The 142,874-nt window shown below is 50.3% G+C and overlaps 2 protein-coding genes across 7 annotated transcripts in view; both read left to right on the top strand.

The window, feature by feature from the left end:
* Positions 1–25,257: 25,257 nt before the first annotated feature.
* On the top strand, positions 25,258–79,758 carry MAMLD1 (mastermind like domain containing 1; the record flags this gene model as incomplete). 5 transcript variants are annotated; one of them, XM_082865183.1, is made up of 5 exons in its annotated part: positions 25,258–25,358; positions 43,683–45,401; positions 47,360–47,482; positions 73,317–73,560; positions 79,718–79,758. In XM_082865183.1, the coding sequence occupies 5 exons, from the start codon at positions 25,263–25,265 to the stop codon at positions 79,756–79,758; spliced, it is 2,223 nt and encodes a 740-aa protein (XP_082721309.1). The 5 variants fall into 5 exon arrangements, with proteins under 5 accessions (XP_082721309.1, XP_082721311.1, XP_082721308.1 ...); XM_082865182.1 differs by having other exon boundaries at positions 25,263–25,358; positions 43,677–45,401; XM_082865185.1 differs by lacking the exon at positions 47,360–47,482.
* Positions 79,759–132,422: 52,664 nt separating this feature from the next.
* Positions 132,423–142,874, top strand: part of MTM1 (myotubularin 1) — a 98,971-nt gene continuing 88,519 nt past the window's right edge. For both annotated transcript variants that reach the window (XM_082864106.1, XM_082864107.1), the window contains exon 1: positions 132,423–132,430. The gene's annotated coding sequence lies outside the window, so the exon portion shown is untranslated. The remainder of the gene's footprint in view (positions 132,431–142,874) is intronic.

Raw genomic sequence — 142,874 nt, forward strand, 5'->3', positions numbered from 1 at the left:
CCATGCTGGTGTGATTTTTTTTTTTTTTGGTGTGATTTTTTAAATCCATGGTTTTCTATGGGGTTGGCAGAAGTCCGTGGCTTTTCACAGGTTCTGCATCAAATTAGACATTGGGCTTGATCCAGAAATAACCTTTGGTCTATATTATGAAACAAGATGGGAAGAGGGGCAAATGGTGAAGGGAAAACCGAATGAGGGGGTCAGAGGTTTTGGGAAGGGAGGGGCCCGCGAAGTGCTCAGAGCCTGCTCTAGCTGCCTGCTGAAGAAACCGAAAGTTCCTGGAGAATGAGTGGACAGTTTTTCTGGGCGCCCACTTCTAGGCCCTGGAGCCCATCTGTGTGGCCATGTTATTGCCTGCTTTGGGGAACCCGTTGCAACGGGGCGGCATCCACTTGGCCTCTAACTTGGAATGAGTTTCTTAGAAAGAGAGGGCAGTTGTGCCGTTACCTGTTTTCCACCCTTGGAGCGCTGACTGTTTTGTAAACCCTTCTTTTTCCTGTTATCTCTTTAAAGGCTGAGTGGAGAGGGGCAAGGTGGAGAGGGGGCTTGGCTGACCCCACGCCTTCTAGAAGTCCCCTACCGGAGGGACAGAGACCTTTGTGCCCGGCACTGCTCTGTGGCTCTCAGGGGTTGTGTTTGGTACTTGACTCCAATGAGTAGAACTTGAGTCCAGTTCCAGGGCCCCATCCTAGCCCTTGACTTGCAGAAAGGAGTGTGTTGCAGACATTTCATATCAAAGCTCTCATCTCTGCATCTCTGAAATTTACACGACCAGCACCTACGGGAGTCTTTCCCACCCTGGCGCAGTACCGTCTGGTAGGCCTGCCCTTTAGCCAAGCACGTGTGCTGGGTGCCTTTCCCAGCATGCTAAGAAGAGCAAGGACAGCAGTTGATCTTCTGGAGCAGACCTGCTCCTAGGGTGGCTTTAAAAGAGCACCTGATGGGTAAATTCTATTATTATTGCCGTTTACAAAGGAGGGCGCTGGGCTTCCCTGGTGGCGCAGTGGTTGGGAGTCCGCCTGCCGATGCAGGGGACACGGGTTCGTGCCGCGGTCCGGGAAGATCCCACATGCCGCGGAGCGGCTGGGCCCGTGAGCCATGGCCGCTGAGCCTGCGCGTCCGGAGCCTGTGCTCCGCAACGGGAGAGGCCACAACAATGAGAGGCCCGCGTACCGCAAAAAAACAAAACAAAACAAAGGAGGGCGCTGAGGCACGGAAAGGGTCAAGTCTTTGATCCCTGTCACATGGCCAGGGAGTGGCAGAGCTGTTCAGAAGAAAAAGAATTCGTGCAAGGACCTCCTTTTCCAGCAAGATGAAATCCAAACATGCAAGTCAGGAAGGAAAGGCACGCTGCCCTCGGACCTCCATCACCTCGCAGAGCCTGGGGAAAAATGAGGGAAAACAAGCGCCACCCAAACTGAACTGCTCCCAAAATCCCAAACTGCAGCTTTGCTTCCTTAGTCTGTTAAAATACAGGTGCCCCGGGCTCCTCTGGGTGCCGATGGGGTCCCTTGATACTCAGCCCAGAGGAGCTGTGTCCCATTATTGCCTGGATGACCCACCCTGTTCATATTTTTCCACTAAAATAGTAACACACTCGTTCTAGAATTTCTCTGTGGCAGACATTGGCCAGGTTTGGGCCCCCACCAAGGGGATGCAGGCAGAGGAGCAGGGCTTGCCGGATAGCCTGCGAGAGCCGTCAGGGGCCTGCCTCAGCCTCTCCCTTGCCTCTCCCTCAGCGCCCTCTCCACTCCAGTTTCCATCTCAGAAAGCTGCTTCTCAGCTATTTCCCAGGAAGGACTGACTCATGATCCCGAGCTGTCTCACTCGGGAAGAATGTTGGAGTGCCCGTCGATGATCCCAGGCCATGGGCACAGCCTCTGTCCGAATGGGCCCAGCCATTCTAAATAAACAAGTAGGCCCGTTTCTGGAAACCAGACATGGAGCTCTCAGGAGAACCTCTAACTAGCCATCAAAAGGCTCATTATACCTGGGCATGGGGCACGGAGGGCTGTAGGTCATAGGATCCTTACAGCAATTGTGATGGGTGGTTTCTGAGCTCGCTGGGGCCAAGCTGGTTCTCAGACCTGGAAGGGAAGATGCTTAGTACTGGGTGCTGGTGAACTTCCTCTCAAAGGCTGGGATTCTTAACTCTTTTTGTGCTATGGTTGCCCTTGGCTTTCCGGTGCAACTTATGGACCTCTGTCAAAAAGAAAGAAAGAAATGTTTTTAAATGCACGAAAGAAAACAATGCTATCGCAAAGGATAGCAGTCAGGTCAAAATAGTATCAAAATAGTTATTAACAAAACAAATTTGTGACATTTATAGACGTCTTTCTTAACACAGTAAATAAGATCTAGCAGTAGGTCTCATAATTACTGTAACTTCAGATTGTGATATTTGGAGATCCCTGCTACGACTGTAATGTGAAATAAAAATATCTGTGATTTCTCTTGGCGACACAGTCACAGGTTCTGTAAATATTACTGTGGTTTGTTGCCAACATTCATAATTGAAGGAAATGCTAAATTTCTGTTAGAGGTTAATGAAAATAGAAATGTAATTTTTTTCCTCATTCGAGTTTACAGACTCGCTGGGTTCTGTTCATGAGCCCTAGGTTAAGAGTCCCCTGCTAAGGCAACACTGAAACCTATTTAATTAGGTGGGATCTTTTTCCCCTGATTCCTCAGCTGAGTGAAACTGTCGACCTTAACACCTTTCTCTTGTACTGCACTTTCCTCTTACTGCCAAAGCACAAGCAGGGAACTTAGATTCCAGTCCAGCTCCCCCACTTATGAGCTGTGTGACTTTGGGTGGATTGCTGAACCTCTCTGAACATCAGTCTTCTCCTCTGCGAAACAGGGATGATAACAGGACCTATCTCCTAGTGTTGACACAAGAATTAAATGAGATAATACTTGTCAAACATCCTGGCACTGCGTTGGTCCTCCATAAAGGTCAGCTAAAATAATTATTATTATGGAAAGAATTTATCAACCAAAAGGCAGCACGTGTGGACCACTATAGCAACCTGCCTTATTCTTTGGTGATTTATCTCTTTGCTGTCTCCATGATCCCAGAATAGAACACATAGGATACACAGACAGCGGAGGGGGCAGTGGTGCAGTGGAGTTGGTTCATACTGGCTCCCCAAAGCCAACTGTTTTCAGGAAATTTACCAGCTGGTTGATATCATGTTGGTAGCTGGAAATCAGCCACAGTAAGAATATGAGAATAGTTTCAACAGAAATCATCAAGTACTGTGACAGAGCTCTTGTTTTTCTTTGTTTTGTTTTTTTTTTAATTGGGGTATCGTTGTTTTACAGTGTTGTGTTAGTTTCTACGTACAGCGAAGTGGAGTTCCCTGTGCTATACAGCAGGTTCTTATTAGTTATCTATTTTATACATATTAGTGTATATATGTGTGACAGAGCTTTTAATCAGAGCTATTTTTTCCCTGGAAAGCTGCTTGTTCAACATTTACCTGCACACTACTTGGTGGGGGGTGGGGGTGATGGGAGGCCACTCTTATCACAGTGATGTGGGGCAACCTATACTGTGTCTGGGAAAAGCCTAAAACATCAGATGGGTTTGGGGGGAGAAAACTAAGTGTTTCTTGTGGTCCAAGTTAATTTCATTTTCAGTCTATTGGTTCCTCCATCTACACAGTTTTAGATCAAGGAAAGAACAGGTTTTTCTTAACGAATGTTCTCAGTTCTTGATAATTACCTCCATTTCAGCAATTCTGTAAAAGGATCTATTCTCAGATGAGGAAAAAAGAAATCTCTGTTCTCTTTATCTGCAGAGTACAATTTTTTTCTTTTTAACTTACAATCCAGTATTTCTATGTCCTGGTCAGCTCTTATCTGTAAGATTCCAGTGCGTCCTTCCCAGAGAGTTTTGTAAAGGCGCACAGCAGAAAAGTGACTTGGCTGACTGTGCAGCCCTGTGAGCGTTCCTTGAGTCCAAATGTTGGCTTAGACGGTGTTTTCAGAACTCGTAAGTGGATGTTTATGTCTGCGAATGGCAGCGCAGCATGAACTGTTTTCAGATGCTTCTCTGCTAGCTTGCCACAGTCTATAAGCCATTTGTATATGCTGCTTTCCACTTGTGAAATGTGCTAACACATGATGGAGAAAGGAAATACGATGGGGATGGCAAGCAAGAGAACTTAAAGCTATGGAGACGTAGAATCCGGCAGAGGAGGAGGGTGATGGAGTCGTCAGCTCCCTCCCGACCTGGCAAAGACCAGGCAGCCTCTCTTGTGGGGATGCTATGGGGTGCTCCAAAAGGGAAAGTGTACCCGTTTTCCAAAATGTCTTTTTTAAGTGTAAGTTTCACATTTAGGAATTGGGGGGAAGGGAAATGAGCGTTTTATAAAGTAAGCCAGAGAAATTGGCTCCTAGAGTTGACATAGAAATGGTGTGTGGATGTGGCTGTCAGAAATTGAGCCTGACCTTGAACTTGACAGGGGTGAGCCTGAGCCTCGGAACTGGGTGTGTCCCTTCCCCTCTTGTTTGGCTAGTGTCCTGTGTGTTTTGGGCCCTGATGGGAAAGGAACTTCCTGGAGGGCGCAGAGCAGGGGCCCACCTTACATTGTTTGTCATCCAGAGACGACACTGAGGCCCAGAAAGGGCCAGGGACTGCCGAAGCCCCACAGCGAGGGAGCAGCAAAACCTTTCAAAGCCCGGCCTCCTGACTCCTAGGCCGGCTCGTAGTTCTGTCCCAGTAGAATGTCTGCAGCCTGCGTTGATCTCTTTTGCTCTCTGTCACCCAAAAGTGTTTGCAGCCGAGTAATTTTTGAATGTTGAGACCCTTTTCAGGGTCATCCGCTGCAAGGGGGGATTCCCGGCCCCTGCTCATCACTGGTCACTGTGTACCTGCCCCATGTCCGGCTCTCTTCTAGGGACTGGCAGATAGCATGGGCTCGTATTCTAATCAGGAGAGACTGGACAGAAAAAGAGTCAGCGTGGCTGTCTGCGCCATGACAACATTTCACCCCACCCAACAGCTATGGCCACTGTGGCCAGGTTCCCCTCTGCCAGGACCTGGAGGGGGGTCTAGAGAAAGACAGTGCCACTAGCTAATGTTCGGTGGGGCTCACCACACGTCAGCGACTGTTTAAAGCACATTACAGATACCGTGCCTTTGATCTTCACCACAACCCTACGGGGCATATGCTATTACTATCATCTCTTTTACTGATACGGAAACAGATGCGCAGAGAGGTTGAGTAACTTCCCCAAAGCCACACAGCTAATGAGCAGCAGAGCTGAGATTCAAACCCAGGCCGGTGGGCACCAGAGTCCATGCTTTAACTGCTCGGCTACTGCACTCTCAGGATGGGACAGTATCTGAAGTCACCACGTTCAAGGAAGGCCCAGGCCAGGGTCCAGCCCTAGGTCCTCCCTACTAAGGGTGAGTACCTTCACCCTGGAAGGAGCTCCGAGACAGCCAGGTGCTAGCTGGGTGTCACCAGGCCTGGCCAGTGCCCCGTTCCCCTTTCTCAGCCCAAACACCTCTGCCGGGGAAGGAAGCCCAGCCCCGTTTGCTTCACAGAATCACGATGAGGCTCTGAGGCGCCAGCCCTGATCACACCAGCTCCCCACCCTAAAGTGTATTAGCACTGACTACCCTCCACCGTCACTCTGGGTTCCAAGCTGGGGCACCAGGTTTTGCAGAGAATGGGAGACCGTTGTCACGCCGGGCGAGCTGGTTACCAGCACCGCCTGTACCAAGGAGCAGTCTTGCCAGCTGCAAGGCCATTTCAGCCTTTGGTGCGCACGGTGCCTCTTGGGTTTGGCCTCCAAGCCAGGTGGGGAGGCTCTAGCCGAGGCCGCTGTGCTGAGCAGGGGCATCGTGAGCAACAAGTTGGACCAGAGGCTGCCCAGAGGCTGTTTGTCACTGTGTCTGGGAGGCTGTCACCACTTCCCACACTGCCCTGATCTCAAGCTTGCCCTACAGACCTGCCCAGTGGGACCCTTTGCTGCCGAGGTGGCTTTCTCTGGCCCATTTCCTTCTTCCCTGGGTCCCAGGAAGCCAGCTGTCGCAAGCTGTCAGAGCCCTGGGAGCAGAAACTGCACTTCCTGACGGGGGAAGCAGGCGGGCCACAAGTGAACTGAGTCCACTTTGTATGACTGGCCTGTTTGCTTTGCACGTCACATTATTTCGAGTCAGATTTAGGGAATCAAATTTGAGTCATTAAAATCATATGATCGGGCTTCACTGGTGGCACAGTGGTTAAGAATCCACCTCTGGGCTTCCCTGGTGGCGCAGTGGTTGAGAGTCCGCCTGCCGATGCAGGGGACACGGGTTCGTGCCCCGGTCCGGGAAGATCCCACGTGCCGCGGAGCGGCTGGGCCCGTGAGCCACGGCCGCTGAGCCTGCGCGTCCGGAGCCTGTGCTCCGCAACGGGAGAGGCCACAGCAGTGAGAGGGCCCGCGTACCGCAAAAAAAAAAAAAAAAGAATCCACCTGCCAATGCAGGGGACACGGGTTCGAGCCCTGGTCCAGGAAGATCGCACATGCCGCAGAGCAACTAAGCCCATGCAACACAACTACTGAGCCTGCGCTCTAGAGCCCACGAGCCACAACTACTGAGCCCATGTGCCACAACTACTGAAGCCTGTGTGCCTGCAGCCCGTACTGCGCAACAAGAGAAGCCACCGCAAGGAGAAGCCCACGCACTGCAAGGAAGAGTAGCCCCCGCTCGCCACAACTAGAGAAAGTCTGTGCGCAGCAACGAAGACCCAACGTGGCAAAAAATAAATAAATAAAATTAATCAATTAAAAAAACAAAAACGTAAGATCTAGAACCATATTAAAAGTCAAGGATTGAAAATGACCACACAGAATGTTCGAAAGCTAATATGGTGTTAATGTGGTCATACTGATTTTCACGGAAGGAAACATAGTCACTCATAAGGAGGAGGAATTAGCAAAGCAGATCAGCGGCCCTGGGATGCTATTTTGTGCGACCCTGAGGCCCATGACCCGACGTCGGAACACCTCAAAACAATCCTGACTGTGAAGAAAATCCTGTTATTCACTGGGGAACAGGGTGTGAAGCTCTCCCCTGTCCTAACACTGTGTCCTCAGCCGGCGCCCTGCCCCTTCCAGGCTCTGGCTGACTCAACCATCCCCCAGGACAGAGACCCGCTCCCCGCCTCGCAGGACCACCTCCAGACTCAGCCTCTCCCCTTCCTGCATCCCTTAAGGTGGCCTGTCCTTCTCGGCCAGCTCCCTGCCATTCTGCAGCCCTTTGTGTCCTGTGGCCAGTCCCTCCCCTGGTCCAGCTGTGCACCTTGTTGGCAACTAGAGCTCAGCCCAGTGGATGCAGCCTGGGTGGACGGGCTTTGCCTCAGGTCCATATGGAGCTGTGACAACCTCCGCCACTAATTTGATCTCTCCGTCTCTCATAAATAGCCTGACAAGCTTGTTTTTAATCGAACTGAATACTATTCATTGTATTCCAATTGCTATACTCCTTTAGCCACCTCAGGCATCACAAACCCAACTTTGGAATTTTTGAGGTATGCACTTGCTGGTCCCTATCTTTCTTTCTTTTTAAATTCGTTTATTGAAGTATAGTTAATTCACAATGTTGTTTTAGTTTCTGGTGTACAGCAAAGTGACTGTTATACATATATATATATATATATATATTCTTTTTCATATTCTTTTCCATTACACATTATTACAATATACTGAGTAGAGTTCCCTGTGCTATACAGTAGGTCCTTGTTGTTTATCTATTTTATATATAGTAGTGTGTATCTGTTAATCCCAGACTCCTAATTTATCCCTCCCGCCACCTTTCCCCTTTGGTAACCAGAAGTTTGTTTTCTATGTCTGTGAGTCAGTTTCTGTTTTGTAAATAAGTTAGTTTGTACATTTTTTATTAGATTCCACATATAAGTGATATCCTATGATATTTGTCTTTCTCTGTCTGACTTGCTTCACTTAGTACGGTAATCTCTAGGTCCATCCATGTTGCTGTGAATGGCATTGTTTCATTCTTTTTTATGGCTGAGTAGTATTCCAGTGTGTATATAGAGCACATCTTCTTTCTAGTTACTGCAGATGATCAGACCACCTCTCCTACTTATTCAGGGACCTTGAGAAATCATCTGAGATTTCTTTTTGCTCCCTTGCTCCCGCTTGGCTTCTCTTGAACAGTATTTCTCAGATTCCCTCCCTTCTGTGTAAGTATCACGTGCTTCCTGTTTTGGAAATGCAGCGATTGACACTCACTGGGCGGCTTTGAGCCCAGGGCAAGTCATCATAAGCCTGCTCTGACCGCTTCGGAGTTTGTTATGGAGGTGTGGCTCTCCCCTCCCCCGGTTACCCAAGAACACTGTTCTGAAGACAGAAGGTAAAGTCAGGAAAGTGGAGAGAGGCATGAGACAGGGAAGAAGAGAAGAAACCCTGTTCCATGAGCAAGAAACAGCCGGTTGTAAGCTCAAAGCTCCAGACCATCTGGAGAGGCAGCAGCATCGGACGGAAGCAGCCGGGATGCATCTGAGTCAGAGGCGGAGCACAGGGGGAATGTGACCTGAGGCAGAGTAGAAGGTAAAGAGACCCCATACCCAGGGAGTCCCGCGCTCGTGAAGAGACTCATTCCCACAGAAGGAGAACCCAGGCTCTTGGGAGAAAAACTTCAGGCTTCTTTGCAGAAGAGAATGCCCTTCAACCTGGGAGTGATAGACCATCACTTTCTTCTTTTCTGCTGGAGGAGCCCCCGGGCAGGTAGGGCAGAGAAAAGCAGGCAAGTGTTTGGACCTCAGCAAAGCCTTTGGCAGCGGCAGTTGTGGAATCCTCGTTTACAGCCCAGTTACGTGATTGTGTAACCAATGAAAGGAGTGAATCCAAAGGCCGTGGATCATGGATTCGTGTCCCCCCTTAGAGAGGGGAGTCTCGAGGCAGGTTTGGCCCTGACATAGCGCCAGAGGGTGATGAGTTCTCTGTAGCGGGAAGTTAGAATCCAAAGACATCTTGACGAGCTCAAGATTGACATGCGAGATTGAACACGGACAAATGGTAAGGTCCTATATTTGGGTCCTGAATCCATCTGTCCAAGAATAGGATGGGGGAACCGGGGTTTGAGAACAGCTTCTAGTTGACCGTGATCGTGATTCAGCAGTGAGCTGGGCCCGCCGTCAGGGTGACCATGGCCTCAGGCTGCAGCGTCTGCCATGGCCCACTGGGTGTGAAGGCGCAGTGGCTGTCGTGGCCGCCCCTGGAGCCTGGAGCTCCCCACTTCCCATCCAGCGATATACACAAGCAGAGGTCGTCAAGCTGGGGAAAGACAGGGTGATGAGCAGCTTCCAAATTACAGGCAGTGTAACCAGTGACCTCCCCGAGCTGGGACTAGAACCCAGGGCTCCTGATTCCAGCTTCGGAGCTTTGCAGTGAGCGGCTGAGTACAACCCCGCAGGCGGCATTGTAATCTGCCGCTCACGGAAAGCAGAGACCCTATCGGCCTCTGACTTCCAGTGCCCAAGGGAAACTCAGCAGAGATCCTCTCTCATAAAAAGCAATTTCTTATATGACTATGAAATGAATTTCATGAACCACCATAGGCTTCTTAACCATTAAAAAAAAGCCTTATTAAAACAGTACGTTTTGGATATGCACCAAGGTTATAGAGGTAACAGGACTTTACTGAGCCTTAACTTCGCTGCAGTACAAAATGAAAAGTTTGTCTCTTTTCTTATACCTTCTCTACGATTCTCTCATACTTGCTTAGTATAAGGAAAAAGAGGAAGGATGAATCAGTATGACACAGGCAGCTTGATTGGATGAATAAACGGATGGCTGACGGGATGAAAGAACTGCAAAGTCTTGGCACAGAAGTGTTTATTTGGAGCGTTTCTGAATTCCAAATCAACTCTGTGCACATTTGAGCATCAGGAACGGGTGATACTCCATCTGAGTCTTGAGCTCTGTGGGTCTGTAATGGTCTTAGGAATATGCCTTTTAATCTTTAGCTGTTGGAACCCTTAAACCACAGAAATATACATTTGTATTTGACCCACAATGGAGTTAGGTGGTCCTGATTTGGGTTTTGAAGAAATCAGTTTAGAAGAATACAGTAGATAAAATCAAGGAGAAACCAGAACTTCATGTTTCCTGGCTGCCTCCTCAGGTGCACAGAGCTTAAAGCAGGACTTGGTTCGTGTTCCCGAACCTTCTTCCTCCTGGTAAACTAGCACACTGCACGGGGCCCCTCCCCCCAGCCCACCCCACCCCCAGTTTTAAGCTCCAGCCAAGGGCATCGTTTGTTTTCTGACTCAGGGAAGACACTTTCGATCAAGCAAAAATGTCCTATTTGCCCTGGTATTAGCACTTGGGCTTCTGGGTTGGAACAGTCTTTGCTTGATAAATAGGCTAACTTTGCATAGGGCTGGCCATAGACATCGACTTGTGTAGTTTGAACTGTGGAGATCCGCACTTACTCTCAACCCAAGTAGCCTACCAAAAGCATTCACGTCAGTGTTCCCCTCCAGCTCTTCTAGAAGCCGGAATCGGGCCATGTGTTCAACATTGCTCTTGCCTGTTAGATTGCATTTGTCTTTAATGCCTGCTTCTATGCATTTTGTTAACTGTGTTCTCGAAGGGAAGTGTCTGGGGACCAGTACTGAAACGCACAGCCATTTTCCCACTTTCTTCAGTAACTGGAGCCATTGTTGCCAACTTGTGATAGGTAAATATCTTTGAAATTAGATTGTTTCCTCCAAAGCTGATGCTAGCAGCCTTGACTGTTTTCTTTCATTTATGAAATAATATCTAAAATATTTGCACAGAAGGATTTCCAAGAATGGAGAGAATTTATTGCGTCAGAGTAAGTACTGAAGGCACATTTCCTCCCATCAAATGGGATTTCACATGAAATCTCTAAGTGCAACGGTAAGGTTTTTCTTATTTGAAATCCATCAGGAGAGTGGAATGTATTCAGGAAGGCAATTTTTTTTTTTTTTTTTTTTGGCTGCGTTGGGTCTTCGTTGCTGCGCGCGGGCTTCTCTCTAGTTGCGGTGAGCAGGGGCTACTCTTTGTTGCGCTGCGCTGGCTTCTCATTGCAGTGGCTTCTCTTGTTGCGGAGCACGGGCTCTAGGCGCGTGGGCTTCAGTAGTTGTGGCACGTGGGCTTCAGTAGTTGTGGCTCACGGGCTCAGTAGTTGTGGCGCACGGGCTTCGTTGCTTTGTGGCATGTGGGATCCTCCCGGACCAGGGCTCGAACCCGTGTCCCCTGCATTGGCAGGCAGGTTCTTAACCACTGCGCCACCAGGGAAGTCCCCAGGAAGGCAGTTTAAACATGAACTCTTCACAAATCTTTTCTAGGCTAATGGTCTTTATTTAAAAAAAAAAAAAAAGGCTGCTCTTTTATCTCACTGCTCCTTAGGCCACTTGTTACGTACCCTCCCCTCCCCCGATATGCCTTCTTAGGTAATTTTCTCAGTTGGACCCGTCACAGTGTAGATGGAGACAGAAGGCTGGACCGTGCGTGCAGACCTCGGGGACATCTCTGTGCAATGCCCGGTGACAAGTGCCACATTTCGTAGCCGTGGCCTTCCTTGTTTCCTCCCACTTCCTTTTTAGAGCGCTCTGGACTCTGAGGTTGCTGAATTCTTGAGCCTTGTCCTAATTCATGATGCAGGGCTCTGATCCCCAGATGGCCTTGTTTAGAATCTGGGGGCGGGGGTCACACGAGTGTTTGGTTGAATGTGGAAAGAGGGGACCCCAAACTCTGCCCGGCCCCACTAGGATTCCGAAGGCGGCTGAGGGGCTTTCCAACAGCCGCTGAAGGGAAGTCTGTACGCTCCGGCTGGGGACTCATAGTGGGTGGAGACCCACTGAGGCAGCGCCAGCCGGCAGGGCTCATAGGGTCACCCAGGCCAGACTCTTTCGTCTGTTGAAAGAAAGTGAACCCCGGAGAGGTGAAGCGGCGCGCTCGTCGGCCTTGGCAGGGGGAGGCAGCAACCTCAGTGCTGCCGACACTTTGAAGAGAGGCGGGGTCGCTGGACGGCCTGGGAGGTGGCCTCGGATATGAATTAGGCTCTTTGGGTCAGTACCTTTTGGAATGTGGACCAGAGGGCGAGCGTTAGATGGGGCGTCTGTGTCCAGCCCAGCCCACCGCAATCTCGGGAGTCAGTGAACCTGACGTGTGGCGTCAACTCTCCCTGCCCATCGTTCCTCATCCAAGGATCTGCCTCATTCCAGTCTCTGCCTTGATTTCCCTCTCTGCTCACGAAGAGGGTTACCTGCCTCCCAAAACTAAGATTCTAGGACTCTAACCAAGCGTCTCTATAAAGGGGCGGGGGACAAAAGGGACTGCTTCCTTTTGTTCAGTTCATTTGCTCAGAGGTGCTGGAAGGGGCTGCCTTCCCCCAGAGCCTCTGTCACAGGGACTTTCAGGTTCAAGTTATCATCTGACCCTCATACGGTACACGTGAAAGGCGAAGAGCAAAGGGCATCAGCCCTGCTTTGCAGACGAGGAATCTGAGGGTCAGAGAGTCGATGATTGGTTTAAGATATAAGTGCAAGCCAGGTCTCCTGGCTCCGGAGTTCAGCCCACAGTTTCTCCCAGGCCACCAGCCACAGACGCTTTGCAAACCTTCACGCGCCTGCTTCGGCCTGCTGTGACAGCCGGCATCAGGGCCCAAGTGGCACACGTTGATAAGTTGTTTCTACACACTGAAGCTATTGCGTGCCGAAATTGCCACAAAACCAAGCCACTTCCTCCCTAGCCCAGCATCTCCAGTTATTGTACGATAAGTCTAGGGACAGCATTGTTTAAAAAATCATTTCGAGGGGAAAAGAATCTTGCTTTCATATCTGCCTCAGGGCCACAGCTGAGGGGAGAGCAGGGGCAGGAAGGGAGGCGAGCACGTTAGGTTCTCTCCTCTCCGCTGGCAGTGCCGGAGCCGCCCGAGGGCTGCTGAGCAGAAGCCCAGCTGGATGGCAAGGTAGAGGGGCCAGGCACCCACTGATGGAGACATGATGGACTGATGGAGACATCCCCCACTTAGAAAGGGAGCCTTTCCCCCTGGGCCTCTAGTGCTTGAGTACTTTCTAGGACAGAGGGAGAGAGAGAGAGAGAGAGAGAGAGTCTCTGTCTGTCTGTGCCTGTCTTTGTGTGTCTCTGTATGTGTGTGCCCGTGTGTATCTGTCTGCATGCTTGTGTGTGTCTGTGTGTGCCTCTGTATTTGTATGTCTTTGTGTCTGTGTGCATGTCTCTGTGTGCACGTGTGTGTCTATCTGTATGTGCGTTTGTGTGTACATGTGTGACTGTGCATCTGTGTCTGTGTGCGTACCACCGTGTGAGTGGCGTGGTTTGGCCCTGCAGAGGACACCGGGACAGTTTCCTGACGCCCACCCACCCCCAGGCCAACCGCAACCTTGGTGATCAGCTGTGGGGAAGCTTAGGGGAACTCGGCTTGTGGGCATTCAGCACACAGGAAAGCCAGCACCTAGAAGGGCCGTCTGGACTACCACTTTAAATCCCAGGGCTCTTTCAATTTTCAAAGCACATGATGTCCGGAACAGAAAAAGATGATGCTGAACAAGTTCAGGGAGAAATGAGGTCTTGACGAAACTTGGCCTCACATCACCTTGAGGCTGTTTCTGCTGCAGTCGATCACGTGACAAGATCAGCATTGTTAACCCTGCTGTAAGGCTGTCTCAGTCTGCCCTCATTTCTGTGTGTCCCCAAGTTCCAGAAAACTCTGTTCTCTGCTTGTTGTCATGGATGGACACTGTGTGCTGCTCAGTCTTAGAGTCGAATCCGTTTCCGGGCAGGGCCAGCTGGAGACACAGTGATCCCAGCTGACTTGTTGGTTTGGGCAAGTCTTGTCTCCTTAAAGCAGGATTCTGCAGTACGAGCCCACTGTGTGGGATCGTAGAACATTTGTGCTTGCCAGGAAGCCCCAGCCCCAAGCTGATTCATCACTGAGTGGCATGGGACGGTCAGGGGAGTGTGTGGTGGACAGGCATTTGTAACCTCAGTGGCATGACATCCCAAATCCAAAAGGAGGGGGACTCGGGAGGTCCCTGGCAGTGGCAGCAGCGATGTCAAAATTCAAGTCAACCAGATCTTGAGGTATTATTTCCAAACCAACTTCGTAAGTTGTTTATCGATGACGTGGGTCACTAGGGAAAGGTCGCAGCACCACTGTGTCATTAAGGGAAGAAAAGGCCTGTTGACACCCCATTTCAAAAGGAGCTAGTCCTGCTAAGAGTGCAGGATACAAACATTTTTTTTCTCCCCAAACTTAAAAGATATGGCTTCATCGTTTCTCTAAAAGGAACAACTTTCTAAAACCCCAAGTTAGATTAAGGAGTGATAATAATTTGGGCTTTATTTAAAAAGCTTAATTAGTATATAATTTACATACCATATAATTCACTCTTTGAAAGTATACAATTCAATGTGTTTCACTGTTTTGACTTGTCTGTTCTGGACATTTCATATAAATGGAAGCATACATCATGTGGTCTTTTGCGCCTGGCATCTTTCACTTGGCATGATGCTGTCAGGGCTCATCCATGTTGTAGCATGTACCAGTACTTCATGACTTTTTATGGCTGCGTAATACTCCATTGTATGGAGAGACCACATTTTGCTTATCCAGTCACCAGCTGATGGACATTTGGGTTGTTTCCACCTCTTGGCTATCATGAATAGCGCTTCTGTGAACAGTCATGTACAAGCTTTGGTGTAGACATGTTTTCACTTCTCTTGGATATATACCCGAGAGCGGAATTGCTGGCCCATATGGCTATTCTATGTTTAACTTATTCTGGAACTGCCAAGCTGCTTTCCAGAATGGCTGCACCATTTACGTTCCCACCAGCAATATGTGACAGTTCCAATTTCTCCACATCACTTTGGGCTTTTTCAAGTCAACTTTTACAAATGAAAAGTGGTGTGTTTTAGAATATTGTATTTATTAACACAAGGCTATAATTATATGCCTTGTGGCTCTTGAATACCGTCAAAGCGGTCCTTTCAAATGCACAGAAACATTGAACAATGTGTTATGCCTTCCTGAGGACACATGGGCTCCAACCCAACGAGTCACCAAGGCTCTAGGCTGAGGGTCACGAGTCACCAAGGCTCTAGGCTGAGGGACTCCTTCAAATGGTTCTAGGGCAGCTGCCACCCAAGCTTGAATCCGTTCACACGCAGTGGTAGCTGTTAGATTTCTGTACAGAACTTTGTGTTTTACACATGAAGAAACTCAGTCTTCAGGGTTAAGCAGCTTTCCCAGAGCCCCATAACTCATAACGTAGAAGCCAGCCTTCCTGCTTCACGGCCTCTCCTTGGGCTCCGAGGCCCTGACTCTCCTAACATCTAGAAGGCCGGCCTTCTTCACTCTCGACCCGCCTGTCTCCAGCCTGGGCTCTGCCTGCCTCTCCCAGGACTGGCTCCCGCTGGACCGGGGCATCTCACTTGACCCGTTACACCTTCACACCAAGATTGCTTGTGGCGGATCGAGATTAGCAGCATCCAGTTCCTTTCGAGCGGGGTCACGTGCCGCGATTACAGCCCAAAGTGCCCACGACTGACGGCAGTGAGTTTCTGGATCTGTTCCCCACGAGGCGTCCTCTGCTGGAGGTCTGGACGGTAGTAGTGGCCTTAGCCTCCTGGCCTGTATTCAGCCCGCCATCAGGCCGTGTGACTCTGCACTAGAGGTCCCTCCTTCCCATTGCTTCCTCTCGCTTTCCACGTGGCCCTGCAGCCCAGTTTTGTCTACAAAAGTTTGTGATGCGTGCTCCACTTCAGAGCTGCTTGGGATCAGAGGATTCCCGGCTGCAGGTTCATGGGGCAGGCAGAGTAATAACGGTCCAGAATAGGGCGTTCTCTAAGTGCCGAGAGCCAAAGCCAGCCCTGGGCTCAGAACGCTCTAGCTCCTAGTAATCCAAACAAGAGAGGATCCTTCACAACCAGAGAGTAAACAAGCCCCAGAGCCCCCGGAGGGAGCCCTCCCTGGCACAGGCCAGCCCTCAGTGGCATCCACGCCTTTGCTATAGAAAGATTTTTATCCCCAGTGTATGAGTTCGCTAGGGCTGCCATGGGAAAGTTCCACAGACTGGGTGGTTTAAACCGTAGACAAGAATTTTCTCACGGTCTTGGAAGGTAAAGTCTGAGATCAAGGTGTTAGGAGGACTGTTCCTTGGTGTATGACAGCATAACTCCAGTCTTCACGTGGCCTTTGCCGGTGTGCGTGCCCCTGTGTCCAAATTTCCCCTTTTTATAAGGACACCCGTCGTACCGAATTAGGGGCCCACCCTACTCCAGTATGACCTCATCTTAACCAGTCACATCTGCAATGACCCTATTTCCAAATAAGGTCTCATTCTGAAATACTGAAGGTTAGGACTTCAACACATGAATGGGGAGGGGGAGACACAATTCAACGTTAACACCAGTGTACACGTCTGAAGACAGATTTGAATTATTTTGCCATTGACATTACCTTCACCCGACTAGATGTGTTCGATTCCTCTGTAAGCCCATTTGAAGTCCAGAGATCTTTTGGCTTTTTCTTTGGTTTGGAAGCTAAATTTCACCCTTGAGAAAATGAGGACCTAATATCCAATGTCTTCTATCCTGACCAAACTATGCCCAACAAGCCAGAGACCCAGGATGGGACATCGTGGTCTCAGAGATTCCTTTGGCAGTGACTGAGCAGGACCTGTCTCGTCACCTCATCTGGGGAGCGCAGAGGAAGAAGCAACTAAGATGGGGGACGCACTCGGGGATGTGGGGTGCACCCAGCTTGGCTTCAATGCAGCTCACCTTTATACCTTCCAGTCTGAAGCCCGAGGCTCTTTCTGCTGCTTAGTTCCTGGGGGGCAGGGGACTGGGACTCTTTTGCACTTGGAAAGGTTTCAGTCCTTCAGGGTTGCTCCATCCTCATGCTCGGCTCTCCTCCTTGCCAAGTGCCTCTGATTCGGTTCTTCGTTTCCTTCCTCTGCATGACCAGACTCGGGGGGCAACAACGTAGATCTGACCCCGACTGGCACTTTGACGTGGACATCAGGCATCTGGCAGAGTCACAGGTCTGGGCAGCAAGAGGTCCAGTAGCAGAGGCCTTGGCTAAGATGGAGAGGGGTGAGCCAGTGATAACCCTGGGGGCCCTCGGGTGCCTCCAGAGCCCAGGCTGACGGGGCAAGAGAGACTGCCCTCAGGCCTCTGCTCCGAACCTGAAGTGTGAGTACAGCCCTCACCCACCGCGCTCCCCACATGAACAGGCTCCAGAGCCCCAGAGCAAAGCCTCTCCCTGGAGCATCGACTTACCTGATGGTGGGCGGGGGGGGGCATTTTCTTTCTGTATTAAACCTGACACGGATATAGAAAACTGAATTCACGTGGACGTCTGAGGGTGAAATCCAAAGTGTGTACGGCAGATGATTTGGGGGTTCATCCACAGTCCTGGATTGTGCTTGGGGGAGAAACATTGCTGAGGATTGGTTTCTTTTTATGGGGGACATAGGCTTCCTGTTCAGGTGTTCGTGGATGCTTCTGGGGGGGGCGGGAAGGTAGCACACCCCTGCTGTGGCAGGAAGGTCTGCCCAAGGGCTGTTTCCCAGGCCCAGATTCATCTCCAGGGAAAGAGGAAACGATATCATGGTCACAGAGGCTGGCGTGCCGACGGCAGGAGACGCCTTCTGACTTGGACCAAACAAAGTCAATTTCCAGGCAAGGAACTCTCACCTGCGTTTCCGCTGTTGGCCACGCTCTCCAGCCCTGGGCCCAGCCAGTATCCAAACTCGGCGATGCGGTGCTGAGTCAGTAGGCCGCTCCTGCAGACCAGAGCATCAGGCCTTTATCCTCGGAGCTCTGGCTGCTACCTCTACCTGTCCTCTCTACATTGGCTGCTGGGAACCGCAAAGAGGCGGGTCAAGAAATCAGTAGAGTGGAGTCTTTAAGAGCCAAAGCGGCGTTTTCTTTTTTTAATTTTGCCTTTTTTTCCTTGGAGCTAAACGGGTAGCTTGTTTGGTATTGGTAGGTTTTGTGTTGCCAGTGCTAAAATGAGATCTGGGCCTCCATCCCTCACAGGCTCGAGATGCTGGGCCAGGGAGTTAGTGACGCTTCAGCAGCAAATGAGGTCTCCTTTTTCCATCTTTATTTGGGTGCACTGTATATTATATGACATTTTGTCCTCGTTAGGGTGTCTCTGGACCCTAGTTTTTGAGTGTGGTCACAGCTGAGGCCTTGGACTTGGCCCCTGAAACACTCAACAAAGATTTGGGTGGGACTTGTATTTTCAAGAATAAAAAGGTCTGCACAAACTTCTGTACATTGCTTGAGAAAAGAATGCCACTTGGGGGCTCCCCTGGTGGCGCAGTGCTTACGAATCTGCCTGCCAGTACAGGGGACACGGGTTCGAGCCCTGGTCCGGGAAGATCCCACATGCCGTGGAGCAAGTAAGCCCATGCATCACAACTACTGAGCCTATGCTTTAGAGCCCGAGAGCCACAACTACTGAAGCCCATGCGCCTAGAACCCGTGCTCTGCAACAAAAGAAGACACTGAAGCAAGAAGCCCATGCACCACAACGAAGAGTAGCCCCCACCCCGCTCCCCGCAACTAGAGAAAGCCCACGCATGAACGAAGACCCAAGGCAGCCAAAAATAAATACATAAGTAACTTTTTAAAAAATGCTACCTTGTACGTGCCCCAGAAGCAATAAGAAGAATGTGTCCCCGTGGGTCTGGACACTGAAATCTTTTTTGAATAGAAGTTAGCTATTCTTTTATGAAATAATTATAGATTCACTGAAAGTTGCAAACAGGGTACAGAGAGGCCCTGGACTGTATCAAAACCAGAAAATTGATATTGCTGCAAGTTTTTCTGAGGACATAAATTTTCATTTCTCTGGAATAAAGGCCCTAGAGTGCAAGTGCTGTGTCATCCTACAGCTGCGTGGCTAGTTTTACATTTCCCACCAGCAGTGAGTGGTCCAGTTTCTCCACTTTCTGACCAGCTTTTGGTGTTCCCACTGCTGTTTATTTTAGCCATTCTGATAGGTAAGTAGTGGTATCTCATTGTGGCTTTAATTTGCAATTCTCTAATGGTTAATGATACTGAACATCTTTGTATGTGCTTATTTGCCTTCCGCAGAAACTCTTCAGTGGAATGTCTTTTCATGTCTTTCTCCCATTTTCTAATTGGGTAGTTTGTTTTCCTACTGTTGAGTTTTTGAGATTCTTTATATATTCTAGATACTACTCCTTTATCAGATAGGAGGTTTGCAGATATTTTCTCCTAGTCGTGTTTTTCATCCTATTCACAGGGTCTTTCACAGAGCAAAAGATCTTACTTTTGATAAGGTCTAATTTATCAATATTTCCTTTTATGAGTCACACTTTTGCTGTCAAGTCTAAGAAAGAACTTTTTGCCTAGCTCTACATCCCGAAGATTTTCTCCTACCTTTTTCTAAAACTTATGTAATTTTACACATTTAACTATATGGTCCATTTTGAGTTAACTTTTGTGTAAGGTATGAGGTTGAGTTTGAAGTTCATTTTTTGCCTATAGATGTTCAGTTGTTCCAGAACCATGTGTTGAAAATGCTACCATTCCTGCACTGAATTGCTTTTGCATTTTTGTCAAAAATCAGTTGGGCATATTTGTGTGGGTCTATTTCTGGAATCTCTGTTCTGTTCCAGTAATCTATGTGTCTGTCCCTCTGCCAACACCACACCATCTTCTCTAATGCAGTCATATGATAAGTCTTGAAACCGGGTAGGTTGATTCCTTCCACTTGATTCTTCTTTGTCAAAATTGTTTCAGCTCTTCTACTTCCTTTGCAATTTCCATAAAAATTTTAGAATAATTTTGTCTATATCTGCAAAAAATCGTGCTGGGATTTTGATAGGAATTGGTTACAGCTGTATATCAATTTGAGAAAAATTGACATCTGTAGAATGTTGAGCCTTTCATTCTGTGAACACAGAGTATCCCTCCATTCGTTTAGATCATCTTTGATCTTTCATGAGTGTTGCATAGCTTTTAGCATGCAAATTCTATGCGTGTTTTGCTTGGCTTTCACCTAAGAAGTTTTTGAGCAATAGTAAGCGGCATCGTATTTTTAATTCCAGCGCCCATGTGTTAATTGCTGGTATTTATAAGTGCAATTGATTTTTTTAATTTATTTATTTATTTTGGCTGCGCGCGGGTTTTCTCTAGTTGCAGCAAGTGGGGGCTACTCTTCGTTGCAGTGCATGGCTTCCCACTGCAGTGGCTTCTCTTGTTGTGGAGCACGGGCTCTAGGTGTGTGGGTTTCAGTAGTTGCAGCACGTGGGCTCAGTAGTTGTGGCTCACGGGCTCTAGGGCGGAGGCTCAGTAGTTGTGGCGCACGGGCTTAGTTGCTCTGCAGCATGTGGGATCTTCCCAGACCAGGGATCGAATCTGTGTCCCCCGCATTGGCAGGCAGATTCTTAACCACTGCGCCACCAGGGAAGTCCCAGAGCAATTGATTTTTTTTTTTTTTTTTTTTTTTGTGGTACGCGGGCTTCTCACTGTTGTGGCCTCTCCCATCGCGGAGCACAGGCTCCGGATGCGCAGGCCCAGCGGCCATGGCTCACGGGCCCAGCCGCTCCGCAGCATGTGGGATCTTCCGGACCGGGACGCAAACCCATGTCCCCTGCGTCGGCAGGCGGACTCTCAACCACTGAGCCACCAGGGAAGCCCACAATTGATTTTTATATGTTGATCTTGTATCCTGAGAACTTCCTGAACTTACATTTAAGTTCCAGGAGTTACTTTGTAAATTTGTTAAGATTTCCATGTAGACAATCATATCACCTATAAGTACAGTTTTGCTTCTAATATGTATGCCTTTTATTAGTTCTCTTGCCTTAATGAACTAGCTAGAACTTCCAGTACTGTGTTTTTGTTTTATTGAGATATATTTGACACACAACATGGTGTAAGTTTAAGATGTACAACATACCGATTTGATACAAGCAGTGAAGAGAGCAGATATCCTTGCCTTGTTACCAATCGTGGAGGGAAAGCATTCAGTCTTTAATCATTAAGTGTGAAGTTAGCTGTAGATATATTGTAGATGTTCTTTATCAAGTTGAGGAAGTTCCCCTCTAGTTCTGGTTTTCTGAGAGTTTTCATCGTGAATGGGTGTTGAATTTTGTGAAGTCCGTTTTCTGCATCACATAATACGGTCATATGATTTTAATTGAACTTGTGGTTTTGAGATAATTGTAGATTCACATGCAGGTGTAAGAAATAATGCAAATAGGGCTTCCCTGGTGGCGCAGTGGTTGAGAATCTGCTTGCTAATGCAGGGGACATGGGTTCGAGCCCCAGTCTGGGAGGATCCCACATGCCGCGGAGCAACTAGGCCCGTGAGCCACAACTACTGAGCCTGCACATCTGGAGCCTGTGCTCCACAACAAGAGAGGACACGATAATGAGAGGCCCGTGCACCGCGATGAAGAGTGGCCCCCACTTGCCACAACTAAAGAAAGCCCTTGCCCAGAAATGAAGAACCAACACAGCAAAAATAAATAAATTAATTAATAAACTCCTACCCCCAACATCTTATTTAAAAGAAAGAAAGAAAGAATGCAAATAGATCCCATGTACCCTTTAGCCAGCTTCGCCTAATGATAACATCTTGCAAAACTGTAGTATAATATCACAAGCAGGATGCTGAATGGGTACAGTCAAGGTACAGAACATTTCCATCTCCACATGAATCCCTCATTTTTCCCGTTTATGGACACATCCACTTCCTTCCCACACCAACCTCCTCCTTACCCTTTGGCAATGTCTAATCAGTCCATTTCTATAGTTTTGTCATTTTAAGAATTATATAAATGGAATCACACAGTATGTAAGTTTGGGGGGGTTGCCTTTTTTTTTCACTCAGCGTAATTCTCTGCAGATTCATCCAGGTCATTATATATATATCAACAGTCGTGTCTTTTTTTTGCTGAGGAGTGTACCATGGTATACAGGTGCCAGTTTGTTTAATCCTTCGTTCATTGAAAGATTTCTGGGTTGTTTCCAGTTTGGGGCTATCATGAATAAATCTACTGTAAACACTTGTTTACAAATTTTTGTATGACTACAAGTTTTCATTCCTGTGGGATAAATACCCAGTAGTGCAATTGCTGGGTCATGTAGGAGTTGCATGTTCAGTTTTTAAGAAAGTACCAGTTTTCATTCCCTCCAACAATGTATGAGTAATCCAGTTTCTCCCATTGTTGCCAGTATTTGGTGGTATTGATTTTTTTTAAATGAAGGTGAAATTCACGTAACAATTCAGTGGCATCAGTACATTCACAATGTACTAAGCCATCATGTATTACTTCAACTTCTTAAAAATTTGGTAGATTGTTTTATAGTCCAAAATATGTCTATCTTGGTATATATTTCTTGGATGCTTGAAAAGAATGTAAATTTTCCTGTTTCTTGGTGGAGTGTTCTATAAATGTCAATTAGATCCTATTAGATGGTGGTGGTGTTGCGCTCTATATCTTGCTGATTCTCTGTCTAATTGTTCTATCAACTGTTGAGAGAGGACATTGAAGAAATTTCTCCTTTCAGTTATGTTAATTTTTGCTCCATATACCATGTAGCTCTGTGGTTTGGTGCATACACATTTAGGATTACTTTTTCTTCTTGGTAGATTGACCCTTTTTCCGTAATGTAATGCCCCTCTCTGTGCCTGGTAATTTTCTTTGTTCTGAAGTTACTTTATCTGGCATTACTAGAGCCACCCCTGCTCCTTTCTTTTTAAATTAACAATTGCATGTTTTTTCATCCTTTTACTTTTCATTATATTTGAGGTGAGCATCTTGCAGACATCATATAGTTGGCTTATTTTTTTTATTGACTCTGTCAATTTCTGTCTTTTAATAGGTGTATTTAGATCCTTTTCACTTAATGTACTTATTGATGTTAGTGCTTAATTCTGCCAATTTATTTTTAATTTCTGTTTGCTCTCTATTTTTGTTTCTCTATTTTCTTTTTCCTGTCTTCCTGTGGGTGACCTGAATATTTTTTAGAGTTCCATTTGATGATTCACGTACAGTGTTTTGCATGTTTCTTTTCGTATACCATTTTTCTTGCTGGCTCTAGGTATTACATCGTATATAAATAACTTATAAGCATCTACTGATGTCAACATTTTACCAGTTCAAGTGAAGTATAGAAACCTTACCTCTCTTTCCACTGCTTTACCACCCTCCTCTGTTTATAATGTAATCGTTAAATATTTCTCCCACATACATTTAGAACACCAAACATAATTTAGAAAACTTGAAAGGAAAAGGAAAGTCTATTCTATTTACCCATATTTTTTCTCTTTCCATTGTTCTTTCTTCCTTGGTGATGTCCAGAATTTCTTCTTTTATCATTTCCTTTCCGTTCAGAGAACTTCCTTTAGTCATTCTCTTAGGAGAGGTCTGTTGTTAACAAAGTCTTTTAGTTTTCCTTTTTAGTTTCCCTTCATCTAAGAATGTCTTGATTCCCCTTCCATACCTGAAGCATATCTCTCAGCACTTATTTAGATCTTCTGTTTTAGCTGACTTCCTCTGACAATGCTCTGGCAGGGAAAGGGGGAGCACACTCTCTCATTTCTGCCAGGTAGCTATAGAAATCCAGGTTCCCCACTTAGCCTTCCTTGACACCGGGGAGGTCGGGGCTTCTCATTACTGCTGGGCAGTGGTGACAGTTCCAGCTCCCCACTGGGCTTCCACTAATGCCACCCTGGCTGGGATAGGTAGGAGTGCCTCATTAGTGTTCCCCATGTGATCTCCACTGACACTGGAAGGGATGGGATGTGGACCTATTACCACTGTGCCAGGGGCAAAGGTCCTGGCTCTCTGTGAGGTCTCTTCTAACACCACCCTAGCAGGGACAGGGAGAGATGACTCATTACCGCTCTGTGGGAGTGGATTCTAGGCCCCCAGCTGGCCTTTACTGATGGGGCTGGGTGGGAACACCCTTTTTTCTATGGTGTTTAGCTGAATTAGAGTGGTTCTTGTATAAAAGTTTTCGGTCTTGGGAGGCTGCCCCTCTCCCAGTCCTTCGGCTTTTGCTGGAGCCTTTTTGTCTCTGTTCACTGGCACTTTGGATTGTTGGCTTGAGGTCCTGATCTGGGATCTATGAGGCAGAATGAAAACCCAGGGAGCTCGCCACCGCGGTGTTCCTTAGGGCCCAAGGTCCCTATCCAGCCTGCTTTCTTCTCTCCACCTTTCAGGGTCTTCTTATGTTTGTTTTATATGTAATGTCCAGAGGTTTCGGTTGTACTCAGTGGGAGAATGGGGAAAGTACTTCTCCATTTTTCCAGAGCCAGGCATCTGGACATGGAAATTTTAGACCTGGTTTTGTACTGCCAAGTAGATCTATGGGAAGGAGAGCTTCCCTCGCATATGAATGTCTTAGCAGAGCTCCTATTCCACGTCTACATTGTGAGAACAAAAAGAAGTGAAACAAAACGAAACGAAAAAAGTCCGCTGTACCTGGGTTTGCACGTGTCCGCTCATCTGTCATGGAGGGCATAAATTGGGGCAGCCGTGATGGCAGCCAGCTCGGTTAGTTTTTTGTAAACCAGTGCACCAGGTTTTCATGAGCCCCTTCCAACGTGCATTGCTTCTTTCCATTGACTGTCAGGTTATGACCTGTCAGCTCACTTGGCTGGGTGCTAACGGGCAGAGTGGGGAGTTGCTCCTTCCATGGGCCAAAGGCTTCAGTAGAGCTGAAGGGGCAATAAGCCATCACGTGATCCAACCGCCATGGTTTTCATATTAAAAAAAAAAAAAAAAAGAAAACCTGTGTCAGAAAACAGAAAAGCCTTTACCCAGATCTCACTGCGTACCACACAAGCAAAGCCAGACCCAGGAGCCCCATTCCCTGCCTTTAAGCCCGCTGTTATTTAAGGTACATTGGGCTGCTTCTCCACCCATCCCTCAGCTCTCCAGTGAACTTCACTCTGCCCCATGGCCAGGGACTGCGGTCTCTTCCCAGCCAAGTGCCTCCCAGAGGTGCCCTTCATCCCTGGAGGTGGGAGGGGCTCCATGAGGGTGGTGGGGTGGGAAGAGAGACAGGAAAATGAACGTGGCTGACTCCACCTAAACCTGTCCTCAGAATGCAAGTCTGTGATTCACGGGGTCAATGGTCTCATCTTCATATCTGAAAGACAGTGTACTTTTTGTCTCCCTAAGCCCTGTGTCTAGGTCGTTTGGGAAGCGCCTTGGAGAGTCAAGAATAAAATTGCAGGTCAAACAATGGATGACTGGAAAAGTCGGCTTGTAATCAAGAGCATGCTTCCCCATTTCGCCATGGTGGGAAATCGTCAGGAGCCCAGAAAGCTCCAGGAATCGGTCAGACAATGGGCTATCGGGGGGGAGGGGGGTTTTGAATGCTTCTAATCTTAAACTTGAACGTAATATGTGTTATTGAAATTCTCTGTGCGAACTTGGTGGCAAGCAACCAGCCCAAAATGTAAGGCAGTGAAATCTGACCTAGAAGGGATCTAGGAGCTGAGCTGACCTTGCCCCTTGTGAGTTTTTGGAAGAGCAGGAAATAGAGTCCAAGGTTCCATGTGGATTCCCAGTCCAGCTCTCTCTGCACTGCACCCGTTCAACTGGAAAGAGATGAAGGGTGAAAAGGGAAAAAGACCTCTACTTTTTACCTTAATAGAAACCAGGAATGTGGGGATGACAGGCACTAGATATATTATATTAGCTTCCTAGTACCACTGAGAACAGGAAGCCGGTGAGTAGGGCACAGAAAGCTATTCCCATTCGATTCTCTGGCCCTGATGTCCTTTCAAAAACTCATTTGACAAATTTCTGCTTTCTTCCCTTGGAACTCAGATGTCATCCATGGGTCCGAAACTCAGGGTTAGGGATTCCAGAGAGCCATTGGTTGGTTGAATCTGACAATAAAAGCCTGCAACCTCGCCAGTCTACCAGGGTTAGCTCAGTTAATAGGAGGTGCCGCAAACACAATGGCTGTTATCTCAGTGTATTAGGTCCACAAAGGAGTGGCTCACTTAATCTCTGCAATTAATAGAGCAGAGAGGAAATGGCTCTTCTAGACCCGTGGGTCTGCTTCCTTCCCGTTCAGAGAACTGGGAGCTGGGGGCTCTGAGGTAATGTCATTTCACATAACTAGAGGGCCTGGCTTCTCCAATTCCAAGGGCAATCCACTTTCAGTAAGTCAGTTTTCTATTTAGTTGAGGATTCTGATCTGTGCACAAGTGTGCGGGGACATTGTTGAAATCCTGTTGCTGTCTTTTGCCCTGGTTGTCTACCACCAACAATGTACTGAAAATGTGGTATCCAGTTGAGGCATTTACAAAACTTTGTTTACTGGAGTTCCAGCTCTCACAGAGATGGCGGAAAGGTGGGATGGCAGAGAGGGAGCAATTTCTTTGGCCTGTCCTGCCAGCCCTTCCGTCAGGCATCTTTCCATGGCAATCTCTACCCTCCATCCTAATTACCCTTTTGAGTTCTTGCTTCTCTTTTATGGTCAAGAACTAAGTCAGTGAAGGAAAGCCTCTGGGTAATGCGTCCAGAGTTCATGGTCAGTTTCAACGGGACTTGCAGTTTCTCCTTTGTTTCACGCTTGTTTCCAACCCTAGGGGAAAAGACTGGGTGGGTTGCAGATGCAGGATCCTCTTCCCCTTCCCCCCATGTGCTCCACCAACACCCTTTTAAAAAGTGTGACTAGTAAGTAATCGTTTTGGTTTTGATAAGTGTAGATCTCAGCGCAGGATGGGTTTTTCCTAGAACAGGTTCTTAGAGCTGCCACCCGTGCCCTCACTGTGGAGAAGCAGCCCTTTTTCACGCCATTTCCGGGCTAGGCTTCTCTTTGTAGGTGGCCTTCAGAGTCCTTTGTAAGTCTTGCCAAAAATTCACATTCATTGCTTTAGAGTCACACCTCGGTCTTGATCAAAATCAGCCCTTCTCCGTCCTCCGGGGCACACCTTATTCTCCGCCAGTGGCTCCGAGTGAGCTGTTTCTGAAAAGCCAAGCTGTCCTAGAAGCCATGGATTTGTCCCGGTGGAGGGGATCCAAAAACCAAGGCTTGGGCTCCGAAAGGTCAAAATCACATTCATCTTCCTGGAAGATGCACATGGCCTCTGAGGAGCTGACACCTAGGGCACCCGGTCCTTTGGCTCTGCCTGATGGGTATGCTGGGAGCCAGGCACTGCTGATGCAGCCAGTTCTGGTTTGAGCAGTTCCTGGTTTGAGCACAGCTGACTTCTCGCAGCTGGTCAATCCCTGCAGCTTCAAGGAAGGTACCTGGTGCCCACACGGAGCTCTGCTCCACACGCTGAGTGGCTCAGCAGCCCCGTGTTTGTGGACAGACGGACAGATTCAAAGCAGAATGGCCAGTCAGTTCACCATGACACCTGCTGTCCGTATGAGTTAATACAGGGCCCAGATGGCAGCAGCAGAAAGCAGTCCTTTGTGGGAGCTGGACTGGCACCTCCCAGGTGTGGCCTGGACTGGATCTCGGCTGTTTCCAATGCTTGCTCTCCCTCGGGTGCTTTTATAACATCCAGGGATGACAACCCACACCCCAGCCCCAGGAAACTATGTGCCTCTGGAAGCCCTTCCCTAGCACCACCCTCCCTTGTCCTGGCAGCATCCTCAGCATAGAGGTCTGACACAGACATTCAGCTTACCTGTTTTTTTTTTTGTCCTTTCCCAAGAAACAGACTAACAACAACAACAAAAAAAACCACATTTCAAGTCAAGTTTTGTTAATAAAATTATATCAGTCCCAAAGGAGAGTTCTTTGAAACAGCCCTGGGATTTACATGTGCAGGTTTTTTTTTTAACATCTTTATTGGAGTATAATTGCTTTACAATGTTGTGTTAGTTTCTGCTGTATAACAAAGTGAATCAGCTATACATATACACATATCCCCATATCCGTCCCTCTTGGGTCTCCCTCCCACCCTCCCTATCCCACCCCTGTAGGTGGACACAGAGCACCGAGCTGATCTCCCTGTGCTATGTGGCTGCTTCCCACTAGCTATCTATTTTACATTTGGTGGTGTGTATATGTCCATGCCACTCTCTCACTTCATCCCAGCTTACCCTTCCCCCTCCCCGTGTCCTCAAGTCCATTCTCTAGTAGGTCTGTGTCTTTATTCTCGTCCTGCCCCTAGGTTCATTAGAACCTTTTTTTTTTTTTTTAGATTCCATACATATGTGTTAGCATACAGAATTTGTTTTTCTCTTTCTGACTTACTTCACTCTGTAGGACAGACTCTAGGCCCATCCACCTCAGTACAAATAACTCAATTTCGTTTCTTTTTATGGCTGAGTAATATTCCATTGTATATATGTGCCACATCTTCTTTATCCATTCTTCTGTCAGTGGACACTTAGGTTGCTTCCATGTCCTGGCTGTTGTAAATAGTGCTGCAATGAACATTGTGGTACATGTCTCTTTTTGAATTATGGTTTTCTCAGGGTATATGCCCAGTAGTGGTATTGCTGGGTCATATGGTAGTTCTATTTTTAGTTTTTTAAGGAACCTCCATACTGTTCTGCATAGTGGCTGTATCAATTTACATTCCCACCAACAGTGCAAGAGTGTTCCCTTTTCTCCACACACTCTCCAGCATTTATTGTTTGTAGATTTTTTGATGATGGCCATTCTGACCGGTGTGAGGTGATACCAATGGCATTTTTCACAGAACTAGAACAAGAAATTTTACAATTTGTATGGAAACACAAGAGACCCCAAATAGCCAAAGCAATCTTGAGAAAGAAAAACAGAACTGGAGGAATCAGGCTCCCTGAGTTCAGACTATAGTACAAAGCTACAGTAATCCAGACAGTATGGTACTAGCACAAAAACAGAAACATAGATCAGTGCAACAGGATAGAAAGCCCAGAAATAAACCCATGCACATATGGTCACCTTATCTTTGATAAAGGAGGCAAGAATACACAATGGAGAAAAGACAGCCTCTTCAATAAGTGGTGCTGGGAACACTGGACAGCTACATGTAAAAGAATGAAATTAGAACACTCCCTAACACCATACACAAAACATAAACTCAAAATGGATTAAAGACCTAAATATAAGGCCAGACACTATAAGACTGTTAGAGGGAAACATAGGCAGAACACTCTATGACATAAATCACAGCAAGATCCTTTTGGACCCACCTCCTAGAGAAATGGAAATAAAAACAAAAATGAACAAATGGGACCTATTGCATAGCAAAGGAAACCATAAATAAGACAGAAAGGCAACCCTCAGAATGGGAGAAAATATTTGTAAATGGAGCAACTGACAAAGGATTAATCTCCAAAATTTACAAGCAGCTCATGCAGCTCAATATCAAAAAAACGAACAGCCCAATCCAAAAATGGACAGAAGACCTAAATAGACGTTTCTCCATGTGAATTATTGAGAGTCGCCCTGCAGGAAAACGTGCATCTGATGTGATGATTTTTCTTGGCCTAAGACCAGGGCCCAGGACACCTGATTCCAGTCTTGCTTCTGCTCCTAACTGGCCGTGGGGCTTTGTCCATCCTTTGCCCACTCTGAGGACAAAGATCAAATGAACCAGGAGTAAGAATAGCCACCTTGAGTTGAGTGCTGACTAGGCGCTACGCACTTGCTGAGCATTTGGGCTGCCTTATTTCCTGTAACCCTTAGGATAACCCTGAGATGAAGAGGTTAGCTCCAGGAAACTGAGGCTCAGAGAGGTTAAGCAACTTGACAAAGTCACAGAGACAAGGCGCAGCAGAGCTCAGAGCCTGCTTTCTTCACCACTGTGCTCTGCTGCCTCTTGGCTCTGAAGCATGTTGAAAACCACAAAGCTCCAAGCACATATCAGGTGGGAGCAGTTGTCGTAAGGAAGTGCAGCACCCTGTCAGCATTTGTTCATTCACTCAGCAGGCTGATGGCTTAATGACTCGTGGTCTGGAGTTTTACCTTTTGAACACTTGGGCATCCACCCAAGCTTAATAAGGCATCCAGTCTCTGCAGTGAGTGTATGGAGTTTTAACAGGAGGCAGAATGTTTGCTCCCTCCTTTTGAAGTTAAGATCTCCACTCCTCCCCCAGAACGGTGAGTGGATTGATTACTAGTGCACGAATCTCTAAAATACTAGCACTCCAGATGGGAGCGCTTCAGAGCCCACGTGGAATTGGAACCCAGTCGTCTCCGTCTCAGTCTGCACCCAAAGTTGCGAAGATTCCCCAGCTCTGAGCAGCCGCCTATTCCGTTCAGAAGGCAGCTCCAGAGAAAATGGAGGCATTAAGGGCATTAGACGTACAGTCGGAGAAGGAACGGGATGCTGCGCTCACGGCGCACCTTCTGTGTGTCGTCGTGGGATGATAACGAATGGCTGACTCTCTAGTTACCATGAGTTGGCATGTCCAGTCTTCCTTCCGACCTTCCCAGCCGTTGCCCCTCTTTATGGATGAGGACGCTTAGATCCAAGAAATCCAGTGACTTGTAGTAAGATGCTCATGGCGAAGGTGGGGAGCTCTATCAAGGATCCTCATTCGGGTGGCCCCAAGTGCAGCCTGCTTTCCACCTGCAGTATGACCTAAACCAACGACTCACCCCTTCTTCTCCTTCTTGTCACGTCGAATGCAAATGGAGCTGAGGAAGGGACAGAAAGGAGTCCTGTCTGTCCCTCTGCTTTAGACTGGTGACCTTAGATATGCCCGGTAGGAGGAGGGCCGTTCACTGGCTGCCGTGGCGTGTGATCAGGTTGGGGGTTTGTGCCCCTCATCCTCGGAAGCACACACTTTTTTTTGCAAAAAGCACAGGGGACTCAGGAGACCTCAAATTTCATTCCAGAGCTCTAACTAGCACTTTGTGAGCCCTTGGGTAAGTCCCTTTGCTCCTGAGGTCAGAGGGCCTGCATATCTCAGGCCTCCTGCCACATTTCCAGGGTTCCTCCTGTGTGCCCAGCCCTGTGCTAGACCACGGGCTACAGCAGCTCCCAGTCAAGGGGTAGGTAGACTCTTCCCAGGCTTCCTGCACTGGGAACAGATGTGTCCTACTCTGTAGTTCTGCCTGTCCTCCTCGGAAGCCGGGAGGAGAGGATGGCCAAGTGGCTCTCTTGTGCACGTTCCTTTGTAGACAATAGCTCGTCTACTCCTGTGACACAGAGACTAATATTTCCACTTCACCCGGGAGGAGACCGAGGGACTTTCCCAATGTTGCACGGGCAGTAGGTTGGAAATTCCGATCTCAAACCCAGGTGCCCTGACCAGCATCGTCCACTGCCCAGCCTGTGAGCCGAGAGCCAGGCTAATTAAAACCCCACAGGGAGTAGGGACAGCCAGCCAGGACCTGGGCTGAGTTGTGTAAACAGCTCTCTTGGAAGCCTGGAGAGGCAGCCCAGTGTCCCCTGCTTCATGTCGGCTGTGGGCAGGGTGCACTGGCCCCAGGAGAGGGGAGCAGGGTGTATGGCCCCGGCTTCCAGGAGCCGGCGGGTCCAGGAATCAGCTCACTGGGGAGGCAGCTGTCCCAGACAGTGACTGGGATGCTGCATGAGGCTGTGCCCTCTGCCCACGTCAGATGACGATGAACAAGGTGTGGATATGAACGCAGTGTAAACCACACAGGGTATTACCGCTGTGAGCACTTTTTTTTTTAATGATCAGAGATTGGCATTGGCTCAGAAAGGCGATGAGAGACAAGTGTCCTTGGAGCTCAGGTAGAGACACAGGGCCCCTGAGGATATCTCAGGCTCATCAGCAGCCCCGCTGCCCGAGGAGCGCCGGATTGACGGTGTAGCTCTGAGCATTCTGGGTCAAAGCCTGCAGTGCGTATGTGACTTTCTATTTGGGGATCCTCCCCACGGAGCGCGCAGCTGTTCGCTCCTTTCCCTCCCGCCCCCTCCTCCTGCAGTGAGGGCCCGGCCCTGTTCCAGACACCCCGCCGGGCTGGGCCACCAGGCAGAGGCCTTGCCTTCGGCTCTTCTGCGAAGGCTGCACGCTGCTCGGCTGGCCGGACACCACTGGGCTCTGAGCCCGGGTCCCACCTGGGTAGCCCCGTCCAGCAAAGCGGTGACCTGAAAATCGCAGTCTGTTCGCAGGGGGAGCTGCCGGGAGGGGAGGTCTGTTTGGCAGCTGGCGCCCACTGGCATCTGGGCGCTCGACACTGCCTGTTTCTGAACTTCTAGGAGCCCTCGTTAGCTGTGTCTGCGTTCCTGCCTGGCCTCTGCCCACAGCTTCCTTGACATCAGGCCCGAGGTGACAGGTGTCTGGAGCTTGAGCTGCCCGGGGGAGGGAGAGGGTGGACACGCTTGGACCCCAGGTCAGGGTGTCAGGAGAGTCTGGCTGAGCTGACACTCGGGCACGACCTCCATCTAGGGTGTGCGCAAACCAGGGGGGGCAGCCCTGGGGCGCAGACCCAGGGGTCCTCAGACTCTGGCTTGGCCTGTGCAGGCTGAGGCCCCTGGCTTTTGTTGAAAATCCCCAGCTGGAGAGCTCAACGTGGCTCTGATTGCAGACAGATATTTGGGTCATAAGCTGCCCCTGGGGTACCCAGTTTTAGACCTCAGGTTGGGCAGGGCACGGGAAGCACGCACTTCTGAAGATTAGGCTACAGGTGCTGATTTCTGCAGTCGACATAGAAGAATTTGTCAAAACCCTGCCTGCTGCTCCTTGGCCTTTCCTTTCTCCTCATCTGCCACCTCCCCTGTCTCACCAGATCGCCAGCCCCAAAGTACCAAAGTTAGAAAGACAGGCCGGAGCCCAGGCCGAACTCGACCCCTGAGGGCCCAGACCCAAGGCCCAGGCGAGGCTGCCGCCACCCCTCCCTCCCTGCCCCCTCACCCCCCCCCCCCCGCCCTTCCTCACAAACCCCCTTTGTGTGCCTCCCTCTGGTGCTGCAGGGTGTGGTCCCTCTTCTGACTCCGTCCAGAGCTGTTTCTCCAGGCCGGTCGCCCCCCTCCAAGCCTGTCAGCTGGCACACAGGCACTCTCGTGACCCTGAGTAAATGCTCGGTGGACAGTGGTTGCCCTTCCTCTTGGCCAGAAGGTCCCTTAGAAATCGTCCAGGTCACCTCCTTTGTTGACCACAGGAGGCCCAGACACACGAAGGGGCCAGTTAGTGAATTCATCACAGTTTCTGAAAAGCGATTGCCTCTGGGCCTTGTGCTGGGAATGGAAGAGAACAGGATCATTTGTAGGAAACCTTCTGCTCCAGGGCTTAATTCACATCTGCAGATGCCAGCTGAGCCCTGTCACGACACTAGGTGCTACGGGGGTGCAGAGATGAGGAGGAAACAGCCCCAGTCTTCTGAGAGCTGCGTTGTGGAGGCCTGGGTTGGAAGGGGTGGGGCTCGAGGCCGAGTTATCCTAGAGACCCTTGAAGGCCCGAGGGAGGAGGGTGTGCTTTCATCTGCTGGACAAGGTGCGAATTGTTGACGAGGATACAAAGGCTGGAAGAGCAAGCAGACGGCCAGGCATTCTGGAGGAGGCGGTGTCCTGTTTCATGGAACCCGTTGGCGCACCCAACAGATGGGCAGTAATAATAACCATCGTTAGCGCAGGTTAAACGTGGCGTTTGAGACTGCTACATGCCTCGTGCATTCAGAAATGGTCACGTAACTTGTACGATGGTAGAAATCTTGAAGCTTTTCAGCTCCGAAAATGTTGCCTGCCACTGTCTTGTGAACAGTAGGCCTACGTGGCCCCCTGCAGTGTGAGGGGGCGATTTGGAAATAGCCTCTGTGCCTTGGGGAAGGTGCTCAGCCTGTGCTGTAGGTCAGGGCTTGGTAAAGTGTGTGTCCCCCCCCCCCCCCCCACCGCGCCCAGCCTGTTCTTGTAAATGAAGTTTTATTAGCACAAGCCACACCTAGTCATTAACATATCATCTGGAGTTGCAACAGGGACCCCTTGGTCTGCAAAGCCTAAAAGAGTTACTCTTTGGGTCTTTACAGAAAGCTGACGACCCCCTGATCTAGGTCACTGGGTTTGGGATCATATTTTCTGAGGCCGTAGTTTCCTCCCATAAGTGGGTGCTCGGCTCTGTGCCACCTGAGGGACAATCACAGATCCTGGCACCTCTCCAGGCATTCTGCTTCCTCTCCTGTGCCACAGCTGGCCTGACCCCCCTCTGGACCTATCCCTTTCTCTCTCCCATCAGCACCCAGCCAGACCTTTTACAAACAGATGGAGCCGACCACTCCTCGGTATAACCCCCCCACCCAGTGGTTTCCCACCGCAGACATCTGACAGTCCACCCGCTTCCCAGGGCTGCGGGTCCATCCGTGAGCCATGGCTGTCCCCCTGGCTCGCTGCGCACCAAGCACAGTGGCCACCTGCCCGTTCTTGGAGCGTGCCGAGAGCTTTCCCCCAGGGCCTCTCCCTTCTGCCCTCCTGCCTGGAGCGCTCTGCCCCCAGTCCTTCTCCTGGCCACTCTGTCACATCACTGCTCCTTCACTCTGTTCTTGTTCTCGCTGTCTTCATACCGTCTGTTCCAATAGAACTCCAGCTCCGTCTCATTCTGGTTCCCCGCTCCTCGCCCGGCATGTGCTCATTCTGAGGGGATCTCTGTTCTGGGCCCCTAGACAGCCCTGCTTTGCACAGTTAGAAGCCTCCATCTCTGTAGTGGACAGGTGCTCAGTGCCACTCGCTAGCTGCCTCCTTTTCTAAAATAAACTTGAGGCAATAAAGTTGTCTAGTGTTAGGGCTGTCTGTGTGACACTGTCAGAAAATCTCAACATTTTCTTGCCTCTTTTGCTCCTTTAAGTCAAGCCTTTGGGCTTTAGAACAATGAACTTGGCCTATATAAAGTACCTCCAGGAAGTCAGCCCCCAAACACCAACATCCAACATCTGCCTTCTGAATATATGGCTTCAAAGAGCTAAGTGCGCGGCAGCAAAGTGCTGTCCAGCCTATGTTTTTAAGCCACACGACAGCCAAGGAACTTAGAAATGCCTTGCCCTTTCCTGTAGTTAAATCTGACATAAAATTACTTTATTGGCAGCATTTTAACAAACAAAACTCTCCTGTGTTTTCACCGGTAATTCAGCTTCAATTTTCCGAGTGAGCAGAAAGTAATTACGAATGATGGCAAGGAGACAGTTTTGAGGCCTCTGTTCATAACACATTCAGGGCGAGTCCACTCAGGGCAGCTTCTTACGGTGAGGCGGAGCAAGAAGGAGTCACTCTGTAGGAGGAGCCCCGTGACTGTCAGCACTGCAGCCACTACCAGCACCAGCAGCACCACCACCTCCACCACCAACACCAGCAGCACCACCAACCACCTCCACCACCAGCAGCACCACCTCCACCACCAGCACCATCACCACCTCCACCTCCAACAGCAGCACCACCTCCACCACCAACAGCATCACCACCACCACCTCCCCCACCAGCAGCACCACCTCCAACAGCATCACCACCTCCACCACCAACAGCATCACCACCACCACCACCAACAGCATCACCACCACCACCTCCCCCACCAGCAGCACCTCCTCCACCAGCATCACCACCTCCACCACCAACAGCATCACCACCGCCACCACCAACAGCATCACCACCTCCACCACCAACAGCATCACCACCAACCACCTCCCCCACCAGCATCACCACCACCAACACCATCTCCACCATCAGCACCGTCACCACCACCACCATCACACACACACAGACACACACACAGGGGCAATTTTTCAGGTTCTATGACATGCTCCCTGATGTAATCGCAGACACCTTCCACACACAGTGTGTAATCTACTCTTGTTGCTGTGGGATTTGGGACTGTGGAGCATCACCATGTGTTTGTGGCCAAAATTAAACTAGGACTCATTACAAGAAAGGCCAACACCTCCGAGTACTACACCTTTAAGACAGATGAGTTTGGATGAGAGATCTTACCTTCATAAAAGGATTTCCTTTCAATGGCAGATTCTCGTTGCATTTTATTATGATTTGGTTGACAAAAGTTAGCCTTGCACACAGCTGTTCAGGAATGCAGCCAATGAGTAAAGGCAGATCTGCCTTGAATGGCAAATGCCGCTGAGTAACTATGTTACAGGCTATTTTAGGACCACCAAGAATGTGTTTGCATTTTCGAGGGTGGAAAGAGAGAGATTATTTACTTGGTACGAACACCATGCCAGGCACTACGCGCACTTTCCACCTCTAAGCTCACGTGATTCTGGTCACAAATTTGTGGGGTGGCCTCAACGCTCCCCATCTTGGTTGCACGGCACTGTGAACGTACCAGAGGCCGCTGAATTGTACACTTGCAAAAGCTTAATTTCATGCTCGGCGAATTTTGCATATGTTAAATCGTCACGTTGCACGCTTTTCAAAAAATCACGTTGTACTTCAATACATATAATTTTGAGCTGTCGATCATACCTCAGTAAAGCTGGAAAAAAGAGAGGACCTGGACCATGGGGAGGGTCTGTGCACTGACCTGAAGCTCCTTAGCCCATGTCCCCTCCCAGCCTCTGCTTCTGTGGCATCAGAGCTCAAGCAGCCTTATTCAAAGGTCTACTAACTAGGGTGCGTACATTTGCAGGCCATTAGTATATTTTAGAGCCAGAAGTTGGCACCTAGCCACTAAAATGTGCTTATTCAGTGAGCACGTGACCTCCAGAATACACCGGACTAACCGGGTGTCTCTGGATTCTTCCCCCACCTACACAGCTGTTGGGTTTCTCATGCAGGGAACTTCCTGCCACGGTCTAAAGCCTGTCGCCATTTTATTTAGCCCATTGTTGGGACACAGGCAGAAGCAAAGTTCCCTTCTGCTTAAGCTTCAGGACTGGCCTTCGAACCTTACGAAGCCTGGGACGTAATTCTGTTCTCTGAACCTCACATTCCCTTTCATAAAGCGGGTGCCTCGCATCGTCTAAGCTTCAATCCCCACGAAGCAGAGGGCGTGGAGAGCTATTTGGGGAAGATCATAATTTGACCCCAGCTGGTCTGGGGCAAGTTGTGCTTTCTTTAACATGGTCTGGAATTGGAGGTGATGTTCACCTCCTGCCCATAGCAAGGACGCTCGTGAACCACGAGGCTCTCCTTGGCCTATCTGCACCCCGGGGAGAGAGGCCCTCTTAGGTGGGGGACAAGAGCATTCATCTTCTCTCCGCAGGAGCAGTCCAGAAAGAAAGTCATAGCATCAGCTTACCAAAGCTCGGACCCATTCACTGTGTGGGTGGGGAAACTGAGGCTCAGAGTGGGGTCGGGACCTATGAGAGGTCACACCACAAGGTATCAATACTTAGAAGCAGAGCCCTGGGAGAAGTGAGAAAGTTGGGCTTAAATGAACTCCGAGGGCCCTTCTGCCCTTTTCATATATAGAAACCCAGGTCTGCCCAGTGGCCCTGGTGGTCTCCAACCTCGGCTCTGCCTTCGCTCTTCCTCTTCCCTGCATGTTTCCTGGTGTGTCAGCCTAATTCAGGTGAAACACAGATGACCCTTGTTACCCTGAGTCCTGCACAGACGGACTCATCTGGGCTGAGACAATGCCCTCACCTTTGACCTTCAGCTTCTAGCCTGGCTCCACAGGCAGTACCTGCTTGGTCTCTAGGCCAACCTCATCAAATCCAGGTGCTTGAAACCAACTCCATCTTTCCCTTCTCGCCCCAAGTGGTCATCTTTATCCCACTAATGATGCTACACGGGAAGGCCTTTGGAGGAAACGGGGGCAGGGTTTCTTCCAGTGGAAAGAGGCCAACCTGGCAGTCAGAGACGCTGGCCCACGGGCACATCTCTTCCTGGCTCTCAGCCTCATGAGCCCTCACGTGAATGGGAGGGACCAGCCTGTCACTAAGGGCCTGGCAGTTCTGACAGCCTCTAGGAGCGCCAGGCTCGCACTCAAGGAACGCCTGGTCAATGACGGAACACTTGGAGGTGTCTCGGGGTGGAACCGCTGAATTACGAGCCCGTTAAGTCCACATGCATCTGTCTGTTTGGGGCCATTCTTAGAGTTGCCAGTTCTTCCAGCTGGTATGTCTACACTACAGAAAGGGAGAACACAGTTCTCAAAAACCCCCAGGTCTGCTCATTTCTGCATTTGTTGGGGCCGCTCTGGTTGAAGCTTGTTGAAGCCACAGCCCTCATGTTGGGAAGCCTGAGGGTGCAGACAGTGTGGTGGAGCCAGAGTGGTGGGCGATGGCGAACAGCAGAAGGTGGAATTTTACAGGCAGCACCGCTGGCCTTCAGGTCGATGCCATCAGCGCCAGGCTGCTCGTCTCCCTCCACTCTCACCCCATGTCCCGATTCTAGAGCATGTGTCCTTATTTGCCAGAGAGCAAGCCGAGGCCCACACTGGAGGGCACTGGGGCAGCCTGGGGACCCAGGGCCTGGAGAGGGACATCAATGACAGTGACTGCTTCTGACGTGCACTCCTCAAAGATGCTGTGAGGCACCCAGGGCAGGCCGAGGACTCATTTTACAGAAGAAAACTTGAGGCTCAGAGAGGGGGAGTGACCTGCCCACAGTCACACAGCAGATGGAGGAGCTGGGGCTTCCATCAGGTCTTTTGGTGCCTACTCCAATGCTCCTCCCTCCAGCCCAGCCCGCCTCTGCCTGCAGCACGTGCAGCCTCTGTCACTTCGGGGCAAGCCCAGGGCGCCAATATATCCCCTCTTTCTAGGGTGAGATTCTTGCTCCAAACCACCTGTTAGCAGAGATTCATTCCTGAGACAGACCGACTCCTCTTGAAGCCAGTCAGGATTCCCTGCAGTTCCCATCCACCCTGGGATTCTCCAGAGCCTCAGGTCTTGCAATTCTGGAAATGCTGAAAGTCCTGTTTGTTCTACAGAAAGACCAGTTTGTGGGGACTTCGTTCTGAAAAACAACCGTGCAAATGATACACCAGCTCAAGTACAGGCAGTTGTCGGTGCTCATCTGATCCCATGTCTACACGCAGGCAGATTCCCTCTCTCTCCCTCCTTCCCTCCTTGTCTCTCTTCCTGCAAACCCAGTCCTGCTGCATCGTGTCTCATCTGTTCTCCTTTCTTCTGAGCAAGTCTACCGGGGAACACTCCTGTCTCAGAGGGCTTGAAATCCCAGCTAGTTGGCCAGTGTGAGCTTCTTGGAAACTCCCAGGGAGCATGTGTAACAGTACCGAGGAAAGGTGTTGATGGAGCATGGGTGGGCTCGTGTGAGAGACACTGAGAGAAGCAGAAGCAGAAGCAGATTGGCTGGGGCTGCACCGCAGGAGGCGCTACTGACAGAGGAAGGGGAGACTAAATACACCACAGGCAATTTCCAGCTTTTGGACAATCTTGCCCGGGGCTCTCTGGAGGGAAAAACGAGGCTCCCTGAGCCAATCTGTCCTGCACACCTTCGGCTTCCTGCATTCTTACCCAGGAGGGACTGTGCATAATTTTGCTGGCCTTTTGTAGATGTCTGTGAGAAACCTCCAGCTAGGGTGTTCAAAATCAAGTGTTGATAGCAACCTGCCAGACTTCTTTGGAAAGAGTTATATGTGTGTGTATATATATATATATATATATATATATATATATATATGTATATATATGTATATATATATATATATGTTCTTCTCCTTATGCCCATTTTCTGAGCCTGGACTGTACTCTTGTAATCTAGACCCTTTCCCAAGAAAGCTTTGCCCTTTTTGCCATTCTGGACTAAAAAACTGTAGAAAGGGAAGAATTGCCATATGTCATTGTTCAGACAGAACCAGAAATAATGTTGACTTCAGAGCTGAACTTGGCCTCCGTCAGAAGGGTTGCCTTTGTTTTCTCATTATTTAGGGGGTGGGGGAGGCATCACATGCTTTGAAATGCATTTTAATGAATGTTTATAAGGTCGTGGGGATCACATTGGTGGCTTTGTCTGCCCGATTATGAAATGGGACTCCGCCGGCACTGGTGCATGGAGATAAAGTCAGTCCTTTCTAAAAGACACCAGGACACCGTCCCTCACTCCCCTTCCCCGCCCTACCACTGCCCGGACCTGTGAGGGCTGGGCCTCCTGGGGTCTAGTGTTGGTGTTGGCCCCTAACTAGCCGTGGGACCACAAGCAAATCACCACCCATTCTGTTTTCTGTAAAAAGTGAAGGTTGACGTGTGTTGACTAGCAATCCTGCTAGCGGCTACTGATTCACTTATGGTAAAAAAAAACAAAAAGCAAATGTTCTCCCAGTGAGTGGGCAGGGTCACGTGTAGTACAAGGCCTGAAGGAAGTAGGGGCTGGCTGGGAGCTGGGACCCATAGCTTGCTGTACAGAGTCCACAGAGACTGGAAAACGGCTCATAGGTAAAGCTGTTTAGAAGGGTCTGGAAGTTTGGTGGGGACCTGCCACCACCAACGTGATGCTGAGAGGGGAAGTCATTCCGGGGTAGCAAGCTCTCTGCTGCACTTGATCTAGAAGGGTGGCCACGGGGTTCAGTCAAGCCCAACAGCCCAGACAGGCTGACCTCGGTGGTGGCAGCAGCCTGGGTCTAGGGGCGAAATGAACTCGTAGTAGATGTCAACACAGCCGCCTCCCCTCGGCTTGCTTAGGCTTGCCTGGGGATCCGGCCATCCGGCCAAGGTGCTTTAGGCAATCTGTTGAAAGCCCTCCCCGTGAAATCCGAAATGCAGAGCTGCAGCCTCTAGCAAAGTGGAGTCGCGTTTAGTCCACGGAGAAAGCAAAGCTGGGAAGAGGCTCCTGCCTGCCCCACCGCTGAGACTGCGGCGTCAACCAGCGCCCCCCATTGCACCCCCAGGGACAGCAAGGCCAGCCTGCCCGCCGACTAGGGAGCCTCCCACAGCATTCAGGGAAGCCAGCACCAGCGGCGTCCGGCTGCAGGCTTGGCACAGCAAGGGTAGCACCTGCTCCAGCAGATGGTGTCCACCAGCAGCACGGCAGCCCCCAGCACCTCGCAGGGGCATCCTGGGGTCCGCTGTGGGGTTGAGGGCCTGGAAAGTCGGGGGCACACACTCTCACTTCAGAGGGCTGGAGACCCCTTTCCTTCGCCAGTGGTTCCCAGTATTAACTTTAGCATCTAGGGGTCATGTCCCACCCTCCCCACCTCCTACCACCTTAGTCCCGACGGGATAATGACAGACCAACAATTAAATGAAAGCCCTAGTATCTGCCAGGGAGTCCAGGCCGGTCCAACTCACAGCTCCTGCCCTCCCTCCCATCCCCCAAGCCCATCCTTCCCCCGCCTGGTCCTATGCAGACTTCACTGGCAGTAAACTCTCCTCGAGTCCAAGACATCACGAGCAGCGCCTTGGGCATGGCCATCGCCAGCTCAGACTCCCGGCAGGGGATCCTATGTAAAGCCCACCCTGAGTCGTTCCTTACTGATCCATTTTAGACATTTCTGTTCTCAATATAATGGATTTGTTTTAAGTCTTTGGGAGAACGTAGAAGAGACCAAATTTCAGCCTGAAATGCAGTGACTTCTCTGTGGCCCATGATTGATTGAATGAACGGCCAGGAAAACACGAGGCAGAGCTCGCTGGGCGCTGAGTCATCTGTGTTCATTGGTCCATGGATTCATTCAGCTTCTGTTTACTGAGCACCTGCCGTGGGCCAAATACCTAGCGAGCGCTCCTGGGTGGGAGAGTGGAGCAGATGACTGGAGAGACCTCTTCCTGTGCCTACTCGACCTCACCCCCCAACCCCTTCCTGCCTGCCCGTCAGGCCTCAGATGAATCTGGTGGCGGACCTGCCCCTCAAAGTGCCCTTGGCCGGGTGGTGGACATCTCACAAGGAAAGGCAGAGAAGTAGGCAAGTCCCCTCGCTAAGAGAGGGGGAGCCCTTTCTGCGGGGATGGGGCGGTCAGTGGGGAAGGATGGAGGCTGCGGGTCGGGGAACAGCCGAGTGACGGTGGCAGGCCCTGGGGCCCTCTAGCTGAGCCGCTCGGGGCAAGCCTTGCCCATCCCAGGGTCTCAGGGTCCCTCCCTGTCTTTAAAGGCCAGGGTTGGACTCCCAGAGCACTTCCGGATCTGCCCTCTGTAATGCCAGATACTAGTTAATGAGGGTCCTCTAGGTGCCATGGAATCTGTCCCGTTTCGTGTAATAGTCCAAGCAGCATCATGAGATGAGAACTAAAATGACGGTCATTTTACAAATGAAGAAACAGAACTCAAGGGATTCTGTGTGGAGGCCAATACGTAGTGGTTGCGTCTGCCTCGGGACCAGGGCCCTAGGCCATCCTGCCTGCACCCATGCTCTCAAGCTGGCAGTCCGCTGAGAGCCAGCCAGGGAGCCGTAACAAACCTTGGGTTCCTGGGCCCCGGCCCGGAGGAGACTGAAGCAGTTCAGCTGTGGTAGGAGAGCCTGGGAATCTGGGGGTTTCTAAGTGCATCTGATGGCTGCCAAGGCTCCAGATGTGCAGCCCTAGGGGATCTTTTGACGTTCACTCTGCTGTAAGAGTCATGACCACTGTCGTGCTAGTAGGTGGCCCTCGCGCACGCCTTGACCCTCCAGTGAGGCAAGCGTAAGGGGACGTCAGAGGATCCGCACCGGATGTCCCAGTAAGACTTCAAAGCTGGAAAGAGGTTTCTTCGTGCAAAAGTGCTTCAGGGGAAATGGATCTGGTAGAGCGCTGGCCTTTAGGCGATTTCCAAGCCCATCTCCTCCCACACATAATCCTGCGCTCCACTCCCTTCCCCTTCACTGCAGGTCATGGTCATTTACAAGACAGCCACGGATGACTGTATGAAGCCTTGAAAGTGTAGGAAATACTGCCTCAGTAACTTCTTTGATTTGTTCCCAAAGGCTAGGCTTTTATAAATGGCGGGCAGTTCCCCCAGTGCAGATCACAGATCGGGGCCTTTTCCTGTTGTTTCCTATCTCCCCGACCTGAGGATACATCTGCACAGAGGCATTTCTTAATTAGATAGCTTTATACTTTTTTGGTGGAGGAGTGTAAGTCATTCCATTAAAAACAAGCTTCTATAGAAAAATACAGAGAACAAAAAGTGAGTTTCCAGTCACCCCCAAAAGACGACTGCTCCAAAGAGTTGCATATACTTTCTTCCAAGGTGTTTTTGTGCACTCATAAAAATGTGTGTGTATGTGCATGCACGTGTGTGTGTCTGTGTGTGTACAGATCAATGGAACCGTGCTATAGTGACTGTTACGCAGTTGTGTTACGCTCCAAACAGTGTCTCTCAGACAGCTGCCCAAAAGAACACGCCAGATCTACTTCACTCCTCCAAAGCCTCTGCTTTATCCCATTTTCTCACTCACTAGAGCCTGATGCATTTAACCGAGACAGGGAAGCAACCTAAAAGCTCAACGTCTACGTCACGCTTTTCCTTTTTAAAAATCAGGTTAGCAGTAGACAGGTGGGAATTGCAAGTTTCTTAGCGATTCTCCCTTGCCCTCCAATGTCTGCATAGTTCCGCTGAAAGCTCCTTTAAGTGGGCAGAGAATATCCTTCGCGTGACTTTCTGTAGTGTTTGGTGTAGAGACAGCATAATGCTTTATTTGAACTGTAACGCAACAGTCTAAATGAAAGACAGCAACAAAACAACAAGCATCATGGTTCTAAAAATAGGCTGTATTGTATAGTTTTGACAACTCTTTCTAAGTCTTGAAACTGAGAGATCTGTTTTATCTTGCAAGTTTCCTGTTCAATAGCTTTAATGTGCCAAGCCTTTATAAACATTCCTCTGCCTCCCCCTTCCCTCTCCCTCCCTCCCTCTCTCCCCCCTCCCTCTCTCCCTCCCTTCCTTCCCATCCCTCTTTTCTCTTCCAGCCACAGGGAACCATTAAGAGGAGGCAGGAAGGAGAAACTTTCCAGCTTTCAGGCATGGCCGAAGGAGGTTACCCTAATAAAATTAAGAGACCATGCCTTGAAGATGTCACGCTTTCGATGGGCCCCGGCGCCCATCATCCCAGCACAGCCTGTGCAGAGCTGCAGGTTCCTGCGTTACCCATGAACCCTGGCTCTGCAGCGATGGGAGCGGCTGGTCATTCATTACTTCTCGAAAATAACCCCATGAACGGCAGCGTAATGGGCTCACCGTTTGTGGTACCACCAACTGCGGAAATGGGACTGAAAGGCCCCCCTCTTTCTTACTATGACAAGACCAACACTGTGCCTGCTGTGGACCAGGAGCTTCAAGATCTGCTGGAGGAGCTAACAAAAATTCAAGAACCTTCTCCGAGTGAGCTCGACCTTGAAAAAATCCTGGGGAGCAAGCCGGAAGAACCGCTGGTCTTAGATCACCCCCCGGCAACCCTAGGCGTGACTCCCAAGCCTGCGGTTCAGATGCCACACTTGGAGAGCCTTGGTTCCAGCAAGGACTTCGCTTCAAGTTGCAGCCAGGTCCCGGGGGTGTCGCTTCAAATCCCGCCCTCCTCTGCGGGGATCAGCTACGTCATTCCCTCCACCAGTAAGCAGATGGTCTCCCCCAGTTCTTCAACAGCACAGGCCAAGAGCCAGGTCCAGGCGCCGCTCCCTGCGGCTGCCTTGCCACCGCTCCCGGTGCCTCAGTGGCATCACGCCCACCAGCTGAAGGTGCTGGCGGCCAGCAAGCAGGGCTGTAGTACGAAGCAGCAGGGCCCCGCTCCCAGTTGGTCCGGCCTGCCTCTTCCTGGCCTCTCCCCGCCTTACCGCCCGCTGCCCTCACCACAGCCGCTGCAGCCGTTCAGCCCTCAGGGCCTCATGGTGTCCTGCATGTCATCGAGCAGCCTGCCGGCGAGCGCTCTGCAGGGCTCTCCCAATGCCTTATTGTCCAGCGTGGCGCCCAGCAGCGGCGCTGCCCTGGGGCCGGCCATGACCTACGCCCCCGAGAAGCTCCCCAGCCCCGCGCTCCAGCAGCAGCCGCAGTTCAGCCCGCAGCCCTCCATCCTTGCCAACCTGGTGTCCTCCACCATCAAACAGCCTCAAGGGCACCTGATATCCACTCTGCCCACCAGCAACCCGGGGCCCTCCACTCCCTACCGCCCAGAGAAGCTGTCCAGCCCCGGGCTGCCGCAGCAGTCCTTCCCCCCACAGTGCCCCCTGATCCGGAGTCTCACTCCCACCAGCAATCCGCTCGGCCCGCAGCAGCCGCAGCTGCAGCTGCCGCCACCTCCGCCTCCGCCAGCCAGTACCGTCCTCAAGCCCATGGCCACCAGCTCGCCCAGAACCCTGAGCCTGATCATGCAGCAGGGGCTGGCCGCCCCCAGCCCGGGAGCCCCGGAGCCTTTTCCTTTCGGCCACACCAAGCCCTTGTCACATTTCGTCTCTGAGCCGGGCCCCCCGAAGATGCCCTCGGTGCCCGCCGCGTCTCGGCAGCCTGCCCTGCTCCACTACCTGCAGCAGCCGACGCTGACGCCGGCCTCTTCTGCCACGGCCTCGTCCACGGCCACAGCCAGCCTGCAGCTGCAGCAGCAGCCGGACGCCGCTTCGTTCCTTCTGCAGCACGTGACGCAGCAGCCGCAGCGTGTTCAGCGGTCGGTGGCCTCGGATTCCATGCCTTCTCTGCCCAGACAGGTAAGCTGGTCTCCTCTCTGGTTGCGTCCCTTGGTTTTGGAAATAAGAACCACGTTTCATGGTATTGAGAGCCGCCTTTGGAGGCAGATCCAGGCTGTAGCCCTCTTTGAGAGTGGACTTCACTCTGGAAAAGTCTATTGAAGCCAACTTACTCTGCGCAGTCAGAGCGCAGTATTCATGAGGTCAAGGTTATGGTTTCAGTTCCTGTGCAGGTTGCTTAGCTTCCCTGGGAGAAAAGTTCACCCACAAGGTGCCGCCAGGGGAAGGAACCAGGGCAGACGAGTCAGAATCACACAGAACTGGGCCGTGAGGCACGTCCCCTCACCCAGGACCAGTGAAGCCTTCATAGGATGCAAGGAAATTGCACTGAAGCATTTAAATTTTCTCCCAGCTGGCATGAGGCTGCACACCGAGCCTTCTAGAAGTGTCACAGCAAACGTCTGCTGGGCAGCGGCAGCGTGCCATCCACCCCTGCACCAGGTGCTGAGGCAGGTCCTAAATGAAACTGTCAGAGACGTGTCAGGTAGTTACTCTTACCATCCCCGTTTTACAGACGAAGTAACTGAGGCTCAGAGTGTTGAAATGACTCGCCCAGAGTCACACAGTTAGCGAGAGGCCCAGCAGCAGCTTGAAGGCAGACGGGCTTGCTCCAGAGCCCGTGCTCTTCTCAACATCCCCATGATGTCTCTCTCATCTCCTACAGTCTTGTCAGTCACTCAGTTCAGCTAGTTCTCCCTGGGCAGTGTCTATCATAGTTCCCACTTTTCATTTGTTCTGACCCCTGCCTGTATTAGTTACCTATGGCCGCGTAACAAGTTAGCCCGTAACTACTGCTTAAAACAAGACACATACGTAACTTCACAGTTTCTGGGGGCTGGGAATCCTGGCACAGCTTAGCAGGGCCCTCTGGCCCCAGGTCTCTCACAAGGTTGCAGTCATCTTAAGGCTCAACTGGGAAGGACTGGCTTCCAGACTCACTGCTGTGGTTGTTGGCAGGAAGCAGTTCCTTGTGGGTTGTTGGACTGAGGTCTCAGTCCCTCATGAGCTGCTGGCCAGAGGCCTCCCTTGGCTCCTTGCCACGTGGACCTCTTCATAGAGCCTCTCACAACATGACAGCCAGCTTCATCAGAGCACGCAAGAGAGAATGTGCCAGGAAGAGAGGCAGGGGGAGTGCCAGCAGGTCAGAAGTCACAGTCTGTATAACCTAGCCTGGGAAGTGACATTGCATCACGTGTGCAGTATTCTGTTCCTTAGACGCGAGCATGAAGATGTGAGTACCAGCAGGGGATTACAGGCTGGGGAGGGTACCAGAGATCCCTGGGGACCACGTCAGATGTCTCCCTGCCCCGAATACCGTCTTTCGTGCTTCCTCTTTTCCATCGCTCTCAGGCCTGCCCGAGTTCAGGCCCTCTTGATTCTTCGTCCGAACTCGCAAGATTCCGGAGGCCCGTAAGCTGTGACTCCATCTACCTCCTTAGACTCAGTGTCCCTCGGGCCCCAAAGTGCTTGCAACCCCTGGCCCACTCTGCGCCCTTGGCCTTGGCTCCCACTGTTGCCTGTGTCCGGCCTTCCCTGCCCACCTTTGCTGTCCTGTCCCACTCTTACAGGTCCTAAGGCTCAGTCACTATCACCCCCCGCCCCCGGGAAGCTTTGCCCCAGCTGTCCTCTGCACTTCCGCCTCCCACTCTGCCTCCTTCTTCTGTAGAGAAGCCAAGGAGTAGGTGGCCGTAAAGTGCTTGTCTGGGAATGTGGCCCAAGGGAAGCTCCCAGTGGGGGCTGACCTCTTTGCTGAGGGCCCTGGATGGCCATGGCCGCGGCAGTCCCCAGAGGAGAGACACCGTGTCTTTTTCATGCAGGTCTCGTGAAGTATCGCCAGGCAGAGTGCCCCGCGCCCGGGGTCGCTCCTTCGGGGGGGCGCCCGTGGGGGTGGCCACAGTTCAGGTTTGGCTTTGTTATAGGCCTGTTGCCAGCTGTTTTCGTGGACTTCTGCAGCTGGCTTGGGGGAGTGCCAGCTTCAGCACTGGAGCCCTTATCCTAGCAGGCAAGAGCCTCAGCCCGGAGCCGTGTCACCGTCTAACACTGTGAGCCTTTTTGGTTTCTTTTGTGTTCAGTGGGGAACATGTGTAGCCTGACTGTGTTGCTTCGGAGCCAGACCAGCTGGCTCACAGAGAGAAGCCTTAATGATTAGGGTCGTGAGAATCACACCCGACTGATTCCCTAGGTGGGGCTGGAGAAGGTGTCCGGGGGAAAGCGCGTGCAGCCAAGCTCCCCAGGTCAGGAGGGGCTCAGGTGATCTCCGCCGACGGAGGCAAGAGGCTGGGCTCCCCGATGGGATGCTCTTGTCGCCAAGAGCTGCCTTCCCGGCCAGCACTGGCCAGTGCCCAGGGGCTGAGTGTGCTACCTGGGACTGCACCTGCCTTTTCTTGTCTTAGTCCTCAGAGGTAGGGGCTGTTATCATTCTCTTTAAAGTTGAGAAGACTGAGACACAGAGAAGTCCCCAGAGTTGCCCACAGTCACACAGCAAGTCGGGGCCAGAGCAGGGAGTCCGGCTAGAGAGCCCACACTTGTAACCCCACACACAGGGGCCTCCAGAGCCCTCTGTTCCTGCCTTGACCTCCTAACGGTTGCCTCTTCTACAAAGTGGGTGTGGTGGTAGGTTGTTTGAGGATTAAAAGCGTCGATTCAGCGCGTCGAAAGCACCCCAAACAGAGCCTGGCGCAAAACCTGCCAACGAAAGCCTGACTCCTCGTCCTAAGTCTCCAGATCTGTTTCCTGGGGGCTAAGATGGTTCTCAAACCTGGGGCTGTGTCAGGACAGAATATGAGCAGTGCTGTCTCCAGCCCCCACGCCTGCCAGTGAGATGGACGGCAGTGGCGGGGCTCACTAGCTTCGTGGGCTCTTCTGGTCCCAGGCCCTGCCCCGCCTAGACCACGGCAGGCCCGCTGGGCGAGGGGAACGAGCCGCCTCGGCGCTTTCACGCTGGCTCCGCCCCGCTTCCCAGCACCCTGCTCTGTGCACGGCATTCTTTTAGCCAAAATGCACTGACGAGGCCTCCAAACGGGCACGTCAGCAGCTCCGCTGTTCCTTCCCATGGCCTTTCCGCATTCAGTTTAAGGCCTAAGAACCCAGCTCTGGCCACTTGGCCAGGAGAAGGTGGAAGAGAGGAAGAGGCGAGTGTTTGAGGCCCCCGTGGTGAGGAAGTACATGCTTCTTTGCTCCCAGCAGGGAGAACTTGCCGTGTTTCACTGACGGCCAAGCTGAGCCTCGGGAAACGCTCATTACCCCCTGGATGGCGTTGACTAGCTCGTCGCACCTCCATGCATGGTAGCGGTTACCACAGAAGGACTGGGCATTCATCTCAAACCAGAAATGCCACGTCCAGCTGCCGCAAGGAGCTCATTCTTATGTTCAGACTAGCCTTTCTCAGCTTGGGGGATTTCACTTTACCAGTTACGTGAGCGATCCAATTTCAGTGACCCGCTTGCTTGCCCTGAAGGTAAAAGGTAAATGCCATCTGGCATCAGGGCAGCAGTTCAGCATGGCAGGGGCGCTGGAGGCAGACAGACTGGGGTTCAAGTCCGGACACCAACTCTAAGTGGGCATTGTGCCAGGAGCAGTGTCACTTAAGCCCCCTGAGCCTCAGCTGTACCTGGGGAAAGGGATGGGCCCCATCGCGTAGGGCCTTGAAAGACAGGAGATGCTGAACCGATACCGCTCTGACCCCTGCCCGGCCCACACTCCGCACCCAGGCACGGCAGGCGTGGGCTCCCGGACTTGGATCTGGAAGCCCTGGGGTCAGACGCGTTTCCAAATTCAGAACTTTGGGGACTTTAGAAAAGTAATATGGTGCATATAGCAAATATGACACAACCCTCCGGTGGAATCTGGGGCACATTTTATTATTTTTGCAGAGAAATATGAATATTTAACGAAGCCCAGGTCAAGTTTTGTTCCCAAATAAATTTTGGCACCGAATTTACAGAACTAAAATAGGTTTGCAGAGCTTTGGGGCTTGAAGTTACAGATAAGGGAGGTGGACCTAGAATTATTAAGGAAGGGACTATGGAGTTGTGACACCCAGCCCTGGTGTGGTGACTTCCAAGGCCCCCAAATCTCCTCACTGTATTCCCCACCCTACTCCCAAGGCTGCGTGACTCCTCTCTGTTTCCATAATTGAATGCCCCTTCTCGCTGAAAACCATTGAGGATACCGTAGGGTGTTGTGAACATCACGGTTAGGACTTCAATTGGACTATCAGCCACTGGCTGAGGAGCTGACATTTACTCAAAGACAGAAACAGTTCTGTCCAGGAGATGAGACCTGTGCTCTGGAAGAGTCGGGGAAGCAAGAGGCAGCAAGGGCGCCCTGGGTGCACGTGCGATTGCGGAGCTGGGAGTGTAGCATGGCGGGGAGGAGGGACGAGGATGGTAGCCAGTTGGAATAAGAACAAAAAAGCCTGAAATCTGATCCTTGAGGCAGGCTGGGGTGGGGGGGTGGGCAGCTGCAGAGAAATAGACCAGAGGCGCGTGATATCGTTTGGAGAGATTTTGAGAGGGGCGAGGGCGGGGACCTGAGCCTGCCTCTGGGAAGGCTGGACGAGCCCTCGCCTGCGTCTGCCCCGTCTTCCGCCTTGAATGCCAGCCGCCCGTCTCCCATGCTTAGGCAGCAGTGAGCACCCAGCAACGGCGGAGGCGCGGGCTCATTAGGAGAACTTGCCATCCACCCTCCTGGAGGGCTGGGCCTAGGAGGGGGATCTGGGCACCTCGGCCTGAAGTGGGACCGTGAGGAAGCCCTCTTGTCCCCCTCACCCGTGGCTGCCTCTTGTCCCTGGGAACTGAGCCCGGCACCCAGGGCCTGGAGGGAGACAGCACAGAGCCAGGGACAGCGGGGCCTTGGCCCTTGGTTCCTGGCAGGGTGCGGGCCCCGGGACTGGGCTTGAGGCTTGGATCGCTGAGGTCCAAATCCCGCTCTGCCACTGTTTCATTTGGCGCGCTCCTTCCTCTCTCTGTGCCTCAGTCTCTCCATCTGCACAATGGAGGCACTTGTATACCTGTCAAATGGGGCTGCTGAGAGGATTCAACGAGGTGAGGTAAACGTGCCTGGCCCAGGGCCTGGCACACAATCCCGCTCCACCGATGTTAGCTCTACTGTTTCGAGAAAGCTCTTGAAACTCGGCACTCAGTGGAATGCGTTTAGACTGCCAGGCTCCTCTCCGGCTCCCAGTGTTGGTGGCTCGCAGAGGAGGGGCGGGGAAGTGCGCTCCAGCCGTGGGGTGTCAGGGAGGCCAAGTGGCGGACACAGACTGGTGACCCCCGAAAGGAGCAGAGCAGCCAGGCCCGGCTGCAGCTTCCCGAGCACCCTGGCCAGTGGGGAGGGGACGGTGCTGGCCATTCTCCCTCCAAGCACAGGCGGCAGAGGGAGCCACGCAGGGGGCTGCACCATCCCGCGTGTGTGCTGAGTAACAAACGGCAGTAACACATTCTGCCTGCATTCAGCTGGGCCCCAATCCCGCCGCTTGCAACAGGCCGAGGGCTGCCTGGGTTTCTAGATCCAGAGGGACTGCTGCTGATGGGCGGAGAGAAAGAATGAAGGGCAAGTGAGGGCCAGCCTTGCCAGCCACCCGGCGCCAACGCTGCCAGGAGCACTGGTTCATCGTGGTCACTTGGTTTGGACTTCCGAGGTTGGACTCGACTGCTCGGTAGAGCAGAACCGTGAATTACTGCTGTCTCGATTAACATGGCAAATTAAAATCTTTCCCTTCACACCGTGACCTCCCATTGAAAACCAAAATGACAAAACCAGGTTAGCTAGACCGAGAGAATTCCCTAACCTTGTCAAAGTTATGCCGGCTCCATTTTCCACTGGAGGAAGAGAGTCAGGAGAAATGGCAGCGTGAGTCTGCTCCTAGCCTCAACATCGTTCATGACCCTTTAAAAGCGAGTGACCACTATCTTGCCAGATGTACCGCACATTGTCAAGGAAGGGCCTGTGACCTCGGACTTGAAAGTCCTTTCACCAGCTTCCCTTAATTCTTCTGCTGTTTTGAGGCTAAGAGGCAGGGCAGGGCGGCACTGCTCCCCGTGTAATGAGGAAAGTTTCTTCGCATTTGTCTTTTACAAATTCTGGTGAGAAGCATCACAGATTTCATTTCAAAGGTTAGTACTGCTGAAGTGCAAGAGCAGAGGCCTCTGGGGGAAGCTCTGGGCTGAACTAAGGAAGAAGCGGGGCAGGAAAGTCAGATTTCAAAGAGCCCATGTGTCTGAGCTCCAGCCTCGCCTTGCACACGTCTTCTCTACCAGACATGAGGACATTTTCCTGAATAAGCATCTTTATTTTGTTTTTATATTATTATTATTTTTAAAATGTATTTATTTATTCATTTTTGGCTGTGTTGGGTCGTAGTTGCGGCACGCGGGCTTCTCTCTAGTTGTGGCGCTCAGGCTCAGTAGTTGCGGCGCGTGGGTTTAGTTGCCCTGCGGCACGTGGGATCCCCAACCAGGGATCGAACCGGTGTCCCCTGCATTGCAAGATGGATTCTCAACCACTGGACCACCAAGGAAGTCCCTAAGCATCTTTATTTTGTATTTAAGCATGATTGTACATACAAGCTTAGTTTTTCCTTTCTTTTTTTAAATTGGGCAGCAAAGAACTATTTAATTTGGTGAAACATTTTTTAGCTGCTTTGGGAGGAAATATAATTAGACAAAGTTTACAATAAGTCCCCTACATACTAACCTCCAAGTTGTGAGCTTTCAAAGGTGCGCACATGCCCTGTATGCCAGCTGTTGTACTGTACTACAGTACTGTTCAACGTACTGTACTGTAAGATTAAAAATGTTTTCTTGGGACTTGCCTGTGGCACAGTGGTTAAGAATCCGCTTGCCAGGACTTCCCTGGTGGTTCAGTGGTTAAGAATCCGCCTGCCAATGCGGGGGACATGGGTTTGAGCCCTGGTCCGAGAAGATCCCACATGCCACGGGGCAACTAAGCTCGTGCACCACAACTACTGAGCCTGCGCTCTAGAGCCTGCGAGCCACAACTACTGAAGCCCGTGCGCCTAGAGCCCGTGCTCTGCAACAAGAGAAGCCACCACGATGAGAAGCCCGCGCACTGCGACGAAGAGTAGCCCCCGCTCGCTGCAACTAAAGAAAGCCCGCGTGCAGCAGTGAAGAGCCAATGCAGCCAAAAATAAATAAATCAATGAATTTTTTAAAAAAATTTCTTTATTTTTTGTCTTTGTTAGTTTTTTCTGTATTATTTGTGTGAAAAATACTATAAACCTATTACAGTACAGTACGATATAGCCAATTGTGTTAGTTGGGTACCTAGGCTAACTTTGTTCGATCTCAAGCAAATTGGACTTACGAATGCACTCTCAGAACAGAACTCATTCATATGTAGGGGACTTACTGTAATATACATTTTGATAATTTAGAGACCGACATCTCTGTGTTGAATAAGTTTTGTTTTAACCACTCTGAATTGCCAGGAAATGAAAGTCTGTTTGGCAAAACGCAGGCTCAGAACTTGGTACTAATGCTACCAAGAATCAGATTTTTTTTCAGTTTCTTTTTTGGTTTCTAAGTACCATTAATGATCCTCCACCTCAAAGCTATGTCCCTTTTTCAAAAAGTGGAAATTTTAAATGAGCTGCCTATCAAATGCTAACTTTTTAAACACCAAGCTTTTTCTGTGTCGGAGGCTGAGGAATAAGTGAGACGTCGCATTGCAATGAGGCAGCGTTACTTTTTGCCCCTGGAGTAATGATCCATCACTTAGTAAGGTCAACACCAAAATTAACGTGGATGCACAAAGCCCCCCAGTTCAGATGCCTCCTTAATGGCGATCCCTAGCCTTAATTTTTAATTGTTTGACAATTGACCCATGAAAGCTGGAAAGGCAGTCATTTTCAGAAACCTCCCGTGAAGTTTTTGTTTGGGTTTTTGTTTGTTCCTTTTGTCTTTACATATCTGAAAAGGAACACTAAACTTTGCTGAAGTTGGGGTGCCCAAAAGTGAAACTTTTAAAAATGAAATATGTAGATTATTTTATACTAAGTTCATTGAAACCCGCTGCATATTTGTCACTGTAAAGCAAGGAAAGGAATTTGATTTCAGTTTTCAAAGAGTCGAAGAGGACAGAAATAAATCATTGTGTTATGTTCCTTTAAACTGTAACTGCTTATGAAAATCTACAAACCCAAAATGTAGACTGCCTCAAGGAGAGGCCGTCCACTTCCACACATAAAACAGGTTTGAAAGTGAAGTGGTCAGCTACTGTTGTGACCCCAAGTGAAAAGTTAGCAAAATAGAAAAAATGTCTAGGGCAGATGGAAGGTCACAGTGGATTTGCACCGTTCGGCTGTGACCCTAACACCTACAGCCAACATTGTCGCTGGGTGCAGGATGGCGCCAGAGGAGCAATGCAGGTCAGAGATGCGACCCTTGGGGCGAGCAAGGGATGTGTCCTAAGGGGGCTGCACTGCATCCTTGCCCCTCCTTCCTGCACCCTCCCCAGCTTCCCTCTCTCAAACCCATTCATGGCCCCGTAGCACAAATTTATGGAAACCTCTCCTAAGCCCGTTTATATTTTCAACCTCTTCTATCCCTTGGGGGTTGTCAAATCCCACAACCTGGGCCTGCTGGGCAAAGCAACAGTGTGCGTATGCTCCGAACTTGTGTCTTGTGAGCTTGAAGGGGGCGGCGAATGAAAGCAGCCCACCCCACCCCACCCCCAGAGAAAGAGTTTCTGCTTCTTCCTAAGGAGTTGAAAAAGTTTAGGTTTTGATTTGCTGTTGTTGGATGAGGGCTTATCGTGTTAGCTTCTCCCAGCCAAATCAGTGAGGTTGTTGAGAGCTAAAAGCAGCGTAAAGGTCCAAAGAGATCACACCTCCACCCCAGGCCCGCGTGCGTGCATGGTGGTCCTGAGAGCCCATGCAGTGCCCCGAGCTGAGCCTTCCCTGGCTCCTGACTCCCAGTGGAATAACAGCTTCTAAGACAGAGAGTGGAAGAAAGGGGCAGCAGTTTTCCATTTCTTTCATCCTTCGGTCCTTCGCCCCATGTGAACCGAGTTTCATGTTAGATTAGAAAGTGGGCAGCATGGACTCACACGGAGCCCGTAGACCTTGACTCAGTGATGGAGAGCTAGGTGCACGGGAAAAGGGGAAGTGGGCAGTCCAGGAAATGATCACAAAGTCCTGGCCTAAATGTGACCTTCAGAGCCTGAAAGATGCATAGCCCTACTTCATCAGAAATTACTCCAACTCTTGCTTTGCTTTTGGGAGCTTTGGATTTGAAGCTAAGCGCAGAGGTTCTATCTGGCCTTACCCCCTGCAGCATGCTACCATGTTTGGCCCTTTTTGAGCGGAGGAAGTGAGCAGAATTGTGGGGACCGAGACTTTTCTACAGGCCCATGTCTGGGTGGCACGTGAAAAGAATTTGCCAAGCCAACTGACTCAGGAGGCCAGTAGATGAAAGTGGACTCCTTATTGACAGTTTTGCATAATGATCATTTATTTCCACGTGACAAAGCTTTGAAAGATGTGGGAGGCCTCCAGCCACCCTTGAGTGGCAGTAAGTGGGAACAATTCCATGACCTTTCCCTCTATCAGGCAACACTTTCAAAGATGAGCTCTAGAAAATGTGAACAGGCAAAGCTCTCAAACATGGCTTTCTAGTTTCATGTCATCAAAACACAAAATCTTGACACCCATTAGGATGGCTATCATTTTTTTAAAAATAGGAAAAACTAGTGTTGGTGAGATGTGGAGAAACTGGAAACCATATGCACTGTTAGTAGGAATGTAAGATGGTACAGCTGCTGTGGAAAACAGTAGTGTGGTTCCTCAAAAAATTAAACATGCAATTACCATATGGCCTAACAATTCCATTCTTGGGTATATACCCAAAAGAATTGAAAGCAGGTTCTTGAACAGATATCTGTTCACCAGTGTTCATAGCAGCATTTTCACAATGTCCAAAAGGTAGACGCAACCAAAATGTCCACAGAGAGAAGAATGGATGAACAGAATGTGATCCGTCCACACAGTGGAATATTATTGAGCCTTTAAAGGAGGGAAATTCCGATACCTGTTACAACATGGATGAACTTTGAAGACATTATGCTAAGTGAAATCAGCCGTCAATCAACAAAAGGACATATACCATGTTATTCTACTTATAACAGGGACCTAGGAGTCAGATTCATAGAGACAGAAAGCAGAGTGGTCCTTGCTTGGGGCCGGGGCACTGGGGGTTAATGTCTAATGGGGACAGAGTTTCAGTTTGGGAAGATGGCTGCAGGACACTGCGAATGTACTTAATGCCACGGAACTAGGCACTTAAAATGGTCAGTTTGTGGGCTTCCCTGGTAGCGCAGTGGTTGAGAGTCCGCCTGCCAATGCAGGGGACATGGGTTCGTGCCCCGGTCTGGGAAGATCCCACATGCCGCGAAGCGGCTGGGCCCGTGAGCCATGGCCGCTGAGCCTGCGCGTCCGGAGCCTGTGCTCCGCAACGGGAGAGGCCACGACAGTGAGAGGCCCGTGTACCGCAAAATAAATAAAATTAAATTAAAAAGTCAGTTTAACAGCAAGAAAAAAAGAAAAGGAAAAACAAATTTTAAAACATGAGCTAATCCTCTCCTAGTCAAGGCAGTATTTAATTTTGATAATATTAACGTGTGATGTCGAGATGGCAGCAGCTGAGCTGCCTGTCTTCCTTCATGGAGAGGAGAGTACTGACTGCACAGGTACCTTACCCACGTTTCTGTGCAGGCCGGCTGCATTTCTTAGATGCCTTAGTGACATGTGTGCACTTAGGGAATGCATGCACTTCCCCTTTTCACTTAGTGCATGCGTGTTAACACGCCCGGCGTAGGGCTCCTGGGCATAGCCAACGCTTAGAAAGAACTTTCCTGATAAATCGATCACAACTTCTGTCCTTTTCTGGGCATTTTAGAGAAATGACAACATGTGGATGGGGGAACAAAGAAGTGATATAGACAGAATGGGGTCTCTGCTCCGGAATGGGGTAGGAAAGCCCACTGGCTTCATGGGTTCTCTGGTGCATCTGCAAGCCTAGAAATACTAGGATGGCTCACAGTTTGCTGATTAATACAAGAGCCAACAGAACAATGCGAGGGACTCACTGTCTGTGCACAGTGTCCCTCTGGAGCAAGTGCTAGGCCCTGGGGGAGAGTTCTGGAAAGAGTTAAGGGTCTCGGCTACAGTGCGAACCAGGCTTGACCCTGACACACAAAGTAGGAAACAGGAGCCTCTAGTCATTGTTCAAATGACTTTTGGGAAGTTGACACACCTGGTCACTGTGTCCCCACTCACACCCCAGCTCTCAAGACCTTCGGTTTCTGCCTTTCAGGGCCTGGCAGTGTCCACTTTTTAATCAGAGTCATTTGTGTCTTGCCTGTGCCCCCATTTGCTAGCAGATTCCTCAGGCATATGATGTCTTATCTAGGTCTGTAAACGTGAGATCAAGGAGCCTTTGAACGAATGACTGGAAGAAGGCAGGAAGGAATCAACCTATAAACCGATTGCATCTGCTGGCCTCTGAGAATTAAGCTCCTGAGATTGTTTTGAGTGTTTTAGAGTAACTATTGGTAGAAATCCCCAATCCTTGAAGCCCAGGAGGCTGATGAACTCAGATTCTTGTGTTGGACTGAAGGGAGAGCTCCACCTCTGCACGCAGGGTCCCTACCCCGTGACTGTGACTGTGAGACATTTTCTGGTCCAGTTGGGGCTCTTGTCTGCCAACAGCACGAGGACAGGCACTTGCCTACAATTCTACAAGTGCACTATCTGAATACATTTGATTTCTTCAAACTCTAACAAATGACACCGTTTTGGATCTCCAGGGGTAATTTGCACTGGTTGTTCTGTTGCAGCGGTAGCGGTTGTTTCATGCCTTTTAGAAGGACAAACAAGACCTCTGGCTGCTATTTCACATACCACAATGATAGCAGCACATGATATAAGAAAAGAAAAAAAAGCTGGCTTAGAAATTCAGGCCACTCATTCCATTGCTTTTTTCCCCAGTTCAGATTCGCTTATGCCGCTCTGGGGCAGCACTGTTATTCCTAACGTAACCCAATCAATTTCAGTTTTGAAGGCTGCTCAGTGTACGTTCTTGTCCTGTCAGACTTTAAATGTTAACTTATAAGAACAGTTGGTTGTATTTGAATAAGCTTTCCCCATTGGTTTAAAAGAATTAAAAGGTTTTTTTTTTTTTTTTTTTTACTAGTTCATGAGCACAGATTTTTATATCCTTTGTGGAAATGATCTTTGGGGGTTTCGTTTTGATTTGTTTGTTTTTGTCATTTTGACAGCTGTATTGTTAGCTTCTTCTATTTGCTTGGTTCACTTTTCATTTGGAAGTGTCTTCTTTAGCAGAATAATTACATCACAGAGATTCCTTCCTGGCACCCTCCAGAAAGATCTCCTGATGTCCCCTATTGCTATATCAGCTGTTATAGTTCGAGATTGGTACAGATCAAAGTAGCAGAATGGGGTTGAAAAGGGCAGCCTCTGGCAACGGCCTTGACCCTGCCGATTCCCTCTGAACTCCTAGAGCTCCAGCATCGTATAGATCTGCTCTGCCCGGCCCTTTCCTCAGCAGCCGGTGGGCAGTACTGCTCTTCCAAGCGCTGTAGTTACCCCATCCTCACTGCAAAAGGCAGGATCGCAACAGAGGACCCATCCTTTGATGAAACTATGTCAGCCGACTATCGGAATGACCTCATGGCCTCAGGAACTGACCAGACTCCGCTGCGAGCAACAAATATGCTTGTGACTCGTCAGAGCTAGAATAACATCCAGTTTAGAGTTTAGAATCCTTCTCCATATGCCCCATTTGTAGTCCAGATTGACATGTATACACTAATATGTATAAAATGGGTAACTAATAAGAACCTGCTGTATAGAAAAATAAATAAAATTTTAAAAATTAAAAAAAAGACATTGTAGTCCAATATGCTGTCTGAGAATTCAGAGCCCTTCAGAGGTTTAAAGACAACTGGGATGTTCCCACTGAATCTTCCCTGCCACCCCCAATTCTCTGCCCGTTTCCTGACTATTTCTCTCTGAACTGAGCACAGGGCATTGGCGTGAGGCCCTCTGGGTGGGTAAGGCTTTACTGGACTGACCCAAGTGCTCCAGGTGCATGAGCCCTGTGCAGGGGAGAGCAGGAAGGTCATCCCCACTCTTCAGTAGATCAAGGGTGTTTTTTTGGCACTCCTTTTTTTTTTATTGTAGTATAGTTGATTTACAATGTTGTGTTGGTTGCAGGTGTACAGCAAAGTGATTCATTTATATATGTTTTTTCAGATTCTTTTCCATTATAGGTTATTACGGGATATTGAGTATAGTTCCCTGTGCTATACAGTAGGTCCTTGTTGTTTATCTATGTTATATCCCTTAGTGTATATCTGCTAATCGATAAAGTTTTGATATAATATTGGACTAGGGTTTGAGAAAGAGAATGAACCCTCCTAGAGCCATCAGCACCCGAGTCACCAACACCTCTTACAGGCTTTTAATATTTTTGTTTACAGTTATTACCTCTGAAATCAAATCTCGACTTTCTGGTATGGTCTTGGACTTTTCAAGGGATTTAAAAATTTAGGAGTTCGGTGCCAGTAATTGCTTTTAGGAGCTAGCACTGCTAATTTGCTATAGATGAATTCCAGTTTGGATCATCAATTATTTTCTTCACAGAAAGCCACAAAGTACATATTCGAGTTAGCGTCGGAATTGAATTTGATCCAGGAATTCATAATGTTGTTAAGCTAGATTATTGCTGCTAAAACGTGGATCACATTCAACTAATGCAAAATAGAGTATTTAAGAGCTTGAGTACCACACTTGAGATCTGAGCGAAGAGCCCAAGGTTGCAATGTGGGATCCGCACTCGATGCGTTTGCTTGATCATGTTGTACAGACAGCTTAGGCGTGCTCGAATTCTCTTTAGATGAACTGGTCTGTGGGTAAAGGAAGATGACTCAAGGCTGAGCAGGGTCCCACAGGCCCCAGGCTTCATCGTCAGAGATGGGCTGTCCTCCAGCGTGAGGCTGGAGGTGTGACGCAGACGTCGTGAAGGTCTGAGGGGCCAGGCTAGAGTCTTTGGCAGTTAGGATGTATTGAGTCGCAAACAGCAGGAAATAATAAAGGGAACTGACTTCAACAATAAAGGGAACTGACTGAGTCCTGTAAGTGGAAGGCCGGCTCTTGGGCAAACTTCAGGTAGTGTCACCGAGGATGCCGTTTCCTCCCTGCCGTCTATCCGGCCTTCCGGAGCACTGGCTTCGTCTTCAGGCCGGCTCCCCCTTGTGGGCACATGATAGCCCTCAGCACCTCCAGGGGCTGCAGGCCTCCTCCTGCCCTCATCCAGGGGAGCAGAAGAGAGAGCTGCTTTGAGAAGCTCTGTCAGAAGAGCAAAGAAGTGTCTTTCCCAGAAAGCCTCTGGCACTTTGGGCTCAGTGGCCTGAATGGATCACACGCCTACCATTCTGCTTCGTGTAAGCGGAGCTCGGTGCCCAGCCTCTGCAAGCCCAGGTGGAGCGAGGTTTCCCCAAAGCACATAGGCACGTGGGGCAAGTGAGGCCGCCTGAACGGAAACTGTGGAAGGCAATGAGAGCAAGAGAGCTAGGCGCCAGCTTAGCCATCAGTTGTCTTTGCTGCAATCGACCTCTTTGGCCATCCACAGCCATACCCTCCCTCTTTCCCATGCGCGTGCCTCCCGAAATGCTCACTCCTCCAGAAAACCTATGTACTCCCTCCCCAGAGGGGTTCAGTTCTGATCCAGAAACTGCAGATGTCGTGCCATCCCCTCAGTTTGGTCAGAGCATAGCCCCTCCTGTCCACGGGACCCCCGGTCATCGCGCTCACCTTGGCAGAGAAAAAGCAGAAGTACAGGACAGGAGGAAAAAAAAAAAAAAAAAAGGAGCTCCCGTTTGGAAAGGAGCAATTGGAAAGCAGCGCACGGTGGTCACGAGCCCAGCATCCACGGGCTTCAGGGTTCCTTGCTTCTCCGGGTCTCAGTCTCCTCTTCTGTATAACAAGAAGGTTGGATTAAAGCAGTGGTGCTCTCTGGAGTGTGTCCTGGAGGATTTGTGAAAGTGCAGAGTCCTGGGCTCCACCTGCAGAGTTTCTGATTCGGTAGGTCTGGGTGGGACCCAGACATGTGCATTTCTAACAGCTGCTGCTGGCCCAGCGACTCCCACTTTGAGAACCTCTGGTGTAGATGAGTCCCACGGGCCCTGCTGATTCTGACGTTTGGGACTCAGCTTTTTCTCAGCTATCTCTTCCGTCCTACATTGATTTACAACAGATTGTTTTATAAATGGGACACACCCGACTCTACCATGTGAACAGCTAAGAACATCTCAGACCCCCAGCTTCGGTTTTTTATCTGATTTTCAGCAAGTGGGCTTAAGGCTTCAGGAAAGCCAACAACTTTCTTGAATTTAATAAGTTAGGAATAGAAATACGAAGACTGTTCATCCGTCTTCCCCGCCCCCATCCACTGCAGCACGATGTTCTTTGGGTTGACTCTGTGTGACTCCAGAAAGCAGCCCTTTTTCCAGGGAGAACCCAGATCCTTAGGCCTCATTTTGAAAGCCTCCTCCCTACATAATCTGCGTATCCATCAGGTCTTGGGATAGGAGTGGCACTGGGTGAAGCTGTGATGTAGCTGAAGTTGATTTGAGAACTTTGCCAATTGTCTGCCCAGGACCCCCTCACCTGGACAACATCTCTTTGTCCTTCAGGTCACAGCTTAAAGTTCAGTTCCCCCAAGAAGCCTCCTCTAACTAACCCCTCACCCCAGCCAGGCTGGGTTCTCCTGTTGTCTGTTCTCTGCAGTGTTCCCATATAGCACTTACCACCTTTGTTACAAATCCCGTTTAAGTGATCTCCATTACACGAACGTGCCTGCTCTAAAAGGGCAACGCCATCTCTGCTTTATCCACCAGTGTTATCACAGCACAGGGCCTGGATCCTGGTGGGTGCTCAGTAAATACGTGTTGCACGAATGCTATAAGAGGCGGGCTGTGAGCAGATTCCAGCCACCATATTTTATTACGAGGAAAGCTATCAAACGGTCTATACTATACGTTCTACTATGTGCAGTGATGGTTGCTCCAAAGGAACGAAACAGACAAGCCGTCAGAAGAAACAAACACACGGATAGAGAGCCTCAGAGTCCCTGGCAACTACAGCCAAGTATTTCATACCCCTCCTGCCTTCTCTCTGGGAACCTGGCACCTGGGAACTAGGTATCTCCCTACCAGGCACCCTGGGCCTCCTCTCTCCAGACAGCTTCACCCCTCCCACACCCATAGTTTGGAGATAGGCATTTGGGTGAAGTCAGTGGAAGCCCCCGCAGCTCACAGCATGCCCCACCCAGCAGGGCCTAGAGAGCTGGTCTGGGCGAAGCCCACATTTTCCCCCTGGGGTGGTGTGAGTCTAGCGAGGCCCTGAAATGCCTGGCCCCAGGCAACAGCCCGAGTCTCCTGACTCCTGGCTCAGACTCTGGGCTCACAAATTCTGCATCTTGAAGCAGACGGGTGGCTTCAGATATAGGAATGAGATATGAACTTCGTATGCTTTTTATCCCCAATGCTGTAATTCCCTACTATTATCCCTACTATTATCCCTACTATTATTACCTACTATTATTATCCCCAATGCTGTAATTCCCTACTATTATTCCCTACTATAATGAAATTCAACCAAAGCTGAAAATTCTTTATTGAGAGAAGGCAGATGAAGTCTACAAACTGACCAGAAGTATACCCTGCAGATGTTGACTTTGAAGCCTGTGCCTACACTTAATGTTACTGGTGGATCCATTCTCACTGAATGAGCGCACACCAAAAGGAGGTCTGTCTGGTTCCCGGAGCCCTTCTTCCTTTTGAACAGTCCTATAATCCACACATTTGCTGGATTGCAAGGCCCTGATGAAGGAGAGACAGCAGTGTGGTGGAGACCAGAACCTTCTCCACAGGACAAAGTGTGCTGTGTTTACTGAGAGTTGCTGGACTTGGGCAGGTGGAGACAGTCTAGAGCCCAACTAACGCCCAAGTTAGTCAGGAACCCTGGAAAGCAGATTAGTCTGGGGTTTACCCATTGTCTTTTTCAAAACAACCAATTCATAAGTGGGGCAAGGAAGGAAAGTCACCAAAAAAGATATGTAGCCCAGGGCTTCCCTGGTGGCGCAGTGGTTGAGAGTCCACCTGCCGATGCAGGGGACATGGGTTCGTGCCCCGGTCCGGGAAGATCCCACGTGCCGTGGAGCGGCTGGGCCCGTGAGCCATGGCCGCTGAGCCTGCGCGTCCAGAGCCTGTGCTCCGCAGCGGGAGAGGCCACAACAGTGAGAGGCCCGCGTACCGCAAAAAAAAAGAGAGAGAAGGTGGGGAGAGCCTCAAACCACAATGCAGGTGGCCTGTGACGACTGTGGGACAGAGGAAGACTGGGTATGAGGAGTCTCAGACAGCAACTCCAAGAAAGGTTCAGCCAGGCCCATGGAGAATTCTTACATCATTTTACAGATGGGGACACTGAGGCCTTAAAAGGAGAAGGTAGACGACAAACAAATTTTATGAACAGAGATGCAGAAGTTCTCAACAAGAGCCTAGCAAACCGAACCCAGTAACATACGAAAAGCATTATGCACCATAACCAAGTGGGATTTATCCCAGGAATGCAAGGCTGGTTCAACCTGTGACAATCAATCAATGTGATGAACAATATGAACAGAACAAAGGGCAAAAACAAAACCACATAATCATCTCAGCAGACACAAAAGGGAAAGGGACTTTCTTAAGCTCATAAAATGAATAGCAAAGCCCAGACTAAACTCAGGTCACCTGACTTCCAGGCCAGAGCTCTTAATAGTAGTCGGGGTGGGGATGGAGGGTGGAACTGGCCCTCGCAACTGCATACACTGCACTGAGCCCCATATTGAGGACTTGCCCCTTGTCCTTTCATCTGGTCCTCACGACAGCCCCTGGCAGTGGGCGCTATGTCATCCCTACTTACTGCGTAAGGAGGCTGAGGCTTTGAGAGATAAGATGACTTACCTGAGGCCACCCAGCTGCCGAGCACATGAAGGAGCTAAGCCTAGACCTCGGGTTTCCTGCCTCCCGCTCTGGAACTTTCCCTTGCCCTTCACTGCTCTCCTCGTTGATTGGTGCTGCTGGCTTAACCCGATTCCATTAGTTCTCAGCTCACCTACTGCCAAGTCAAGTAGATGGGTTTTTGCTGTAGGCGGATGGGAATGTCCTCCAGATTCCCTGGGGAAAGAGCCCCCTCTCCTATGCCAGTACGTGACAACTCTCAGAGCCCAGGTTGTTGACCTACATCCGTGTGATCTGGGTTAAGTGGCCGTTTATATATGTTAATGACTCGGACATCTTTATGAGGACTGCAGAACTGTAAAGCGAGCGGCACTGGGGAGGTCAGAGGCCAAATGGTTGGAAGGTGGAGGGCAGCGCAGAGAAGAGGGGAATGAGACTGTCCTTTGCTCCTGGACATGCTGAGGACCAGGCCGGCTGGCCTCTGGTGGAAGCCGTCCCAGTGAAAGCTCTCGCTTCCAGATGAAACAAGAAAAAGAAGGCAGAGGTTTCAGAGAGTCGGGTAGAGAGAGCGATGCAGTTGGGTCAGGACTCAGAAGGCACCTTGGACTGGGCATCTGGAGTGGTGCGTTCTAGTCTTCTCTGATTTGGGGCAAGGCTCTTCCCTACCATGAGACTCAGGGTCCATACCTACCAGGGTCCTCAGAGGGTGGCGTTGCAGGGCTCCACGCTCAGAGACTGAGTCCCTGCAAAACAGTGCGGATAGACACTCTCTGTAGGTCTCTCTGACTCTCGGCCTCTCTGTCTTTAACTCGCTTGGTGATCTCTTTTCCCCCAATATTTTAATTGTGGTAAAATACGCATCATGTCAAATTTACCATCTTAGCCAGTTTCAAGAGTACAGTTCAGTGGTATTAAGTACATTCAGACTGTTGTGCCCTTCAACACCATCAGCCATCCCTAGACCTCTTTTCATCATGTACAACTGAAACTCTGTCCCTATGAAACAGTAACACCCATGACCCACTCCCCTCAGTCCCCGGCAACCACCAATGCTCACCTGGCAGGGGAGAGAACGTGATCAGGAAGATGGTTTTCCTAGGGTGAGGCTTAGCCATTGTTTGGTAATCTTGAGCAAACCATGGGCCCTCTCCTTCTCTTGAGAAAGATGACTTGAGTAGGTGATCTCTCATTTCTCACGAAAAGCACGTTAGGGTCGTAGGGAGAGGAGTTAGCCCCAGGGAGACAGAATGGGTCAGAAGAAGACAGAAGGTGAGGCCTTCAGTAAAAGGAAAGCAGAGAATGATGCCCTGCTCCCATACCAGTGGGGAAGGAAGAAAACCCAGGTTGCTGTGTGAGAGAGGCGTAGCAGGAAGGCACAGGCTCATTTGTCATTGGAATACCTGCTTGTGTATCTATATGGACAAAATCTTCCAGGGAAGAAGGAAGACCCCGTCAACGCCAGGCCACCCGAAACCCCATGAAGAGTGTGCTGATCCCACCCTGTTCCCCAGCAACTGGAGCATCTCCAGAAAGATCTGGGATCGGCAACAGAAAAGAAAAGAAGATCTAAATTCCAAAGTGACTTTTTTAACCTAAATGATGATGATTTTACATGAACTTGAGTTGTTCCTTTGACACACCATCATATTTTCTACTTACATGAGTCCTGGTTTTTTTTTTTTATTCCATAGGATTCCTACAGAGGAGCATATAAAACAAAATAATAAAACCAACCGCCAGGACAGATTAAGAAATAGAACACTCAGAGTATCTTAGAAGCCCTCCCTCTTCCCAGAGAGAGATAGCAGCTATCTGAGTGCCAACGCTAGGAACCTACCCACGGCTCCTTGGTGACCTTCGAGCTCATTCTAGTTAGGTTAGGGGCATCACCAGTCTCTTTAGGTCGTTATTTTCTGCATAGATTCCCACAGATGGGTCGTCCCATCTCTTCTGTGTTCATCCTTACCAGTTTCAATCTTAGATGGAGACCTTGTCTTTTTTCAATATGTTTTAAGATTTTCTGATTACAAGAATAATGTATGCTTTTTGTAGTAAACTTTGAAAATGCAGAAAAGTGTAGCGAAAACACAAATCCCATGAGATAACAAAATACATAAATATACAGTGTATAAATTAGCCAGGGATAACCGCTGTTAACATGCTGGAATACACATTTTTTTTCTGTGCCAAAATATGTATTTCACATGACTGGCGTTAAGCTGTGTATATAGCTTTTTCCTTTTATTGTGAAACGTGACATAGATACAGGAAAGTATGCAAGGCCTATATGAACAGTTTGAAGAAGTATAAAGTAAAAACCTGTGTCACTACTGGTTAGGTTGAGAAATAGAACATGGTCGACCCCCGAGTAGACCCCGCACCCCTGCTGCCATGTGCCCCTTCTGGTAGAATTAACCACTATCTTGATTGCAACGTTCTCTTGCTTTTCTATATAGTTCCACTACTTATTCATGAGCTCTTCAACAAGCGATCGATTTGTTTTGAAGAACCAAGTGGCAGGCACCATCTAGGTGCTTAGGCAGCAAAGGGTCACGGTGCCACCATTCAGTGGAGGCTTCCAGAAGAGAAGCTGCTCCCCTCTTAGGGAAGTCAGTGACTAAAGGTACCACGGATCCGGCCATGTGTAAAGCCCACCGCCGTCAGGACTCCTGGTGGAGTCATGGGCGTGGTACCGGACAGACAGAAGGAATCTGGCCCGAGGGCTTTATCTCGCCACAGCCTGCCTCCAGGCCCTCCAGCTTCCAGGTGGAGGTCAACAGAGAACACCTCTGTGGGGTGAAGCAAATCCGGGCAGCAGGATGTGGAAGACAGAGCAGGAAATTCAGCAGTAAATGGTCAAGCCAGATCTCTGCCAGAGAGGAGGAGAGGCAGATACCCAGGGCTGTGGAGGCGGGATGGCCATCCAGGCATCTGCCTCACTGTGTTGGCCACCCACGTGCACTTCACCTGCCAGTTCCAGAGGCCACCTGGGGCTGCTTTTCCTGAGCCTGCCACGTAGACCAAGCTGCCTTTCCACTTTCCCCTCTGCCATTCTGTGATTCAGCTTCCCTGGGGCCGTGGAGTCAGTTAACCCTGGCCTAGCTGCCTTTGAGCTTGGGCTAATGCATTCGCCTTATCCTTGCAGGATTGTGTCTTTGAAAACCAAACCAGGCCAACCCTTCACAGGACTTCTAGTGGGGCTTTGCGAGGGAGTGAATTTAGGTGCATGCATTAGGTCTGCCGTCTCGATCCGGAAGTCTCCAAAGGAAATCCTGCCGCGCCCTTCCTCGGTTGCCTGAATGTGATGGTCAGTCGGATGGCTTCTTTGGAACCCCGGGGCCTGTCAGCAGTGCTTACTGCACGCAGCGGGGAGACACTGGACGGAATGGGGGGAGGATTCGGTGCGAATAAGCAGAAGGGTTATGCTTTGGACATGGTAGCTGTTCATCATCGTCACCTTCGTCATCATGAAACGATAGGAGCCTTGCAGAAGCTGTCAGAGCCTGGCTCCAGAGGCTCTGGACTCTCGAGAGCTTTGGTATCCTTTGACCCAGTCCGTGACGCTCCTTGTAGCAGTGCCCTTGACCTCACCTTGCTCGTAGGCTGGTTCCCAGTGGCCCAAGTAGCCTGACCAGACGTGCAGTCTTCCTTGTCTATAACCAAGCGTTACCAATGATGGGCACAGCCCTGGCCACTCTGCAAAAATGCCCCACGGAAAACAGCTCCAGATATTTAAACTTGGAAATACTAACATTCAATTATACACATTTTTTTGAAGTTTTAACAAAACCAGATGTATTAAATTTGCAATTATAGTTTGAAATATTTAGTGAAATTTACAAGTTTAAATGTGATGTTTACATTTTTAAGCTTATTTGATTTTTTTAAACATCTTTATTGGGGTATAATTGCTTTACAATGGTGTGCTAGTTTCTGCTTTATAACAAAGTGAATCAGTTATACATATACATATGTTCCCGTATCTCTTCCCTCTTGCGTCTCCCTCCCTCCCACCCTCCCTATCCCACCCTACCAAACGTAGGGTAGATAGCTAGTGGGAAGCAGCCGCATAGCACAGGGAGATCAGCTCGGTGCTTTGTGACCGCCTGGAGGGGTGGGATAGGGAGGTCAATTATACACATTTATAGAGGAAAAGTCCAGAAAAGCTGAAAGGAAACTTTTACAAAATGCAAATTTACAGAAGAGATCCAGCGAATGATAGGATTGGTGCTGCCTTAGAGGTTTTCTTGCAGAATCTCTCTAGTGACCCTCCCACTCCCTGTACCACATGTATCAGAACAGAAATCCCTCAACTTGGAGTTCTCATTTTAGGATACAGTTGTTATAAAAGGAAAACAACACCTGGGTCACACGATAGCCCACCCAGCAGCCCTTGCACAGCTATGACACCCTAGCAGCACTCCAGAATCTTCTTGCTGCTGGTCTGCTTCTATATCACATTAGCAAAAGTTTCAGTTGGGCAATTGGATCAAGCAAAACTCGGGGCCTGGGCTTTGTAGTCAGACAATGTCTGGGTTCTAGTCCAGGCCCTGGCACTTACTAACGATTGACCTCGAGCAAGCTAGTTGCTTAACCTTTCTCTTTGTGCCTCAGTTTCCTCATCTTTACAATGGGATCATACCAGTGCCTCCCTCTTCGGATTGTTCTAAGAATTAATTAATTGAAATGACTCCAGGGAAGGGCTGAACCCAGTGCCTTAGATTAAGTTCTCAATAAATGTTTCTAATATTATCATCGTCGTTTAGTATTATTATTAGTCTGTTTTACCAAGAGATAGGAAAAGTGATAGCTCCGCTGAGCTATGTTGGCCAGACCACGCCTTAGAGCGTGTTCAGTTCTAGGAGGAGCGGATCAAGATGGTGGAATAGAAGGACGTGCAGCTCACCTCCTCCCACAGGACAGTGCCTGGAACGTTGTAAAAGGGCTTGATACACGGCAGAGGTATTATTGTTAATTAAGACTACCACTGACCAACCTTCAGAGAATACAGCACGCAGGCACTACACGTGTGTCAGTTAATTCGGTGACTCCTCATAACCTCCGCCACTCTCTGAATGATGCACTCCTATGACTTCCCCTTTACAGATGAGAATATTAAGGCACAGAAAGGTTAAGTGGCTTCCCCCAATTACCTAGCTAAGAAGTGGCAAATCCGTGATTCAAGCCCAGACCCTCTCTCTCCAGAGCCTGCACTCTTCGCCAGTACGGTGAAGAGCTGTGCTCTCCGTTACTGTCACCAGCATTCACAGGTGGCTATTTAAATTCATTAAAAGTGAATACAATTAAGAACTTAGTTCTTCATGTGCGCTAGACACATTTCAGGTGCTCTATTGTCGCATGTGGTCAGTGGCTACCGTATTGGACAGCGCAGGTATAGAGCATTCGGTTCTTTCCGGGAGGATGACTCAGCATCATCTCAAGGTTCTGTGGGACTGTGCTGCTTTGTTGAGCTTCTACGATTCTATTTCTTACAAAATCTCAGGCTTGAGTTGTATAGCTTTTTCCTAGTGTTATTAATAGATGCATGCTTGCGATATATTGAAATCGCATTTGCATTTGGCCAAGTAGTGTAATGGCAAGTAAGAGGCCAAGAAGTCTGACTCACATTACACTTCCCTGGTTTCCCAAAGCATGACTTCACATTTACGAAGTCGTCTCCTGTCACCTCTGTTTGACAAGTCTGCACATTCATGCATTTGCCCAGAGACCCAGCTTCTTCCGCAGCTCTGCCTTGCCCTCTTTGAGCTCTCTGCCTAGCATTTAGTACCCTAGCGTGTTCATCTCACTCGTGGCTTGAACAGCTGGGGCTGGCTTCTGAAGTCAGCCCAGCCGTGAGTGACCTTGGCCTCCGAGAGTCTCTGGCACACGCACCAAGTCTCCAGTTCCTTCTTGTGGGCTCTCTCTGCTCGCCTCTGTTACACGGTTAGTAAAGCAAAGGAGGAGTGAAGCAGGATTTGTTGCCTGAACTTTCAGGATGAGTAAGTCTAGACATCAACGAGCTCCCAGAAGCCAGTGGAATTACAGTACACAACTGTGACCTTGTGAATGTGCGTGTATTTCCTTCCGACCTCCACGGCGAAGACTGGACCGAGATCGAATCCGGTCAATAACTGATAAAGCCAGAGCAGGTACCCGCTTCTTGCAAAGCGTCTGAGTGTCTGTGCAGGTTAGTCATAATCTGAGCTCCTTACACTACAGCCCCTTTGCTCTACGGTGAGGTCACAGAATAGCCAACAGCGTGGTTACTCCAGTGTAGATGAAGGACACGCGACTGCTTCTCTCCGTGTGCAGAGAAGGAGCCTCTTCTCCCAAACCCAGCAGTTGCTTGGGTTTTAGTCACTCTGTTAATCAGGTCCAGGTCTGTACCCACTCTCCTGTGTGTGTCCTGGTAAAGCTATCTCCACTTCCTCGTCTTGTAAACTGGGGACAGTCTCAAATGTATGTGTGTGTGCATGGTTAGTGCGGTAAATGTTAGCTGACGTTATTTCCACAGTGTGATGATCTCTGTTGGGCTTTATTAACCCAACGGCGTTGAAAAGAGATGAGTAAATGTGTTTAAAATGAGGGTCAAGGCTCACTTTTATCATTAACGTTCATCCCTAAAAGAAGCCAGCACAGTGCTCACTGGACTAGCATATCCCAAGTGCCTGGGATATCGTGCCAAGCTCATAACAGATACAGTCAGTTGAATTTTCCAAATATTTGCTGAACCCTCTGCCTGTGCCAGGCACTGTCTGGGCACCAGAGGGATTTAAAGATGATTAAGACTTGGCCCGACAAGGATGTTCAGTCAGCCAGAGGAGCTGGACCAAAGGAGAGGCAGAATTCCCAGGGTGGATCTCCAAGGACATGCAGGGTTCCAGACGGGAAACTTGGAGAAAGGGCTCTCTGGGCTACCGAAGCAAAGAGCGCGATCACAGGGGACTGAACGCGGGCGGCAGCCTGTCTGGGGAACTCCAAGGACATGGGTATGACTGCGGGGTAGTGTACCTGACACCATGGGACAGGAAACCTGCCTGCCAAGAAGGCAGGAGGCCAAGGAACAAAGAGCCCTAATTGCAAAGTTTAGCAGGACGTGCTTGGGGCTCTAAGTGGCTGCAAGCCATTAGAGGGACCCAGGGACAACCTCGTTCCAGCAAGTTCTCTAGCGATCACGGGAAGCCCAGTGGGGGTGAGCTCCGTGAAATCAGGCACCAGCATCGGGCACTATCCATCCCAGGGTCTGATTATCTGAAATTTGGAATCACGCGGAGCCGGCCAGTCCGAGAGGTAGTAATCATGCCCACCAATCATGGACTGGCTTTGCTTTTCTGAGATTTTCAGTGATTCCAAAGACAGAGGTGGGTTTACCTTATGTGTGGAAACCTCTAGGCGTTGAAAAGTGCCAACCACTTTTTCTTTGGAAGCTGGACCTCCCACTTAACAGGGCGTGTAACAGCAGTTTCTTTTCCAAAGTAAATAAAACGGAGAAGACACACGAGCATCAGCTACAAAGCTCCTTGTCGGTCAGAGTCAAGACTGAATCTCATCTAGTTTATTTCTTTTCTTTTTTTAACCAAGGATTACACCGGTCCGCGAAGCGCCTGCTCCCATTCTGCTCCACTTGAATGGGTGGCTGCAGCCCCGTTCCCAGCTGCTGCCGAAACAGAACTGCCCGCACCGTCGGGGCATCTTCTGCTGCTGGTAATTTCCATGTACCATCTGCAGGGTTTTTTCTGCCTGATGAACTACCGAGGCGCTGTGAGCGTATGTTCATGCTGATGGGGGTTCTTGCTTCCTGACCCGTCACTAATATCCTACAAGTCACATGAAGCTACCAGGGATTCCTGAGCAAAAGCTTAAAATGCTTCAGTTCCCTACAAATAAGCCCCACTCATTGCTTTCAGTCTGTGTCGTCACGGGGTGGGCAGGGAATCAGACCTCTAGGAATAGTTGCATATCGGGATCGTAAAAACTCCTACATGGCTATAAAACAGTGTCTTGAATTATCAAGGCGCTAGGAATGCAGGCACAAAGAATAGTCCCTTGTAGAGATGACCTTGGTCCAAGGACAAATTGGAGCTTGACTAAGCGAAGCTTCAGGTGGCCAGTGAGCTCAGCTCTGCACGAATGCACCAGCCCAAGGGGAGGGGCGCCGGGCCCTCTGTAGTTGGCTTATCGTCAGAATGGCAAAGAAAGTTTCCCTTCCCACGTGCAGTGAGTTCACTTGCTAAGCGTATTTCACGTGGTTTTTTGGTTTTGTTTTTCTCTGGGGAGAGGGGTGTCATCTCTAAAGCTCTCCAAGCAGTTAGGTTTTCTTCCTAATCCCATCTTTGAGTATTTATAACGTGTTCTTAAAATTTTGCCTGGAGATCCCTTGTAAAATCCGGCCTGTACTTTTCTTAATGACACACTTGAACAGTTTCTACATTTCAAAGCCTGTTTTCCATATGACAAGCTAATCACACACATGCACACACCGTGCCAGACTTCATGTGGACCTGGGAACCAGGCAAACCTGGATTTGCATCCTCCCCTGCTACTAACTAGCTGTGTGACTTTGGGCAACTTCCTTAACCTCTCTGGGCCTCAGTGTCCTCCTCTGTAAAATAAGGACAGTAATCGTTCCTGCCTCATATACAGCTGTTGCAAGTGTTGAGTGAGACTGAGTATTGAAAGCACTTGGGTTAGTGCCTGGTACGTAGCAAACGCTCGATAAATTCAGTGGTGGCAGTTTTTATCGTTAATTCAACTACGGCATCCAAATATCTACTGGCCTGTCATCCGTCACAGAGGCTTGCCCACGGTAGGCGCTTAGTCGTGTTTATTGTCATGAATTGAATTGACTCCGACTGTTTAGATTCGGAGGATAAATATTTCCCTTTCGACTGGGCTGTTTGATAGACACAGGTGATCACTCAAAGCTCAGGTGTTAACAGCACGACAATGAAGAGGCTGCTTCACGTAGAAAGACCTTCTCCTCAAGGCAGGCTCCCCCTGGTCCTCTTGGGCACCCCTGTGGCCGAGCGCTCGCTGCGCTCGGCAGGATGTCAGAGCCGTCTCGGCAGCTCCTTGGAGTCTTGAGGCTTCCTGTGACGTGGATATCAAGTGTGAGGGTTTTTAATTGCCTTTGGCTGAAAGAATTGGGTCAGATGTTCAATTCGGGTGAAATCCCTGCCTTCTAAAATATGACGGAAAGGGGAGGGGCCACTCACACGCAAGTCCTGAAACGTGGGGGCCCCGGCAAGGTGAAGTGCAGTGAGGGCTGCCGCTCAGGGCTGGGCTGCTGTGAAGTTTCCACTTGACTGCTTGGTTTTGCACTCACCGTTTGGTTTTGCAGATTCCTCAGCATGTGTCTACACACACGTACCTACACACCAGTTTAGAATGGTGTGCTCTGTGGGGGGGAGGGGCGTGGGGAGGGATCGGGATTGGTCAAGGTCATTGCTGATGACGTAGCTTGACTCCCATTTCCAACAAGACAGTGACTGATGGAGGCAGAGGCTCCTTAACTGAGACCCACGGATGGGTAGTAAGTGGTCCAGAAAACCCCTGAGATTATACGTAAGATGTCGGTGGGCTGGGAAGGGGGAGACACCAGCGTAAGTGCTTTTTCTGTGGAGAGAGACCATAGCTTTTAACCGATTCTCAAAGGAGTCTGTGACCCAAGACAACCAAGACCACAAAGCTGTTGGGTTTGGTTGGCCCAGACCACTTGGTGTGTCTAACCGAGCACCCAGACGACCCCGCTAGGCGGTCAGGGCAGTGACAGGAGCATTCAGAGGCATGTCGTGGCCACGCCGCTGATGGACTCTTCAATGGTTGTTGTAGACTCATGTAGACAAAGCCTGCAAGCTTGGGGAAGCCAGGCCCCCCCAGGTCAGCCTCGGGCGACAGCCCCCATCCTGCCAGGCCCTGGGGAGTGAGTCCTTCCTGCCCGGCAGCTCCTTTGCTCAGGAGCTGGCCCGAGTCACCTCCTCGTACAGCACCTCAGAGGCAGCGCCCTGGGGCGGCTGGGATCCGAAGGCCTGGAGGCAGGTGCCCGCTCCACTACTGCCTAGCTGCGACGCTGTCGGTAAGTCACTTCCCCCAGCCTCGCTTTCCTCATCTGTCAGCTGGGCACGGTCCCCTGCTCAGCCTGCCCGCCTGCCGCACAGGGTTGTTGGGAGGCACAGAGGAGGTGACAGCCCGGCCCGTAAAGCTCTGTTCACCTAGGAGGGATTTCTAGCAGAGAGACCACCCAGGCAAGCAGACTGCTCCGGCATCTCAGCCTCATCTTCGGGGCACTGAGTGGTGATCGCCCTGGGCGCAGTTGCTCCCTCCCGGCCGTTGGCCTTCCAGCACCCCAGTTCATTCCCTGCCTGTCTGTCCCTGCGGCCAGGCTGTGAGTCCGTGGGGCACAGGGGCTGCGCTTCTGCACCTCTGAATCCCACCCCCCACGTCCGCCCCGACCCCGTGCCTGCCTGCTCCATAGCCGGTGGGCGCTCGGGAACTGCCTCTCCCTCCAGCGGTCTGCTGTGGACTCCGCACCCCGAGGTGTTCTTTGACCCCACCTGGGACTCACGCACCCCAAGAAGTGAGAAGTTGGATCGCCCCACTGGAGGACTGGTGGCCCCGGGGGAGGGCAGGCAGAAGGAAGCCCAGCAGATTCTCAAAGAAATGGCTTGACTTGCCCTAAAGGGTCACGTTAGTGGGCATGAGAGAAAGATGGTGGACGTGCCAGAGCGGGCCTTTGCAGAGAATTTCACTGGGCTCGTGGAGTTGTTGTTCTGGCGCATGAAATATCAGTGTGTACGGGATGTCAGACCTCTCTGCAGAGAAAGCTAGAGAAATGAGCATTGGCTGAGTGATAGTGATCAGAAGATGCTCATCCGGCTGAAAGGACCTCCGGGATTCTGGCCTTTAATGGAAATGCTGCTTCGGTACGTGAGGCCTCGCTCTCCCCATCCCACCTGCCTCGGCCCGCAAGAACAAGCAGTGCTTTCCATTCAAGGGCTATCGATCTTTCTCTCTCTTTTTTTCCCCCCTTTTCTCTGTGTGCTCTCACGGTGCTCTCCGGCTTGTCCAGTACAAAGCTGCCAGGGAAACAGAATTAACAGAATGGACTGGGGCATCGTCCACTCAGGATGTCTCTGAGTTCCACCCTGGTCTGACCTGTTTTTCCCTGTCCCCAAAACGCAAAAAATGAGGGATCCAAGCTAGCTTGCCTCGAGAGAATTCATTTCCCCGTCTTATTATCTCTCTTCAAAGCCAAGCCGGGCCTTCCACCCTGCACTGGAGGTGGGGGGCGGGCGGAGGCTTGGCCCTCAGATCTTCCCTGCGAAGCTTTGGAAGTTGGGCCCACCTCGGGGGGCTTTGAGGGACAGGACCTCCAGCTCAGCCATGACTCAGGAAGACCAGACACAGTGTGAGACGGAGGATGCAGGCTCCCCAGGGGAAGAAGAAAGGCGAGCTGCAAAGACATTTGTTTCCTTTGCGGTCAGATCAATCCCAGCACGTAGACCCAGCCCTTCCGGGACCAGGCAGCCCTGAAACCACCGAGATGGAGGTGGAGTCGGGAGAGAGTTCGTACAGCTGGAGGTCAACTGCAAAGGCAGAAAATGGAAAAGAGAAAAGTCGTTTTCGATGGCGTTGATTCTGTGAAGTGCCTGGTGGCAGCTTCAGATCGGTTCAAACCCAAGGGCAGCATCATGACCGTGCGGGTGGTCCCTGTCTCCTGCTCCAGAGGCCCCAAGGGTCAAAGAAAGACCTCAGCAGGCCACTGGCGCCCCGGCGTCCGGGTGTGGCACGTTCCCATGTGCCCTGAGGGCCCCACGGCCTGCGCCTGGGTTTCTGCCGCGCCGCCCAACTCCCCATCCCGTCACTGTCGTGTTCTCTTTAGTAGATGCGCCTTGTCAGTTGCCCCCTCCGTTGTAAGCTTCATGAGAATAGAGACACACAGTGCCACCCCCATGCCTGTGACAGAGCCTGGCCCATGGTAGACCCGTGAGAAATGTCCATCAGCTGACTGACAGAGGGGCTCACCGGGCTGCCAGGTAAACCCTATATCTTCCCACCCGGAGTCAGGGAGGCTGCCCTCCGGGCAGGGAAAGGCATTGAGCAGAGGCCCGAGGAAAGGGCAGGTGTGTGGCCGCCCCTCCCCCCGCCCTGGCCTTGGCCTCTGAGGTCCGCAGGGAAGAGTGGCGGCCTGATGACCCACTCAGCACTCCCATGTGGAGGCACTCTGGAGAAACTGAGTCACGGGCTCAGAGAGTTAGGAGCGGGGGTTAGGAAACACTGAAGCTGGCCTGCCATTCGCTGTGGGCAGCCCGTTTCTGAAGGACACCTGAGGAGAGTTTTAGCCTAAGAGCATCCACGCCCCCTCAAACAGGGCTTCGGGTCTGAGGAGTCCCCATCCACAGGCGTGTGGGAGTCCCTAGAATTCAGATCTCCTTGCAGAACGCTGTCTTCCCGTCATTTCAAAGGAAAAGTCACAAGAGTGGGTGAGTTGTTTCCAAATCTGCCTTCCCAAAACCACAAAAGAAGGTGCTTTTCCTATTGGAGGAAGAAACAAACCAACCAACCCACACACTAGAGCTCGCTAACCTTTGAACCTTTAACACAGAGGCGAGTGGCTTCTGCTGTGGCAGGCTGGCTCTGCGTGGGGCACCCAGGGCCTTGTCTACCAGGAGCTGCCTGGTGCTGGAAAAAGAAAAACCCTCCCTCTGCCCCTCCTCCCCTCCCCCTCCCCCTCCCCTCCCCTCCCCCTCTTCCCCTCCCCTCCTCCCCTCCCCCTCCCCTTCCCTCCTCCCCCTCCCCCTCCTCCCCCTTTCTCCTCCTCTTCCTCCTATCTCCCTCTCCCCCTCCCCTCACTCTCTCCCTTCTCTGTCCTCCCATCTCTCTCCCTCCCCCCTCCTTCCCTCTCCTAACTCTGCTGCACAAAATAAGGCTTCACGTCCATCCCTGCATTCCCCCAGAGCTGTTCCCTTGGAGTCCCCTCCCCAGCCAGAATGCTCTCCTCTTGGGGATCGTGGGGCAAGTAACTTCAGGCCGAATCTGCCCAAGACGCAGGAACCCTGTGTGCGCATCTGCCTCTGCCTCATCCCCATCCAGTTAGAGCGTCCCTGGGTCTCATGAAGTGGTTGAATCAGTAATGAGACCGTTCTCGGCCTGCAGTGGGGAGAGGACGCGTCAGGTGCGTGCTCTGGGGCTCACAGGAGACATCCTCCTGTGGTGGCCAAAGCGTGAGGCCCAGAGGGCGGCCTGGCCTCCCCCGGGGGGGCCCAGTGTTGGGCTCTCTGCTGTGTTGGGGTTCGGGCCGGCCCTTTGCCTGTCTGTCCTGCCTGTGCCTATAGCACCCGCAGGTGAGCGCTAGCCCTCAGGCGAGCCCCCAGAGCTTCCTGGGACATCGGCATGATGTTCCTCGAAAGGCAGCCCCAGGACTTCCTGGATCACCATCCTGGCCGAGGCCTGTCTGTGAAGGTGGCCCCTTGGCCAGGTGGGAGGAGGAGCCAGGGCCCTCGTTCCTGGGGAGACTTCCTTCCGGGGACCACGTGGGGAAGCACACCTAGGCTCACACAGGCCCACCCGACGCTGCCCCGCCGGCGTCACCCGGTACAGCAGCACCCAGCTCCGTGACAGCCGACCGCAGCCCTAGGAAAGGCAGGCCTTGGGTGAGCTCCTCCACGACCACGGTGGTGGAAAGCCACAGGTTGCCTGGGCCATCCTTCAGAGCGTCATCACTAAGCAGCCCCTTTCAGCCGCTGCTTCCTCCTGGTCACTGAAAACATTTGTCATTTCCTGTTTTCTCCATTTTCCAACGATTCTAATTGTCAGTGTCAAAAGGCAACAACTGTTTTCTTGGGGCTTATCTTTGGAGCACATTGATTCAGAACAAAGGATGGGGGCCTCTGTCTGCAAAACAAAGGAAGCAGCCTCCTCGGGAGGCCTGGAGAGAATGCTCTGGCTGCTCTGCCAGCGACAACAGGACAGGCCGGGAGCAGAGGGCCGGCGGTGCCCCCCCCCCCCCCCCCCCCCGATGCCCCAGCAGCGTGAAGAGAGCCCTGCTTGACGGCGACACCCCAGGCCGGCGTCGGCCGTGCCCTTCGGACTCGGCAGCTTCTGGAGCCGTGCCGCTCCGCAGACTCGCGCTTCAACTCTGGATCCTCTGGGTTTCTCTGCTTCCTTGGATGAACGCCGGCCAGCATCCCGTTGTCCCTGTAACTGTGGACCGTTCGAGAAGCACTCCCTTTCATCTGGCAGACGCTGCCCACTTCCTCCACTCTGACCTCTGCCCCAGCCTCGCCTTCACTTTGGTTTCCCAGGCCCAGGGGGCGTCTTTCCTATCTACCTCCCTCCCTTTGGACTCTTCTGCCTGTCCCCTGCTTTGTCTTTCGTCGCACTCTGTAGCCTCCACCTGCCCTTCCCCCACTCCGTACAACTTTCTGTTATTTGATGCACCTAATGGAGCAGCTGGTGGGGATGGAGTTAGGGCTGGTGTAGACAGCAGGGCACAGGAGCCGGTTCCTGGAAGCAGCGCGCTGGGGAGGCAGAAGCAGTGGATCTGCAGTTAGGAGACGCTGCACTTCCCCAGCCGTGTCGCCTTGAGCAAGTCACTTACCCTCTGTGAGCCTCAGTTGTCACGTCAGTAAGCTGGGACCATAGGTCTTCTACCCAGATCTCCTAGGGCTGGTGGGAGGTTCGATGGCAAGAACAGAGGTGAGAGGGCTGCCTTCAGAAAGGCCTGCCCGCCCTGAGCAGCTCAGGCAGAGCTCAGGGCTTCCCCAGCTCCCCCAGTTCCCGATGGGGTGGCCTTGGGTGGTCATGCGACCCCTGTGCTCCTGAGGTCCTGTCTCCCCACCCCACGCTTTAGCAGGAAGACGGCAGCTCCAGGGCTGAAGAGCGACATCCCTGGCACCCACCTCCCAGCAGCCCCGGGGGAAGGGGGGCAAGAGCTCGGACAGGAAGCAGGCTGAGGGCGGGAAGCTGACATCGCTTGCGGTGTGGTCCGCCCACTGCCACGTGTTTGTCCTCTCTGCCTTGGCAGGAACCGAGGCCGAGAACTGCCCAACAGGCCCGGGCGCCGGGCACCGGGCACTCTCCCAAGCGCCGGCCCTCCGAGTGCAGAGAAGCAGGCCCTGGGCAGCCTGTGTTGTCGGGTCAAGTCTTCTGGCATCTGGGGGGCGGGGGACGCAGTTCCGAAAGTAAACTCAGGGAGGTGTGCTCCCCGACAGAGCTGCCTTGCTTGGTGGCGCACGAGGAAGCAGACTCCTTGAGAAGGGGACAGAGGCGGCGGCGGGTGAGCGCTGGACTGGGAAGCAGACCTGGGGCCCAGTCACAGCCTGGCGCCGAACGGCTGAGGGGCTTGGGGCCAGTTGTGCCTTCTCCCGGCCCTCAGCTGGCTGGCTCGCGACTGTCCCCTTGAGCGGCTCCCAGCCTCAGGGCTGGGACTGCAGCCTTCGAACGTGGCTCCTCCCCCTGCCCACCCAGCTTGCGGATGGAGACCGGGAGCCCGTTCCCATCGCCCATGTGCGGCCAATCAGGCAAGCGAAGGGAAGCTGGGACTGAGTGGCTACTCCGGGCGTCGGCCAGTGCGTCCATCTGATCGTGTGATCATCGCGCCCTTCGTGCCAGGACCACCTGGAACAAGCCTTGGCCCTTTCCCCATGACAGCCCCGACATCCCTGGTTCGCTCAGCCATTCTTTGCCCTCGTGGTTGGGAGTCCAAGCCCTACCTCCATCACTTAGTGTCCTCCGAGTGCGGCCAGTTTGTCTGGGTCTCCCTGAGGCTGGCATGCCCAAACTCTTGTCAGCACCGTAGACGTGGTCTGGCCAAGGCAGAGTAGTGTAGGACTGTCACCTGCCTCCTTCTACATACTCTGCTTCTACTAATGCAGCCTAATGTCACATTTGCTCTTTTGGTGACTACATCTCACTGCTGCCCCATCCTGAGCAGAAGGATGTCCAGAATGCCTAAATCTTTCTTCTCCGTGCTCTTGCTGTTAAGCTCTGTGTCTCCCGCCCTATCCTACGCTGTCGCAGTTGGTTTTTTAACCCAGGTGCAGAATCCTACTTTTATTTATACCTGCGGAGTTTTGCTTGGGAGGGTGGGGCATGCATGCGAGTGTGTGTTGGTGTGTTCACTCATGCTTTCTGCTACACCAAAGCCAAGTCCTGAGTCCCCACACAGAGATCCCAAGGCTAGTATTTCTTGGTAGCCCTAATCTGACACTTCTTTCTCATCTTCTATTTAGCAAGAGAAGCAGAAATCAGGTCTTATGGCAATGATCCCTGAACAGCGGAGTGCATATCTCGCCCAACAGATGAGTCAATTTCAAGGTAAGCACTTAAACTCGATGTTCTCGAAAGGGCGGGCCAGGGGGAGTGTGTGTGAGGTTGGGGGAGAATTCATTCCAGCAGAAACAGTTACTGAGATGTTTCTGAAAAGCATTGAGGGAAAGAGAGGAGGTCTGCAAGGCACTTGCAGAGCAGCCTGGTTGGATCCGTCACGTGGAAAGCTTAAGTAGAGTCCCAGTGAAACGCTCAGTCTTAATGACTCTGAAATCGCTGTTTGATTCAAGAGCTTGATTCACCCATGGCATCTAGGACTGTAATCAACATTGACTGGCCGCAGATACAGCTGTTAGCCAAAAACCAGACACGGTCTCTGCCGGACTAGCAGGGGAAACATGCGTTAAGCAGTCCTCCCCAGCCAATAGTGACATTGGACCAGGCCAAGGGTATTCTTGCCTGGGGTTTGGGGGAAGCTGCTTGCCCTCCAACAGGTGTTCGGCAGCTTCATTGTAGCCCAGTGGCCAGCAATGGCCCATTGCTCCTGCATTCTCTTGCAAAAACCCCTGTTCCTTTGGGTCTGATACCAGCTGAATGTCCCACCTGTCCAGGCTGGAGTGGCATGTCAGGCACACTTCAGCCGCAGGGACAGGACGGACAAGTTCCAGAAAGGCCAATGTCAAGGACTGGGCATCCTTCAGGGGGTGGGCGGTGCCAGGCCTGCGTACGGATACTGAGTAGAAAAGTAGACCCAGACCCTGGCTTCATGGAGCTTACAAACTACTGGCATTTTCAGTCCAACATGATCTGCTCTTGGGTGGAGGGGGAGCCATGAGCACAGACCCAGGGGGTCTAGGAGGGCTTCCCCCAAGAACTGCAGTCCGGGCTGAGGGTGGAGGAACCAGGGGAGCGGGGGATGTTCGGGAAGAGCCCGGGGCGGAAGGTGAGAGGACAGTGCTGGGCCGGTGGCTCCCCGCCAGCAGCTGCGGCCCAAGTTGAAGATGCCTTTGGAACTGACCCCCACTCCTCTCTTTCTGTAGCCGTCCAAGATCAAGTCACCTCCAAGTGTAGCCGGACCAAGGCAAGCTCCCCACCCAACCAACCCATGATGCCACCCGGAGCTGCGCTCCTCCAGAGCGCTCTGAGCCCAGGAATGGTCCCGCCCGCCAGGCACCAGAGCCGGGAGGGCGTGGGCCTGATGTCACCAAGTCCAGGCAAGCAGCACGGGACTTTCAGCTCCAGCCCCCCGTTTCCCACACCCTTGCGCTTGAGCCACAACCCCGCGGGCAGCCTCGGGTCCACCTGCCGGCGCACGCGGATTCCCAAGGCCGCCCCCATGGGAGTGCCCCTGCCCGGCTTCTGTCCCAGCCCCCTGGGCAGCCAGCCCCTGAGTCCCCACCAGCTCAGACAGCCCTGCGTGCCAAGAGTGCCCACCGTGCTCCACAACGCTGCCTGGGTGGCAGCAGCAGCAGCAGCTGTGAGCACCGCGGTGTTGAGGGGGCCACCCCCGAGGCAAGCAGCCCATGGCGTCCAGCAGCATTTCCATAGCAACTCCCTCTTTGCCAAGGCCCCCGTGAGAGTCCCCCAGGGAGCCCCAGTGTTTCCATCACAACAGGCAGTTGTGTCCCCCAGTCAGGTGGCCCCAGGAGGCAGACCCAGCCAGAAGGTGGGCGCTGCCCCCGCCAACCCCAGCTTCAGCCTGCTGGGCCACCAGAGCCTCAGACAGAGCCCGCTGCGGGGTCCCGTGCCTGTGCTGCACGCCACCAAGTCCCTCCAGCAAGGCATGGCCAGCTTCAGGCCCGTGAGTCCCATCCAGGGCATCGAGCCACCAAGCTATGTGGCTGCCACCGCCGCCGCCGCCTCCACTGTCGCTGCCAGCCCGTCCCCTGGTCCCTTCAACAGCGTGGGGAGCCCCCCTGAGTTGCCACCCTATGCCTTGTTGCCCCAGGCCTCACTGAACGATCTCATTTCACCCCCTGACTGCACTGAGGTGGATTTCATCGAAGCTCTCTTGAAAGGCCCCGGCGTGAGCCCAGATGAAGACTGGGTGTGCAACCTGAGGCTGATCGATGACATTCTAGAACAGCACGCTGCTGCCCAGACTGCCGCAGCCCAGAGTGCCGGCCACGTCCCTGAGCAGGCTGGCCACATCCCCCAGAATGTTGGCGAGCTTTAAATGCCCGGAGAAACCTCCATGTGGCCATCACTCGGGGGAGCGGTGTGAGTCCACAGCAAATTCGCAGCTGGTCCCACGTAGCCACACGCTTGTTGCCTCATTACGATTTGAGGGGCGTCAGCCCACACCCACCCCTCTCGCTACCTGTGACGAAATGGAAAGCTGGTGATTTTTCAAGCTACCTGTACATATCTGAACATTTTGTAAATGGTTTTCCTAAACATTCACGACAGAAGTATTTATACTTCGTTTTGTGACTTTGTAAATAAAGTGACGGCTTTCCTTTCAGTAGAGCTGTGTTCATTATGCATTGTCTGTGTTTATTCTACATTGTTGCAAATACGCAGACTGTGTCGCTCACTCCAGCCATACCTTATCAACCGGGTGGTGGAGTCACGTACGCTTTAGATGCAGTGGTGGATGTGATCAAGAGGTGTTGTGCAAACTGACAAATACCAAATCGAAACTCACTTGGCCATGTATTTCCATTTCCACTAAAACTTCTGTCGCCCTGTGTGGTTCTTAACCTCTTTCGCAAACCTTTCAGTCTCTGCTAGCTCCTTCCTGACGAGCATATTACAGCACAAGCCGTTCTATCGTTAAGTGCCCCTCAGAGGAATTATTTGCCCGGAGGCCGGAGAGTTCTGTAGATTTGGGAGAAGCAAGGAGGTAATGTGTGAGCCGGGCACCGTCTGAGGATCTTGAGTCTCCTCCCTCTATCCCTCAGACGGTTGGCACTACTCCAGCAGCACCTTGCAGGGTGGAGGTGAGATGTTCCCGGTTTAAAGCCTTTCGGTATTTGTTTTGATGTAAGGCTCTGTGGTCTGGGGGAAAATGGGTCTGTAAACATTAATTGTTGATTCGGGCTTTGTCTTTGATGGTTTCTATCTGCAATTATCGTCATGTATATTTAAGTGTCTGTTATAGAAAACCCACACCCACTGTCCTGTAAACTTTTCTCAGTGTCCAGACTCTGTGTAATCACATTTTAATTGCCACCTCGTATTTCGCCTCTACATTTGAAATCTGGCGTCTGTTTCCAACCAGTGCGTTTTTTCTTCGTACTGTAATAAACAACCAGGAGAAAAGTGCCTCTATGTGTTCATTTCTCCAGGGAGCGTTCAGCATCTACAAACCCCTGTCAGCTAAGCCCGCTAGTGTCTTCGGGCCTTTCTGAATGCTTGGCCACCGAGGGGAGAGGGGTGAGAAGTTTGTGTAGCGTGAGCCGCGATCCTTTCACATCACAGCATAGAAGCACATCATTTCTGACTCGAACGCCTCCTTCTACAGAGGACGAAACAGGAGAGCCGCTAAGGTGACTGCGCTGGGGGCAGGGGGCGGAGAATCTAGACTCTCCCACCACCATCCTCTTTCCACTGAGAGGGTGACAGGCCCAACTAAAGATCCAGCTCCTCCCACGTAAGGGGGACCCACATAGGGCGGCTGGAGGTTGTCCATCACTTCACAGAGAGAGTCAGGAAGAGCCTGGTGAAGGCGCGGTCCCGGGAGAGAAGGGTCTTCCCGCCTCCTCGTCCCCTGGCCCTCCCCCAGAGTCTACGCTAAGGCCAGCCCTGTTCGTCCTTAGCACTGGAGCGGGCAGAGCTCAGCGGCGCGGGGTGCTGAGCGGACGGGATGCAGCGGCTGTGCCGTCCTCCCGGCCCGTCGAGCTCCAGGAGCCCCGCCCCTGGAGCCCCGTCCCAACCTGCTACCCAATTCCCGCTCGGCCTCCTCCTCTCCCCGCCCTCCCCGCCAGCAGTTGCAGGCAGCATCTTGGCTGCAGGCTGTTACCAATTTAAACTGCACGAAAACAACAGGGACTCCTGTCACCTCACACTCGGGCCCCGCCCTCACAGCAAGAAAGTGGCTTCCACAGAGCTTCATCGAAATGTGGCCTCATTCTGAAGGGGACCCTAAAGAGATGGGTGGGACCTGTGCCTTTCCCACGAGGTGGCCAGGATCTGGCGCGTAGGTGGCAGGGGCGTTGCAGACGGAACCACATCTCCGCAAAGGGAGTGAGGAAGCTAGTTGGGAACACACACACACACACACACACACACACACACACACACACACACACACACACACACACACACACACACACACACACACACACCCCGTGTGCTGTAAGAGCGCAGCTGAAGCACCAGCTGGGATCAGGGGTGGGCCAGATTGAATACACACATTTAATCCCCTAACAGGCAGGGAGAGTTTATATCCTCATCCTCAAGGTACAAAATGTTCCAACACCTTTTGGAACTTTGGGGGCTGAGGAAGCCAGGTACACTGAGGCAGGCCTGTCCTGTCCTGTCCAGCAGAGCCTGAAACGCTCTAAGGAGATGCCGCCACGCACCACTCTCAGTGGCTGTGACTGAGGGCAGAGATCCACAGGGGGAAGCAGGCCTCCGTAGTCCGTGGGCCAGAGGGGTGGTGGAAACAGTCACGGCCCCAAGGCCTGGGCAATTGGCCCACCTGCTCACAAGGCCCCTCCTGCTTCCTGCAGAGCGTTCCTCTTAGGTCTGGGGAAGGGATACGTCCCGCGGGCGTCCCTCAGCGCCAATCACGACTCTGTGTCTCGGGCTCGACCTCTGTTCCCCCAGTGTTGACTGAAGCGCCCCACTCCTCCTGTCCCTTCTCCTCAGCGGGCCCAGGGGCAGGAAGGGTCGGACCCACCTGCACTGTTGTTCACAGCCAGCCAGTGGGGGTGTTGAAAGCCAGCCCGTGAAGCGGGGCCTCCTCAGCCTGCCACGGGGCTTCGGGAGCCACAGCTGTCCCCGCTCAGCTCTGCCAGCCCTCAGAGTCCCGAAATAAAAGCTGAGCTTGGCCTGCTGAACTGTCCCGCCTTCCATTCCCAGAGGGTTCACTTCTCACCTCAACCACGTGGTGACCTCAAGGTTGAGCCAATGTGGGCAGCACCCACGCCCAGCACTTCCTGCTACCTGACCCCAGCCTGGCCTCACTACCCCCTGGTCGCCCCAGGCTGCTCTGCCCAGAGATGCCAGCCCCCACCGTTCTGCCATCGTTCAGTGCCCCTCTCTCCTGCACCCCCTGCACCGTCAGCCTCTCCTCTCCTGGATTCTTCCCAGGGGCTTTGACCTGGGCTATGTGAGAAGGGTCCTCACTGCCTCAGGCCAGCCAGCTCCAGCTCTAACGCCCTGCTGCCACTCCCCGCACTCACTCCTCAGCCCAGAGCCATGTGGCTCCTCCCCGAGGACACTGGCCGAAGGACCAACTCCCTCCAGGCCTAAACTCAGTGGACTTGCCCCTTTAGCAGCATAGGACTCTCCCTCCTTCCAGAACAGGACTGCCCCCGGGCTGCTGGGAGCCACAGTCCCCTGGGACGCTTCTTCCCCTCTGAGGTCCATCCTCTCCTGTCGCTCTGTAAGGGGATGCTGCTCCCTCCGTAGCTTCCTCTCACCCAACTAGGGCTTCTCCCTCTCTCCCTATTTTCCAGTTCCTTCTCCTGGGAGACGAGCAGGTCCCTGAGCCCGCATCCAGCATCCCAGCATCTCAGCATCTTGATAGTCCAGCCACAAAGAGCATCGTATGTCTGGGCAGGGCCCTAAGTTTCAGTCCCCAGGGGATCACTGCTGGACCGGTCTGCACGTTGGGCTGAAGCCTTCTAGGCCCCTTGAAGAAAAAGTGAAAGAGTTTGGAGGCTGCCGGATGCGCCCCACCAAGAGGGTTCACCTTCAGCCTGCATCAGACAGCAGCCTTGATGGGAACCCCTCCCAGGCCCTGGCCCTGCACAGGCCCTTCACTGGGAGGACTGGGAGGGGCTTGCGGGTGGGGCCTGAGGCCTCCCCACAAAGACCCGCAGTCACCAGCTGGGAGGCTGGTGACTACACACCCTGTCCCATCACCCCGCTCCCCAACTCTGAGGCCAGCCCCCGGGGTAAATGCCAGAAGCCCCCAGGGATGTGTGTGAGACTCCCGGAGCTTCCGTCCTCCCTTAGAGCAGGCTCAGGCCCCTGGAGGTCTGTTTATCATCTGTCCCCCTTCAGCCTAGAAAGTCAGGGGATCTGGCAGTGGACACGAGGTTCGGAAAAAGCACGTGCTGTTGGCTTCTCCAGTGTGTGGCCATTCCGTGATGCAACAAGCACGCTTGCGCCAGGCACCGGGAGGTACACAGACATGGTCCCAGCCTCATGGAGTACACCATGGGGTGCGTCTATCAAGGTCATGCACAGAAACAGAACCGGGGGAGATGGGGGTGGCGGGGGAGGGGTGTGGGTGTGGGTGTGTGTTCTCCACAGCCACATGATCTGCCGTCTGCAAGCCGGTGCCCCAGGAAAGCCGGGAGTGTCATTCCTGAGGCCAGAGAACCAGGGGCGCCGGTGGTGTAAATCCCAGTCTGGGGTCTGAAATCCACAGGACAAGCTATCAGGAAGAGCAGGCTGGAAACTCAGGCAGGAGTTGACACTGCGGTCCACAGACAGAGTTTTCTCTTCCTCGAGGAAACCTCAGTTTTGCCCTTAAGGCCTTTCAGCTGATGGGCTGAGGCCCACCCAGATTATTCAGGGCAGTCTCCCTCACCTTACGTGACTATAGCTGTTAACCCCATCTACAGAATACCTTCACAGCAGCAGATCAGTATTTGATTAAATAACTGGCCCATATGGCCAAGCCAAGTTGACAGGGGGACAGATGATTGACACATTAACAAAGAAAATAATAACAAGTTGCATTAAGGTCTACAAAGGAAACACAAAAGGGGCAGAGACTGAGAGACCCCAGTGTGGTGGCGCTGGCGGGGACACTTGGGAAAGACAACTCTCAGGGAGTGAAATTTGAGCTGAGATGAAAGGATGGGAGGGAGCAAGCCATGCAAAGAGCTCGGGCAGGGATATTCCGGGAAGAGGAAAAAGCACGTACAAATGCAGGGAGGAAGGGAAAAGAAGTCGGTGGGTGGGTCCAGTGAGCAAGATGGGGGGAGGGGGAGGCAGGAGAGGGGGTGTGGAGGAGGGCAGGGCCCTGGAGGCTGTCTCGATTCTTCAAGGGAAGCCTTGGGTCACTCCTGTACCCATGTGGAGGATGGACTCCAGAAAGAATGAGGGCAGCCAGCGTGGAAGGCCTCCTTCTCCATGAGGACTCCCCCTGGACATCTCCAGTTCTGGAGGTCTAAGCTGAACTCCTCTTCATGGCTGCAAGTCTGGGCATCCTCCTGGTCAGTGGAAAGCAGTCATCATACCCTGCTAAGGGACCCAAATCCACTTGGTCTCCAAGTCCAGACCTGGGAGTCATCCTCGATGTTTGTCTTTCCCTCACCCCTCTGTATCCTGGGAAGAAGGGATTTCTCCCCCACATCCATCTGCAAAATCTCTGTGATCACAGTAAAAATCCCAGCAGGGTTACTTTCTGGAACATGACAAAATGATTCAAGGTGACTCATCCGGTGGGTCAACAAGACAAGAATAGCCAGGAAACTTCTAAAAAGAAGAATCAAGAAAGGGTTCTAGCACTACCAGATATTAAAATGTATCGCGAAGCTACTGTATTTAAAACAATGTGGCCCTGATACAGGAAAAGACAGATGAGTCAGTGGAAAGGAAATAGATAAAAAGCATAATGGGAATTAAGACAATGAGCAAGGTGGCGTTTCAAATACACAGTGCTGGAAAAACTGACTGGCCATCTGCACAATAAGTCTGGGTCTTCTACCTCACTCCTGACATCAAGATAAATTCAGACGATTTGAAGATTAAAATAGAAAAAAGAACCCAGAAAAGCACTATAAGGAAACGAGGGTGGGTATTTTTATAATATCAGGGTCAATCAACCTTCTCCTATCGTGACATGAAATCCAGAAGCCATAAAGGAAAAAACTGATAATATTGCCCACATAGAATTTTGAAACTTGCATACAGAAAAACATACCATGAAAGTCAGAAGATAAATGACACATTTAGAAAACAAAGATTTGGAACACATGACAGACAAAGGGTGATTTACTCAATACTTACAAATAAAAGTAGTAGATTGTCTCCAAAAAGACAACTACGAGAATTCATGACACTTTGATTCACAGTAACCAAAACCTGCAAACAGGTGTCTATCACTAGGAGAAGGGGTAAAGCAACTCCAGTGTATCCATGTGATGCAATACCGGCATCAACACAGAGGGCTACTCCTCGGCCACGTGTCAAACGCGTTATGCTGCCAGAAAGAAGCCAGACACAAAAACACACGTACTGTATGATTCCATTTATATAAAGTGGCAAAATAGACAAAAGTCATCTGTGGTGAAAAAAAACAGAACAAGTATGGGGGTTGACTGAAAAGGGGCACAAGGGAATTTTCTGGAGTGATGGTCAATTCTCTGTCTTGCTAAGGATGTGGGTTACACGTGTGTAGCTCAGAGAATGGTTCACTGCAGATCAGGACATCTTGTTGTTAAGTACATTTTGCCTAAAACAGAAAAATCTTAAATACTGAACTCTAGTTAATGATCTGCTAGAGTGCTTAGGGGTGAAGTATACTCATATCTGCAACTGACTTCGAAACACATAAAAAAAGATGCTTGATGGATGGATAGAGGGATGGGTAGAGAGACAGAGTGATCAAGCAAGTAGAAAAATGTGTTAATCTTAGAATCTAGGAGGTGGGTCTATAAGGATTCAATATACATTTCTTCGAACTTTTCTGATGACTTATAAATTTCATAATCAAATATTGGGGGATGGGGCTTCCCTGGTGGCGCAGTGGTTGAGAGTCCGCCTGCCGATGCAGGGGACACGGGTTCGTGCCCCGGTCCGGGAGGATCCCACGTGCCGCGGAGCGGCTGGGCCCGTGAGCCATGGCCGCTGAGCCTGTGCGTCCGGAGCCTGTGTTCCGCGACGGGAGAGGCCACAACAGTGAGAGGCCCGCGTACCACAAAAAAAAAAAAAAAAAAAAAAAAAAATATTGGGGGAAAATAATTTTTAAAAGTACAAGGGTGCTTTTTGTTTGTTTGGCTTGTTTTTTGTTTGTTTGTTTTTTTGCAGTACGCGGGCCTCTCACTGTTGTGGCCTCTCCCGTCGGGGAGCACAGGCTCCGGACGCGCAGGCTCAGCGGCCATAGCTCATGGGCCCAGCCGCTCCGCAGCATGTGGGATCCTCCCGGACCGGGGCGTGAACCCGTGTCCCCTGCATCGGCAGGTGGACTCTCAACCACTGTGCCACCAGGGAAGCCCGAGGGTGCTTTTTAAATACAAATCTAGCAATTTGAGGTGGAAGAAAAAGTCCATAGAGACCAAGTTTGCATTTGGGAGAACGAAGAAGAATGTTTGGTTTTCCTACAGCCTGTAGTTTTTTTTTTTTTTAATTTTTATTGAAATATAGTTGATTTACAATGTATTAGTTTCAGGTGTACAGCAAGGTGATTCAGTTATGCTATATATGTATCCATTTTCAGATTATTTTCCCTTATAGGTTATTACAAGATATTGAGTAGAGTTCCCTGTGCTACGCAGTAGGTCCTCGCTGGTTATCTCTTTTATATATAGTAGTGTGTATATGTCAATCCCAATCTCCTAATGTATCCCTCCCCCCACCTTTCCCCTTTGGTAGCCATAAGTTTGTTTTCTATGTCTGTCAATATTTTTTTCACTGTAGTTTTTAAATGTTTCTATCTCCATCTTCTTAGTTAAAGTATTTACCTTGATAAGCATTTATTCTTTTGTATGTACTACATAAAAAATTAAAATAGAGCTCTTTCAAATCACTAAGAGAAAGACTAACTGCCCAAGGAGGAGGAATTGAGCAAAGGACACGACAAAAGTAGTCAGTTAACAGAAGACACGGAAATTGCCAGTGAATACAGAGAGGATGCTAAACCTCCCTGTAATGAAAGGAAGGCCAATAACACCAATGGTGCTCTGTCAAGCCCTTTCTATCAGAATCACCTCAAACGTCACAACAAATAATAGTCGGTGAAGCTGGGGCCTGGGTACACAGGTTCTCTCTCCTCCACTCCTGAGTGGAGGACAAACTCATGCAACTTTTGTGGGCACAGTTTGGCAATTATTGGGATAGAGGAGAGGATATAGGATAGAGATCAGATTGGATACAGGTGTGAATGTCCATGTTGCCTTGCAAAGATGCTTTCTAGGAATTGAAAGCAATGAGGAATGAACAACTAGCAACAAGATGCAGGATTTTGCCAAAGAATCTTTTTTTTTTAACATCTTTATTGGAGTATAATTGCTTTACAATGGTGTGTTAGTTTCTGCTTTATAATAAGGTGAATCAGTTATACATATACATATGTCCCCATATCTCTTCCCTCTTGCATCTCCCTCCCTCCCACCCTCCCTATCCCACCCCTCTAGGTGGTCACAAAGCACCGAGCTGATCTCCCTGTGCTACGCGGCTGCTTCCCACTAGCTATCTATTTTACGTTTGGTAGTGTATATATGTCCATGCCACTCTCTCACTTTGTCCCAGATTACCCTTCCCCCTACCCATATCCTCAAGTCTATTCTTTAGTAGGTCTGTGTCTTTATTCCCGTCTTGCCCCTAGGTTCTTCATGACCATTTTTTTTCTTTTTTCCTTTTTTTCTCTTTTTTAGATTCCATATATATGTGCTAGCATACAGTATTTGTTTTTCTCTTTCTGACTCACCTCACTTTGTAGGACAGACTCTAGGGCCATCCACCTCACTACAAATAACTCAATTTCATTTCGTTTTATGGCTGAGTAATATTCCATTTTATATATGTGCCACAACTTCTTTATCCATTCATCTGTTGATTGACACTTAGGTTGCTACCATGTCCTGGCTATTGTGAATAGAGCTGCAATGAACATTTTGGTACATGACTCTTTTTGAATTTTGGTTTTCTCAGGGTATATGCCCAGTAGTGGGATTGCTGGGTCATATGGTAGTTCTATTTGTAGATTTTTAAGGAACCTCCATACTGTTCTCCATAGTGACTGAACCAATTCACATTCCCACCAGCAGTGCAAGAGTGTTCCCTTTTCTCCACACCCTCTCCAGCATTTATTGTTTCTAGATTTTTTGATGATGGCCATTCTGACTGGTGTGAGATGATATCTCATTGTAGTTTTGATTTGCATTTCTCTAATGATTAATGATGTTGAGCATTCTTTCATGTGTTTGTTGGCAGTCTGTGTATCTTCTTTGGAGAAATGTCTATTTAGGTCTTCTGCCCATTTTTTGGCTTGGGTTGTTTGTTTCTTTGATATTGAGCTGCATGAGCTGCTTGTAAATTTTGGAGATTAATCCTTTGTCAGTTGCTTCATTTGCAAATAGTTTCTCCCATTTGGAGGGTTGTCTTTTGGTCTTGTTTATGGTTTCCTTTGCTGTGCAAAAGCTTTTAAGTTTCATTAGGTCCCATTTGTTAATTTTTGTTTTTATTTCCATTTCTCTAGGAGGTGGGTCAAAAAGGATCTTGCTACGATTTATGTCATAGAGTGTTCTGCCTGTGTCTTCCTCTAAGAGTTTGATAGTGTCTGGCCTTACATTTAGGTCTTTAATCCATTTGGAGTTTATTTTTGTGTATGGTGTTAGGGAGTGTTCTAGTCTCATTCTTTTACATGTACCTGTCCAGTTTTCCCAGCACCACTTATTGAAGAGGCTGTCTTTTCTCCACTGTATATTCTTGCCTCCCTTATCAAAGATAAGGTGACCAGATGTGCGTGGGTTTATCTCTGGGCTTTCTAACCTGTTCCATTGATCTATATTTCTGTTTTTGTACCAGTGCCATACTGTCTTGATTATTGTAGCTTTGTAGTATAGTCTGAAGTCAGGGAGCCTGATTCCTCCAGCTCTGTTTTTCTTTCTCAAGATTGCTTTGGCTATTCGGGGTCTTTTGTGTTTCCATACAAATTGTGAAATTTTTTGTTCTAGTTCTGTGAAAAATGCCAGTGGTAGTTTGATAGGGATTGCATTGAATCTGTAGATTGCTTTGGGGAGTAGAGTCATTTTCACAATGTTGATTCTTCCAATCCAAGAACATGGTATATCTCTCCATTTATTTGTATCATCTTTAATTTCTTTAATCAGTGTCTTATAATTTTCTGCATACAGGTCTTTTGTCTCCTTAGGTAGGTTTATTCCTAGATATTTTATTCTTTTTGTTGCAGTGGTAAATGGGAGTGTTTTCTTGATTTCACTTTCAGATTTTTCATCATTAGTGTATGGGAATGCAACAGATTTCTGTGCGTTAATTTTGTATCCTGCTACTTTACCGAATTCATTGATTAGCTCTAGTAGTTTTCTGGTAGCATCTTTAGGATTCTCTATGTATAGTATCATGTCCTCTGCAAACAATGACAGCTTTACTTTTTCCTTTCCGATTTGGATTCCTTTTATTTCTTTTTCTTCTCTGATTGCTGTGGCTAAAACTTCCAAAACTATGTTGAATAACAGTGGTGAGAGTGGACATCCCTGTCTTGTTCCTGATCTTAGTGAAAATGATTTCAGTTTTTCACCACTGAGGATGATGTTGGCTGTGGATTTGTCATATATGGCCTTTATTATGTTGAGGAAAGTTCCTCCTGTGTCTATTTTCTGGAGAATTTTTATCATACATGGGTGTTGAATTTTGTCGAAAGCTTTTTCTGCATCTATTGAGATGATCATATCGTTTTTCTCCTTCAATTTGTTAATATAATGTTTCATATTGATTTTGCATATATTGAAGAATCCTTGCATTCCTGGAATAAACCCCACTTGATCATGGTGTATGATCCTTTTAATGTGCTGTTGGATTCTGTTTGCTAGTATTTTGTTAAGGATTTTTGTATTATGTTCATCAGTGATATTGGCCTGTAGTTTTCTTTCTTTGTGACATCTTTGTCTGGTTTTGGTATCAGGGTGATGGTGGCCTTGTCAAATCATTTAAAGCTTGTGTTTCCTTATTTATTTTCATTTTGGATGATCTGTCCATTGGTGAAAGTGGGGTGTTAAAGTCCCCTACTATGATTGTGTTACTGTCGATTATCCTTTCTATGGCTGTTAGTATTTGCCTTATATATTGAGGTGCTCCTATGCTGGCTGCATAAATATTTGCAATTGTTATATCTTCTTCTTGTATCGATCCCTTCATCATTATGTAGTGTCCTTCTTTGTCTCTTGTAATAGTCTTTATTTTAAAGTCTGTTTTATCTGATATGAGAGTTGCTACTCCAGCTTTCTTTTGACTTCCATTGGAATGGAATATCTTTTTCCATCCCCTCACTTTCAATCTGTATGTGTCCCTAGGTCTGAAGTGGGTCTCTTTTAGACAGCATGTATACAGGTCTTGTTTTTGTAACCATTCAGCCAGTCTATGTCTTTTGGTGGGAGCATTTAATCCATTTACATTTAAGATAGTTATTGATATGTATGTTCCTATTACCAATTTTTTAATTGTTTTGGGTTTGTTATTGTAGGTCTTTTCCTTCTCTTGTGTTTCAAAGAAGCTTATTAGCAGCAGGTTTGATTCAATTTCAGGGCCAGTACCCAAACTTTCCACTCGTAATGTTAGGTTCACGATGGGGCAAGCTGGTAGGTTTCTTCAATGGCAGTTGTCTTTTTTCCTTCCCAGGTCTGTCTTTCTCCCTTCCATGTTATCTACAGTCTACAGTTATCTTCATAGGGGTTTCCCTGTTGGTCCAACGGTTAAGCCTCCGTGCTTCCAATGCAGGGGACACAGGTCCGGTCCCTGGTCAGGGAACTAAGATCCCACATGCCACACAGAGCAGCCAAAAAATAAGTAAATAAATACAGTTATCTACATAGTTGGAATGTCTTTCAGATTTTAATGTGCTTAGTCCCTTTGTACTGATTCGCCCTTCTTTGTCACATCACATGTGTGTCTTCAGATTCTAAAGTGGATAATAAGCGTAGACCCAGTATCAAGTGTATAGTATAAAGCAAAATACTGTTGGGGCAAAGAGATGTGGAAATAGACATTGGTGATTTGACATTGTATAGTTTAAGTAAACATGATCGCATCAAGGTAAGTGTTTTCTGCTCCATACCAGTTGTCTTTCCATTTTCAGTACCAAATACATGTGTTTAAAGGAACCTACCATTAAAAACTCAGTTTCCCTTAAAAAACAAAGGGCGTGGCAGGAGCCCCCCTCCGCCCCCACCCCATGCACATACCTGAGACCAACCACAGTGCAAGCCCTGCTTCTCCCTGCCCTCCGTGCCCTGCCCACCCACTACTCTGCATCTTCACTTCAATCTGCCTTTCAAATGGTAGGAAAGGAAGTGGGCTTCAAGGCACTACTCCCTCCTCTGTAACCTCCCTGAGACAGGGATGCCTGAAGAAGCCAGGCCAGGCTCGCCACTTGACACTGACATAGGGGACCTGTAAGGAGAGAACACACACACACACACACACACACACACACACACACACACACACCCCACACACAAACACACACACACACACACACACACACACACACACACGAGTGATATTTTCATAAGAGTTCTTGCCACCTGCAGTAACCCGGTCTGCTCATCGGGACGAAGGTCCCCGAGCCGTTCCCAGAGGTTATCCCTGGCGCAGGAGCAAGGGGGGCTCCTGCTTTGCTGCTGTGGTTTTGGAAACGTGGAGCCCTGCCTTCCAGCAGATTTCGTTTGTCCCAGAGTCAGCTGGCCCACTTGTGAAAGGGCTTCAGGCTAGGCCTTCACGAAGCTGACATGGCACTGGGGCTGTGGATTTCAGCCCAGGGCTTTCCAGATCCCACTGCAAAAGGCTCTCACCGTGGCCCGTCTGCCTGGCCTCGGCTCCAGCCTGCAGGTCACCTCCACGGCCCAGGCCAGCTCCATCTCTTTTCTTCTGGCATGGAGGTTCCTCCTTCTCTTTCCAGCCCCCTCCCCATGTCTGTAGTGCCTCCCCCTGAATGGAGTCTTCACTGTTGGAAGATCTAGAGCCCCACCACCGCCGCAGCAGCGAATGCTGGTTCTTTGTAAACTGAATCTTCTGGTCATCGGAGAAGCAAGGTCCAGGGCACAGAGCCTTCACGGAGGTGCAGCCTCCTTGCGTCGCTTTGGATTTTTCTAAATTAATTAATTAATTTATATTTGTTTTTGGCTGCGTTCGATCTTCATTGCTGTGCACGTGCTATCTCTAGTTTCCGCCAGCAGGGGCTACTCTTCATTGCGGTGCACAGGCTTATTGTAGTGGTTTCTCTTCTTTATTTATTTATTTTTTTTGCGGTACGTGGGCCTCTCACTGCTGTGGCCTCTCCCGCCACAAAGCACAGGCTCCGGACGCGCAGGCTCAGCGGCCATGGCTCACGGGCCCAGCCGCTGCGGTGGCTTCTCTTGTTGCGGAGCACGGGCTCTAGGCACGCGGGCTTCAGTAATTGTGGCACACAGGCTCAGTAGTCGTGGCTCACGGGCTTAGGTGCTCCACAACATGTGGGATCTTCCCGGACCAGGGATCGAAGCCGTATCCCCTGCTTTGGCAGGTGGATTCTTAACCACTGCGCCACCAAGGAAGTCCTTTGCCTTTGGATTTGATAAATCGATCTGCTTGCATTAACAACATGGCCCACGGTTAGGAACAAATGAGGAGACATCACACAGAGCCCCGGCTGCCCTGCCTGCCTGCCCACCCAGAGCCCTGCCTCCTTCCAAGTGGCCATGGCTACAAAGCTCCTCTGGGGACCAAGGGGACAGGCTTGGCAAGATGACCACTTGGGCCTGCAAGCAGAAGTGGGAGGGCTTGGCAAGGGTGGACTCCAGCCAAAGACAAGTGCCTGGCTGGCCCAGAGCCTCATGGGACCTGGACAGAGTCTGTGAGCCAAGGGGCAGCACAGGGCAGCCGTGAAGCCGGGGAACTTTGGCGCCAGAGCCTCTGGGTTCAAATCAAGTCTCCACATCCTGATACCTGTGGGACCTGGGGCAGGTCAGGTCAGCAAACCACTTCAGCTTCCTGTGCCTCGGTTTCCCCATCTGAAGATATAACAGTATCTCTGGACTTCCCTGGTGGTGCGGTGGTTAAGAATCCGCCTGCCAATGCAGGGGACACGGGTTCGAGCCCTGGTCCGGGAAGATCCCACGTGCCACGGAGCAACTAAGCCCGTGCGCCACAACTACTGAGCCTGCGCTCTAGAGCCCGCGAGCCACAACTGCTGAGCCCACACACTGCAACTACTGAAGCCTGTGCGTCTACAGCCCATGCTCCACAGCAAGAGAAGCCACCGCAACGAGAAGCCCGCACACGGCAACGAAGAGTAGCCCCCGCTCACCACAACTAGAGAAAGCCCACGCGCAGCGACAAAGACCCAACACAGCCAAAAAAATTTTTTTAATTGTTTTAATTTAAAAAATTTTAAAAAACTAATAGTATCTCCACCTCAGAGGGCTGTTGTGAGAAGGAAAAGAGCCAATACCTTCCCCAAACAATTCAACATAGAGTTCCACCACTTGAAAGTCCTGGGCAATAGCTAAGAGAAATGAAAACAAATGTCTGTGCAAAAAGCTGTACACCAGTGTTCATAGCAGCATTGCTCATAGTGGCCAGAAAGTGGAAACAACCCATATGTTCATCGATGGAGCGGTAAGCAAAATGTGGTCTCTCCACACAGTGGACTATTATTCAGCCTTTAAAAGGAATTAAATTCTGATTCATGCTACAACTTGGATGAACCTTAACAATATGGTAAGTGAAAGAAGACAGTCACAGAATCTCACATATTATATAATTTAATTCATTTGAAAGTCCAGGATAGGCAAATCCAAGGAGACGGAAAGTAAATTAGTGGGTGCCAAGGGCTGGGGGCTATGGAGGGGTAGGGGAGTGACAGCTGAGGGGTATAAGGTTTCTTTTTGTGGTAATGAAAACCTTCTAAAATTGACTGTGGTGATAGTCGCACAGATCTGCGAATCGACTCAAAGCCATTGACTTGTACCCTTTAAATGGGTAAACTGTATGTTATGTGAAGTATATCTCAACAAAACTGGTTTAAAAAAAACCAAAAATGTTATGTTACTGAAAATAAACTGTCACTTCAAAAACCTGTCCTTTCCCATTGAGTTAAATTCTAAAAAAAGAAGAAGCAACACACGTGAAGCCTGGAGAATACTGCTGGACACCAGCCACTTCCCTCTCCTGTGAGCCTCACCGCCGCAGGGAATTTGAACGCAGAGCCCAAGCACCCGATTCCCCACCTCTGGGCCCAGCCTGGCACTGACTGGGCTGCGACGATCAAGGCATCAGACCGGGGCCTTGCCCAGGAGGGGACCTCCGGTTCAGGGGAGGGCAGAGGCCCTTGAGAGAGGAGAGGGTAGCGTGGGTCAGGGAGCCTCAACCAAGCAACCGGTAGGGAAATTTACCAGACACAGATGGCCACCTTGACCTCCTTCCCTCCCACATCCACCTCGAGTCTCCTGGGAGTACACGATCAAGAGCCAGGGCCAGCCTGACCCTGGAGACAGAATTCCCCAGGGGAGCTGGAGGCTGCCACCCTGCCCTGTCTCACGTGGCTGTTCCCACATGGTGATGTTAGCGGGACCCTTTGCAGGGTGAGATTGTCCCTTGAATGAGCAATAAATAATGGATTGAGTTGGTCTTCTACCTCTAGCAGCTGCTCATATTAAACCTGCCTCCCTAAGCAAGGGACCCATCTCCTCTGGGGTCACCAAGTGCCAAGCAGGGCTCAAAACACGCCCCTTGCTCCACCCTTGGCATCTTCCGAGCCCTCATCTCTTCCTGAGCTTTGGCTCTCCTGGCACTTTTCCAGCAGTCTGTGCCCATCACGCCCGGGACAACCCCACATCAGCCGGGGAACAAACTCTGCCACCTGCCTTGTACGTGCTTCTTTCAAACGGGAGCTCGCTGGTTTCATTAGTTGCTTCCTTTTATTCTTCAAGGAGATGATTTGTAATCGTAAAGACAAAATGTCCTTCCTTGGGCAAAATGTCACACTAAAAATTTATTAATATGTTTTTCTCAATCACATTTCCTTGTGGGAGATATTCCACCCACAGTATTCCAATCACGGGAAGAAGATAACAAGAAAGATAAAGACAACTTTTGATACGTCAAATGGGATTTTTTGTGTCCATGACCAGACAATGGCCTGGAAAACCAGGCTTTATCTGGTGATCTCCGGTGGCCTCGGCCTGCAGCAGCTTGAAGCAGGGTTTCGGTTCCCGGCCAGAGATGGAGGTCAGGCAGCGGCAGTGAGAGAGCTGAACCCTAACCACCAGACCACCAGGGACCAGTGGCCAGTGACAAGGCCCTGGCCCGTTAGCCGTGTAGGAATGAATTTCCACATAGAGAAGGAAAGTAGTGAAGCAAGTAACATGTTTATTAGGAGGGAAAAGAGTACAGTACGTGTGGATAGACACACGGGCAGACTCAGAGAGAGTCGCGCCCGTGTGGTGGTTTGAATCACCTTTATGGGGCATTTCTTCCGGGTTTCCTCTGGCCAGTAGTCTTGCTTTGCTTGGTTCTGAGTCCGTATTTGGTATAACTCAGGGTCCTCCCCTGTGTGCGTGTGCATCTCTTAGCCAAGATGGATACTAGTGAAGAGGCCTATGGGTAGTTGACGGCACTTACTATGAGGTGGCGCCCCCTCCCTTTTTTCACCTCCAAGGAACCTTTCTGCGCGTGTGTAGTCGAGGAGGTCTCCTTGATTTCGAGAATGAGGACTATGTGGTCTTTTATCTCGTATCTGGGCAGGGCCCAGCCTCCTCCATCATCCTGCTTTTACGGAGTTTCTGCTCTTATGGAGTTTCTGTCCACAGGGGAGAAACTGTTCAGCCTGGGGTCCCTCTATCTCCTGCCTCACTGTGATGGTCAGTTTTACATGTCACCTTGGCTAGGCTGTAGTGGGAAAAGGAAGAAAGAGCGAGAAGTAGACCAGCAAGTCTCACCTCCCCACTTGGGGCTAGAGTCCCGCGCAGGCTACGTGTGGGCTGGGATCACACTGGAAGGTGGTCCAGGGAAGCTGAAAGCTAAGAGAACTCCCCATTCCCCATCTGAGAGCCATCTGAGAGCATTTTGTTAAATGCCCTTGCTGAAGGGCGTCCCAGTTGGACAGAAATGAAGCCCATATGCGTGGCCAGTGTCGACGGTTCTTGGATTCCTGTTCTAACTCTAGCAGGCAAATACGACAGTACCTGGCAGGCACCCACACAGTCACAGTGCGATGTGGGGCACGTGCTCATAAAAGTCAGCAGAACACAAGTCTGTCATCAAAATGGCCTGCTACAAACCCGAAAAAGGCAGGCAACACTAGAACATCAAAAAGACTCCAGGGGGGCTTCCCTGGTGGCGCAGTGGTTGAGAGTCTGCCTGCCGATGCAGGGGACACGGGTTCGAGTCCTGGTCTGGGAAGATCCCACATGCCACGGAACAGCTAAGCCCGTGCGCCACAACTACTGAGCCTGCGCGTCTAGAGCCTGTGCTATGCAACAAGAGAGTCCGCGATAGTGAGAGGCCCGCACACCACGATGAAGAGTGGCCCTTGCTTGCCGCAACTAGAGAAAGCCCTCGCACAGAAACGAAGACCCAACACAGCCATTAATTAATTAATTAATTAATTTTTAAAAAAAGACTCCAGGCAGTCTCCAAAAATGTTCCTTGACGAAGCAGAGCTTCAATTCACCCATAAAGTCAACTGGACACCTCTGCGATTCTTCTGGTTTCCATGGATGCCTTAAAGACATGGTGGCCGTATTCTCCCATCCACCAAAGAGGCTCGTGTTCTGCCGGGTGCAGCTATGACAAGGGCAGGAGTGCGGGGCACTCAATGTCACGTTCTGATTTGAGTTCGTTGCCAACGTTTTTAAAAATGGAAGATTTCCCCCAAAAATTCTGATAAGAGATTTTGTCTTTGGCTTAAAATATCTTTGCCTCTAAAGTTCTTTTCAATACGGATCATAGTGCTTGCTGTGTTTTCTCTGTGAACGCCCGGCACTGGGCTGAGCGTTTTTAATGGGTGCCTGGTGAGGTGGAAGCCTGCCCCTCTGCCAGTCTCTTCAAGATCCTTGGAGAAGCTTTTTGTTTGTTTGTTTTTGGGTTTTTTTTTTTTTTTTTTTTTTTTTTTTGATCATCAGAGAGTCCCAGGCCTCACCCCTCATAGTTCTGGGAAAATGAGAGAAGGATCCCACAGAGCCTGACAAAGGCTGTCTCTCTTCAAAACTCTCGATGCACAGAGCTGAGCCGGGCTGGGCTGGGCTCCAGGCCCCAAGAGAGGGGCTCAGAGGTGCCAGGGACAAGCTGCCCAAGGGTTGGGGAGAGGAAAGAAGCAGAGCCTGGGAACCTGGCAGGGGCAGCCCAGGGAGCTTTCCTGAGTCTCTCAAACCCAGGCTGGAAGAAGCAGAAATGAACATAAGGCAAAGTGCAGGGCCCCCAAAGTCATGTTTTCCCAAACAATATCTTAACGGCAGAAGCACGTTGGCTATTTCTTGGTATTTGACATTTGCTCTGGTGAATAGAGGCCACGTGGCCCAGGGGGAAGGCTGCATGCAGGCTCTGGGTTTGAGTCACAGCTCAGTCCCTTTCTGGCGGTGTGATCCTGGGCAACTCAGGTGCCTCGGTCAAGGTTCCCCAGCCAGGAAGGGCCAATCCAAGATGCAGACGCCCAAAGCCAGGGCTCTCAACCGTGATACCACATTGCCCAGTAGTGATGCCAGGAGATGGTGTTATCTGTCTTCCTAATTAGAATAATAGCAACCCACACCATCTGAGCCCTCCACACTGTCCATTGTCCAGCTACACCCGCTAAGTGCATCTGAGCCCTCCACACTGTCCATTGTCCAACTACACCCTCAAAGTGCATCTGAGCCCTGCACACTGTCCATTGTCCAACTACACCCCCTAAGTACATGTGTTTTTCCACTTCCCTAAACAACTGTTTCACATTTTCACCTCCCTCCCACCCACAAGTAGAAACAATCAGACCAGAACTGTCTCATCTCTGGTCGCCATACCTACCAAGGACTCATAAGTGTAACCACTCGCCGGCCTTCCCTGCTGTTACCACAGGAGACCTGGCCCCTTGCCCCTCCCCAGGATGCTGGATGTCAGTCACGTCACCTTCGAAAGAGCTTTGCTCCTACAGTTATGCTCTTCCACTGCTGCACTGTCAATCGCTCCCTTCTCTGCATGGTTCTCTAGTATCTCCCTCCCCCAACTCCTTATCTCCCTTGAGCTAACTGCCTCACTTCCCCGCTTCCTTTCACAGCATAAATTCTTAGAAGAGTCATCTATACAGCCTGCTGTCATTTCTTCATTCCCACTGTCTCCCCAGTCCACTCCAGTCGGGTTCCCAGTGCCATCAGTTCACCACGTCAGTTCTTATAAAAGTCACCAGTCGAGGTTCTGCAGATGAGACGCTCGGCAGGTCCTGAGTGGTCCCTGCAAGGCTCCTGGCGTGAAGACTTCAGGGGGCTTCCTCAGGTGTCTAGTTCAGGCTTCACAAAGTTTGAGGAGAGGGTCCAGTGTCTGTTGTCCTTCAGACAGACCCCCCGGATGGTTAAGAACTCTTCCTGTGGGCATCAGGAACTCAGGAACTCCAGTTGCAAATGATACCCGAGAGGACTTGCGGAAAACCAAGGTTTGCCCATGGCAGGAAGGGGACATGTGGTCCCCTGCTGCTGGCGGGAAGTCACCACCTGCCAGGGCCGGCCAGAAGCTGACCTCTGCCGTAGGCCACATTCCTCCTCTGCTCTGCTGCTGCCACTGCCCACCGCCTCTGGCAGCTGTGCCACTGCAAGGTGTCCCTGAAGGGGCAGCAGCGAGTGGACCTCACCAAAGGACTAGAGTCTCCCACTAAACCCGCCACCAGTGCCCTTCGACTCACCCCCCCACCCACCGTGGGGACGTGTGACATCACACTTGCTCTATGAACTTGGGCAGGTTCCCCTCCCTCCCTGGGCGTCAGTTTCCTCACCTAGAGACGAAGGGGTTTGATCCAACCCTCAAGTTCTTTCTAGCACCAACACTCAGCTCCGCAGGGTGGTTCTATTCTGGGGCCCTGGAGCCAGACTATCTGGGTTTGAATTTGGCCGCTGCCACTTCCTAACTACATTATCCCAAAGCTACTCACCTCCTCTAAACCCCAGTCTACTCATCAGTAAAATGGGCGTCATAATGAAACCTGCCCTGAAGAATGCTTGCAAGGATCAAGTGAGATTCCTCACGCAGGAAAGCAGCTGTCGCAGGAGTGCTCCAGGAGGGTGAGAGATTCGCATCTTTTTATCACACGGTCCCGATTGTCCTGAAATGCACCTACCACCTACGGGACTGCAGAAAAATGCTGACCAACCTCAAACCTGCAGCTGCTGTGCAGGAGGGGCAGCCTCCCTTCATAAATCCTTTGAGAAGGATCCAATCAAAATCGATTTCATTTTTCACGGTGGCAGGACCTGGGGACTGGGGAGCCCACCACGCACAGCCAGCTCTCCCGCGGTCTGGGGGAGGTGGCTGGGAGGAGAGGTCTGTTTACTCAGCATCTGGGCACTTGGCTGGATTCTGCATTCCCGGGGAGGCTGTTTCTTGGTACAGAATTGATTATTCTAATCAAGGCACATCAGTGCTCTAACTGTTAAATAGAAATAGGGTAGAGCAGTGTAACAGTGTGGCTGAAAGGGATGAAATCGCAGGTGCTTCCCCGAGAGGAGTCTCAAATAAATGAGCGGTTAGCATGCAGCAAAGGCAATCATAGAAACCTTAGGCTCTGACTGACACAGACCGCACGAACGAGGAGGCACGTTTCCAGGGAAGGGCTCCACGTGCCCCGCCCAGCAGTTGCTCTTCAAGGCGCAGTCTGGAGGCTTCCAACAAACATAGAAGCCTGGGCCAGAATGATGTCTCTCCCAGTCTAGGGAAAGCCAGAGATGGGTGGGACGATGAAATGCAGGAAGCGTGCCCATAGAAACCGAACCCAGGTGCCACTAGGGATGTTCTGGGGCTCTGGGTAGTAGACCAATGGGAATCCTTCTGGAAGAAAGGCTGGGATATCAAAATTAGGACCCTAGAACAAACTGGGGAGCTGAAACCTACCCTGGACTTGGCCTGGGCTGGGGGTGGGATGGGAAATGGGAGACCAAGGCATGTGAAGCAGCAGGAGGTGGCCCTGAGCAAAGGCACCCTGGGAGGGTGGTACTGGGGTCGGTCACTCCAAGTCCTCCGTGGAGGCCCAGCATATTGGGGTCAAAGGCGGCCTTTGGTACCAGATGAATTTAAATTTCCACTTCACTTCTGTTATGGGTTGAATTGCGTAGCCCTGTCCGCCCCAAAATCCATATGTTACAATCCTAACCCCCAGGACTTCGGAATGTAAACTTCTTTGGAAATAGGGTCGTTGCAGATGTGATTAGGTAAGATGAGGTCCTAGAGGAGTAGGGGGGGGGGCCCTCACCCAATACAACTGGCGTCCTTAAAAGAAGGGGAAATTTGGACACAGACAAGCACACAGGGAGAAGACAGTCAAGTGAAGATGACGGCAGACATTGGGGGGATGCTTCTAGAAGCCAAGGAACATCAAAGATGGCCAGCAACATACTAGATGCTGGGAGAGAGACCTGGAGCAGACTCTCCCTCACAGCCCTTAGAAAAGACCAACCCTGCCCACCCCTCGATCTCAGACTTCCAGCCTCCAGAACTGGGACACAATACATTTCTGTTGTGTACAGTGTGGGGGACTTTGTTATCATAGCCCCAGAAAACTAATACAACCTCCCTCTGCAATTTGACTTCACCCTTGAGAAGATCGTTGGGCCCTTGAGCAGGTGATGTTAATACTCGGGGATGTTGACACCTGCTCAAAGACTGGTGTGAGGACGAGAGACTAAGGAAGGACAGCGGCCCCTGCCAGAGTCCTGCCTGGGCCCGGGAACCAGACCACCGCCCCACATGGAGGCCCAGGTGTCACCGTGGCCAAGCGAGCAGAATAGGCTGTCAGGCTGAGTCAGTCTACTGCTTGGGGTCAGGTAGAGTCCAGACCGGGGAAGGCTGACCCAGAAGCTGGGGTGGCCAGAGAGGAGGGAGGGAGGGCGCTTCTCCAAGGGTGGGAGCAGCCATTCAACACTCAGTGTCCAAACTAGAGCCTTCCTGGGCCCTCAGGCCCCCCTCTCCCTTCTGCCCCAAAGCCCCAGAGGCCCCCGAACTTCACGCATAGTTGCGAGGAAGATGGCAGGAAATCATGGGGATAAAAGCTCAGCCCAGTGTCTGGCCCAGCAGACGCCCCATAAGCGCAGGAACACACACACACCTCCACCAGACAACAAGAGCAGGCACTTCCGATGGGGATGCCCATGGGGGGAGGTGGTTGGGTTCCTGCCCCAGACCTCGGGAGAGCTGTGCGTGGTGGGCTCCCCGGTCCCCAGGTCCTGCCACTGTGAAAAATGAAATCGATTTTTTTTTTAACATCTTTATTGGGGTATAATTGCTTTACAATGGTGTGTTAGTTTCTGCTTTATAACAAAGTGAATCAGTTATACACATACATATGTTCCCATATCTCTTCCCTCTTGCGTCTCCCTCCCTCCCACCCTCCCTATCCCACCCCTCCAGGTGGACACAAAGCACCGAGCTGATCTCCCCGTGCTATGCGGCTGCTTCCCACTAGCTAGCTATTTTACGTTTGGTAGTGTATATATGTCCATGCCTCTCTCTCGCTTTGTCACAGCTTACCCTTCCCCCTCCCCATATCCTCAAGTCAATTCTCTAGTAGGTCTGTGTCTTTATTCCTGTCTTACCCCTAGGTTCTTCATGACATTTTTTTTCTTAAATTCCATATATATGTGTTAGCATACGGTATTTGTCTTTCTCTTTCTGACTTACTTCACTCTGTATGACAGACTCTGGGTCTATCCACCTCATTACAAATAGCTCAATTTCGTTTCTTTTTATGGCTGAGTAATATTCCGTTGTATATACAATGAAATCGATTCTGATTGGATCCTTCTCAAAGGATTTATGAAGGGAGGCTGCCCCTCCTGCACAGCAGCTGCAGGTTTGAGGTTGGCCAGCATTTTTCTGCAGTCCCTTTGGTGGTAGGTGCATTTCAGGACTGCCATCCTTCCTTAGTCTCTCATCCTGTGCCCATCTCAAAGGTAGGCGTCATTCCCAAGTATTAGAATCGCCTGTTCAATTATACATATACATGTGTCATATGTATGTGTATAACCGAATCACTTCGCTGTACACCTGAAACTAGCACAACGTTGTAAATCAACTATAATCCAACATAAAATAAAAATTAAATTTAAAAAAAGAAAAGAATTGCTTGCTCAAGTTCCCAGGGGTCTCATCCATGGGGAGGGAGGTCAAGCTATGGAGGGAAGGGGGACGGAGATTCAAGCCCATCTGACGCTAAAGGCCACCTTCCCCGGCCCCCCCAACATGCCAGTGCCCCTCATGTTTTTCAGCTGCGTCTCCCTAACAACTGAACAGAGTAAGATGCAGCCGCCGAGGATGGGCTGGGTCATAGCCCAAAGTTGCCCTTTTGATACCTTATGTTATAGCTCAAAAATCCATATGGAGTTTGCATTCGAAGGCATACTACATCCATGTCTGTTTAAACAGAAAAACCTAATCTTTACATTACTGACCAGTTAAAGTAACTATTTTGCCCCAGTTTTGGAGCAAAATTTACCCTCCAGGAAGACAGGGCATAGGCTGTAGGGATCCCAGCTGGAGAAAGCTGGCGTTGCTCCAGGCTGCCTTTCGGTGCTAAGTGCCCACCACTTCCCCCTCCCAGCACTGGCCCCTGTTCCTCCTGGTGGTCCCATGCCGTCCCTGACTGGCCGTCTGTGCTCCTGGCCCCTGTGAGGGCTCAAGGTCTTGCATACCTCAGCCAGGCAGCAACCCAGGGCCCCTACATGCCCCCAGGCCTGGCAATGGGCCCTGCATCCCACCACCTGAGATGCCAGGGCTGTGCTTGGGTGATCTGAGGCATTTGGTGGGCTCCGTATGGCTCATCTCTCCTGCCCTTGAAGACATCCTCGACGGTGGAATGCTCACTCATTCACGCTCTGGATCATTACTCTATGCCAGGTCCTTGGCCAGGAGCTGGGGTGTAAGGAAGTGATCACAGGGTCATGGTGGAAAAAGACATGATAGTACAGGATGGTAGGTTGGTAGGTGTCTTGGCCAAGGCAAGCTCCGGGGGCTGTGAAACCGCAAGGGAGGAGGCCAGGCCTGGCCAGGGCCAGGGGTGCCGGGGGAGGGGTCACGCCTGGAGGAAGTGATATATATGATGAGGCAAGAAGGATCCCTAAGGGGCTGGGGAAGGAAAAGCGTTCCAGGTGAAGCCAACAGCACGTGCTCCTGCCAGTGTGCTGACCTTTCAATAATCAGAGAACCGACCACCCTTTTCAGCTAAGGATTTCCAAGTACCTCCACGTGTGTGCTATGAGAACCAGGCTGGCAGGCCAGATTAGCACCGGCGAGCACATGAGCGGCTCGTGCGCCCACCTGGCATCCCAGCTTGCCAAAGTAGGGCCCATTGGCCCAGTTCAGGGATCCGGGGGGAAGGGAGGGTGTGGCAGGGGAAGGGGGCTGCTATGGACTGAATGTGTCCTCCCAAAATTCACACATTAAGGCCCTTCCCTCCACTGTGATGGTATTTGGAGGTGAAGCCTTCGGGAAGTAATTAGGATTAGATGAGGTCATGAGGGTGGAGCCCCGTGAATGGGATTAGCGCCCTTATAAGGGTCATGTGAGACAGCTTGCTTCCTCTCTGCTCTCTTCCATGTGAGGATACAACAAAAAGTCAGCTGTCTGAAACCTGGAAGAGGACTGTCACCAGAACTCGACCGTGCGGGCACCCTGATCTCAGCTTCCAGGCTCCGAAACAGTGAGAAATAAGTTTCTGTTGTTCATAAGCCACCCAGTCTGTGCTACTTTGTTATAGCAGCCCAAATGGACTAGGAGAGTGGCAAACCACAGAGTCCCCAGAAAGTCACTCAAGGCTGCTGGACATACATGCACAGGATTTTTGTAAATCAAATGCTGTCTTCCCCTCCACAGTGACTGTGATTTCAAGGGATTTTAGGTCCACAGCGGAGGGAGGGGTTCTCCAGCTGCCTGAGTCAAGCCCCGAAGGGTTTACCCAGAGTGGCCCCGAGGGGGTCTCCTGGGCTCGGGACTGTCTAGCACATGTGCATGGATGAGGGCACCAGCAGAACCCTGGGGAAAGCCTGGCCAAGGGAGGGGGGCGGGAGGCTAGCCTAGCATCATTTGCCTTCTCCCAGCGCCATCAGGACGCACCCCAGAGCCTCCCCTGCAGCAAGCGCGGGGGCCATGGGGAGATGTGAATGGATTGGTCCTGTGGCAACGGCTGGAGGCTGGGGAGGGATGCCTTCCTAGTCCAACTCTCCGGACACTGAATGATCACAAGTGCGCCGTGAGGGCAGAGACCTGGCGGGGTCTCCATGCCCAGCTCGATGCCTGGCACATAGTAGGTGCCCGACAGAGATTTGTCACATGAATAAGTGGATGGGTGGATGCAGGGATGGGGAGGGGACACAGGCGATACAGGGCAGGCTGGGAGAGGATGGGGAGAGCTACAGGAAAAGCGGGCTTGCACTCTGAAGGGGTCCTCGGAATGCAGGGAGGTGTGCTGGGCAGCCCACCGAGCACACCAAGCAATGCTCACGAGAATCCTCAGAGGCGAAGACTCTCCCGGCTCTCCCCCTCCCTCCCTCATTGCAGATGGTCCACCGGAGGCTTAGGGAGCTAAGGCCACTTGCTCAGGGCACCAAGCTACTAAGTGGCAGAGATGAGATTCGAGCACAGGCTGAGCCTCAGGGTCCACTGAGCACGAAATGGGGAGTTGAAGAGGCAGGGCTCCTGTCCCCAGCTCCCAGCCGCAGCAGGTCCATTGTCATCCATCTTTCTGCAGGGACACACCTGTGTTTTCCCTGGAAAGAGGGCTCTGCAGCTTTTGCAATGCGCTGCACCCTGACTTCGGCCTCAACTGAGCTTTGCTCTCTCCAGGCACAGCCGCAGAGTCTCCACCCCTCAGGCAGCACCCGTCTTCCTGCGCCCCCAACCCAGTGCCCTCTGGGAATCAGGGTGATGACTCCCACGTCACTGCGTGTCTGGAAGGAGATCCAGTGCCTGGTGCAGCCCCTAGCGCAGGGCCTGGCATTGAGAAAGTTCTCCGGGAACGGGCACTGCTAGCATGACCCTGGAGTATTATTAATAACCAGAGGGCACCAGTGTGTGTCAAATCCAGAGGGTGAGACAGGACAGGCAGGCAAAGGAGTGAGGTCAGTGGCCAGGAAAGGCCAGTGTGAGGGAGGGGGGATGGGTCAGACCTGGTGCGGGCCCAGCTGCTTAAAGGAGCCACACCAGGCTGGCCTCTGGTCACCCAGGGCTCCCTGTGGCTGCAGCTCAGGACTTCCAGATGGGAGGAGAGTTCTGGGGACTTCAAGCTGCTCCAAGCGCTCACACGCAGGCACATCCCGCTTCAACTCTGGCCTCTACACACCAGGACCTGCCCGCAGCAATGGCCTGCCCTCACACCCACTCCTTCCTATCCTTAGCATTCCACCCACCCAACTACTCGCTCACTCATCCTCTCCTTCATTCAACAAGTAACGCAAAGCAGCTCCTCTGGGACGGTCCCTAGGGCCACAGAGCATCCAAGACAGCCGCCCCGCCACCCCCCATCTTCCCAGAGATCATAGTGAAAAAAAGCCCTCCATGAGCACACAGTGGCAGCGCTGCGTGATAAGGAGGCTCAGGGGCTGGGGGAGCCCCGAGAAGCGAAGGCCTGACTCAGCCTGGGGTGAGGGGCGGGGACTGGGTGGGGCCTGGCCACACATGCAGTTCTGAAGTTCAGGGTGAAAAGCGGGAGCCTAGGTTCAAGCCACATGGCACGTGGCCTTTCCTTCCATGACGGTCACTGATCCACGGGTGAGCCTGTGAGCTCAGCGGGCCCATCGAAACCTTTACTGGCTCTTTCATCCGTGGATGCAAACGAGAAGTCACGGAGCCAGAACTGCTATCCGCTGTCATACCAGGGGCCCCAGGGGAGTCGGCCTTTGGATGAGCGCTGTGGCTGACAGCAAAGAGGGGCAGAAGACTCGGAGCGCTTGATGATACCGTGGGGCTGCCCTACCTTTGGACTTCCTGTTACGAGTTAATAACTAACTTTCCTTCTTGTTTAAATTTTGAAAAGTGGGCATAGTGACGTTGCAAGTTGAGGTGATGGACAAAGGCCAGGAAGCCGTGGTCGGGGAGGCTCCATGGGCCTGAGCTGTTAGCAGGGTGACAGGGCCTGAGCGGGCTCTTATGCCAAAGTCCGGTGATTCCTGGCATAAGGCTGCCCACCATGTTCTTGCCTTCACCTGAAACGGAGGCCTGATGACGACCTGCAATCCTGAGGCTAAAGGGGCTTTGGGTAGAGAAGACTGCTTTTTTTTCTTTAAATAGAGGCGAAATTCATATGACATAAAATTAACCATTTAAAATAAATCAATGGGGCTTCCCTGGTGGCGCAGTGGTTGAGAGTCCGCCTGCCGATGCAGGGGACGCGGGTTCGTGCCCCGGTCCGGGAGGATCCCACGTGCCGCGGAGCGGCTGGGCCCGTGAGCCATGGCCGCTGAGCCTGCGCGTCCGGAGCCTGTGCTCTGCAACGGGAGAGGCCACAACGGCGAGAGGCCCGCGTACCGCAAAAATAAATAAATAAATACAAAAAATAAAATAAAATAAATCAATGGGACTTCCCTGGCGGTCCAGCGGTTAAGACTCTGCGCTTCCACTGCAGGGGACGTGGGTTCGATCCCTGGTCGGGGAAATAAGATCCTATCAGTATATGCAGCGTGGCGCAGACCAAAAAAAAAAAAAAATCAGTGGCATTTAGTATATTCACAGTGTTGTTCAACTAACATCTCTACCTATGTTTAAAACATATCCATCACCCCAAAAGGAAACCCTGTGTCCATTAAGCCATTAGTCCCCATCCTACCCCCAGGCCTTGGCAGCCAGTAATCTACTTTCTGCCTCTATTTTGAACATTTCATTTAAATGGAATCATACATTAAGTGGCCTTTTATATCTGATTTCTTTTACTTAGTATAATGCTTTCAAGGTTGATCCATGGTTAGCATGGATCAATACTTTATTACTTCTTTTAAAATTTAGATATAATTGACATATTAGTTTCAGGTGTACAACATACTGATTTCATACTTCACGTTTTAATAGTTTAATAAAATACCACATTTTATACATTCCTACATTGATGGACATTGGGGTTGTTTCTGCCTTTTGGCTATTGTGAATAATGGTGTTATGAACATTTGTGCACAAGTTTTTGCTTGAACATCTATCTTCAATCCTTTGGGTATAAACCTAGGGGTGGAATTGCTGAGTCACAGGGTAACTCTATGTGCTTAACTTTTGGAGAAACTGTTACCGAGTCCAAGCTTGAACTACTCACCACACGACAGGCCAATAAATCGAGAGACGAGTTGCTGGGGCAAAGAATATCGACTTTATTTGGAAAGCCGGCAGACCGAGAAGATGGTGGACTCGTGTCCCGAAGAACCATCTTCCCCAAGTTAGAATTCAGGCTTCTTCTATATTAAAAGGAGAGGGGGTATGGTTGGTTGCTGCAAACTTCTTGGTGTTAGAATCCTTTGTTCTTGCAGCTGTCCAAGTAGGTCAAGTCATGATGTTCCCGGCAAACCTCCAACGAGACAAATGGTATTCTCTGTTCTGCAACTTTTTATCTCTGTATGAATGGAAAAGGTCAGAGCCTTGAGAATGGTCTATGCTGTATATTTCAGGCTAGAGGCAACATTCTTAACTTGTAGCAAAAGCAATAGAAGAAGAAGGTTAAAGTATGGAAACCAATTGAATATGGAGTCAGATTTGTTCTTCCCTATTACACTTCTCCCACCAGGCAGTGAGAGGAGCCCCCCATCCCTGTGACTGCAGCTGAGAGATAATTACCAGGAGTTGCATCTGAAGAGGTTCAGTCCCCGCAGGCTGATAGCCCAGAGCCTGGTCTTCAAATCCCGAAGGACAACATGGGGTGGGGAGGCCAGGCTAGAAGGAACTTCCCAAGGGGCTGCTACAGGAGGAGTTATGAAGGGGGACTGCCAAGGAGCCGTCAGCTTGTGAGCCAGTGTTCCTGGGGTGCCGCGGCCTTGCTTACTCACCTCCTTGCAAACCCTCACTTGCAACAGGGATCCTTGTCATGGGCTGAGCCCCAGCTCCAGTCCCTGCCTTGTTACTCCAGGTCCCATGGAGGCAGGACCACTTCTCTGAGCCACAACCCACATGGCTGGGGTCCTTCCCTTTGGGTGGTCCTTGAGAGCCCCTTCCCCTGGGGGCCAGACCACATCCTGGGGCCACTGGGTCAGGACATGCAACACACAGCCACTACTGGCCTTCTCTGTGCCAGGCCCTGGGCTGTGAGCTGAGGATTCAGCAAGAACGATTTCACTCATGCATTGATTTGACCTCCATGTGTTGAGAACCTTCCACGTGCCAGGGATAGGAACTGGATATAGGAAAGGCCAGGCCAGGCATGACCCCTGACCTCGTGAATCCCACATTCGGGAGGAAAGGACAAGAAGAAATTTAAAAATACCACAATGGGCTTCCCCATTGTGGCGGCGCAGTGGTTAAGAATCCACCTGTCAATGCAGGGGACACAGGTTCGAGCCCTGGTCTGGGAAGATCCCACATGCCACGGAGCCCTCAAGCTACAACTACTGAAGCCTGCACGCCTGGAGCCCGTGCTCCACAGCAAAGAGAAGCCACCGCAAAGAGAAGCCCGCGCACCACAACGAAGAGTAGCCCCTGCTCGTCGCAACTAGAGAGAGCCCGTGCGCAGCAATGAAGACCCAACGCAGCCAAAAATAAATAAATAAAATAAATAAATTTATATTAAAAAAATACCACAATGAGATACTACTTCACACCCACAGGATGACTCTAATCAAAATGACAAATAATAACAATCGTTGGCAAGGATGTGGAGAAATTGCCGAGCTTGTGCACTGCTGGTGGGAAGGTGAAAGGGTGCAGACGCTTTGGAAAACAGTTCAGCAGTTGTTCAAAAAGTTAAACATCGAGTCATCATTTGAGCCAGCAATTCTACTCCTAGCTCTAGACCTAAAATAATTGAAAACAGATGTTCACACCAAAAACCTGTGCACCAATGTTCATAGCAGCATATTTCACAATAGCCAAAAGGTGAAAACAACCCCAAAGTCCATCCACTGGTGACTGGGAAAGCAAAATGTGTTAGACACATACAATGGACTATAATTCAGCCATGCAAAGGAATGAAGTACTAACACCTGCTACAACATGGAGGAACCCTGAAAACGTTATGCTGAGTGAAAATAGCCAGACACAGAAGGCCACGTATTGTATGATGCCATTTATGCGTAATGTCCAGAATGGGCAAATCCAGACAGATAGCAGATAGTGGTTTCCAGGGGCTGGGGGAGGGGGTCATGGAGAGTGACTGCTAAAGGGGATTGGGTTTCCTTTTGGGGTGATGAGAATATTTTGGAACTAGGTAGAGGTGACGGTTGCACAGCACTGTGAATATACTAACTGCCACTGAACTGTACAGGTTAAGATGGTTATGTGAATGTCACCTCCGTGAAAACCAAATACATGACTTGATTTCAGTAGCGAGTAGTGAGTGCTGTGTAGACATCGAAAAAAGAAGAACCAGGGTGGGGTGGGTTTTAGCCAGGGAGGTCCATGAAGGCCTCTCAGAGGAAATGACATTTAAGCTAAGACTTGAAAGTAATAAGCCTGTCACACTTAGAGCTGAGAGAAGGCCACTCCAGGACAACAAGATGAGATAGATGTGGACTCCACCTTCGCAGCCCAGTGCGGGAGATGTGCTGAGTGACGGTGAAATCACTCCGAAAGCAACAGGCACGGAGTACTGGGGGCACACGCAGGAGGGTGCCGACTCTGTCTGGGTGAGCAGGTGAGGGCAGGGAAGGAAACGATTCCTGAGCTGGCCCTTGAAGAATGGGGCGAGTCAGCCAGGGCAAGAGGAAGGGGTGTTCACGGAACGCAGGTTCGTGTGCCGGACGCACAGTGAGGCCAAGCAAACCGAAATGCCAGAGTTTGGAGCAGAGAAAGGTTTATTACAGGGTCATGCAAGAAGATAGGTGGCTCCTGGCCCCAAACCCCCCCCAATTCTCAAAGGGGTTCGGCAAAGCATTTTTTTTTTTTTTTAGGTAGAAACTTTATTACCCCAAGCTTTTTTTTTTAACATCTTTATTGGTGTATAATTGCTTTACAATGGTGTGTTAGTTTCTGCTTTATAACAAAGTGATTCAGTTATACGTATACATATGTTCCCATATCTCTTCCCTCTTGCGTCTCCCTGCCTCCCACCCTCCCTATCCCACCCCTCCAGGTGGTCACAAAGCACCGAGCTGATCTTCCTGTGCTACGTGGCTGCTTAAAGGCAAGGTGAGGGAGGGGAAAGGTTGGTTGCGGCAGACTTCTGGGTACTGGAATCCTTCGTTCCTGCCGCTGTCCACACAAGTCAGGTCACGATGTTCCTGTAAACCTCCAACAGAACAAATGTTATTCTCTGTTCTACAACTTCGTATCTCTATATGAATGGACTCTTAAAGGTCAGAGTCCTGAGAATGGTCTATCCTGTATATTTCAGGCTATGGGCAACATCCTCTTACAAAAGGTGCAGAGCCAGCATGGCTAAGCACAGGCAACAAAGCACAAAGGGTTAAAGTAAAAGGACCAGATCTCATGTGGAGTCAGACTCGCTCTTCCCTGTTAGAAGGGAAAGCCTTGAACTCCTAAGAGCACACCGCTGCCCCCACTGAGAAACAGCGTCGCTTCCTGGTCCCCAGCCCCAGCCAACGCCAGTCACGTCGCTGCATAGCCGCCAACTGGCAGGTGCTTTGGCAGTATCTATGAGGCATCTTGGCCACTTGCTGGGTCAGAGCGGGTCTGGGAGGGGAGGGCAGAGCAAGTCTTCTCAGACCTGCTTTTTCCTGCATCCTCACGATGTTTGGGGGAGTGGAGTCCAGGTGAAGAGTCCAGGCCCATGCTTCATGAATTACGTGTGGGTTACGTGCACAGTATTTTGGGCACATAGCTAACCCCACTGCCGCATTCCTACTCAGGCCTGAAGATCAAGGGTTTTCTGCGGTGGCCCGCAGCCTGCATACGATGTGCTGTGAGCCCTTGACCTTCAGTGTGTTTATACAGCCACCAGGCCCATGCTATGGGGGACGGGGTGTTACTGGCCAAGTTTTGCAATATGAATGTTGGTCAGTCTTTTTGCTCTGAGACAAAGGACAATATCCTGAGAAGTCTCTTTCCTGCCACTAGCGAATGCATGAAAACGGTGAGTGAAAAGACAATCTCTGCACAGACCTCAGGGATCACCTCGCCTATCCCCCCTCATTTACCAAATGGGGAAACTGAGGCCTGGAGCAGGGATTGAGCAAGGTGGCAGGCAGAAGGGTCACAGGGCAGGGGGCTGGAGGGGGAAGAGTTTAGGCACTGGATTTGGAGAGAACGGAGTCTGAACCACAGCCTCACCACGTGCTTGCTGTATGACACCACACAAGGCTTTTCCCTGTCTGGGCCTCAGTTTCCCCATCTGTAAAATGGGAATAATGGCATGGCCTCTCAGAGTTGCTGTGCAGAAGTTATGTGGCATAAAAGGCCCGGTGCTTCAGAGGTACTTGGGAAATTGAACTACCCTTCTTTGTTTTTCAATATCTGTTGCGTAGTCCAGCGCTCAAGCCACTTGACTCACTGGCCTTTGTACTTGGAACATCCAAATAGCCCAGCAGAACAGGGACCTCTGGAGAGGCAAATGGCCACTGCGCATCCCATCCCGAGTGTATTTCAAACAGGCCACGGGGTGGTGGGCACCAACCATGAGAAGGCGTGGTGCAGAGAAAGATGAAAGAGCCACTTGTCTAAGAGTCAATATCCCTTTCAGAACCCAGGCATGTTCCGGGTCAACATCAGTGGAGCAAGGCAGAGCTGCAGTCCACCGCTCTGTTTTCTTTTGAGTGACATGGAATGCTCTTTTTCTATGCAAAGAAAAACAGAACAACCCATGCCATTGTTCTGACATCAATTCAAAGTGCCTTGGGTGGGAGCAGTCCCCTCCCTCTCCACTCCCCCAAGGTTGAGTCCCTTCCAATCCCCAGCGGCTGGACAAGCTCCAGCTAGGTTTGCCAGGGAAAATGCAGGGAGTCCAGTTACATGGGATTTTCAGAGAAACAATAAATAGTGTTGTAGTGTAAGTATGTCCCAAAGATGGTATGGAACATACTTATACTACAAAATTATTCGTTGTTTATCTGACGCTTAAATTTAACGGTGCATCCTGTATTTTTATTTGCTAAAACTGGAAACCCCGGCTCCGGCCAAACCAGCTGGGAGTTAGACCGGCTCCTGGCCACAAATCTGGGTCACTAGGCAAATTGCAGTGGGGTTTCAAGGCTGCCTGAGCTCCAGCCCCGGCTGCCCAGCCCTCCAGAAGCAGCCATCTTGTGGATGCCACTGAACTAGGGGGACAGCCAAGCACGCTGATTCCTGTCTGTGGGTTCAGCTCCCAGGAAGGCAGTTCTCCACACCCAGCTCTAAAAGGGACCCAACCGGTCTCGGTGGTGGGGACTTTTGAACTACTACCCCACACTGGTCAGCCTCCCTCCCTTCCCCAGCAGCAGCCTGGAAGCCCAGCCCTGCCCGGCTCACTCAGCGCCTTTCCCGGGAATGCCTACTCGCACCAGGCTGTCTGAGAGGCTTCGGAGCTCGATGCGGCGGTGAGCAAAGAAGATCCAGCCCCTGCCCTCCAGCAGCCCCAGGACTACCATCTGTCAAGGCCCACTTCCGTGCCAGACACTTTATAGGAATCGCGTTCAGGCCTCGTAATGATCCTAGTGCTATTATGACCATCCAGTTTTATAGATGCAGATAAAGAGGCTCAAAGACAGAAGCAAGGGTGTGGGGATGCCAGGATTCCAACCCAGGTTTCTCAGACTCCAGGAGACTGGACCTGCCCAGAGGGTGGAACTATGACACAAAGTGCAGGAGGTCCAGGGGAGGGAGGGGTCCGTGCCTCTGGTGGAAGAAGGAGGTCCAGCAGCTGGCTTTGCTGAACTGGAGGGCCCCTAAAGTGTGGCAGTGTGGACCCCATGAGGGTCCCTGCCTGAGGACAGCGGTGCTGGAAGGAGTGGACATTGGGACAAGAAGGAGACTTGTATTATCATATTGTTCAGGCTTCCGGTACCCCCTCCAGAGGGGGCACTGTGGTTATTTGGCTTGAGGTCACCCCTTTTGGGAACAAGAGAACAGCAGCAAACGTCGCATGTCACTGGAGAATGCTCACAGCCCCTCAGATGGAGACACCCACAATGATGACCGGGAAGAATCCCCCAGGAGGCCAGTCCTCAGCCTCTGCGGCACCTGCCGAGGCCTCACGCATGCGTGCGTTCATTCATTCATTCAACCGTTCACGTGTTTCTTCAGCAACAAATACTTGGGAAGCACCTACTAGGTGCGAGCTGTGAGGTGCGGGCTGAGCGATCCAGCGCCGCCTAGCTGATCGCGAACGACAATGGGGTTCCCTCACTAACCGTCCCCTAGGCTTTGGGTACCTCTCTGCCCCTCTTCCAGGCTCCAGGTATGTGGAACAGGTAGGAGGGGGCCTCCGAAGCTGTCCCCGGCACATCAGAGGGTGGCTCCCCGGGAAGGAGGGCAGGCCGGCTGCTGAGGGGCCGCCTCCCCTTCCCCGTCGGGCCGCACTGGGAGTCCCGTTCCCGGCGGACTCGGCTAGAGGGGGAGGCCCAGCCGGTTCCGGGCAGCCCGTCCCCTGCCCGCCCCCTCTTCCCCACAGCGCCCCGGAAAAGCACGGCCCTCCCAGGGCCTCGGCGGCAACCCGTGCCCTTGACCGCGGGCCTCGCCTCCTCCCTATTGGCCGCCGGGTCACGTGCGCGGCCGCCCTCACCAGCGGGCGGCAGCTCCGAGCGGCCGCCGAGCCGGGTTCTCGCAAGTCCCCCGCGCGCAGCCGCCCCTTCGGGCCCCCGCCTCGCTCCGCCGCCGGCTCGCTGCTCGCCTTCCCGCTACGTGCGCCCCTTCTGCGTCCCTCAGCCTCCCTCCCGCTGCCCTCCGGCCCGCGGACTTACAGCCGGTCACTGTCAACTCAGCTCAGCTCCTCCACGGGAGCTGGGGACCCGGCAGCTCCGAAGTGTTAGTGGAGATGGGTAGCAGACACGGTGGGCCAGTCGCCGTGAACGCAACCGCTGATTCAAGCCAAGTGTGTTTACTGAGCATCTGCTGGGTGAGCGGGGGCGGGGGGGGGGGCGGGGATAGCGTAGGGCTGGAAACTGGTAAGATTCCTGCCCTTAGGGACCCGCCATTCTAGTGGCCCAGCCCTTTGTTTTTAGATGCCATCAGAGACTCATTTATCTCTGTGGGTGTTCCTTTGAGCTCTCCCCACCCTAGGTCCCGACTTCTGCTGGGCATTTTACGGAGGGCTGGCTGGAGAGAGTGGGGGGACAAGAGTGAAGATGAATCGCCCCAGCCCACAAGAAGCTCCCAAAGCCCAGTGGAGAGTAAGACGAGAAACCCCCTAATTAGACTGGAAGCCAGGAAGTGCTGTGCCCGAGGCCTGACTCTGCGCGCCCAGAGGATGCAGTGTGAGCGGGCCTGGGCTTTCTGCTAACACCAGTCATTTCAGGCTCCAGCGCGGGCTGCGAGCGGGACTCGCTACCCTGTGCAAACACCAAGGTGGGGTGTGAATCGTGGGGCTGCAGGGTGCGAGGTATGGGGTTAAAAACAGGACGTCCAGGTACGTTTAAATGACAGAGACGCAAACAAACAAACGGGGTGAGGGCGAGGGCGTCGCTTTGGTATAAGTATATCGCAAATACTGCATGGGATGTACTTACACTAAAAATAGTCATTGTTTACATGAGATTCAAGTGTAACTGGGCAACTGTATTTTTATTTTCTAAATCTGGGAATTTTGGGGAGTGCCGTGTGGGAATGGCCCAAAGGGGTGGGGGGCATTGACTAGAGTCCCCAGTCTGGCGATCCCCCCTAAAATGAAACTGTCTCTACAGCGACTTGGAGCCCTGGAATGAGTGGCGACTCTTGTCCAATAGTGCCCTGGACCCTGTGTGATAAAGGAGGGGCAGCCCCCGGTGGGGGAGGGGAGGAAGAGAGGAATTAGGAGGAGTCCCACCCACGGAATGAAGGCCTGAAGGGTTAGAGGCTTCCTGGAGAGGATTTCTAGAAGGGGCTCCCGAGCTCCACACCAGCGATGCCCTGAGGACTCCGAGAGGCTGTGGAATTCGTCATTTTCCCCAGCAGGGCTTGGGGTCGAGTTGGGGAAGGGACCGTGAGTGGCTTTGGTCCTGACACCAACTCGGGGCTCCCGGGGTGCAAGTGTGGCCCCCAGGAACTGCAGCAGCTCTCTAAATCCCGAGAAGCACTGAAAATAGAGAAAAGGGGGTATCAGGGCACAGATGTTGTCTGGACATGGGTTATACAGGGCCCGGGACGCACAAAGTGTACAAGGTCACACAAAGTGTACATGGCCCACATAAAACCAGAATTTAATTTGGACTATAATAAAAGATGCGAACAGGAGGAAATTGCAAACTAGCAATGATTTTGTTTGCTTTGGCACAAGTTAGAAGCATTTTAGAGGGGGGCAGTATTTTAAAGGTCTAGATCGCTCCACTCCTGAGACAGGCACGCACACACACACACACACACACACACACACACACACACACACACACACACACACACACACACACACACACACCTGCCCCGAGGAAGGTAGGGGCAATGCCTTCTTTCTGGCTCCCATAAATTTACTGTAGGAATTGGAGGCCTTGGGAAGTAGCCCATCCATCTCAGAAGTGACCGTTAAACAACCACAAGAACAAGCAGATGAGGCACTAAGCTCGCCCTCTCCACAGTGGAGGGCGCATGCATGGGCTCTGGACAGGATTGGCCTGGCTTCAATTTGCTTTCGGTGCCACTTAAGAGCCGCGTGACCTTAGGATGGCCCCCGACCCTCTCTGAACTTCTGTTTCCTCATCTCTAAAATGGGTCTAATGATCGTCCTGACCTTGCGGGGCAGTTGTGAGGATTTCATAAGATGCTATATGGGAAGCTATGTTCAGGGCTCAAGAAATGGACCCTCTTGTCAGAGTCAGAGCAAATACATGGCCCACAGACAGGAAGCTGTGGGCGTCAGGCTGGGGGCATTTTGTTCGCACAGTTACCACTCTTCGCTCTGCACTCTTCACTGAGTGGAGACCCACCTGGCGCGGGCTCGACTGCACCCCACTTCCTGTTGGCCTAGTGGATGCCGCGAGGTGGAGGGTGCAGAATGGATGGCTCCGTGTGGGGAGAGGGGAGTGGGGCTGTGCTGGTTAATGTTTATCCACCAAGGTTGCGCTGGCCAGCCTGGGTTGGTTAGGCCGGGGTGTGCAGAGGGCTGGAGCTGCTGCTGAGATCACCGTGTGCAAAGCATGTTTGCCGTGAGACAGGAGGCGGGGGTGGGGGGGAGTGATCCAGACTTGTCCGCCCGCACTCTTGTTTAGATTCTCCCAGTGGCCTTCTGGAGCAGGTGAGGAAAAGGCCGAGAAGCAACGAGAAGCAGCCCACTTCTCTGCTCCAGCAGGGTTGGAGCTGCACCACGTCGTGCCGTGTGTGGGTGGAAACGGCTGTGGTCTGTCCCTCTTTTAGTGAGAGAAGGCTAAATAAGGGGTCTGCAGAGCCTTGCTGGGAGGCCTTTGTAGAGCTGCTGGAACAAGCAACCACAAACTGGGTGGCTCAAAACAACAGAAACTTATTGTCTCAGTTCTAGAGGCTAGAAGTCCAAAATTAAGGAGACAGCAGGGTCGTGCTGTGTCTGAAGGTTCTAGAGGATGATCCGTCCCTGTCTCTTCCGGCTTCTGGTGGCCTCAGGTGTTCCTTAGCTTGGGGCTGAATCACTCCAATCTCTTCCTCCATCTCCACGTGGCCTTCTTTTCTGTGTCTCTGCGTCCTCTCCCCTTCTTACAAGAACGCCAGCCACTGGATGCAGGGCCCGCACAAAAGCCAGGACGGTTTCATCTCCAGATCCTTAACTAGCTACATCTGCAAAGACCCTATTTCCAAATAAGGTCACATTCTGAGGTTCTGTCTGGACATGAACGGCGGGGGCAGGCAGTTACTATCCAACCCACTACATACTCCTAACTGAAATTTGTGCCAAAGTAAGCATTTCAGATTTAATCTTTATTAGCTATTATTTATGAGAATATTGTTAATTGACAAAAATGTGCTTCAAAGTGGTTTCCATCATCACCAAATTCCCCTCTAATGGTGTTACCTCAGAAACACACCCTGACCACTGCTGTATGCGGGTCCCCAGAACAGTACCAGGTATATAGTAGGTGCTCAATAAACATTTGCCAGATGAGTAAATATAATGAAATCCATTTAATGGCCCAAAGGACTTGCCCTTCGAGTGAGAGAAGCCGGTCATGGGCACAAAGTCCCAGGTTTTCCCGGCTATTAACAGAAGAGTACAGGGCATGTTTTCAGACAACTCTGACAAGTGTAAAAGCAGTCCAGGCTGAGCCCTTCCGGTCTGCCCTGCCCACCCTCTGGGCAGTCACCAGGGTACTTCCTGGGGCACCAGGAGCCATGTGGAAACCCTGGTCGTAAGTCAGGAATCAAAGGCAAATGAGATTTTTCAGTGCTGGTTGTACATCACACACAGCACCAAGGCATTGACAACCACCCCTAAAGTTCACCCTGTAAAATGACACAGCTTTTTATTCTACTCCCCCCAAAGCATGCACTGAGAGTCAGCCTACACGGTGTACTTTAACGGGTTAACAATTGTTATCTCGCAAGGCAGGTGGTGAAAATGGTTTTCGAGTGAGGAACTACCCTTTCTATTAAAGGGATCCCATCGTTTTCAGGATGCATATTTTGCTTTCTTTCATTTCCCAAAGGGAAGTGCAATACGAAGAAAAGATATTTTTGTAAATGTGAGGAGGAAAAAAAGCCCCCGAAGCACTGTCCATCTCTAATTGGACCAAATTGAAGGGCTGGGCTGCCAGGGTGACTGTTTTGAAACAGATCGTGCTACGTGCCAGCCTACCAACTGGCAGTAATCCCCCATGACCTTCAGGATGGTCTAGACTCTTTAGCCTGTCATTCTTTCACAGCTGTCTCCATCTTCTGCCTCACTGTTAAGGGTTGAATTGTGTACCCCCCCAAAAGGTGTTGAAGTCCTAACCCCTAGTACCTGTGAATGTGACCGTCTTTGGAAATAGGGTCTCTACAGAGGTAACAAGTTAAGATGAGGTCTTCAGAGTGGTCCCTCGTCCAATGACTGGTGTCCTCATAAAAAAGGGACATCTGAACACAGAGACAGATGCACATAGAACGCCATGTGACGATCCAAGTGATACTGCCACAAACAAGCCAAGGGACCCCCCAGAAGCTGGGAGAAAGGCCAGCTTGATCTCAGGCTTCTGGCCTCCAGAACCCAGAGGATACATTTCTGTTGCTTAAGCCACTCGGTTTGTTGTACTTTGTTCCCGAAGCCCTAATGCACTCACCTTCTGCGGATCCCTCCCCCACTCTCAAAGCTCACACTCTAACTGCTCTGTTCCCTACACCACTCCCAGCAGCCTCGCCACTTCCATCGTGTGCTTTGGCTCGGAGGAATCACACATCCGGGTTTCCAGGAAGAGTCCCAGCTTATGCCCGTCGTCGCAGCATAAAGGTGAACAGTGCCCCTTTTCAAAGGCATCCTGATTTGGACGCTGTACCAGTGGTCCCACTAGCTTGAGTGAGCCTCCTCTCCTTTTCTACCTGGTAAACTTCCACTCGTTGGTCAAAGCCCATTTTGAACATCACTGCTTCTGTGAAACATAACCAGCCTCAGCGAGGTTCTCATCAATCTGTCCTCTGGGTCCCCAGGGCAGTTTATACATTTCCAGCTCACAACGCTTTTCACTACGTCATGCCAGCTCAAATAAGCTCTTCTCAGGATGACTCCCTGATGTCCTGACTGGCCCAGAGCCCTGGCCATTGCTTTCATGGTACCATGGACTCCACTCCCTTCATGGTCTGTAGCCCGGGCTGTAATGAGCTATTTGGGGGAGTCTTATCGTCATGGTAATCCAGAATTTGCTCCCACCCACTGGTGGCAGGCACGAGGTCTGTGTCCTGGCACACAATTTGAATGAAGAAACATCTCAAGCGACTATTTAAGGTCTTGTCCTCCCTGTGGAGGCTGTGTCTTCATCCTCTCTCTGCCCTTTAGCACCTGCTACTGTGTCTAGAACATCCAAGGGCTCGATGCCTGTTTACTGAGATCGTGTTTTATTTAAGAACGTAACTCAGTGGCTGAACAATACTAAGAGTCAAAAAGGGATATTGTATGTTCTTCCCTCCCTGCGGGAATACCATGTGATGTTGGGGCCTTCCTGGACAATAAACACAACTGGGACAATCGTAGGTCTCGGAGTGACTGTTCTACTGGGATGGAGAAGTGATACAGTGACAGTAGTCTGCTGTCCAGCAATAGTTGCAGGGTGGGGGAAGGTGTGGGAAATGGCCCATTTCAGCCCCTGATCCAGATGCTTTCAGGCAAGAGCCATTGTAGAAACACAGGACTAGTGACTCCTCATGTGTATTTTAGTCCTTGAGAGTTTATAAAACGTTTTCACTTAAATGAACTATGTTGAATCTCACACCTCTATAAACTAATGAGGGCAGGGAAAGGAGCAGTGGAAGCGGCCTTTATTTCAAAGGGTCAAATAGCATGTCTTCAGAGTCCTGCCGTTTAAAGAGAGCTGGGCTGTCCAGGAGGGAGCTTGAGTTTATAGCTGAAAACTGGGGTTTTGGTCCCAGCTCTGCCACCCACCCACACGGTTACCTTGAGCTACCGGTAGCCTCTCTGAGCCTTGGTTTCTTCATCTGTAGAAGAGGTACGATCACCTTCTTAATTTGTCCTTGAGTGCTGTTGTGTGGACCAGAGAAGAAGAGGGGTTGAGAGGGCCTGGGGAACTTGAAAGCACTGGGTATATTAGGAGCCATCCAAGGTGGCCTTCCTAATGAACCCAGAGAGAAAAGAGAAGGAAAGAAGTATGGTACTGGCATTAGGCTAGACATATGGATCAATGGACTAGAATGAAGGGTCCAGAAAGAAACACATACACATATATGGTCATTGATTTTCAACAAGGGTGCCAAGACCATTCAGTGGGAAAGAATAATCTTTTCAACCAGTGGTGCTGAAACCACTGGATATCCACATGCACAAGTATGAACTTGGATCCCTACCTCACATCAAACACAAAAATTAACTCAGAGTGGCTCATAGACCTACACATGAGAACTAAAACTAAAACTCTTCTAAGAAAACATAGTGGCAAATCTTCATGACTTTGGATTTGACAATGATTTCTTAGATATGGAACCAAAAGCATAAGTGACAAAAGAGAAAAAAATAGACAAATTAGACTTCATCAAAATGAAAAACATTTGTGTTTTAACAGAAACCATCCAGAAAGTGAAAATACAACTCACAGAATGGGAGAAAATTTTGCAAATCATATATCTGATAACAGACTTGTACCCAGAATATATAAAGAATTCTTGCAACTCAACAATAGAAAAGTAAGTAACTCCATTTTTTTAAATGGGCAAAAGATCTAAATAGACATTTCTCCATAAATGATGTGCAAATGGCCAGTGAGCAAATGAAAATACGGTAAATATCATTAGTCACGAGGAAATGCAAATCCAAACCACCATGTGGTACCATTTCATGCCCACTAGGATGTCTAGAATAAAAAAGATGGACAATGACAAGCATTGGGGAGGATGTGGAGACACTGGAACGCTGATGCATCGCTGGTGAGGATGTAAAACGGTGCAGCCACTTTGGGAACCAGTCTGGGAGTTCTTCTAAATGTTAAACATGAGAGTCACCATATGACCCAGCAATACCAATCCTAGGTGTATATCCAAGAGAAATGAAAACGTAGGTCCACACAAGAAATTGTGCACAAGTATTCATAGCACCGTTATTCATAAGAGACAACAAGTGGAAACAACCCCAATGTTCACCAATGGATGAATGGATAAGCAAAATGTGGTAGGTATAGACATACGTTGGAATATTATTTAGCCATAAAAAGAAATGAAGGGACTTCCCTGGTGGTGCAGTGGTTAAGAATCCGCCTGCCAGTGCAGGGGACACGGGTTCAAGCCCTGGTCCGGGAAGATCCCACATGCTGCGGAGCAACTAAGCCCGTGTGCCACAACTACTGAGCCTGCGCTCTAGAGCCAGTGAGCCACAACTACTGAGCCCGTGTGCCACAACTACTGAAGCCCACACACCTAGAGCCCGTGCTCTGCAACAACAGAAGCCGCCGTAATGAGAAGCCCGTGCGCCACAACGAAGAGTAGCCCCAGCTCGATACAACTAGAGAAAGCCCACGCACAGCAACAAAGACCCAATGCAACCTAAATAAATAAATAAAATTTAGAAAAAGAAATGAAGTACATACCTGAAACTAATATAATATTGTAAATCAACTATACTTCAATTAAAAAAAGAACTGAACTACTGATTTATGTTACAACATGGATGAACCTTACAAACATTATACTAGGTCAAAGAAGCCAGACACAAGGGGTCACACATTGTATGATTTCATTTCTGTGAAATGTCCAGAACAGGCAGCTCCATAGAGAAAGAGAATTCCTTGGTGGTTTCCAGGGGGTAGTGGGGAGGGAGAAATGGGGAGTGACCGCTCATGGATATGGGGATTCTTTTGGGGGTGATAAAATATTCTGGACTTAGTGGTGGTGGTTGGAGAGCTCCGTGACTACACTAAAAACTATTGGATTGTACCTTTTACGTGGGTGACTTTTATCGTGTAGAAATTATATCTCAATAAAACTGTTAACAGAGAGCATGGGCCACGTTCTGTGTTGGGGGCAGGGGCAAGGATTTGGGAGGGGGAGCTTAGCCCAAGCAGGTTCCCACGTTTAGCACTGAGGCCCGGGCTCTGCCAGTGTTCCCTTAGCAGTCTGAAAAGTTGCCAGCGCTCTCATTCCCCAGCATTTCAGCTTTGTTCCCATAAGCCCCATGGTGTGAGGAAGGGCAGGTGGGTGGTCTGCAGCTGTCACTAGAAACACCCGTAGTTTACTCCCTAGAGGCCCCACAGGGGCAGCGGTAGGGCTGAGATGGCTGAGGCTCCATCCTGCTCACAAATAGCTACCCCTGGAGGCCCCCACTTGAAGATTCATAGGGTTAACAAGCTCCTTTGGGGGGGTGCACATGCCCCCCCGCCGCCATTGGTTGAGGACTTCTTTGAAGTGATCCCTGGAAGCTCTAACTGGGAATGGAGCGCCTCGCTCAGACTCTCTCTGGGGCACTTTCCCAAAGAACTCCCCCCAGCTCCCCACCCCTGAGAGGTGTGACCCTCAGGAGGCCGCTTCTAGGGCAATTCCATTGCATCCTGCTCCTCTGCACACCCCAGCCTTCTCCCTGGTGTTTTTCCTCCGGAGTGGAGAGGAAGGGGCTAGAAGACATTCTGGGAAAGGATCTCCCTCCACAAGTCCCGTGAGTTTTTGGCAGTGACACAAAGAAGAGGTGGTAGTATTTATTTTGGAAAGGACCTGTGTTCTTGCTTCCGTCATCCTTCTAGTTGCCTGGGACTGGGGCTCTTGGCTAATTCTGGCTCCCTGTGGGAGGCTTTGTTTCTGAAGCAGGACACAGGACCTCCAGTCCTGGGTGGAAGCTGACCTTGTCAGTGTACAATCACATCTGAAATGGACCATGAAGGACCTTGTCAACGAGTCTAGGTTTTTGGTCCCCTTAGCTCAGACTACTGTGGAGCCTTAATTAATCTTTTAAAAAAATAGTGGTGTAATACTCACAAGCATCAAATTTACCATTCAACCATTTTTAAGTGTACAGTTCAGTAATGTTAAGTACATTCACATTGTTGTGCAATTGTGAAGGGTTCTAACTTCATCTTGAAAAATTGAAACCCTGTACCCACTAATCAATAACCACATCCGTCTCCCCCCAGCTCCTGGTAATCACCATTTAACTCTCTGTCACTATGAACTGGATTACTCTAGGTACCTCACATAACTGTAACTGGAATCATACAATACTTGTCCTTTTGGGCCTGACTTCTTTCACTTAGCATAATGTTTTCAAGGTTCATCCGTGTTGTAGCAAGTGTCAGAATTTCTTTCCTTTTTAATGTTGAATAATATTCCATTGTGTGGGTAGCCCACATTTTGCTTGTCCATTCATCCATGGATGGGCACTTGAGTTGCTTCCACCTTCTGGCTATTGTGAATATTGTTGCTATGAACATGGGTATACAAAAATCTCGTTGTAACTCTGCTTTCAATTCTTTTGGGTAGATACCCAGAATGGAATTGCATCATATAGCAATTCTATGTTTAACTTTTCAAGGAGCCACCATACACTTTTCCATAGTGGCTGCACCACTTTACATTCCTACTGACGGTGCCCAAGGTTTCCATTCCTCCACATCCTCGCCAACACTGGTTACTGTCTGGGGTTTTGTTTGTTTGTTTGTTTTTGATAGTAGCCTAATGGGTGTGATGTGGTATCCCATTGTGGTTTTGATTTGATTAGCAATGTCGAGCATCTTTTCCTTTGCCTTTGGCCTTCTGTATATCTTCTTTGGAGAAATGTCAATCCAAGTCCTTTGCCCATTTTTTAAGTGGGTTATTTGATTTTTTCTTGTTGAGTTATAGGAGTCCTTTATGCATTCAGGGTATTAATCCTTCACCAGATATGCAATTTGCAAAACTTTCTCCCATACCGTAGGTTACCTTTTCACTCTGTTGATTGTGTCCTTTGATGCACAGACGTTTTCAATTTTGATGTAGTCTAATTTAGCTATTTTTACTTTTGTTGCCTGTGCTTTGGGTGTCATATCTAAGAAGTCCATGTCAAAATTTCCCTCTGTTTCCTTCTAAGAGTTTTATAGTTTTAACTCTAACATTTAAGCCTTTGATCCATTTTGAGTTAATTTTTGTGTATGGTGTAAGAGAAGGGTTCAACTTCATTATTTTGCCTGTGGATATCCAGTTTTCCCTGCACCATTTATTGAAAAGATTGTCCTTTCCCTACTGAATGGTCTTGGCAACCTTGTTAATAATAATTTGACCCTATATGTGAGGATTTGTTTCTGGGCTTTCTATTCTATCCCTTGGTCTGTATGTCTCTCTTTATGCCAGTACTACACTGTTTTGATTACTGTAGCTTTGTAGTATGCTTTAAAATCAGGAACTGTGAGCCCTCCAACTTCGTTCTACTTTTTCAAGATTGTTTTGGCTATTCGGGGGTCCCTTGAAATTCCATATGAATTTTAGGATGGATTTTTCTACTTCTGCAAAAATAAAATGTCATTGGGATTTCGATAGAGATTGCATTAAATCTGTATATCGCTTTGGGTACTACTGATATCTTAATAATATTAAATCTTTGAATCCATGAACACAGATGTCTTTCCATTTATTTGCCTTTAATTTTTTCAGCAATGTTTTGTAGTTTTCCGTGTACAAGTCTCTCACCTCCTTGGTTAAGTTTATTCCTAAGTATTTTATTCTTTTTGATTAATTAATCTTAAATAACAACATTTGATTCAGGTTCAGCAAATATTTGCTGAGATTCATGTTTTTCCCCTTTCATTTCTCCCCTTCTCATATATTCTTGTTCAGTTTCAATCTTGGGTCTCCAAATCTCTCAGTGTTTGAAAATAGCATACTGTTTACCTCAACATGAATCAGGCCAGCCCCTTTAAATAAAAAGATAAAGCTCTTTTTAAAAATCTGTTTTGAATAAAACACACTTGAATGTATCATGAAATAGTTCCTCATGGGGCTTACTTCCTCAAAATAATTTTAGTGTAAGAAACTGAGATTTTAAAATAAAACTCATAATTGGGGGCAGAGGGAGGGTATCTTGTGAGTTGGCCTTTCTTCCCAGTGGCTTTGTTTTGATGTGTGATCTGACTGGGGCCTGGGGCAATTTTCTCACCAGGCTGCTTGTGGACTAAACCTCAAAGCCATCCCTGAACACCCTCTATTTGCCTAGTGATGATGAGGGAGACAAATGGAGGTGGCCCTTGGAAACACTGTGATGTCATAACAATAATCCCCTCATGTCTGGTCCCTGTGTCTAAGAGGCCCTGAGACAAAGAAATCTGGGTTTCTCTCTGTGTGTGTTTTCATGTCCCATTTCTTGGCTCAGACTTCCACCCAGCACCTGGGAAAATAGACCCTGCTGACCAGCGGGGCCCCTCCGAGGAGGCCCTGACTCAACACTGAGTTTCGCAGGGAACTGGAAGGGAAACGGCAGCAACAGCACCCTGGTCTACAGATAAACACAGGGTCCAGGTGGACGCCCACAGTATCCTGGAGTCCCTCCGTGTGCGCCACAGGTCATTGGCAATTCCCAGAGAGAAGGAGGGGGAAACTTCTTGTCCCTGGGGCCCACAGGTGTCATGCTCCATCCAGGTAAGCACTCCTCATCCCACCCCCACGGGGCTGGGCCACCATCTTCTCCTGGTGGTGGCTATTCCCTGGCCCCACCCAAGGTTTTGCCTTACAGCACACCCTTGGTATGTGTAGGGCAAGCATCCCCACCCTCTACACTTCAGGGCCCTGGGCCCCTTATAAACAACCAACCAACCAAACGAAACAAACGAACAGAAACATAGGAACAACTGTGGGCAGCCTCAGGAACCTTCCCTGAGGCTGCTTCCTCCCGCCCTTTAAACCTCAACTTTACTGAAGTATAATTTCTCTACAATGAAATGCACCTATTTTATGTTTAGAGCTTAATAAGTTTGGGGCATTGGTGTACAGCCACGTAATCACCATCACAATCAAAGTACAGAATGTTTCCATCACCCCCCAAACTCCCTTCTTTGTCCCTTGGCAGTCAATCCCCTTCCCATACCTCTGGCCCCACAAATCTGCTTTCTGTCAGTGTAGTTTTGCCTTTCCCCAAATGTAATGTATGTGGAATCATACAGTATATAACATTTTGTATATTATGTATTCTGCTTAGCATAACATTTTTGAGATTCATTCCTGTTGTAGCACGTTTCAGCAGTTCTTCCTTTTTATTGCTGAGTAGTATTCCATTGTGTGGACCTATCCCCGTTTAGCCATTCATCAGCTGATGGGAATCTGAGATGCTTACCTTTTTGACAATTATTTTTAAAAGGCTACTATGAATATTTGAATACAAGTCTTTTTAGAAACATAAGTTTCCTTGTGTCTTACACAAGTACCTAGGAGTGGTATTGCTTGGTCGTGTGTGCATTTAACTTTAGAATTCACTGCCAAACTCTTTTCCACAGTGGCTGCACCATTCTGCTGAGGCTACTTTTTAAATAAAGGGTGGGGTGGGGAGGAGGCAGCAGAAGGACTTTGCGGTTCTTTTAGAAGCAGAAGTTAGTCGTAGGCATTCATGTGTTTATTCTGCACAACAAGCTTATGAAGTAGATATTAATATCCCCATTTCACAGATGAGGAAATCCAGGTTCCGAGAGATGTACTTGCCCGAAGTCACACACCCAACAAATGGAAGAGCTAGAACGAGCCCAGGGGCCTTCGTGCCAATGCCCAGGGGCCTGCCCCCACCCTCTCCCACCTCTCTTCCCATCAGCCACCTGGCAGCTTGGGCACACTGCTGCCTTGACACTCTACCGCACACTCACCTCTATCCCTGCTGTGCTAGGACACAGCAACCCTGGGAAGTGGCCTTTGACTCCTTTTTTCAGAGGAAGCAGCTAACGATCAGAGAGGTGAAGTGACATTCCCAAGGCTAACAGCTTGTCTATAGACTTGCTGGGACTGGCATCCAGGTTTCCTGATTCCAAGCACTTTCTGCCAGAGCCCAGTTCCCCGTAGCTACATCGAAAAGTTTTCATTTCTGACCACTTCCATCTCCAGCTTTCTCCTTCATAGGGACGCCCTTCCCTTTCCTCCAACTTCCTCCACTTCAGGCCCAATGGAGGGAACCTGGTAGAATAAGGTGATCGCAGCCCCCAGCCTGCATCAAGCCGAGGCGGGGTGGGGACCGCAGGGGTCAGAGTATCATCACCAGGGCCCTTGGGGTGAGTGTGCTGAGGGAGAGAAGTAGGAAATAGGCCATTTCCTCCCTCAGGCCTGCTTCTCCCCCAGGAGGCTGAGGGTGGGAGAAGGGGCATAACTAGCCAGGCCAATGGTGTAGGCCCGTCCTGGTTCTGCCTGCTTTACTTCCCCCAACTTGGGGGAACAGGATGGAGCCCAGAACCTAGGAGGCACCTCTAGTCTGTGCCTTAGCAAAAGCAGGCGGCCATTGGTGGGGATGGGTGCGGGATGCCCTACCCAGAAAGCTTATCGGAGAAGCAGTCTCTGTCAAGCCTACTGCTGTTCCCTCCCTGCTGTGCAGAAGCCCCTGACTGGGAGGCCTGCCATCTCTCCACAGGCCCCTGCATTTGAGGTGTGTGTGCACCTGTGAAACACGAGGAAGCCTGAAGAACCCCCAACACACACACAGACACTCACACATATACTTTGAACTGTGAGCTGCAGCCCCAGCCTGAGGGAGAGCAGGACCTGGTCAAGACTACCGCCAGCTCGCCAGGGCAAGGTGGGAACTCCTCTGCAGGCTTCAGCCTGTACAGTTTTCCAAGTGCTTTCACTTCTCTTCCCTGCGTGATCCTGTGATCCCGCACCTACGCTGTGAGGAAGGCGGGAGGGGTCTCGCCCTCCACTTCACAGGCCAGAAGACTGGTCTTCTCTCCCGGCCCTTTCTGCTTGGGCCGCCTCCTTCTGGAGCTGGGCTGGGCCGGGGCTGGACCCAGGTTGGAGGTGGTGGAGAAATCTTCTTCAGTAACCACCTCCTTAGGATGAGGAGTGTCCTTGCTCTGTGCCCTGCCCCTCGCCCCCCACTCCCACTGAGCGAAGGGTTTCAGCCTCATCCTTGAACGCAGTGCCTACGGTAGGCAAGGCCGCCCACCCAGCGGCCGTCCTCCCTCCATCCAACCACAGGTCCCTCTCTCCCTCTGCTCCAAGACTCACAGGTTCGGGAATCCGGTTACTGACGCAATGCATGCGATCAAGAAGCTTTTACTGGGCACTCTGTGAAATCGGGTACAAAAGTGAATGTGCTTCAAAGAAGTTCCCAGTCTGGGGAGAGGAGTTGACAGGGAAGAAGGGTAAGCACTTCTCATCAGTGCTCTGAGAAGGGCTCTTGGGGAGGGGGGAGCTTCTAATTCTGCCTGGCCCCGAGCAAGTGCTATTCTGCTCCTTTCTAGGAGTCTGGTCAATCCAGGAGAAAGGAAGAACAAGCGTAAGGGGCTGGAGGGAGGAAAGAACAGTGGTGCATCCTGAGAATAGAAAGAAGTTCCCTGTGATTAGACCAGAACTTGGAGTGAAGAGAGAGGGAAGAGGCACATTGGGAGAAGTGGCTGAAGAGTAGGTGGGGTTCGCGTCTGAAGGGCCTTGTTACTCAGATGAGGAATCTTGACTCTTCAATAGCGTTAATATGTGTGTGTATATATATATATATATATATATATATATATAGAATGATATATGGTTATTTACACACACAGACACACATATAGTGGTATCGTGTTTTTAGATGCTGGAGTACTAAGAATAGAAGAGGCAAAAAACGGCATGTTAAAGTAATCCTATTTACCGTCATTTACCTGAGCTGCTTATGTATAATTATAATGTAGCACAAGGACAATTACAGATATTCTATGAGTACTTTTTTCTAATTACACACTGAATTATCTTCCTGAAATTGTCTTTTTTTCTTTTCCTTTCTTTTTCCTGGGTTAATAGTCGCCTGTCCCAAACCTCAAAAAAGTAGAAGGAACTTTGTCCTGAAATGTTTACTTTCACTAAGTCTCAAGAGAGTTCTTGTAAAGGTGCTGACGTAGCATGAAGGACACCAGAGTCAGTGAAATTTTTTTCCCTTACAGTATCTCAACTTCACGCAGCCAACCCTATGAGCCCCCAAATAGCTCAATTTAGCGACAGCCGCTAAAGTTTTATCTAGAGAAGTTTTCCCTCTGGGTTTCCCCCTTATTGGAGAAAAACAGGGAGACGCAAAGAATAATTCTCGGACTACACTTCCCAGCGGCCTCCGCTCGGCGCCTAGTCCAACTTCCCTTAACAGGGGTGGTCCCTAGCAGCTTGGTCCCGCCCATTCCCGGCACCGTATTTAGAACTACAACTCCTAGCTGTCTCCACGCGCCGGGCCCCCGAAACAAGGTTTCCCAGCAGCCTCCAGGGCGAAGACCCCGCCCCTCGGGGCTGCTCCCCAGACTTGGCCGGCGCCCTCTACCCGCCCCGCCCCCGGCACGTGACACACCCCCACCAACCGGCGCGCGGAGGAGGGCGGCGGGCGGTGGCCGAGGGCGGGGAGGCCGCAGGGGGCGGGCCCTGGAGGGGGCGGAGCGGGGCCCGGGAGCCGAGCAGCCTGGCAACGGCGGTGGCGCCCGGACCCCGAGGTGGGTGCGCGGTCGCGGCTGGCCTGGCTCCGAGCCGGGCGCTGCGGGGACCTTTGGTGGTGGGGGGGCCGGGAGGAGGAAGTTGGGACTCCCGGGGCCGGCAAGTCCCACGGGGCCTCGCAGCACCCGCGGAGGTGGGCGGGGGGAGGGGGGTTAGCCCGAGTGCCTTCGCTGTCCCGGCCGGCTAGGGCTGAGGCCGGGGAGCAGCAGGCAGGTGCCTCCGGCTTCCCTCGTTCTCCCCGCCCAAGGTCCCGGGCCGGCGGCGGGCGAAGGTAGGGACAGGAATCGGGCCGGGAGGCTGGGGGAGTGGGGGCGTCGCGGCCGCTGCCCGGACTTTCCTTCCCCGTCCCAGGGCGGCGAGCGGGCCGAGCGGCCGCCCTGCCTCCCCGGCGACGCGCCGCGGCTGGTCTTCACCCTGGCCCTCCGGGCGGGGCGGGAGCCTGCCGCATCCCCCGTGGGTCCTGCGGAGGGGCCGTAGCCCGGCAGTGTCCGCGAAGACTCGATCGGCGCTCCTGGACAGTGTTTCTGTGCCATGCACGGGAGGTTTGTCTGCTTTTGCAACAGTTGAGGGAAGATCTGAGGAGGGAACGGTTAGTTCCCTGATACGCAGTCGGAAGTATGCACAGGCACGAGCAAGCGCCCTTTGCCGGGTTGCCTCCCTTAACTGTCTTGCTGCGCTCAGGAAGTGAAAACTAATTTTAGTTTTTGCCTAAGCAAATATGAAATCAGTCTGCTGAAAAACCCATATCACGGGCTTTATAGACGCATGCAAAGTGTGAAGCGAAGTGGATTGAGACTGGTTTTTAAACAGACATAGTAGACCTTCACAAGAATGGAATCATGCCGTATTAGAATTGACTGGGACCTTTAAGTTTATATTGTTTCCCCGTTAGGGAAGCTAAGGCCCAGAGAGGTTAACTAATGTGACAACTTAATGGCAACTTAAAGGCAAAGCTAATATCACAAGTCAGGTTTCTGGGGGCATCTCAGCATCTGTGTAGCCTGGGTAGTTTTTATCACAGCTCAGTTTTGTTCCTTGTAAAGTATCCACCGTAGAGTCTAGAGACCGAGCCAGCGATTTTGTTGTAGTCCAAACCATGTTTGAATTACCTTCGAAACCAGTTTACCAGCCAAATAAGACTCTTGGGCTTGTTCATTTATAGACAGCTTTCCCTTTCATCCAACATATATATTGGGCATGATCACTTGTTCACCAGATTTGACTCTGAATGACTTTTGGCTGTTTCACAAAACCCAATATACCCTTGAGAGATTCCACAGCATGGAGTAGGTTCAAACCAGAGGTCCTGCCACTGTGTAGCAGCTTCTCGAGGTACTTGAAAGTGGAGAGCGTCCGTAGGGGCTTTTAGAGTCTAGTATGGTTATTCAACGATTGGTCTCCTTACCTTAAAATTCTAACTTGTATTTATTAAGTTGTCAGTGGTTTCATTCATTAAACGCAGAATGCCCATGCTGTGCCCGCGGTGTCCTGAGTGCCGGGAAGACAGCAGACGGCACCACTGACGAGGTCCCTGCCTTACAGAGCTTCTGTGTGGGGAAGCGGACAATAAAAAAATAAACAATGATAGATTTTCCGGCGGAGATGAGCGCTATGAGGAAGAATAGAGCTCTGAAACTCTGACATGACCATGCAGCAGGCCAGCATGATTGAGCGGGGGTTGGGTATCACTTAGCATGGCTAGTGTTAGATGGCCAGCGGCGGCTCCATTAAAGCAAATCGCCAAATCCAAAAGTAAATCTGTCTGAATCCGGGAGATCCTACGGGGTCATCATTTCTCCAGCCATTGCCTCTTGGATGATAAGTTTGTCACAGCCTCATTTTTACTTGCGTTTTCCCCTCCCATGCAAACAGTAAGTGGTTTCAAACACCCAGGGAGGCGCCCGTCAAATCCCTCGCAGTCTCAGTAGCTGCCTCACTCCAGCTACGGAAGGCCCTGCTGACTGAGGTCAGGGTTAGGTGTTGATCCCATGCCAGCGTCTGCTGGCTGCGAGCTACCTGACACAAGGATTTCTCTTCCCGCACATTGGTTTGTACTGGGAACCTATCATGTGAAGGGATCCTCATTCCTTGTGTTGTGTGCTTTGTAAAGAAACTAGTTCAATTTGAAAGTAGCTCTAGAGTCAAGAGACACCCAGCTTCCCCAGAAGAGTGCCAGTGAAATGGCATTAGTGATAACTTACCATAGAGTTTCATCTGCTTAGTACCTTTTCAGTTCTTTCCTTTTCTGTATGTTCAGTGGCTTCAAAGCAAACGTTTTCATTTTTATAGGTTCCGAAAAATCATTAAAGTTACCCAAAAAATACGCCAATATTCTTTGTTCCAAAATGAAAAGAGGATTAACAGAATGTAGTTACTTTAAAAACCACTGAAAGAACATGGGGTTCTTGCTCTTACTGGGGGCTCCAAAATAAGGAGAAAAGCGGAGCCTCTTCAAGGCTTAGGCGACATTTTGAACTGGTGGCCAAGGATTTCAAAAGGCCAGAGTTTTTCTTATTTCCAAAGTTTTTTCAATTTTATCAGAGAATAAGAGGTTGTTTTCATTACTTGCTAGTAATTTCCCTTCCCTGTTTCTGACCTCTTTGAAGTTCTGCTTTCTTTCTTTTCTAGTTTCTCTGTTCATTATTCCTTTTTGGCAGATGGGGGGACAGGGGCTGTCGTTCACCTTTAAGGTGTTTACTCAGGATTTGAATCCTATCTAACTTTGGGCGAGTTCCATACCTCTGTGCCTCAGCTTCCTTGTCTGTAAAATGAAGATACTAACAACAGTACCTTCCTCCCGGGGCTGTTGGCCTGCCTGCGTGATAAGGCATGTTAGGTGCTTACAATAGCATCTTACACGTAGTAGGCACTCAAGAAATGTTAACTGTTATTGACTTGAGCTACATGGAACTCCTTTCTTTTAAAGAAAAAAAAATGATTCTAACCATGTCCCAGTAAACTTTTGGAAATCCAGTAAAGCATGATTTTCTAGACATTTCCCTGCATTTCATTGTTGACCCGAGCTTTGAGTTTCAGGTGACATTGGCAGCAGCTCACACAGTTCCTGCACGGCTAAGTTCTCTAAAGAGAACTTTCTGTTTGGACTCAGAAATTACTCGAGCCCATATTTTGTTTGTTGCTACAGACAGGAATAGAGCAAGAGAGGCTTTCTTCCAGTTCCTCTCCCTCGAGAGCCAGAGAGGACCAGGAGACCCAGTTGGGGTTAGTCGAGTGAGATCCAGTTGCCATCCTGTAGTCAGAGGATGGTTTCTCATGGTAAATGTTTACAACGGATTTATCCACATGACCACCAGGAGAGTTGCATCCTTTTCTTTTTAAGAATGTAGCAGGCATCTCTTTAGAAAATCGGCATCGTGCACTAGTGCTTTCTGTTTCTAGCCGGAGGAACAAAGAGTGGTAAAGGAGCCTTGTGTCTGTGGGAGGTGGTAGGAAGCCCCTTCTTAACTCCATGACACTGGACAAGTCATTTCGCCTCGCTGCTGGTGCTTCCTCCATTTGTAAGATAGAGCTAAGACAGCCTGCACCACCAAGCTCCCAGAACTCTTCAGAGAATCCAGTGTGCACCAACGTCCTTTGCAGACTGTACGGCGTTATTATTATTGCATCTGTGGGCGTTATTATTATTGCATCTGTGCGTTATATAAGCCGTCGCTATTTGGAGAACTGGTGTGAGAGGGTAGCATCCTTCCAGTTCTTGGCCCATCTGCCCCCGAGCTGTAGGTGTGGCCTCTCTGACCCCCACCCCCAGCTTCTGTCAGCATTGAAATATGCAAGTGTTTTGTTACCTCTCTCAGACCTGAAGCCATTGGTACACTTTGTGAGCTTCCATTTTGTTTATTCCTAAAATGATAGTACTGTGTAGCCAACAATCCCAGGGCGATAACGAGGCGATCTCTGCACCAGGGAATATTGCCTGCCTTTCCTGTCTCAGAATGGAAGCCTTTCCTTTTTTAAATCAACACTTTACCTTAGCTCCACAATGCAGCTTGAGGCCCTGCCGAGTTCCTCCACTCCTGGGGACGGGATGGGAAGAAATCCAGGGACTTGATTGCTCTCCGGGCCCACAGCACCTTCCCTGATCGAACAGGATGGGTACCGAGTGCTCCTTTCTTGTTACTTGAATTTGTTCCTCGGTATCTTGAAATGACTCCATAAGTAGCTTTGAAATTTCATGTATGTTTAGTATTGCTCTTCCTTGACTCTCTTGTGATATGTAACACCTGTGTATTTCAGCAGTAATTTTTTTCATCTTCCAAGCTTGTAATAAAGAGGGCTGAGGTTGAAGACGTTTTTCCTGGGCAGGTGAAACCTAACATGGCCCTGTACACGCAGCGGACATTTAGTGAATGTTCTTTGACTTGAACTGGACAAGGGGGCATAGCTTAAAATTGTTGGGATGTGTTCATTTCAACAAATTCTGTTATCTATCTGGAGATCAGAGTATGGGATGAGTGTACAAGATGAAAGGGAGCTCATGCTTAGTCTTTCTTTCCATGGTCAGTTAGCAAATGAATAAGAAAGCACTGAGTCCAGTGGGGCGAGAGGTCCCACACGCTGCTTTCCTACCTTTTTCTTCCCAGCTTCTGGACTTTTAGACTATTGTCACCAGTAGTTTGAGTTTAGGTTTGTTTTTTGCTTTGCTTGTTGGTATGTTTGGGGGTGGGAAGGGGTAAGGGAAGTTGAAGGTAATAATTGAAAGTAAAAATAGAAGTAACTTGTTTGTAACTCATTCAGCTCGTATTCCCTTGCCTGCAGACCTCGGGGACACGGTGCTGCCCTTTCTTTGCCTTGTGATAATTGTCATATATTGCTGTCTTGTCCTTGGGCATTTTGTGAGGAGCCTCTTCCAACAGAAGGGGCTGCTCCGCCAGGGTGTCCTACTTCCGCCTTCACAGGAGCTCTTGAGGTGGAGGTGGGTCATACAGGGGATTCTTAGCGTCAGGTGGTGTGGCTTGAAATGCCCTTGTATGACCCTCAAGTTCCTTTATGGCCCTGGGACGACTTAGGCGGGGACTGAGCTGTCAGGGTTCATTCCAGCAGGCCAGGAATCCGCCCGAACAGTTTTACTGGAAGAGGAAATGTACCTGCGCAGCAGTGACCAGCTGCGACCTGTCAGTACTAACCGTGCGTCACAGTGAGAAGGAAGATTGCACTCGGTTTCAGTGAGACCCCAGGAGGGTGCTGCCGTTGACACTGGTTGTGTGGCAGGCAGGACAGAAGAACCCCCAATCCAGATTCCATTTTGAGCTTCCTGGTCCTGAGATGTTCTTGCACACGTCGGTGCTCCTGGATCTGTCAGAGACGGCGGGAGTCGCTGCCACCCTCCCAGGTGGAGGACAGTCGGAGCTGGCCCTCACCTCTCTGTAGCCCTTGCTGCAAGACATAATAACTGATTTTTTAAAGTTGAGGCTGAATGTAACCCTGCCACCATTTCCTTTCTTCACTATTATCAACTCTGAAATGATATGATCCTTTCTCCAGAGCTTCCCATCATGTCTGTGCCACAAAACAGTTTTTCCTTGTTGATAAAATTGTTCTGATGCCTCTGCTCCTGGGAGCTTAGGAGAAATGCAGAATCTTAGGCCCCTGTAGACCTACACAACCAGAATCTGCAGGCTAACAAGACCCCCAGGTGATCTGTATGTAAATTAAAGTTTGAGAAAGTTGGTCTAAGTAGCAGTTCACATTCCGGCTTCCGGATCCTTTGGGACCAGGCTGTTCATTAGAAAAATAATTCAAGCCACATGTGTAATCCCGTTTTCCTAGTAGCCGCATTAAAAAAGACAGATGAAATCAATTTTTATAATATATATTATTCAACCCAGTATGTCCAAAATATTATCATTTCAACATGCAATCAGTATGATAATTAGTGAGATGTTCCCCTCCCCTTATTTGCACTAAGTTGTGGAAATCCAGCAGGTGTTTTACACCTACAGCACGCCTGTTTGGACTAGCCATATTTCAGGCTCCACATACTAGTAGCTTCAAGTGTTGGACAGTATAGCTTTGAGAGATACAGTTTGGCCTTGATTTGTTGATGATGTCATCAGATTTGCTGTCCATGCTCGAAGAGCAGTTAGAGCTTCTGCTGCCTGGGTAGTAACTTGCATTAACGTTGGGTGTAATCGGTGCAGAGCCCTTTGCCCGGTGCTACCGCGTACATCTCATCTGAATCCTCACAACTTTGTTTCAGAGAGTTCTTCTCTGGGTTTCAGCTTGGTAACCTGTATTGAAAAATCGCCATCGGTAGACGTGTGGAATGCAAGCTTCTTTCTCGGGGGCATCTTCAAAGGACTCAAGGGACGCCTCTCCTCTGGCTCAGGGCGGAAATGGAAGCTTCCTTGCGCGCTGCGGACCTGCAGACCCGTGGGTGGCCACGCTGGCTGCTCATTAGAATCACCTGGGGAGCCTTAACGACCTGCTGCCCCAGCCCCACCCAGACATTCAGATTTATTTGATGGGGTGGGAGGGAAGAGATCAGACATCTGCATTTTAAAGAAGTGCTCTGGGTGATTCTGCCGTGCCGCCCAGCTCGAGAGCAGCTGTCCGCAGCTTTGCTGCGCCGATAACCACCCGGACTTGGGGTTGAAGTGCAGATCCTGACTCAGGGGGACGGGGACGGGCGGAGAGCCCTCCTCCCGCAGGGGACGCGGATGCTGGAGCCGCGGCCCGAGCTCTGACTCCGAGGAACCTGCGCTCCAGAATCACCTGAGGGCGGTTCCCAAGCTCCAAGTTCCCTGGCAGCTAGCCTGGAGTTTCTGATTCAGGAGGTTTGGGGTGGGGCCCGGGATCTGTACTGAAGAAGGCGCGATGTTTTCCATATTTCACCACAAAGTATTATGTTGACTTTAGGGTTTGCGTAGGCGCATTTCTAGTGCACTTTTTTGGGGGGCGGGGTGGTGCAAATGGATGTTGAGTTTTATCAACCCCCGTTTCTGCCTTTATGGAGATTTGTCCCTCACCCTTTAAACCTGTTAATGCAATGGGCTATTTTAAGGGATTTTCTAATATAACTTGGTAGCGTTAACCAGGTTTGCATTGCTGGCATGGACGCGTTTCTTACTGCTGGGTTTGTTTGGTAATATTTTCTCCAGGATCTTTACATCTGTATTTGTGAGTGAGATTGGGCTTTAATTTTACTTTCCTCTACTGTCTTTGTCTAGCTTAGTATCGTTTTGCTAGCCTTATACAGTGAGTGAGAGCATTCCCTTTTTCTGGTCTCTGGAAGATTGTATAAAACTGGAGTTATTCGTTCCTTGAATATTTAGTAGAACTTGCCCCAGAGCCAGCTGTGCCTGGTGCTTTTGGTGTGGGAAGGTTTTAAACTACCAGTTAATATCTGCCGTATCTGTACTTACGTCTGTCTCTTCATTCTTAAATCTTCATATTGTTTGTGCCTTCTCTCTTTCTTCTTGATGAGCCTTACCAAAGGTTTGTCTAGTTGTGGTTATGCACTGTGAGGTTTGTCACTATGTAGAAAGGAATGAGCAGAATTATATTCTCCAGCGTCTTTTTGATTAACTTTAATGAAATGATATGATTTGAAAGTCAGATTTTTATCGAGGTATATTCTGAAAAGCTTTACTTTCACTCCTGTCTCCTGCCAGCCATGCTGTTTCTTCCAGCCACTCCAATCAATATTATTAGTTTTTAGTTCATTCTTCTGTGTTTCTTCTTTTGCACATTTGAGCTAGTGCGCACGTGCGTGCGCCCCCCACACACTTTCACACTTACTGCATTTCCTTCCTTTTCTTACACCAAAAAAGCATACTACATACACTATTCAGCCTCTTGCTTTCTTTTTTTAAAATAAATTTATTTATTTATTTTTGGCTGCATTGGGTGTTCGTTGCTGTGCACGGGCTTTCTCAAGTTGCAGGGAGCGGGGGGGGCCCCTCTTCGTTGCGGTGCGCAGGCTTCTCATTGCGGTGGCTTCTCTTGTGGAGCACGGGCTTTAGGTGCGCGGGCTTCAGTAGCTGTGGCCCGCGGGCTCAGTAGTTGTGGCCCGCAGGCTCTAGGGCGCAGGCTTAGTAGTTACGGCGCATGGGCTTAGTTGCTCCGCGGCATGTGGGATCTTCCCGGACCAGGGCTCGAACCTATGTCTCCTGCATTGGCAGGTGGATTCTTAACCACTGTACCGCCAGGGAAGTCCCAGCCTCTTGCTGTCTTCACTTAAAATATACCCTTGAAATCTTTTTTTTTTTTTTTTTGCGGTACGCGGGCCTCTCACTGCTGTGTCCTCTCCCGTTGCGGAGCGCAGGCTCAACGGCCATGGCTCACGGGCCCAGCCGCTCCGCGGCATGTGGGATCCTCCCGGACCGGGGCACGAACCCGTGTCCCCTGCATTGGCAGGCGGACTCTCAACCACTGCGCCACCAGGGAAGCCCCCTTGAAATCTTTTTGTCTTCATTTTCTCTTCTTTCTTTGGATTTATTCTGCTGCTTGGATGTTTCAAAACACAGTATTTTTATTCTTATTTAGTTCTAATATATTCTGATTTCCATTGTGATTGTTTCATTCACAATGGAGTTGTTTAGAAGTTTATTTTTAAATTTACAAATGTTTTCTAGGTATTTTAAAAACCGATTTCTAAGTCAACTGCATGATGGTCAGAGAATGTGGTCTGAATACTAGTAGTTCTTTGAAGTGATTTGACGGTAGGTTTATATAGATAGTATTTTGTGGTTGGCTTCTTTCATTTAGTGTAAAGCTTTTTATATTCATCCATGTTTTGTCATTCATCATGTATCAGCAGTTGGTGACTTTCTTTTGCTAAGTACTATTCCATAGTTTGGTTGTAACAATATGTCCATGCACTAGTTGAGGAACATTTGAGTTAATTCCGTTTTTTGGCCATTATGAATAAAGCTGCTATGAACATTTGCTTACAGGTCCTTGTGTGGACTCATATTTTCATTTGTCTTGTGTAAATACTTAGGTGTGGCATTGCCAGGCCATATGCTTTGTGTATGTTTAACTTTACAAGAAACTGTCACGCTATCCTCCAGTGTCTGCAATTTTGCGTTCCCATCCCACTGGCAAAGTGAAGTATGAGAGTTCTGCTTGGGCCACGTTCTCACTAACATTTGTTACTGTCTGTCCCGTTAAATTGTAGCCATTGCAGTGGGTGTGTCATAGTAGTTCATTGTGCGTGTTCCTAATGACTAATGATGGTGAGTATGTCTTGTGCTTGTTGAGCATTTGTATATCTCCTTTGATGAAGTGTCCGCTCAGATCTTTTGCCTGTTTCTTACTGGATTGTCTGTCAGTTCTTTATATATTGATATTTTGGATACAGGCCTTTATTAGATAGGTCATTTGCAAGTACTTTCTCCTGAACTGTGATTTACAGTTTCGTTTTCTAAACTGTGCCTTTGAAAGAGCAAAGGTTTTTAATTTTGATGAAGTCCAGTTTATGGGTTTTTTTCTCTTATGGTTTATGCTTTTTGTGCTCTAAAAAAACTTTGCCTAAGTTCACAAAGATTCCCCCTGTGTCTCCCTCTAGACTTTTGCAGTTTTAGCTCTTTGTTTAGACCTATTTGGGCAGATAGACCCTAGGGTGGCACCCCTGATTTCTGCCCCCCACCCCCATGTTCGTACCCTGTGTAATCCCTTCCCTTGAGTATACAGCTTTCTGAGACCTTGAGCAGAGGATCCCGGTAAGGCATGCCCAGACTCCTGACCCATGACCCACACAAACTGAGATAATTAACCTGTGTTGTTTACAGCTATTAAGTTTGTTATACAACAGTATAAAACTAATACTTATGTGCTTCACTTCAAGTTAATTTTGCATATTGTGTGAAGTAAGGGTCAAGATTCACTTATTTCCATATGGACGTCAAATTGTTCCAGCATCATTTGTGGAAAAGACTGTCCTTTTCCCATTGAATAACCTTGTTACCTTTGTTGGAAGTCAATTAACCATTGCTAGGACCTCCAAAAGATGGGCCTAATTCTGCAGTCTGTTCTGTTCCATTGATCTATATGTCTAATCTTATGATGCCAGAACCACACAGTCTTGATTACTGAGGCATTATAGTAAGTTTGGAAATCGGGTAGTGGAAGTACTCCAACTTTGTTCTTTTTTATTCCCCCCTCCCCCCCGCAAGACTATTTTGGCTATTCTTGGTTCCATATAAATTTCAGAATCATCTTGTCAATTTCTATGACAGAGCCTACTGGGATTTGGTAGAGATTGCATTGAATCTGTGGATCAATATTGACATCATAACAATGTTGAGCGTTCTGATCCTTGAGCATGATATGTTTCTCCATGTATTTAGGTTGTCTTTAATTTTTCTCAGCAGTGTTTTACAGTTTTCAGTGTATGGATCTTGTACACATTTTTGTTAAATGCATCCCTAAATATTTCATTTTTTAAATTATGCAGATGATATTTTTATACTTCAGTGTTCA

This window comes from Leucopleurus acutus, assembly GCF_964270905.1.
Source record: "Leucopleurus acutus genome assembly, chromosome: X".
Taxonomy (NCBI): domain Eukaryota; kingdom Metazoa; phylum Chordata; class Mammalia; order Artiodactyla; family Delphinidae; genus Leucopleurus; species Leucopleurus acutus.